Source organism: Cajanus cajan, chromosome 6 (genome assembly GCF_000230855.2).
Source record: "Cajanus cajan strain Asha chromosome 6, NIPB_CcT2T_4, whole genome shotgun sequence".
Classification (NCBI taxonomy): Eukaryota; Viridiplantae; Streptophyta; class Magnoliopsida; order Fabales; family Fabaceae; genus Cajanus; species Cajanus cajan.
In genome coordinates this window covers 7,615,494-7,759,672 of record NC_138522.1, presented here as the reverse complement: position 1 = coordinate 7,759,672, position 144,179 = coordinate 7,615,494, and the positions used below count along the sequence as shown (strand labels likewise).

General features: G+C 31.4%; 12 protein-coding genes across 23 annotated transcripts; 4 read left to right on the top strand and 8 right to left on the bottom strand.

Annotated features, from left to right (window-relative positions):
- Positions 1-19,486: 19,486 nt before the first annotated feature.
- Positions 19,487-26,089, top strand: LOC109811757 (putative boron transporter 2). 2 transcript variants are annotated; one of them, XM_020375581.3, is made up of 12 exons: positions 19,487-20,878; positions 21,049-21,131; positions 21,218-21,410; positions 21,517-21,655; positions 21,780-21,951; positions 22,189-22,355; positions 22,492-22,665; positions 22,791-22,886; positions 23,400-23,537; positions 23,625-23,944; positions 24,347-24,617; positions 25,608-26,089. In XM_020375581.3, the coding sequence occupies exons 1-12, from the start codon at positions 20,775-20,777 to the stop codon at positions 25,917-25,919; spliced, it is 2,169 nt and encodes a 722-aa protein (XP_020231170.1). In that variant the 5' UTR covers positions 19,487-20,774; the 3' UTR covers positions 25,920-26,089. The 2 variants fall into 2 exon arrangements, with proteins under 2 accessions (XP_020231170.1, XP_020231171.1); XM_020375582.3 differs by lacking the exon at positions 21,049-21,131.
- Positions 26,090-34,189: 8,100 nt separating this feature from the next.
- LOC109811760 (transcription factor MYB98) lies at positions 34,190-37,432 on the bottom strand. The gene is made up of 3 exons (XM_020375585.2): positions 36,433-37,432; positions 36,172-36,298; positions 34,190-35,896 (listed from the first exon to the last, which is right to left on the bottom strand). The coding sequence occupies exons 1-3, from the start codon at positions 36,996-36,998 to the stop codon at positions 35,225-35,227; spliced, it is 1,365 nt and encodes a 454-aa protein (XP_020231174.1). The 5' UTR covers positions 36,999-37,432; the 3' UTR covers positions 34,190-35,224.
- Positions 37,433-45,941: 8,509 nt separating this feature from the next.
- LOC109811752 (triose phosphate/phosphate translocator, non-green plastid, chloroplastic) lies at positions 45,942-49,574 on the bottom strand. Its single transcript, XM_083076649.1, has 9 exons — positions 48,996-49,574; positions 48,652-48,774; positions 48,412-48,564; positions 48,081-48,166; positions 47,866-47,950; positions 47,615-47,734; positions 47,439-47,507; positions 46,448-46,577; positions 45,942-46,337 (listed from the first exon to the last, which is right to left on the bottom strand). Exons 1-9 carry the CDS (start codon positions 49,335-49,337, stop codon positions 46,261-46,263), a joined length of 1,185 nt encoding a protein of 394 aa, XP_082932775.1. The 5' UTR covers positions 49,338-49,574; the 3' UTR covers positions 45,942-46,260.
- A 15,213-nt stretch (positions 49,575-64,787) lies between these two features.
- Positions 64,788-68,570, bottom strand: LOC145958531 (uncharacterized). Its single transcript, XM_083076030.1, has one exon. It carries the CDS (start codon positions 68,568-68,570, stop codon positions 64,788-64,790), a length of 3,783 nt encoding a protein of 1,260 aa, XP_082932156.1.
- Positions 68,571-71,262: 2,692 nt separating this feature from the next.
- Positions 71,263-75,588, top strand: LOC109811751 (uncharacterized). Its single transcript, XM_020375575.3, has 6 exons — positions 71,263-71,730; positions 71,867-71,980; positions 73,621-73,701; positions 74,061-74,233; positions 74,347-74,443; positions 75,191-75,588. Exons 1-6 carry the CDS (start codon positions 71,473-71,475, stop codon positions 75,302-75,304), a joined length of 837 nt encoding a protein of 278 aa, XP_020231164.1. The 5' UTR covers positions 71,263-71,472; the 3' UTR covers positions 75,305-75,588.
- Positions 75,589-84,392: 8,804 nt separating this feature from the next.
- Positions 84,393-98,157, top strand: LOC109811771 (uncharacterized). 5 transcript variants are annotated; one of them, XM_020375601.3, is made up of 10 exons: positions 84,393-84,491; positions 87,622-87,738; positions 95,040-95,477; positions 95,967-96,000; positions 96,134-96,361; positions 96,748-96,837; positions 96,948-97,013; positions 97,106-97,197; positions 97,292-97,339; positions 97,752-98,157. In XM_020375601.3, exons 3-10 carry the CDS (start codon positions 95,104-95,106, stop codon positions 97,867-97,869), a joined length of 1,050 nt encoding a protein of 349 aa, XP_020231190.1. In that variant the 5' UTR covers positions 84,393-84,491; positions 87,622-87,738; positions 95,040-95,103; the 3' UTR covers positions 97,870-98,157. The 5 variants fall into 5 exon arrangements, 3 of the variants coding, with proteins under 3 accessions (XP_020231190.1, XP_020231191.1, XP_082932774.1); XR_002240865.3 differs by lacking the exons at positions 84,393-84,491; positions 87,622-87,738 and having other exon boundaries at positions 94,346-95,477; positions 96,948-96,990; positions 97,752-97,843; XM_083076648.1 differs by lacking the exons at positions 84,393-84,491; positions 87,622-87,738 and having other exon boundaries at positions 94,362-95,477.
- Positions 98,158-102,378: 4,221 nt separating this feature from the next.
- LOC109811756 (Phox (PX) domain-containing protein) lies at positions 102,379-109,830 on the bottom strand. 2 transcript variants are annotated; one of them, XM_020375580.3, is made up of 5 exons: positions 108,050-109,823; positions 106,412-107,401; positions 105,394-105,619; positions 104,441-104,583; positions 102,379-102,938 (listed from the first exon to the last, which is right to left on the bottom strand). In XM_020375580.3, exons 1-5 carry the CDS (start codon positions 109,472-109,474, stop codon positions 102,651-102,653), a joined length of 3,072 nt encoding a protein of 1,023 aa, XP_020231169.2. In that variant the 5' UTR covers positions 109,475-109,823; the 3' UTR covers positions 102,379-102,650. The 2 variants fall into 2 exon arrangements, with proteins under 2 accessions (XP_020231169.2, XP_082932773.1); XM_083076647.1 differs by lacking the exons at positions 102,379-102,938; positions 104,441-104,583 and adding an exon at positions 104,857-105,012 and having other exon boundaries at positions 108,050-109,830.
- Positions 109,831-115,068: 5,238 nt separating this feature from the next.
- On the bottom strand, positions 115,069-117,216 carry LOC145958530 (uncharacterized). Its single transcript, XM_083076029.1, has 2 exons — positions 115,389-117,216; positions 115,069-115,262 (listed from the first exon to the last, which is right to left on the bottom strand). Exons 1-2 carry the CDS (start codon positions 117,214-117,216, stop codon positions 115,069-115,071), a joined length of 2,022 nt encoding a protein of 673 aa, XP_082932155.1.
- Positions 117,217-118,261: 1,045 nt separating this feature from the next.
- On the bottom strand, positions 118,262-123,082 carry TRP1 (tryptophan biosynthesis 1). Of its 3 annotated transcripts, none has more exons than XM_020375607.3 (10): positions 122,768-123,077; positions 122,531-122,695; positions 122,282-122,443; positions 122,118-122,201; positions 121,106-121,294; positions 120,191-120,281; positions 119,790-119,849; positions 119,558-119,676; positions 118,712-118,846; positions 118,262-118,627 (listed from the first exon to the last, which is right to left on the bottom strand). In XM_020375607.3, the coding sequence occupies exons 1-10, from the start codon at positions 122,939-122,941 to the stop codon at positions 118,595-118,597; spliced, it is 1,212 nt and encodes a 403-aa protein (XP_020231196.1). In that variant the 5' UTR covers positions 122,942-123,077; the 3' UTR covers positions 118,262-118,594. The 3 variants fall into 3 exon arrangements, 2 of the variants coding, with proteins under 2 accessions (XP_020231196.1, XP_020231197.1); XM_020375608.2 differs by having other exon boundaries at positions 122,531-122,674; positions 122,768-123,075; XR_014434508.1 differs by lacking the exon at positions 118,262-118,627 and having other exon boundaries at positions 119,558-119,693; positions 122,768-123,082.
- A 3,906-nt stretch (positions 123,083-126,988) lies between these two features.
- On the top strand, positions 126,989-128,219 carry LOC109799256 (protein TRANSPARENT TESTA 9). Of its 4 annotated transcripts, none has more exons than XM_083076646.1 (4): positions 126,989-127,305; positions 127,470-127,578; positions 127,699-127,822; positions 127,910-128,219. In XM_083076646.1, the coding sequence occupies exons 2-4, from the start codon at positions 127,533-127,535 to the stop codon at positions 128,100-128,102; spliced, it is 363 nt and encodes a 120-aa protein (XP_082932772.1). In that variant the 5' UTR covers positions 126,989-127,305; positions 127,470-127,532; the 3' UTR covers positions 128,103-128,219. The 4 variants fall into 4 exon arrangements, with proteins under 4 accessions (XP_082932772.1, XP_082932771.1, XP_082932770.1 ...); XM_083076645.1 differs by having other exon boundaries at positions 126,989-127,313; XM_083076644.1 differs by having other exon boundaries at positions 126,989-127,375.
- A 2,109-nt stretch (positions 128,220-130,328) lies between these two features.
- LOC109811779 (glutaredoxin-C1) lies at positions 130,329-132,561 on the bottom strand. Its single transcript, XM_020375612.2, has 4 exons — positions 132,428-132,561; positions 131,656-131,744; positions 130,675-130,773; positions 130,329-130,528 (listed from the first exon to the last, which is right to left on the bottom strand). Exons 1-4 carry the CDS (start codon positions 132,526-132,528, stop codon positions 130,443-130,445), a joined length of 375 nt encoding a protein of 124 aa, XP_020231201.1. The 5' UTR covers positions 132,529-132,561; the 3' UTR covers positions 130,329-130,442.
- A 4,809-nt stretch (positions 132,562-137,370) lies between these two features.
- Positions 137,371-141,743, bottom strand: LOC109811775 (glutaredoxin). Its single transcript, XM_083076642.1, has 5 exons — positions 141,516-141,743; positions 141,269-141,403; positions 139,207-139,295; positions 137,912-138,010; positions 137,371-137,630 (listed from the first exon to the last, which is right to left on the bottom strand). Exons 2-5 carry the CDS (start codon positions 141,376-141,378, stop codon positions 137,563-137,565), a joined length of 366 nt encoding a protein of 121 aa, XP_082932768.1. The 5' UTR covers positions 141,379-141,403; positions 141,516-141,743; the 3' UTR covers positions 137,371-137,562.
- Positions 141,744-144,179: the final 2,436 nt, after the last annotated feature.

The following is a 144,179-nucleotide window of genomic DNA, read 5'->3' as shown; positions in this document are numbered from 1 at the left end:
TTATTTGTTTCCTAACATGGGAAATTACCAAAAACTTGCATTTTTAACCAGAGTACTCATAACATGATAAAGTTTTTGTTACTGATTGGAAAGTACCAAAATCTTACATTATATATGGTTCATATTAAATGATTAAGAAAGAGAACAACCACCTAGGAGGAATAATACATGTTAACGTAACAATTAACTGTTATGCATGTGAATAACATAGTTAGTAATTAAAAATAATAAAAAACCCCAAGCGTGTGGTTCAGCGGTAGGGGTTGATCCACGCTTAAGCAAGGTCAGGGGTTCGAATCCTGCCTTGTGTATGCAGCCGCGTTAAATCTTGGGGCCAGCTATCCCACCCTTTGAGGTGCCTCCAACGTAGCGAGGAGATTAGTCACTGTCGGCGGTGGATACTCCAGGAACGAACCTAAAAAAAAAAAATAAAAAATAATAAAAGGACTAATTTGCATAATAAAATTAAAATTTAGAAATTCAGTATAAAAAAATCTTTCAAAATTCTATCGATTACTTCTACTATTTTCACGAATCAAATTAGGTTTTTTTTTATTTATTATTTTGGGATAATCTTAAACATGGTTAGTCAGTTTCTTTTAGTAAACACAGTGAATATTTTCACCAATAAAATAATTATTAAACAAAATTATTTATTAAACATGACAGGAAAAAATGTTATATATCGTTAAAAAAAACGCAAATTTTTATAGTCAGAAGCATCTACAATCGACTAATCGGGGATAGATTTAGTCAAATGTTTGGGTTGTCATTTAAAAAACACCAAATATATCTGTTCCCATATTCTACTACTCAAAACGGAGAAACAAATGTATTGATCGATTAGGGAAAAAAATAAAAGTGGGTTACATTCTACACGACGTTCTACCCTTAGTCTCCTATAACGTAATAAGTCATGGTCTAATATTGGTTTAAACAAGTTTTTATTTGAAAATTTTAACCAATTTAAACTCAAGAAAATAATAATAATAAATGATTTAATTTGGCATTATTGGCGATACCTAACATAGCTCTATATATATTCACTCTTTTTATATAAAGTTTACTCTAGCATCATTAATTTATCTTGGATTTATATTGAATCTTTTCCTCCCATAGGACTCCATCGCTTAGAATACAATTTAATAGTTTTATATTCAAATTCAAATAAAACACATAGTTTCTCCAATTAATATGATAAACAGAAGTAATATAATCATAAAGAAATGAAATTCCCGCCATTTATGCCCCCCGTGATCGAAAGGAATCTTTGTTAGAAGGCGAAGACGTCGCAATAAAATAGAAAGTGCCTTTCAGGAATCGAGCATAAGCTTGTAAACAAATTTAAGTTAAAAATAAAATCAAATCTGACTTTATATTTTAAATAATCTTTGAAGCCTCCAAATTCAAAGCATATATTAGAACTCACATTTTAATTTCGAGATTGTTAACCAAAGCGAACGTAAATCGAATGTGGAACCCTTGAGTCATTTTTTTTTGTTTTTTTTGAGGAAGCCCTAGAGCCATCTAATTAATTATTATAGTGTAACTAATTTTTGTTTGTAAGTCGAAAGTAATGTTATACCAACCTAACATAGACACATCACATATAATATGGTCCTTAGTTTGTTTGTTAGGTAAGTATGGAGTTCTGATATATAACAATAAGAGTCTTAAAGCTTATGGGTTTACTTTTCATGTTTTTTTATTGGGTTGTTAGGTATGCTTTATATATATATATATATATATATATATATATATATATATATATATATATATATCCTCTAACAAGCACGTTCAAAAACAAAAAGGGCATGCGTTGAGTTTTAATTTTGTTTTAACTTTATTAATTTAATTCATGGTGGAAATGATTTTGTTTTAATTAAAACCTTCCAAAAACATGGAGGCCAAAATTGATAGCTATATATAGGAAGCAAAACATCTAAGCATATACCTTAAGCTTGATATAAGTTAGTTGGTTCCTTGATAATCCATGACTAAAATGATATAGGATTCAAATCTTAAAAAGGGTAAGAAAATACCCTTTAAATTTAGCTCAATAAGAGAATAAGTATATATTAGCTCCTCCAAGACTCTAAAGTCTTAAGCTAGAATCTTCAGACTATTTAAATTGCTCTAAAATTGAAAATAGAGAAAATAATGACGAAGTTTCAATTATCATCAAACACTGAAAAAAAAAATGAACAGTGAAGAATTACAATAACCATGAAGGTAAAGTATTTTAAAGAAAACACTTCTCAAAATTTAAAATAGTTTGTGTTAAACAAATGACAATACAATTATGTTTATCATAGTCAGTTTTATGCATGTCTCTATCTTTGTCTAAATGAACCAACTCTCATCATCAACTATCATATCTATTAATTATTAATTACTCGTATCATTTTCTTTCTTTATTTAAGAGTTATAGTTACTTTTACTAAAAATTCATATAAAGATTTATATAACTATTTATTTTTATCATTTATACACTTGTAAATATTTTTAAATGTTATGGGAGTATCAATAAAAGTCACATCCCACAATTTCAAATTAATTTTTTTTTATTTATTTTCAATATCGCTGCTTACCCTCACCCAAGAGTATGTAGGTTTTCATGGGTTAGAATATCGTAAGTGGTTGTAGAGAGAGAACAAAGGCAAGGCATCACACACGTGGAGGCTTTAGAGCTTTGGGTGTGGACCTGAGGTGGGACCCCTAAACCCTAATGAAGGTTGAAATTAGTATCCCTGAGAGACACTAATGATCAACATGGATGTTAAGTGCGTCTATCAGGCTAAACGTCATTTTTATGTAAAAAAATAAAATAAAAATCCTGCACTCTCTGAATTGATGTGCTAAATTACTGGCCGAAAGATTCAAAGTGATAATTATTATTTTATTTTAAATTAACTGATAGAATATTGAAATTTAAAAGGTCAAAAGATTTTTCAGTGTTTGGAATTCAAAAAAACATTTTCCTAAAAAAACATGCGTTTTAACGTTAAATATGGACTTTCGACTCACATCACATGCATAATTGCATCGTACTATAGATGAAGCGTACATGATGAAATCTATGTACTTGAGATGTTTATTATTCTTTTAAATGACATGTATTTATATGTCTGAGTTGTCCAATCTCACTTTCTTTTATTGTTTGCTTTGTTTGTTTTGAGCTAAATGTCATATGCAAATAAGGATCCTTAAGAGGTTAATATTAGAGAAAAGACTTAGGCATTAACTTATGTTGAGTTTTTTATATCATGCTTCGGTAGGACTTGAGTTTTAGTTTGCATTTTGAATCTCTATATGTCTCTTTACCTTTTGTTATTTTATGTATTTAAGCATTTATATGACTTGTAAAGTGCCAAAACTTAATTTGTTTATTGGCAAATGGATTTTATTTTTATCAGACAAAATTCAAGTCTTCCATCAATAAATTGATTTTGTAAAATTAAGTTAAACTTTTAATCAATTTCTTTAAGATAGTATTTAAGTATATCAAAGTTTATCCTATCAATTATCGGTTGTTGTTAGGATTACCATGTCACTCGTTATTGGACTGTTATTGGACCAACTCAACATGAGAAGAGTGTGTTGAAAATTTTACATTGACCAGAGATAAGGTCATAATAGTGAATATAAGTGGAAAATAATATTCACTTTACAAGTTGGTTTTTTATGGATAAGTTAGACTCAAATTTACTTTAAGTCGATTTTGAAGGATTGAATTAGCCTCAAACCCAATTCAAGATGAAATCAAAGCATATAAAAGCTTATCACAATAACTATTGATTGTTGTTGGACTTATCATGCTACCTGCTATCATTAAAAAAAAAATTGTCCGATAGAGACACTCACCTTTTAGTGAAAAAATATTTGTCACAAAAAATTATTTTTTATCTATAATATATGTTGGTATATGTTAGTAAATATATTTTCATAATTTTTAAAAAGTGAAGGTACAAACTATAGTGGTATACAATATATAATGTTGAATCTCATCCAAAATCAATACAAAAATTATATATGAATATATTGTTGGAGAATAGTTAAATATGCTCAAGATCCAATTCATCATGTAATCATATCCAAATTGATAAAGTGTTATTAATTTCATTTTGTTAAATACATAAAGTCCTTGATTAGAACTAGACTTGTTTTCATAATAAAGATTATGATTGTGAGAAGTAAAAGTCTATTATTAATCTAAATTGTTATTGATCATAGGATTATTGTATATGGGACATCAATAAATCTAGATAGATCAATATATATGTGAATTCCTTTATAGGATAAAGATTAATAGATCTTATTTATTAATTACATATATAGATGATGCATATGTGAGTATAATCATTTGAACAGACTCAATTGAGAATTTCTAATGGTTTACATTACCTTAATTCGTTAATAGAAATTTCTCAAGAAAAAACTAAATGTTTTTCTTTGACCTGAGACTATCATAGTGATTAACAAGTAATTTATTATATTTTAATTTCGGACACCTAATGCCTTAGGGTACTAGCTGAATGGATATTGGATATGATCAAATGCTTGTAGAATTAATGATAAATCAAGAAGGAATTCATCAACTCTTGGTAATGATTTTGAGCTCTATTAATAAAATAATATCCTAGTCAAGAAAATTGATTGAAAGAAAAAATGAATTTCTTAAGTCAGTCGTGATAAATTAACTTAATAGGGTTTGACGATAATACCATGCTCTAGAGTTAACTAAGAGCTATAACAATGGAAGAAAAATATTATATGTTCTTCTAAGTTCTTGAAAGTAAAATATTACTTCATACTATCTAGACGTTAAGGAGTATTGCTAGATTCCTACCTTGACTAATATATTAATTTGATTAATCTATTACTAGCTTAGTATTGAACTTACATGGACAAACGAGTGTTCTAATCTTTATTAAAGGAATTATTTTAACAAATAATATGATTAAATAAGAGTATTTAATCAAATTAAATAATTTAAAGTGAAATATTATTATATTCTTTGCTAGTACTTGGAGTATACATAATTTTTTAAATGTTTTTGAATTTCAAATTGGAGAAAGTAGTTGATAAAGAATATATGATTAAAGTATTAGACTTGATCAGTGTTGTCTATACCGATAAATAAGAGGAGATGAAATCCTTAAAAATACATATTTGATATTATTTTTATTTGATAAACAAAATAAAATATGAATCTTTATAAAAAAGGATGCAATCCCTTAAAGATACATATTTGATATTGTTTTTATTTAAAAAAAAAAACAAAATAAAATATGAATCTTTATAAAAAGGATACATTCTCTTAAAGATACATATTTGATATTGTTTTTATTTGAAAAACCAAAATAAAATGTTACTAGTTTCCTAAATTTAGAAAAAGAAGATTTTTATTGTACTATAAGTATGACTTTCTACTGCACAGAAAATTGAGGTGTTTTTTTACTATCTCTTTTACCTCCTTTCTCACATGTAATTCTTAAGCATTCTATTTTTTATTTCACTTTTTCAAAGTGTTTAAAGAACAGAGGTTGGTCTAAGTGTTGATACATATAAGATCTTTACATTATTGAAGAGAAGCTAATAATCTAATAGAGGACACACTTGAAATACTGTTCTCATTGATAAGGAAAAATTTTATGTTTCAACAGCTCGTTAGCAGGTATGTTTAAAAGTTTTCATAATAAATTTAATATAATTTATATGCAAATAAATCCTATTATACTCTTAAAAAAAATCCTATTATTCTGTATATATGTGTTACTAATATTGTATTATCTTTTATATATATCAAATATACATTTATACTTACATATATTTCATCTATAATGACATTTTTTTAATTATATATAACTGTATGTAATATTTTTTATAATATCTCATACAAGATACGTATTCATACTCAATATACAAAGGTTATTAATGTTATATTGTATCAACGTTTTTAGCTAAACAGTTTTTTTAAAGAAAAAAATTACTCACAATGCCATTCTCATCGTTATATAATATATTATGGAAAAAGAACATTCTTGGATATGGAAGAAAGATGTTTGGAAAAAACTTTTCCTAAATCTCTAACCAATTAAATGGTCTCTTGCGGCATTAGCTTAGGTACTTGGCTTCATCTTCAAAGTTCAATTATTTTAAAATTGTTTCTTTTTTAATTTATTAAAAATATTACCGGAATATCAGGTGCTGAATAATTGATGGGTAAGAATAGTTTTGTTTTCGTTGACTTTGATCATTGGGAAATGTAGGAATTATATTGTATGAAATACAAAGGTATGGCAACGGGTCGGAACGAGTTTTATGTTTCTTGTTTTCATTCCTGTAATTTTAAATTGCCTTGTCTTGTTCTTGATATCTTTTAAGGGAAAAATTTGGGTACTTATTTCTGTCTCTGATGAGATTCGAGTTTTTCTGCTATGCTCTCATCCCCATTTCTTGATTTTTTTTATTTAAAATTTTCAATAAATATGAAAAAAATTTAAAAAATAAAAAATAAAAAAATTTACGTATAAAAGTTTTTAATTTTAATTTATATATATAAATAATTTTTTAATTATATTATTAAGTGGAATGAGAGCGAAAACAAATATGAAACGAGTATTAATATCCTCATATTTTATCAATTAGAGAAAATTAAAACCTGAACTCAAATTTAATCAGCACATATTTTCTCCATCTAAATTAGAATAGATTTGTTCAGGTACCTGGACTTGGGTTAGATCGTCATTCCTAAATACAAATATACAAGTTCAATTATGATAAAATCCTGAAATTGGATGGTCGAATGCACTGTTGACACGATCGTGGAACACCCATAAACTAACGCATCATCATTCATCAGGTGTCAACTTAATTTGGTTCTCAACCCAATTTTTTACATATACAATGTATCATCATAATTAATATTAATTCTTTTGCAAATATATTGTTTGTATGCGCGGAGTTCAAAATATTCGTGTTATTCTATTTGTTTTATTGTTGCATTGACTAGTTTTTTAAGATTTATTTTGTTCAAACTTGGATTGGCCTTATTCATAATTTAAAATTTTTAAACTTGGATTGGAATTATTGTCTTATATTGTTTATAGTTAAAACTAAAGGTATAAATATTGTCTATTAAATATTTTTTAATTACTCTTTTAGTTCTATAATTATATAAAATTTTCCTATTAGTCTATGTAGTTAAAAAAATTATGCTGTGAATACATTATCTTTTACTATTTATATATATTGATGTATATTAATACTAACTTGTTGGACATAGTATTGTGAATGATATTAGTTTTTATTTATTTAATAAACTAGGAGATATATATGACGAGAAATAAAATAAAATAAAATAAAAGGGTCATATATGAAATGTTGAGGTATACATAAGTATAATAAATCAAATCATGATATAATAAATGTTCATTGAGATGTTGTCATAGATATAAAAAAATGTTAAATTATACTAAATAAATTTGTATAGTTTTTTTTTTCTTCTATTTTTTATGGCAGTTTTTTAGGGGGGTGTATTGGTTTAGGATTTCGTAGGATTTTAAAAGACTTTTTTTGAGTAAAAAAGTTCATTGGTATTCAATCAGGATTTTATGTCACTTAAAAACAATCTAATGGTATTCAATCTGGATTTTCAAGATTTTTTAAAGAGTCCATTAAAATCCATTGGTATTCATTTGAGATTTTTTACAACTTAAAAACAATCCATTGGTATTCAAAAATATAAAGATTTTAAAGGATTGTTGTGTGAGAGGGATTTTGAAGGACTTTCTAGTGTTATTTATAAATACCAAATTCATAAAACAATCCCATCCAAACCCATCGGATTTTGAAGGATTGTTTGAAGTGACTTTTCAAGAATTTTCAAGTGAGTTTTTCATTTTTTTTTTTATGCTTTTGTCTTCTCCATTTTTTTCTTTGCTAATAATACTGCACTATTGTTCATTGTTCATATATAATATTGTAATATTGTTCTCATCTCATTCCCCTATTTTGTGAAACTCCGATATGTAAATGATAGTGTCATTGACTTGCTCTATTTTTCTGTTCGTTCTCTTTAATTGACTTGCTTTATTTTTTTTCTATGTAGTTGAATTTGTTCCTTTATATAACACAAAAAAATGCTTGAAATTTTAACTTTTAAGTGGTAATTGTTTTTATAACACGCGCAAGAAAAGAAAAAGGTGAAAGATGAAATTGATATCATAATCTCTACAATATATATATATATATATATATATATATATATAAAAGATGAATTTGTTAGGGTTTTTGTGAGTAGAATGAGATGAAAATGGATCTTAGTTGGGGGAAGAACCCTCTCAGCAAAAAAATTGCGATCTCTCTCCTTCCCTTAAGTTTGTTACTCTTATCCCTCCTCTTTTTATGACTTTTATCCCTTCATTAGCTTATTTTTTAGAAAAGAAAATATTGTTAAAATATTTGTTAGAATAATTTACATTTATAAATATCGTTAAAAATATATAACAAAAATAATATATATATATATATATATATATATATTCTCTATATCTAAATTCTTATTCTTTAAATAATAATTATTATAATTATACTTATAATTATTATTATACTAATATTATATATATTGCATATGTAATTAGGTAAATATTTTTTGGTGGATTGTGGATTTCCTAATCGACGCCAATTTTTAGCTCCATTTCAAGGTGTAAGATATCATCTACAAGATTTTGCAGGTCAGGGTAATGACCCTGAAAATGAGAAAGAATTGTTCAATCTTCGTCATGCGTCTTTAAGGAATGTGATCGAGAGAATATTTGGTATTTTTAAATCAAGGTTCACAATTTTTAAGTCAGCACCTCCATTTTTATTTAAGACACAAGTAGAATTTGTGTTAGTATGTGCAGCACTACATAACTTTCTACGTAAAGAATGTCGTTTTGATGAATTTCAAATTGAAACGGTGGATGAACCTTCATCTTCAAACCCAGGAGCAAGAGCGAAAAGACGCTAATACTTAGACGACTAGTATAGCTATGAATATGTGGGTGAATGCTATTTAAGAGGATAGAATATTATGGAGAATTATTATTATTATTATTTATCTAGACATTATTATTTTTTTATTATTTTTGTCTTTGACTCTTTTTAAATTTGAATGTATGAATTTTTTTTGAAATCTTATCAAATGTAAAAAATCCACGAAAATTCTACAAAATCTCACATAATCCATTAAAATCCTGATTTAAAAGTCTTGTAGAATCCATTAAAATCCTGATTTTAAGTCTTGTAGAATCCTGCAAAATCTTAAAAGTCATGAAAATCCTGCAAAGTCTTTTAAAATCCGCAGGATTTTTTTTAACTAAAAAAGTCATTTAAAATCCTAATCCAATACACCCCCCTTAGTGTCCACTCATGTATAAAGAAGAGTTTTTGTTTTTTAGCGCATATATTTAATTTTTGTTTAAAAAAGAGAAAGATACTTTTTTTATATTAATTTTAAGCTCCTTTTAAGAATTTACATTTAACTGAAACTTATTTGGTAAAAAAATAAATTTATTTAAAATTAATTATCTCATTGAATAAAAAAGGTATATTGATAAAAATAAAAATATTATATAAAAATAATTGAATCAACATAAATTTTGTAGTGATAAATAAAGTATACAATACATTTTAAATTTTTTAATTTAAAAATGTCAAAAATTATTTTAATGAATAGAAATAATTTTATTATATAATATTAATTAGATAGATATAATTATATATTAAAAAAAATACAATTAAAAGTATTTAAATTTTAACATAAAATATTTTATAAATATATTGTTATAATTAAGAGTAGAAAATATTAACTAGAAATTAAATTTTTTAAAAAATATGAAATACAAATTGAATTTAAAACTCCTAAAATTTAAAATAATGGAAATTGAAGTAGATTTTCTTACAAAACTTATTACTTATGTTATTTAAAAAATATATGTCCCATGTATTATTTATGTATCATATCACGTCAAGATCAACCCTATATTAATAGCATGGTTATTATTGTTGTCTTTACCAATATTACCATTCAAAATATATCACCACTATTGTCATTAGCATCAATACTTACACTACTATTTTCTACATTGATAGTGATAAATTCAAAAACTTTTAGTTGTTGGAAAATGCTTATATAAAAAGTTATAATACTAAAAATTGATATATTATTTGAATTTTTAAATATATATCATTATTATTATTTACAAGTTTTCATAGAATTCAAAAAAGAGGAGAGTTCAAACGACACCGGTGTAACTTTTACTAAGTGTTACACCACTTAATAACTTTTATATTAAATGTGAATTTTGAAAATTCAACCGTTAGATTGAAAGTTCATATCTCTTAGATCATATATGTCAAATTTTGTTAAAATTGAACAGCAACTTGAAGGTAATCAAAATGTTCATATTTTAGTATATTTTGAAATGTATATATTACGTCAATTTTGTTTTATGAGAATAAAGTATCAAATTATTTTAGATTAATATAAAATTTGATATATATGATCTAAGAGATACGAACTTTCAATCTAACGGTTGAATTTTCAAAATTCACATTTAATATAAAGTTATTAAGCGGTGTAACACTTAGTAAGAGTTACACCAGTGTCGTTTGAACCCTCCTCTTCAAAAAATAATCAATGATTTTCTCATTTTTTAATATTAGTGAAAAAATCCATTTATATAAACAATTAAAAATTTATACATTGTGCACCCTATGCTTAATAAGTAGCTTCTACATACAAACACACACATATAAATAAATAAATAAGGGTTCTTAATGGATAAATGTTAAATAAAAAATCTTGTATTTGAGACAACAAATAGAAGACTTTCTTTAAACAAAAGTTAGCATTCTTCGAAGATAAATCAAATCAGAAAAAATATGAAGATAATACATATCATCTGTAAGATGAAAGAAATAAAACGAAACATATAATTTATCTGACTGACATTAAATGAATACTGTTATATATGATTGACATTACATTTCATTTAATATATCATTCCTCAACAAATTAAACAAAAAAGTCTTGAAGAGCATTAATGAGAAAAAAGACAAAATCTCTATGAATAGCCAAAAAGCACAACCCCAGATATCACGAAAAAGAAATTGAAAAAGACTGCTCTGCACCAGCCTCAACTGCTCTATGTTGACACTCTCTGCTGCACTCAAAAGTTAAAGGAAATGATGATAAGTAGCAGCCTGATTAGATAAGGGGTACATGCATCCTGATAAGCATTTAATGCTCACATTAAATGCATCGATAATACTCTCTAAGAACAACTAGGAAGACAAACGAAACAACATTTGAAAAAAATATGAATGTTTAAATTTGAAAGTTGTTGCAATGGTCACCTTCTCCAAAGCTACTATATAAGGATCAAGCCTTCATACTACAAAGAAAGATGAGCTTATAAGAAAGTAATAGACTTAGCATACACAAACAAAAATGTTGAACATAAAAGAACAATATTCATCAAGCAATTTTCATTGATCAAGTAAGTTGAAAGCAAGCTGAAGCACTACAAAGAAGATCTCATTTGCAAATCTTGTATCTAGTTCTTTGTAGACCTTTTGTGTTGTATTTATATAGCATCATGTCTAGAAGAGACGAAACTATTTGTGTAACTCTTGCCAATTTATTTGTGAGGGTTGAGCTTGGAGAGGCTTCTATAAAAGAATACTTAGTTATTGAGCCTGAAAAGGCTTGTTGAAAGAATACTTGGGTTTAAGCTTGGAGAGGCTTGGAACTCAATCTAATTGGATTAAGAATTAGACGTAGTCTCTAGATTGGAGATGAACTAGTATAAAAACACTTGTGTCATTTCATTTGTTTTACCACTTCTTCTAGTAACCTTCTAGTACTTCATCTATTTATGTTTTTCATTGCCTCACAGTAAAAATGCTAATTTTTTTATATACACCATTCAATCCCCCCTTCTAGTGTGTATCTTTCTCCAACAATAAGAAATCCACTTATTTTTGGAAGACTTACTCTTCTTAATAACTATAGCGACCCAACATATTATATTTTATAACTCAATAACTAAGTAACAAAAATAAATAATTCAACTACATTGGTTATCAAGTAACAACACTTAGACATCCATGCAAATATAAATATATATATAGGGTGCAAAAAACATAAAACAATTCTTGTCAATTTGATTTGAAAATATAAGCCCCGTATGGGGTTATAATAAAACCATGTACATATAAACAAATATACTTCTAGTAATAAGTATCGAAAATATAAAAAGTCTAACACTGGTCAAACATCTACTATACATAGACTGCCTTATAGCAACACCAACAAAATGCCACCATCTCCAACTTAACACTCAAATCTAACTTGTTCTTCGGCCTAATCGTACCTTCCTCTTATAATAATATGATTATCATAGTTCAACAATAAGGAAAATGCAAGGATAAGCTCATAAACAAGAAATCAACATAAATAATATAGAAGCAAATAAGTTAACTATATAAAACAACTCCGTCATCAATACACAACTACAACTCAAAGCCAAGTTTATCAACACATATCATCATACAACACACCTTTTCAACTAAGCAACATAATTATACAACTCAACTTCATTTTAACTTAACATGTGTATAACACAACTCATCAACAACATAGTGACTCAACAACTCAACAACTAATAGCACAACAATTTCAACAACACAACAACTTATGTATCGTCATGCATGTCAAGAGATCTCTTAGAACACAATCGAGCAGTCTAAGTGGCTTGATCCTACCGAACTATCTTAACAATATGATCCTTTGGGACTTGACAGATCAACAACAAATTTGGATATTAATCCATAATACACATGATTTCTTGAATTTTGCCACTTAAACTAGGAAAGTCTGGTACCCGTCATCAAAAATAGTATAGCTTAAGTATGAGGCCACCATGACATTGACATGTATTAACTAAGTCACCTATGTGTACAACCTGCTAACTATTCTTACGATATCACACATCTTTATAGTAATCAATTAAGAATTTTACCCCTTGACTTTATACCTTACTCAGTTTGGTTCTTTTTAAACCAATATGGCTTGACTTTTCCCCCATACAGTATCAATTAAGGACTAAGAAGAGATTCAACACTTCACTTCAAGAGATAACTATACTTAAGAAAGGTTTTCAATAATTAGTCTCTTAGAGCATCACAACACATATCCACATAATGAGATATTTCAACTTTTAAAACAACACATCTCCTTTGGTCCTAAGTTACAACACAGTTCAACATCATGCATCACACTTCTTATCAACACAATTCGACACTACAACATGCTTTATACATTTCGAAACACAATACTTCACAACAACATCCTTCTCATGCATCAACAACACAACACACAACAATATATAACACACACTACTAGAAAATTGCAAATTAGCGACCGAAATTTATCAGTCGCTATTTAGCGACTGATTTAGCGACCGATTATGAAAAATCAAAATAGCGACCGATTTAGCGACCAAAATAAGTCGTCGCTAGAAAATCGGTCCCTATTTCGGTCGCTAAATAAGAAATTTTAATTTTTTAGTGACGGAATTAAATTTGGTCGCTATTTCGGTTGCTAAATTATAAATTTTGAATCTTTTTAGCGACGGAACTAAATTCGGTCTCTAATTCGGTCACTAGATTATAAATTTTGAAATTTTTTTAGCGACGAAATTTAATTCAGTCGCTAAATAATACTTAAAATTAGCGACAAAATTAAATTCGGTCGCTAAATAGTAGTTAAATTTAGCGACGAAATTTAATTCGGTCGCTAAATTATAAATTTTTGATTTTTTTAGTGACAAAATTAAATTCGGTCTCTATTTCGGTCGCTAAATTATAAATTTTGAACTTTTTTAGCGATGGAATTTAATTCAGTTGCTAAATATTAGTTAAAATTAGCGACGAAATTGAAATCGGTCGCTAAATAAGTTAAATTTAACGACAAAATTGAATTCGGTCGCTAACTTATAAATTTTGATTTTTTTTAGCGACAGAATTTAATTCGGTCGCTAAATAATAGTTAAAATTAGCGACGAAATTGAATTCGGTCGCTAAATAGTAGTTAAATTTAACGACGAAATTGAATTCGGACGCTATTTCAGTTGCTAAATTATAAATTTTGATTTTTTTTAGCGACGGAATTTAATTCGGTCGCTAAATAGTAGTTAAATTTAGCGACAGAATTGAATTCGGTCGCTAAGTAGTAGTTAAATTTAGCGATGGAATTGAATTCGGTCGCTATTAGTAGTTAAATTTAGCGACGGAATTGAATTCGGTCTCTAAGTATTAGTTAAAATTAGCGACGGAATTGAATTCGATCGCTTAGTATTAGTTAAAATTAGCGACAGAATTGAATTCGGTCGCTATTTCGGTCGCTAAATTATAAATTTTGATTTTTTTTAGCGACAAAATTTAATTCAGTCGCTAAATAATAGTTAAAATTAGCGACGGAATTGAATTCGGTCGCTATTTTGATCGCTAAATTAGAACTTTTGATTTTTTAGTGACGAAATTGAATTTGGTCGCTAAATATTAGTTAAAATTAGCGACAGAATTGAATTCGGTCGCTAAATAGTAGTTAAATTTAGCGACAGAATTTAATTCGGTCGCTAAACCAAAATTTTTGATTTTTTAGCAACGAAATTAAATTCGGTCCCTAAATATTAGTTAAAATTAGTGATGTAATTCTATTCGGTTGCTAATTTTAGATCATATATACAGAATCTTATATGAATTCAAGATGATTTGATACTTTATTCTAGTAAAACAAAATTGACGTAATATATTCATTTCAAATAAAATATGAGCACTTTGATTACTTTTAAGTTATTGATTAATTTTAACAAAAATTGATATAAACATATAAAGTGATATGAACTTTCAATCTATCAGTTGGATTTACAAAATTAACATTTAATATAAATTTATTGAATGGTGTAATACTTAGTATAAAAGTTATACCAATGTTATTATAACCCTTCTCATTTTAAAATATATAAATTATTACTTAAACTTTTAAATTTATAATAAATAATTTAAATTGTATCATAAAATTAATTTTAAATAGAAATAAGTAGATTGTTAATTATAAAAGTAAGTATATATATAAATAAAGATTAATTAAATATAATATAATTATTATTATTAGTAATATAATTATTATATATATTATTATATATTTATAACGGTCCGGATATACCAAAATGATAAGGATCCAAAAATAATATAAGTATGAGATTAGATAGTTGAGGATGACTTAAATGAATTAATTTGTACTACTTATACTAACAACATGCATTAGCTTTTCCGTAGCTTATCTCATAAGAACTTCACAGTTAAGCGTGCTTGACTTGGAGTAATGTAGGAATGGGTGACCTTCTGGGAAGTTTCCAAAAATTGTGTAATTAAGGACATAACATGCTACAAACTTAACTATTGTGAAATAAAATCCTTAAGAGGCCAAATATGAGTGGTTCATAGAGACCAAATTTGTGACATCTATAAAATTTAATAAAATAAAAAATAAATATTTAGCGACCGATTTATTCGGTCACTAATTTGGTCCCATATACTTCAGCGACCAAAATCATCTCAACCATTTAGCGACCGAAATTTTCGGTCGCTATTTAGCGACCGAATTAGCGACCAAAAATTTCGGTCGCTAAATAGCGACCGAAAATTTTTCAGTCGCTAAATAGCTTAGCGACCAGGGTTTTAGCAACTGATTAAATTCAGTTGCTAATTCAGTCGCTAAGGTAAATAGCAACCGATTTTTGCAATTTAGCGACCGATTTTGGTGGTCGCTAAATTGCATATTTTTTGTAGTGGGTACATATACATTAAACACACTCATGCCTAATGAGATCAACCTGCGCTTGGTGTCCACGCTTGGCACTACTTCCTTGCACCTGATGTCACTTCCCCACGCATGACATTAATGATGTAGAAAGCCTTTAGATCACTCATGCTCGAAGTCAATCCTCATATGCTTGATGTCAATGAAACATTGAGTCTTTGTGTAAACCACACTTAACGCTACCAATCCTGCGTCCAACGTTGCCAAGGCAGAGAGCCTCTACCTTACACACACCCAACACTACACAACTTGCGCTTGGCGTTGTTAAGGTATAAAGCCTTTGACTTGGTCATGCTTGACACCATTCATCTTGTGCTTAGCAACACCAAGTCAAAGAATTCCTAAGTCAATCATGCCCAAAGACCCTCAACCCACCCCAATGTAACCAAGTCAAAGAGCCCCTAAGAAGCTCCCAATGCCCAACGCCAACAAGACAGAGAGCCTCTAACTTGCATCACACCCAATTCCATGAAGTTGCACTTAATGTGAAAAAAATTTATGCAATTGGAAGAATTGCGATTTGAATCAACCACATGCAGCCACCAACTTTTACAATTCACCAATTTTCTTCTCTAACAACCAAAAACCCCAACAATCAGGATCTTTGCTATTCAATTTAACAACATGACTACAATTTGATGAGTTCAAGCAATAATCCATACATACAACACAACAAAATCAAATCTACAAGCTTCCCTTATCTCGAATCTTCCATAGAAGAAGAAGAAAGGGAAAAAAACTTTGGAAACACCAAACTTTCGTACGATGACTTCTTCCTCTGATTCTTAACTCCTTAGCTACAAATCTCAACTCAACTCCTACTAAAGATGGTTCGTGGAAGGATTAGAGGCAACCCGTGAAGTTAGAAGGAAGAATGGTTTCCTTTGACTTCAAGGCCTATTCTTTAAGTTCTCTCTAAATTTCTTAAAAAAAATAGAAATGAACTTATGAAAATCAAGTCTTAATAAAATCTTATATGTCTTCTCTTAAACATGGCCAATAATGACCTCAATTCACTACAATTCTTAATCAACTAAATTTATAAAAATTTCTTAATCTTCAGAGTTTTAAAATATTAAAACAACAAATCATATAAATCAGTTACTTAATAAAATTAATAAACTATAATAAAATTCATATTATTATAATAACTCATATTTTACATTAAATTTTAATAATTTAACTATTAAATTAAAAGCTTTTAATGCATAGGTTAATTTTACAAATTTTTGAATAAGTAAAGTAAGTCATCCAAAAGTTTTTGTGTTATTGATTCAATAATCATTAAAAATATTTTACATGTTAATTTGAATTCATATAAAGAAGTATCATGTAACTTGATTTTTTTTAAAATTTACAAACTTAATCTATGCATTAAGAACTTAATTCAACGATTAGATTGTTGATATTTTATGTAAAACATGAATTATTAAGTGAAATAAGTCTACCTAGATATACTTTTGGATTTATCTACTCATATATGTATAAACAAATTAAAAAAGTAGTATGGGCGGCTACTCCCACACATTATACAATAGATATATCCTTGAACATTGACAATGTCACCATTGTTATCACCACTATTACCATTAACATTATCACTACAACCATTATTGATATCATAATCACTATGTTGCCATCATTAATAGAATCATCATCTTTATTATTATTGTTACTTACATTATCACTACTACCTAGATTTTCATTGTGACTATTAATACAATATCATTATCACCCCTGTTATTATTGACACCATTATTATTAATATTGTTGTCATTACACGAACATACCCTTAAACTATTTTTATTAGAATACTTTTTGAAATGGGTTATTTTAAAAATAAAAAATAGAAATAAAACTAAAAACTGATTATAATTTTGACATAATATATATTATTATGCAGTTCTTTTTATTTTTGCTTAACATTTAATTATATAAAAAATACTTACCTTTTAGAAATATTCATAATATTTTTTAAATACTAGCAAAATATTATTTTGAAATTCTTTTTTAAAGACTTTTTCTGTTATTTTTTTTAAAGAATTTATAACTAAACTAGTATTTTAGGTTAGACAACATACAAAATAAATATTTATTTTATATAACTAAAATTTATAAAGAATAAATACTTTTAAATATCTAAATTATATTATAATGAGATTTATATAAAAAAATTTAAACATATAAATTATATTTTAAATTTATAATGAGTAATTTATACTGTGATATATACAATTATTTTAAATTTATTTAAAAAATATTAAAATTGAATTTATTGATAAAAAATAAATTGATGGAAGAAAAATTTAAAGAAATTTTTTGCAAATGTCTTCTTAAAGAATCAATTCTTAAAATTGCTCTCATTAATTTATATATATATATATATATATATATATATATATATTATATTATATTATATTATGATATAATATCACATTAGCTCTGTTAATAGAGAGGAAACCATATGATTTTATCCAATAAAAATTCAAAACAATCATATAAAATCGTGTCACTAATTTGTCTATTTTTCTTCAAACTTACTCCTATGTTACAGAAAATAAACTATTTTTTTAATATTTTATGATCATTTTAAAAAGAAAAAATATAAAAACAACAAGCTTTCTGCTAGGGATGGCAAAGTGGGCCATGGCCTGCGGGCCGGCCCGTTGGCCCGCCAAAAATTGGCGGGCCGGGCCAACTATTTCCACCTGCCAACCCGCCGAGCCAAATAGCGGGCCGGCCCGTCACAACCCGCCAGCCCGTATATATATATATTTTTAATTTAATTATTTTTATGTTTATTTTATTTTGATGTAGAAGATGAGGATGAAGATGATTAAGAAAAAAAGTAGAGACAACTTCTTTCAAGAGAGCTTCTAATATTCTTAAAATAAAAATTTAAAGTTAATTAATTGTATTTAAACTTGTTTTGTGGACTATCAAAAAATTTAGTTTATAAATAATTTGTAAGTTTATAATTTGGTTTTGATTTTGGTGTAAATGGACTAATTTCTATTTGATTTTGTTTTAAGTTTGTAATTTGTTTTTGTTGAACATATATTATGTACAATATGTATGCATTTTTAATTTCATATGGTTATATTTATTTATTTGTAGCAATTTTTTTTTATTTGACCATAAAATATTTTTTTTTCCATTTTTTTTTATTTTTATTTTTTGTAAGCAGGCCAGCCTGCCAGCCCGCCAGCCCGATCTTAGGCGGGACGGGCCAGCATCTCCAGCCCGTTTTACATTGGCGAGCTGGCCCGGCCTGCCCCGTTTTTAGCGGGCCAAAACGGGCTGGGCTGGCCCGTTTTGGCATCCCTACTTTCTGCGCAGGTCATGAGATACTTTTCCACAAACTACAAAACAATACAAATTATGGGGTTGAAATGATAACACAAAATCATTTCTGAACGTCTCTAAATAAAAATATATTTAACACGCAACTATCATTTTCCTAAACGGTTTACCGAAAGTACTAAACAACTTGTTCATCGGTGTCTTAATTATGTTTGTTTTACTGTTTTGTCTGTGTCTATCTCATTCTCATGTCACACTATAATTTACCACTAAGTTCGTTGTAGTTGTACAACCTTACCACTACCTCTTCTCTTTCAATTTTTCATGTCCATTTCAAACATTTTTATATAAATAAACAAACTATTGCTCTCAGCATAACAGCACTGTCACACAAAAATCCTTTCACAGCACCGTGTGTTTGTTCTTCTAAGAGATTTGTCTTGTTTTCCTGCTCTCCGAATTCGTTTCTTCTTCTGTTTTTGCTTGTGTTACTTTCATTCTTGTCTTCGATATTTTCCAGTTTCCACTGTTTGTGTATCCCAGTAATTAAATGTAACTGCAATCTCTTACTCTTCCTTCTTTGGTTTGCTGCAATCTGCTCTTGTTCCTTTTTTAAGTCTCCTTGCAGAAAATGTAAATTTGATTTCAGATTAAGGTACCCTTTTTCTTTTCAATCAATGCCCAAATCTTCAAAAGTCTTCTGAACCTTTTCCATTGTGGTCTCAGTCATGGAATCTCGTTAATCTATGTCAGATTCCCATCTGGGTCTAACTGCCTCATCTTTGACTTTTGTGTTCTGTTGATGAACATTCTTCTCAGTGCTTCTAAATTGTAGCAAATGCAGGTTGTGAAGATGGGTTTTCGTTAGTTGTGTTGGATTGCCCTCCATATCTATACCTCAAAAACTGAAATTTGATTAACCTTAGTTTGAGTGTATTAACTGTACCATGTAACTGAATGCTACCAATCTGCTTCTACTTGTTGTTTTTGGAATAATTTTGGTCTCTATGGATAGCATATGGAGGGTAAAGTAGAGAAAGGGGTGGTTTAATTTGGATCTAGGCTTTGTCATGGCTGAACGCTAGTTTTCAGCTTTGTGGAGAGTGTCTACTCTTCTTGTCTAGTGTTGACTATAGCATAAAATTTCTAATATTCTTTGAGTTTCTCTTGGATATGTAATCCAATTCCTTTTTGTCCAATTACTGACTTGTTCTTTTGTTACTCATAACAATACATCCAAAGTTGTTCATAAATTATTTCAAATGTAAATTCTTCAACTTGATTCATTTATTCAATTTAACAATCAAAAAATGAGCATACCTTCTTCCAGCTTTCCTGTTTAGGCTGATATTATGTAGGATTCTGGTATCCCTGCCCAGAGTTATATTGATATCTTCACTTATGCAACTTTAATCACTATGTAAACCTCTAGAGCTCCTTCCAAGTACATGATTTTCTTTTTCTTGTTTCTATCTTTTACCCTATTAAACAAAATTTAAGATCAATATCAGTTCCTTGGTATTCCAAGGCTTTCATGGAAGAAACATTTGTTCCCTTCCGTGGGATTAAGAATGACCTCAAAGCAAGAATTACTTGCTACAGACAAGATTGGACCAGTGGATTCCAAGCAGGAATCAGGTTTGTGCTATAAATTTGCTGATTTTGATATTACAGTTATACTATGACTTGTTGCATTTACTTTTCAACCAAACTTGATCATACCTCTTGCATGTAAAGTTAAAGTTTTCCTTTTAAAACAGCAGCAAGGAAGTTTGTCAATGATTTAATGTTTATGTTGTCTTATATAGGATCCTTGCCCCAACTACATACATATTTTTTGCTTCTGCAATTCCTGTTATTTCTTTTGGGGAGCAACTGGAGAGAAATACTGGTACAGGAACATTTTTCAGGTTTAGTCTCCTTTTGATGTTTTACTCATTGTTTGCTAAAACATGTTTCTTTGGTTATATTATACAGATGGAAGTCTCACTGCTGTGCAGACTCTTGCATCAACAGCACTCTGCGGTATCATCCACTCAATCATTGGAGGGCAGCCTCTCCTCATACTCGGCGTGGCCGAGCCGACAGTTCTGATGTATACATTCATGTATAACTTTGCTAAAGATCGCAAGGATTTGGGACACAAACTATTCCTACCTTGGACTGGATGGTATCACTATCTTTGGAGCTTCTTGAGTGCTTTACTATTTTAGGGAATAACTGGTGAAATTGAACTAACTTCTTAATAATTTATTTATTTATTTTTATGAATATAGGGTGTGTGTTTGGACTGCCTTGTTGCTCTTCTTGCTGGCTATTCTTGGTGCCTGCTCCATTATCAATAGATTCACACGCCTTGCTGGTGAATTATTTGGTCTGCTAATTGCAATGCTCTTTATGCAGCAGGCTATAAAGGTGAGTATGCATCATCCATGAACCATTTAGCAATGTGCAAATTGTATATGTGGTTCCTAAATAGGAACCTTCCATTCACAATTGCTTGAAATGAAACTTATGTTTGATGCTTTCTATTTTATAGGGACTTGTAGAAGAGTTTGGTGCTCCCAAGAACCAGAGAGAAGGCACCAATCAGATTGCACTCCAATCATCTTGGCTGTTTGGCAATGGAATGTTTGCTTTGGTTTTGTCATTTGGTCTTCTTTTTACTGGTCTACAAAGCCGCAAAGCTAGATCCTGGCGTTACGGGACAGGTATTCATTATGCTTCCGAACTATGATCTGAAAATTCAGTGGGGAATTGAAGTTACATTACAGGATTGACCGCAAGTTCCTACTTTATGTCTCAAGTGTTAATTCTGCAGTCTGTTTCCTTTTTTCCCCATTAATCAAATATTGCCTTAATGAATTTTTCACTTCTTCTGATTTATTTTTGCAGTAAAATAATTTGTCTTGTCAAGATTTTCCTTCTAAAATATGGTTATATTATAGGTTGGCTACGGGGATTTATAACTGATTATGGAGTCCCATTAATGGTTCTCATATGGACTGGTGTGTCTTACATACCAGTCAATGAGGTTCCAAGGGGAATCCCTAGGAGACTTTTTAGTCCAAACCCATGGTCTCCTGGTGCATACTCAAATTGGACTGTTGTCAAGGTGATTCTGATTATACAATGTGCATATTATTCTCATAGTCCATAGTGGATGATGTCTCTATATAAGAGGCTATATTCTTGCTTTGCCCCCAGCAAAGCAAGCATGGCTCATTGCTCTTTTTGGTTACGTTTTGCAGGAAATGTTGAATGTGCCCCCTTTGTATATTGTTGGAGCATTTATTCCAGCAACTATGATTGCTGTGCTTTACTACTTTGATCATAGTGTTGCATCACAACTTGCTCAGCAGAAGGAGTTCAATCTAAGAAAACCCCCATCTTATCATTATGACTTGCTGCTCTTGGGCTTCTTGGTATATAATTCTTTAAAATACTTTACATTTAATTGTAATACCAGTGCAGTGAATGACAATAGATAACTTTTTTCTGCTACTTCTAGCAAGTATTTCCTTTTAAATTTTTATTAATTGTTGGCCAGACCATATTGTGTGGGCTTATTGGAATCCCTCCTTCCAATGGTGTGATCCCACAATCTCCGATGCATACAAAGAGCTTAGCTACTCTAAAACATCAGGTAATATAATTTTTACCTACCTTTAAATAAAATATATATAAACTGCTAATCATGAATCTTTGTTTTTGTTTTGTTTAGTTGGAAAGGCAATTGTTTGTTTTTCAAATTTCTCAGAATCTAACCATCTTATAGTTATTGTTCTGCTTTGACTGCATTCAGATCTGTTGTTGTATGATTATATCTATCATAAATATTCTTTTTGTATCTTTACCTTATCTGATTATGCATGTCACTAGTGGACAATTATGTTTGGATGGAAGTGTTTGGAGGTGAACAAAGGAGAGTGGTAAATTTTCATTTTCAAATTAAGAGAGTAATAAAATTTATACAAAAATAAGAAATGGTTGTAATGTAAGGTTACATATACTCTCTTATTTTCTTATCATTTTATAAAATTCTCAAATATGACTTTTTGCTATCTATAGACAAATTGTTATCATCTATTTTGTTTAGTCTTGTCTATATATAGCTAAGCTAATTGAGTATCATATACATTTGTTTTGTATGGGATAGCTTTTACGGAATAAGCTTGTATCTACTGCACGAAAAAGCATGCGGAGAAATGTTAACTTGAGCCAGTTATACCAAAATATGAAAGAAGCATATGATGAAATGCAGACTCCATTGGTTCCCCAAATGCCACCAACCTTGGTAAATATAAATATGCTCCCATGATTTCCAATTGATTTGAAATTTGCGATCTTCTTTCTCCTTATCCTTGGTTTATTCATCAAGCAGGGGCTGAAAGAACTGAAGGAATCTACCATTGAACTGGCTTCCAGTCAAGGATATATTGATGCCCCTGTTGATGAGGTTGTCTTTGATGTGAATAAGGATGTTGATGACCTTTTGCCAGTTGAAGTTAAAGAGCAGCGTCTCAGCAATCTGCTGCAGGCATTGATGGTTGCGGCTTGTGTTGCTGCTATGCCCCTTTTGAAGAAGATACCAACTTCAGTGCTTTGGGGTTACTTTGCCTTCATGGCAATTGAAAGCTTGCCAGGAAATCAGTTTTGGGAGAGAATATTGTATCTGTTCACTGCTCCTAGTCGAAGATACAAGTATGTCAATTTTGTTATAGTTCTAGGATGTCTAAAGAGGATAAGTCTTACTCCAGTTCTAGTTAAAAAATAATATCAACAGAACTTATGAAGTTACGCTACTGTTTCTAAGTTTTGTTCGTCCAAAAATTCCTTCCTTTGTCTGCTTCCTAATTCTAGTGCACAAACAGCATTCATCATTTGTCTTTTCCACTATTTGTTTAGTTATTTGTTTCTTAGTCAAAATTTGTGGATGCCAAGTTGGTTATTGATTTCAATTGTGCATGTGCATAGACACCTACTTATACATTCATGTTAGTAGTACTTGTAACATATGCTTGTGTGTTTGCATGCACTTGTATTGGTATTCCATTTGAAGAGGTTGAAGGTGTGATGACCCTTTTTGCTTTCCAACTTTTCTAGACTGCTGGAGGAATACCATGCCACCTTTGTTGAGACCGTGCCCTTCAAAACAGTTGCCATGTTTACCGTGTTCCAGACAGTATACTTGCTTCTCTGCTTTGGCATAACATGGATACCAATTGCCGGGGTTCTTTTCCCATTGTTAATCATGCTTCTTGTTCCAGTACGGCAATATTTTCTTCCAAGGTTCTTTAAAGGTGCGCATCTTCAAGAGTTGGACGCAGCAGCATATGAGGAAGCACCTGCCATTGCTTTCAACATGTCCTTTGAAGTAAGTAGTTTGAACTTGGAAGCATATAAGTTTGACTTTAAACATTATCAGATTAGTACGAAAATGAGGAGGCATATGGTCTTTTTGACTTATTTCATTAAGGTCGTTCTAGTAAGCTTCACAAGTCAAGCTGATTACCGAAGTTCTGTTTGGAAAAACTTTTCCACGAACACTTACAAAAAAGAAAAAATAAAGTAAAATTAATTAAGTTTCTCTTATGTAATATGTTTGGATAAACTTTTTCAAAAAAATTTATAGTAAAAGAAAATAAGAAGAAAAAATGAAATTAGTTTCTTCATAAATTATAATTAGCGTATGTGCAAGTTAAAAAAAAATAAAGTTTTTGGAGAAATCAGCTTGTGAAGAAATTAAATTTATTTTTTCTTCCTATTTTCTTTTCCTATAATATAAGTACTTATGGAGAATTTATCCAAATTGACCTATAAACTATAATCAACTAATACACTTTTGCTTCTGAAGGAGTTGGATGAGAGAGTTTCCATAAAAGTTAAGTATATAAAGTAATTTTAGCTTATGAAAAAAGCTCAATTCATTTTACATTCTTAGGGCCTATTTCAATAAACTTCTGCAGATGAACTTCTAGGAAAGAAAAATAGGAAGGAAAAATGAAAATTATTTCTCCCTAAGTTGAAATTAACTTATGCATAAGTTAATTTATAGAAGTCCTCTTTGGTTAGCTTTTACAAAATCTTATTTTTAACTCATAATAAGCTAGTTCTAACTTATGAAAAAACTTGTTTCAAATTTTCTTTATTTTTTTCTTCTAGAAGTGCTTTCGGAGTACTTTATATAAACATGTCCTTATTTTCTTTTCTTAAAGTAATTATAGAGAAGTTTATCCAATACAGGATACATTTGATTAGAGCTTATTGAAAAAGTACTATATTAACCAAATATGCCTTAGAAGTGTTGCATCACCTATATCTGGCAAAGCTCATGTTGACAGTTTAATGTGTATAAACCTGGCAGGGTCCAAGTAACCAGGCACCAACAATCAATGTGAGTGGTGGGGAGATTCTAGATGAAATCATCACAAGGAGTCGTGGAGAGATTCGGCGCACTCAAAGCCCCAAAACAACAAGTTCAACTCCAACTTCAACAGGAGACATAAGACCAGCTAATAGCCCTCATCTAGCAAGAAGGATTCCCAGCCCTCGAGTTACTGAATTGAGAGGGGAAAGCAGCCTCGGACCAACTGGGAAGGAGATCAAGCTAACGCAAACGCCTAGTCCAAGGTCACCAGCTCTTGGAAAACTTACCAAAGATTCACCTTCATCCTAAAATATTGTGTCAACTAAGTGGTGCTCTAGAGGTCATGAACTTGGTTTTAAGTTTGTCATAAATTGTTGTTGTTGTTGTTGTCGTCTCTTTTTACCTTATGGTTTTTCATTTGTTGTTTGATTGCAACATTCTTAGCAATATAAAATGGGCAGGGATGGTATTGGATGTTAGTACTTCTTAACGTTGCTTTCTTGAGTTTTAGTTTCATGTGGTTGAGGTATCTTTTAAAAGAATCAATAAAGCGGTTTGGAAGCTGGAAAAATATCCTCTAAAGTGATACTTTATAATAAAAAGTGGCTTTCTTTTAAGTGGGTGATGCACTTTAAATTATATGTTAACCAAAGTTGATTTTGGTTAAGTAAACATTTTGAAGGAGGCAACTTTATCTGTTGGGTTAGATTAGATATAAATTAGTGCAATAAATCTTGTACAAGAGAGATTTGCACAATGACTAGCTGAACGTTAAAAGCTAAAACTTAAAAGAGGATCAGAATTGCGGATCTTCCTATTGGGCCACCACAAGTTGTATAATGCACCAGTCTTTGTTCCTTAGTTTTCATGTGCAAAAAGGCACTTTATATAAAGGACTAGAAGAAATATTAGATATTTATTAAGAAATGTTCATTAACTTTTATAATCAATCGGTTTGAACGTAATGGAGGTTATTATTTTTCCTTAGCATTAGGAGTGGGAGCCCTATCAAGTTTTAAGGTTTGTGTGTGATATTGAATTGATTCGGGTTTGCATAGAAAGGAATCTAAGTATACATAAAAAAAACTTGATTTTCTCCGGATTAGATAAATTTATTTATAAACAAATTAAATAAGGAAAATTGAAATACTTTTTTTTTAATAAGTCAAATTAACTTATGAGTATTCCACGAGAGAGACACAATTGGTTAAGGTTTTTTGTTCCTACTAATTAAGGCTTGGGATTGAACCTAACTTTTCGTATTTTATATTCTTTTACGTGGATTTACATTGTGAATGAGATAAATAATTTGTAATTTCATTAAAAATTTTCAAGATTTGCAATTAATTCTGGCTTTATATAGAGTTTTGTCTTGTTTTAATATAAATTTTTCTTTATTAAAAAAAATTAGCTTGAATATCTTTTGCATGGCATTTGAATTTTTTTTTTTCATAGACCTAATCGGACATTTTCTAAAAAATTTAATATCAAATAATATATTAAACCTTCTTTTTATTATGATTTTTAAAAGTAGCACGATGTTGGAATCTGTTGGTTCATAATTTCAATTTTCAAGCACACGTTTATTCATTTTTTTTGACAGCTAAATTAATTTTTTTAGGAATTCAGTTAAATTAATTTGTTGATTGCTGAATTATTTGAAATTTTTTTTAAAGTAGATTCTTATATTTTAGTAACATGTAATTGAGTTTCTAAACTTGTAACTGAATTTTGATTGGATTAAGCATTTTTTTTTTTTAAATTGTTCTACCACGATATTCTCAAGCTTGTTAGACCATAGAATAATTTGGCTTGAGACATTGTGACTATCTTTAATTAAAAAGATTTTCACATACAACAAAAATTGAATGAGTTTAAATATAAAAAATTCATTTATTTTTAAATAACTTAAACACCTACCAAATAATAAATCATAATATAAACGAGTCTTGAATTATTCGAGAATTTTCAAATAAGTATTTCCAAAAACTTTGTATACACTAACTATGATGGAAAGTTAGCCTAGAAACAAAATAAAAAATGATTCGTAAATTTTGGAGATCTAATTACAAATTTTTTAACCAAGAAAATTTATTTAAAATTTCAAAATAATTCAAAATTAAGACTAATTTAACCTCCCTCCCCTCGCCCCAAAATTAATTTAATCTCTTTGGAGGAGAGAAATAGTGGTATCGTGGATATATATATTCAAAAATGTTGAATTGAACTCAATTATATTAAAAAAGATGTCTATATTAAAATGAATTGGACTGTTTCATTAATTTGTCAAACAATTTTTTCAAATTCCAACCGAACACCATTTTGAATTAAATTGAACTAGGTGAATTGAGTTGAACTACTTTTTTTCCATGATAAACATTAAAAAAATAAAAAGGAGAATTTTTATACCTTCATAAAAATAGTTGAATTTAATTCTTTTTGTGGGTTGGAGTTGGTGGTGCTAGTAGACATGTCTGCTGGGTTAAAATCTTTTATCTAAGCAAATACATCGAGGACTACGTTTTTAAGAGACTAGTTGTTTAACCTTACTTTCTTTTATTTTTTTTGTTTTGTATTAAAGAAAATTCTCAAATAATTGATTTGGATTGTTTTTCTTTAACCTACCTAAATAAAAGTACATGCTTTGGGGTCTTTTATACATTTATGAAGAAAAAAAATCGACAAAGTAGTGATTTCAATATAATGAGGAAGGCAAAGTATTAGCTAGACATTTGGTTGGGAACAAAGTTCTTGATGTTATGAGTGTGAGAGCTAATATGACCTACTTTTTCAACATAGTCCCTGATGAATTTAAAACACTAGAGCATCTGTAATGGAAGTTGCTTATAAGCAATTTCCTATGCCACATTACTGCCATATCAGCTCTGATCTACTTTATGGGTTGAAACAACTCTGCTAAAATTTAAGCAATCCATAAAGTAGACCAGAACTGATTTGACAGTGATGTGGCACAGAAAGTTGCTTATAAGCAACCCCATCGGAGATGCTCTAAGTTCAATCAAAGCTTTTAGACACCACTTGCATCTTTTCAATTAATGGCTTGAAGATGGTACTACGTGGAAAGTTGAAAGCCCATTAATTCTACCTGCACCCCTTGTCTACCCTACTACCTTGAGGACGTCGAATTTCAAGGTTAATAAAAATGGCATTTAAGATTAGAGTAGTTACATACTAATATTTATGTAAAACAGATATTGATGTCCCTCAAAGTAACCACATATTCCATAAATTAATTTTGCTAAAGTCATTCATTCTTAAACTTCATTTAATTTGAGACCGAGTTTTGATTTTGAGATGATAATGTCATCAAGTCTTTTATGATATGGTGGTTGGGAACTTGACCTTACCAACCCTTATGTTTCTCATGAGTGATGAGTCCATCTTACCAAAATGTTTTTTTTTCTCCTGTGTTTTTAGTAACACACACACATATTATAACTAAATTTACAAATTAACATTACATTTATTTAGTTTAATAAATATACTATGAAATGATATTGGTGAAATTAATTACCTATTTTATTTAGTAAAAATTATAATTAATACTATATAAGAAAATATCAATTTGTTTAAACATTTATAATTATACTATATTAACAGCATTAAATAAATACTATTTTAATACTTTTATGTTATATTTAATAAATATAATAATTAAAACTATGTAATAAAATATTATTTTATTTAAATATTTATAAAAATACTATTTACTTTTAATTAAAAATGTTTGTGTTTGATTTTATTTCTTATATATATATATATATAATTTTATTTGATTGTTTTAAAATATGTTTGTTTGAAAATAATAATTAATTTTTATATAATAATAATAAGTATAATATATTTATACTTTTTTTTACAGCAACATATTTATATTTGTTAAAGAAGAAGAGTTTGTACTTAATTTAAAAATAGAAGATGAAGAGGTATTTGTATAAGAAATATTTTCTATGCATGCATGTATAACTAACACATGACAATAACTTTAGATATATAGACATAAATTAGTGAAAAGCATATACGATATTGTCACTTTTACACGCACTAAACTAACGTACAAAACTACACATTCCCAAATTAGCAAGTGTTCAAATCCAAGCTAAATTGTTTTAAATTGCAAAATCGATTAAAAATTGAAGTATTGATAAAATCACTAAATCATTGCAATAAATAAAAACTTACTATTTTTTTATTAAATGTTTTGAATCAGTGTCGAGATTTTATTTTTAAATTAAACCAAACTATAATATTATTGTACATTTTCTATTTTATGTCTAATAAAAATTAAATAACCATCTCTTAGAAATATGACTAAACTAAGAGACTTAGTAACACTATATAAAATCATAAGAAGAATAAAATGATTAAAGAGAAAAAAAGGCAAGAATAGGAGAAAATTTTAAATACCAAAATTTGACATATATAATCTAAAATTAAAATTAATTGATTGAATCATTGAATTAATTTATGTCGAAAAAAGATAAATTAACCAATTTAGATTTAAAGCTAACAGAATAAATTAATTAAATCAATCTAAATCAATTTAATTGATTTGATTTGAGTGAGAAATCAATTTGATGTGATAAACGTCCTTAACTTTCTTTTGATTAGCCAAATAATTGAATTAAAGGGAGTATAAGGGGTACTCCAACCCGTTACAAAAATACCATCTGTGATATATGTACTATGCACCACTAAAAATGCTCCTCCAAACTAGGTACGTGAGTCATCTACTACATATGAAATATAAAACAATTGTAAATTACCATTTAAGTAAACTATTTCATATCTGCCTAACCTAAGCCTTTAGAATGTAATGACGTAGTTGTCAAGTCTTTCCAATTAGATAAAAGAAAGTAAAAAGCCTAGGTTAGGACAACAACAACACCAAAATCCAAATATATATACATGAATAAAAAAAACCAGAAGCTTGAACTAAAAACTATATTGCCCTTCTGATATGTAACTTGACAAGGGAAAATAACAAACCAAAACCCAACTATAGTCATAAATACATCCAATCCATAGCTTTGAAACAAAAACTCCAAAATCAGATTTCTCTAGTAGTCATATTTATCACCTGAAAACAGTTACCTAGGTAAGGCAAGCTGTTGGATTCATAAACCAAGAAACAAAGTCATACCTAAAAATCTTTAAGCCTTGTTCTTAACTAGTTCCAGGTCCTAATTTTAACCAAATCTACCATCTCCAATACAGATATTTGAGTGGAAGAAAAGACCAATTCATTTCTAACTAACCACACTGTTCATATGATGGCTAACCAAATAGATATCCAGCAATCCATTTTCTGTGAGTTACAAAAAGAAAGACTATAAAATTATTCCAAGTGCATTGCACAATTATTATGCATAATTGTGGTAACACCTAACCAGCTAAAACATTTCATCCAAACTTAATAAGATACATGACACTCAAAAAACATATGTGATCCAGTCTTTTGGTCCCCTTGCAACGAGGGCACTCAACCTATGAATTGTCCAAAATACTTCTAATAAACAAATTGTGTTTACTAGCAACTCAGTTAAGAATTATCTTCCAAGCGAAAGATATTTGATAAACATCCTTAACTAAAGCAACAAAATCTCTCCATACTATTTAAAATAAGTGAACTCAATTTTTTTTTCTCATATGTTTCGTATAGAAATAAACTAATTATTCTATACGGTAACTATTTAGTTAATTAAAGCCTAAACAGGGAGATAAAGAGATAAAAAAAACGTGCTATTTGAAAAAATATTTTTTTTCTTGTTGCCATGAGTATTTTTAAGCTTGTTGAGTTAGAAACTAATCTTATACAAACTGTGACTTTGCTAATTTGAAAGTTTTTTTATATACGAAAAGATCAAACGTCAAGTTCTTGCTAAATAAATATCCACAACATGTGAACAGAGTGTCTAATCACCATGTCAACCAAATAAAATGCGATTATATTAATATATTTTTAAGTAACATTAGTAAATCTTTTAAAAAAATAATGGAAAATAAATCATTTAATTCAATTCAAACAACTTTTAATCAAATTAAATTAAATTTAACTTAATTTGATATTATATTCAACAAACCAAGTTATAATTATATTTTTATATTTGAGTTGGACAATTTTTGTATCTAAAAATTATTGTACCACATACACTAATAAGAGCGGTATACAAAAAGCTAACCCACGTCTACTTTTTAAGCCATTCAAGCCCAATAAGCTTTTCCAACAAAGTTGAACGAAGTGCTGTTTTACAAGTTACAACACCATATATATATATATATATATATATATATATATATATATATATATAAAGAAGTGGTCTTTTCCTTTTTTCATATCTTTCATTCATTTATTTTTCTTCTTTGTATTTTTTACTATCTTTTTCATTTATCTATCTATAATTATTCATATATATTTTGAATTATTAAATATTTAAAATTATTTTTAAATTATTAAATATTATATATTGTTAAAATTTTTAAATTATTAAAATTTAATAACTATTTATTTTCAATAAAATTTAATATTAATATATCAAATATTAAAATATATTTTGATAACTCTACCAGTTAATGAATATCATGAATTTGAAAATAATAGTATAAATAATAAAATATAAATGCATATAAGATTGTAAATAGAGAAATATTACTTAAGAAGATATGAAACATAACTAATTATTTAAAAATTTATTGATTTTATTTTTTTAATTCAAATCTTGTCATTTTTTTTAGAGAAATATATTATTTTTTTTAAAATTCATATTATCCTTTGAAATCTGATAAAATCCTTTCAAATCTTATAAATTCTTGAGATACAAATTCATTAAAATTTATATAGTAAAATCTTAATTAAAAAAAGGTCTTTTAATTTTTTTTTATAAATCATTATATTCTTAAAAAATTAAAACATCTTAAAAGTCATTAAATTTTTATAAAAACTTTTAAATTTCACAAAATTTTTTATAAAAAATCTTGTGAAAATATGAAATTTTAATCTAATACGCCTCTCTTATACTTAGTTAGTTACTACTTACTAATAATAAGCTAATTAAGCTAGCAGTGTATCTTCTAGTGATTTTAGTTTTTTTATATTATTTTATAATTTTAATAATAAATTAGACCTTATTCTTCAATTTCTCAATTATACCCCTTATTTAATAATATTATTTTCTACATTAAGTATTTTTACTAAAGAATGGGATACACGCACCACTAATATTAATTCCACTGCTAAGAATAGAAATCAAATGGGTATTTAAATCAAAATATATTAAGACTACAAAACAAATATATCGATTGACTTATTTCAGCTTAATTAACGTAGAACTTTGGATACGAAGTTGTTTTATATTCTTAGAGGAAAAAACACATTAACATATAAATCAAACCCTAGTATTTAACCAAAAAAAAAATCAAACTTATATATAGTTACATCACATCCCGTGAACATAAATTAATTGTTAATTATTTTCAGTTTTTCAATGCGTGCATAATTGAAAAAAAAAATATATATCTCCTGAATTAATGTCTCGAATACCTCGTTGTTAAACGGCTGCAATATTTCATTTAATTGAGTTTTCAGTTGCTGGGTGTTAGCAATACAATAAAAATTTATTGCATTAAGACTTTAATTGGTCTTAACAGAAACAAATACGTTTTAAATTTCTCAATTAAGACTAATTAACGTACTCATTAACTGCTTCTTTCAGTTTCGTTTACTTAATTATTATGATAGTACGGTGCGTACTCTATTTTATTTCCTGTTTTAACATATATATTTCCTATCGTATTATATGTCACTTTAAGCTTATCTAAATTTATTCATTATTATTCTTGAAAATTAAGAAAGCTTTATTTGTCTTTTTTCTTCTTCCACTAATATATTTATTGAGATCAAAGTTGGCAATTGGCCTTTGACTCCAGATTTAGGCAGCTAAAACAAGGCTACAGTAAATGATCTTAATATATAGAGAATAAAAAACACGTTTCATTTTAATTTCTATTCATATCATTTTTGCTTTTTTTTTTTTTTTTTTTTTTTTTTTAGTTCTTATCATTTATTCTATAAGACTATAAAGTAAAGCTTTATGCAATTACATCACATGGACGAAAACCGTATGTATAAAAATTAAATGGAATGATTTTAATCATAAAAATTAAAAGATAAAATTTATGAAAATATGTAAACTAAAAGGATAATTAAATAAAAAATAGTAATATTCAAATCATTTACTTTTTTCTTGTCCTAAGTAACAACGTAATATTATCTTAGATAATCAGAAGCTACTATCTCAATTAGATGACAAACTCAACAACAACCATCATCTAATATTTTTTTTTAAAAAAATAATAATATATTATATATTTAAGAGGGTAAACATATAATTTAGTCATTATATATGTCAAGAATTTTTAATTTCGTCTCTATACATAAAAGCTTATAAAATTAGTCCTTATATTGCTAAATATTACCAACATATATAGTCCTTGACACCATTAACTTCATTATACATTTAATTCTTATACATATAACATATTTTTAATTTGACTCTTACACATTAGTATCTTTTTTTAATTTGATCCTTACATAAAGAGGATAAAATTAAGAATGTGCTAATCCTATAAAGATTAAATTAAGAATGCACTATATATATATATAAATATCAAATTAAGAATATGTAAAAGAGCTAATAATAATTTTAGATACTAAATCAATAATATTTACATATATAATAACCAATTTAATAAATTTTTATATATAAAAAACTAAATTGAGTCTATAATATATAAAAAGACTAAATTATATATTTTACCTATTTTAAACTTAATAAATTTTTATATAAAAACTAAATTGAGTCTACAGTATAAAAGGACTAAATTATATATTTCACCTATTTTAAATAAACTAATTCTATCTTATAAAAATTTTATACAATATTTTATTTTGGGCAGCCCATCTTATCACGCGGTCTCAATAAGACTGCCCATCCCAAAACTAAAAGACAGATTGTCTTGTATTTAGTTCTATTCTTTTTTGACTTCTATTTTTTTTTTTCCAATGTACCAAAAACAATAAATTTATAACTACATTCTAGTTCTTTTAATAAGGATATTTTTTTGGTCATATATTATAATATATGGTTATAAATTTACGTGTTACTATGCAACAGTGCTAAGTATTTTACCGTGTAACCAAATAGATTTACAGAAGCTGCATGTGAAATAAAAGTCACGAAAGATGCCATTTTATTTCCTTTTGATATATAGCTCAAATGCTGGTAATTCAAAACATGTAGTTTACTTTCCCCATACAAGGAATCAAAATTAATTACAATGGTTATTTATAACAGTATCAATAATATTAGTATTAATTATTATTATTTATTGATGATTATTATTGTGTTACATGTTCCCTTTTCTAGATTAGTACCACTCTTTATTTCTTGTCCATTGTTGAATGTAGTCCTTACTCATCAGTGTCCAAGTTCCATTACTTCATCATCCCTCTGAATTTTCTTCAACATTATTTACTAACAAATAAAAACTATATATATAGTGTGCATATATATTTTAGTGGCACTTCCAAGTACTCACACATGAACAACTTCATTATTAATCTGAAACATCATCTCAACCAAATCCAGCTCCTTCTTAACTTCAACCTCCAACATCTCTAGTGGCACCTCTGACTCAACATGATTATTATTCTCATCGATATTAACAACATGATCATAATGTTTTGCCTCCAATATTATAGGATCACATTGCATTTTCTTATCCATAGGAAGAGCACGGGGCACATCATCTAGAAGAGAATCAATACTATATCCCTCTTCAAAAAAATTCTCCCCAAAGAAACAATCAGGGACCACATTATTAAAATCATAGTTTGGTGGCATGCTATTATCAGTGGCACAAAACTGATATGCTGCCTGGGGCAAAGGTGGTGCAGTGGCTTTGCTTGTGGTGGTTTTGCTTTTCATGGCTTTGGCATAATTGACAGAAGATTTTCTCCTATAGTCTATTGGAGGGTTCTTGTCCAAGTTCAAGCTCTTGATATAGTCTTGCAGAAGAGTGCCTCTAGGGTACTTTGAACGACACTTTCTTTTGGAGTATTGCCTTCTCTTGGTTGCATTCCAATGGTTCTTGATTGAGTTCTCAGTTCTTCCTGGCAACCTTTTGGCAATCTCTGCCCATTTGTTTCCTACCTCTGCATGAGCTTGGATTAGTATTTTGTCCTCTTCATCACTCCATGTGTCCTTCTGCATGCACAACAATTCAAACATGCATAGTTGTCATTGTACGTATATATAAAACTTAATTACATGCAGATATTAGGATAATAGGTGTTATTAATTAGTACTATTCTTTGATGAGAATTGAAATTCACATAGATAATATGTGCAATAAAAGATTTTACCAAATGTTAACGTGTTTTTTCGAGATAAAATTTTAATTTTAATTAAAGAATAACATAAATAATTAATACTTATAATATTGCATCTAATTAAGTTTTATTTTAAATAAATATTGCTACCTTGATGTCAGGCCTCAGATGGTTATGCCATCTCTCTCTACATTGTTTTCCTATTCTTCCAGGCAAAACCTTAGCAATATGAGACCACTTCCTTAGTCCATATTGTTCTACCAGTTGAATCAACAACCTGTTTGTGCAAACACAGATAATTAAAATATACAAAAATTCCATATCGTAAACAAATAATAAAATACAATTAAATTGCCACAAGAAAGAAACTTTAGATGTAATGAAAATTAATTATTTGGTGTTTTGACTTACCCATCTTCTTCTATTGTCCATTGCCCCTTTACTATGTTGGACTTCTTGCGAATTTTGTATGTTCTTCTGGTTGGATAGGATTTATTATTTTTGTTCACGCCAACTCTTTTGTAATAATTCATTGGGGATATGCTCGAAACTTCATCCGGTGCAACATAATTTGAGAACTTGGTTTCTTGAGGATTAAAAGGCAAAAAACTTTGATTTGCAACTGTTATATCTAGTTGATTCCTTGGAGGGTGGTTCAAACTATAATTTCCATATAGGAAATTGTCCATAACATGAGCGTTGCCACTATTCTCCACAAAAGGCTTGCACTCATAAACATCAAATGATGAACTACTCTTAAAGGTGAAATTGTCCAAAGCATCAAAATTTGGAGTTTGGATTGGATTGGATGAGGATTCATTCACATGAAATTGATCAATTTGGTGAAAATCTTGCAAGAATCCTTGTGATGATGAAGGATTCCCAAAAGCAAGCATATCTTTCATACTAGGTTGCAAGCAACTTTCTTGTAAATGCATTGGTTGTGAGGCATATTTGAGCATTGTCTCAAGATCCATGGACACAGAATAATAGAAGAAAATGAAGAAGCAATTGTGTTTCAAGACACCAAATTTGTGTCTCTTAATAGAAGAGGATTAATACAAGAGGGATAATTGATTTCAAGGATCCAATGGCAAGTATTGATTAACCATAGTGATCTAACATTATTTTCTTATTTAACTGCTACTCTTATTAATAAAGTTAATTACAATTTTCCGTTATGTTATTTACTTAACATTATTGTAATCAAAGCTACCCTTGTGAGTAGAATTCATCTAGTGAGTGCAAGTCCATCAATAAGAGAACAAAAAGTTGACTAACAATTTGTACATTTAATTATTGACTTTTATTATATTTTACGCATATAGCATGCAATTAGGTTTACTAATGCAAAGGTAACAATTGCAAGCGAGGAACAAGCTTTTAATAACCATGGTAAAATTAAGGGAAAAAAAAAAGGTTTGAATGTGTTTGACTGCAATATTATGTAGTAATCGCAAACGTAACATATCATTTATTTTTGTCAAAGTGTAACTCTCACTAAAGAGAAAAAACTAATTACCCTAAACTGCACGTAGTTCGAAAATAGGGAGCACTTCAACTCCTTTATTGCCTTTGATGATCTAAATATTGGTTATATATTCTATACCTTTTTTTCTTACTATATGTGTTGTAGAGTGGAGCTAGGCATTTTGTTTGTTAATGTAATTTAGCGGACAAGTGCTACTTTAAATGTAATGAGTTAATGGGAAATGCAATTAGCTGATGATGAATATTGAAATTTCTGTATAAAATTTAATTAATTAAATTTGATTTAAGTTTAAAAGCATTTGAAAATTCTTTTTTTTAATTTTATTATTGAAAATCCAATCAAAAATATCGTAAATTGAAATGATAATGGATATATGGTATTAAGGTATTTAATCTATATTCACATCACAACATTATCTAGGTGATAACATTAGTGTTTATCCTATATATGCATAGTATGTATATTCATACTGTACTTATTACCGATATTATTTGTGTGTACATGCATAAGTGTCAGGCATAGATACGGGTTCCAACTAATATGATTATTCAATAAATCAGAACCAAATCGGAAAATTTTGAATCGGTTGATATTAGAAAATTGAGAATTCACTTAGTTTAATTTTGATATTAAATTTTCATGGAACCAAACCTATTCACCCGATTAAATAAATATTATATTATTTTTAACTATTAGATTTGATTTAGACTTAGAACTTTAGATTTTTAAGTAGAAAATAAATCCATTTAAATATATTTTAAAATACTTTATTATATTTATAATATTGAGTATTTTATCAAATGGATCAATTTGATGATATGACTGTATTTTATAAGTTGTCTAATATAATTTTAAATAATAAATCTAATGTTATAGTTCATACCAAATTAAATATAAAAGAATTAGATTAGTTTAGACTGGAGAGTGAAAATGAAAATCAATAAAATAAAATCATTAATAAAAAATAACATCAAAGTTTTTTAAAAAAATCTTTTAAATCCTATTTATGATGCTGATGGGAAAGATAATGTGGTGGATAGAGAATTTGGTTTGAATAACGAATACATCTTTTAATGGTGACCATATTTTATTGATTATTGTACTCTTTCATTTTAAAAAATTAAAAAAAAAATAATATGTTTTTTAAAATCAAGACGACCTTAAAATTAATTAACTAATTATAACATTAGATTAACTTATATTTATTACTTAATTTTTATTTTATTTTATCTTTAATAAAAATAAGAAGCGCCTCGATAATGCTAGAATTGGCCCATGGCACATACCCAGAAACAATGGATTAGAATGTGGTATGGATATGAGGAGGGGAAACGTCACACTTTGAGTTGATATCTGCATGTGGTTCGTGACTCGTGAGGAGAGAATGTGCCTTAATGTCCATACGTTACACGTGCTCTTTTGTTTGCGGTACTTGGGCAACTCAGCAACTGTCCAGCAAGCTGTAAATCTGTTTTGAATTTTAGATTGTATTAGTGTTTGTTGTTTGATTTCATAACATTACAACAATATAATATTTTTTTTTATATTTTATTTTGATTTAATGTTAGGTATTTGGATTAATAATAGTGTAACAAATCAATATATTTATTTTAGAATTTAATATCATTATTTGTTTTATGCAGTGACAGATCTAAAAATTTTAGATAATAGGAGTAATATTTAATTGTATATTTATAGTATTAAAAATTTTACATATAACTTTTAAAAGTATAAATATATATTATAATTATTTTTTACAAACCTTTATATCTAGGATTACGATTAACGATAAAAATAAATTAGATCAGACTATGTTATATTATAATTTAGTAGGTTTGAACCTAAGTTTTTTTAAATACATGTTTTAAATATAACTTATTTATCTATCATATAAATTTTTTAAATGTTTTGTTAGAACTACAATCCTAAAAATATATTTTATAATAATTTGATATTAATAAAAATATAAAAATAAATATGTTAAATTGTATAAAAATCAAGTTTAATTTATTTATGGTATAAACATATTATTATATCAAATATAAATTTTTGGATGATAATTTATTTTAAAACATATTTGATAATAAAATTTCTAAATAGAATATAAATCTTCCAATATTTCCTATTTTGATTTTTTTAATCAACGTATACAATCTTACAATCTTTACTATTTTAATTTTTTTAATCAATATATACATAAATAGAAAATACAAAAGGTAAACATATACGCTGTAAATTTTATTTTATCAAAAATTAAGCTTTTTAAAAAAATTAATTTGTTATTAAAGAGTATTATTTGTTACATATGAAAATTAATCTCCTTCGAAAGTTTGATAAATATCAAATAAATGAGCAAATCTTTTAAATTTATATTTTATACATATAATAATTTAAATATATATTTTTATTTTATTATAATATAATATTTATTTTTAGAAATATTTTTTTATAAAAAAAATATGTGTGTAAAATGATAGTGGGGGCAAGTGTCCCCACTCTCTTACACATAGATCTGTCACTGGTCTTGTGAATTGATAAGATTACATTTGCAGCAAGATACTAAATAATTTAAATTTTTTTATGAAATATTTAAATTTTTACAAAAAAAAAATAATTATGTTAACTTGATTGATCCAACTTAATTTTAATCCATTCATGATTGATTTTTAAAGGACGTTAGAGATTGATTTCACTAACCCACAAATATGTTTTAACCTGTTAAGTGACAAATTCAAAATCCATTAATTAAAATCTCAATTCTTTGACAAAGTTAGGTAAGCAATTTGTATTAAGATCTGAGATTTTAATGTTGGCTAAGAACTTTTATGCTATTCTTAGTAATAAGCGTTATTGGGTTCCTTTACAAATCCTAGTTTCAAAAGTGTTTCCTAACAACATTCAATTTGGTGGCTTCATGTATTTGGTGATTAAGCCAAAACAAGCATTAAGATAATGAAAGAAAATAATTAATTGGATATACCATTTTATTGAATTAATTAAAAGATTATAGGAGGCAAAGTTATCTATATTAATCCCCAACATAAGAGAATTAGTCACTCATGACTAATCTAACAAACAAAGAGGTTGAAGAAGTTTCTTGAGAGTTTCACCGTGATGGCTTCCATGTCTTTTATCTAGGAGGTGATTTACTAATACAATTCAAAGAGAGAGTCGACTAGGTTGTAGATGCGACTGAATGAGGGGCCAGTTCAAAAAAAAATTGAAAGAGGCCATAGGTAGTTGGTTGTGCCCTTGTCAATGTCGGGCTTCCCCTTCTCCTCCTAAATCCTCGTTGGTCTTTTTGACATAAGATTCTCGGCTGCTTAAGAGACTGACTATCTCTCTCTTTCTATCTTTAGACGCTATATCTTTAAAAAACTCGAAGAGTGACTACTGATTTCTACTCGTAGTTCCTCTCTCCTTAGTGTTGGTATAATTTTAAAAAGTAGACCTATAATTTTCTATCTTTACAAGGTATGATGAAGTTTTGCTGGTGGGCCTTTTATATTTCTTCAAATGTGACTTCAAACTTTACTCATACAAGCAACCAAGATGGCTTGATTAAGCGAGCTTGTAAAATATCATTTAGATAATCTTTGGTAGTTCTCACTTAAGTGAGAGAATGACTCACTTCAGGTGAACTTATTACAAAAATTTGCTAGAGCTTTTGACCTAACTCTCATAAGCAAGCAGGTGGCTCACATAAGTGAGCTTTCATTGTGAAGTATGGAATGCTCTGTATCGGGCCTTGCTTAAGACACCAAATTGATTCACTTAAACGAGACTCTAAAGCTCAGTTGTTCATCAACTTCTTTGGATATCCCTTCTATTCATCTAGTTTTCTCTTCTCATGTTATTTTTGTATCTTAAACAATAAAAACATTGAAAATAGCTAATAAAGAATTAAATGAGTGTGAAGTTATTTATTCTAATTTTATTACTCATTTCAAGTAAAAACATGATTTAGAAGCATAAGACATATGCCTAATAATTGTCTAATATTACTCATAAATATACACATTTTTGACAATTATCAAAATATACCAAACTTAGAATCTTGTTTGCTCCCAAGTAACACAAAATGAAAAATAAATTTCTTCTCCTAATCATAATTACTACGTATACTTCAGGATTTCATATCACATTAGCTAAAATTATTTTCCCAATTACACAAGCAATCAAATTGTCAACTATGGTGTCCACACCAGATTCACAATCAAGGCACATGAAAATTTTTTCATAGAAGCTAACTAACATGACAATTAGAATTATGAATTGCGAATGCTCTCCTCACTAATTAGCATAATTTCATGTGTAAACAAAGGTAAGTGTCAAACTTAGATTCACACTTTAAAACTACCCGATTTAACTTTTCTCTTCATTTTTACTTGTAGAACAATCATATAATCAAAAAAGTATGTAAGAATCACTAAGAACTTTTAAGCTTGTAATGTGGCCAGGCTACCAGGGATTTCATCATTTTTTTTCTAGATTTTCAAAGGAAGCCTAAGACTAAAAGCATTTGATCATTGCATTCCAATCATTCTTTCTTTATCTTTGTCATTCAACAATTTATTCCAAACATCCCAGGTTTTTTTCTTCGTGTCGTAATGCATAATGTCTTTGTTGCTTTTTCTTTTCTTTTTTATTTTTGTACACTATTTTTTCTTTTTGAAATTTGTCTCAATATTTTTGGATTAATTGCAATAGAGGAGGCATTTGATTTCTATTGATTTCCTAAAACATGTAGCCTCACAAAACTATGTGGGTTAATGCATACTCACACCAAACTTTTAACTTTTACTTATATTGTGGATGTAGTAGATATCCACACCAAACTCATAACCTTTTCTTTCATCATGACTAACTGCTCTCCTAATCCCTAAGGCATAAGCAACAATTGTTTTCATTTGGCTCAACTTCTAGTAAAACTTGATAAATTCGCGTGTTTGACTCAAATAGGGTAGCAAATGTTATATAAAAAAATAGTTAGGTTGGATTTTTGGCTTAGTGGCTTAATTTTGAAAAATTGTCTTGACCATGTCCGAACTTATAGATATGATCATACAACTACAAGATTGAAACAAAATTAATAGGAAAGGTAAACATACACACACTCATAATATTTTTGGATCTCGACCAACCCAGTTGGACTTATGAAAGATCATAAAACCTCATGCCTCATGCCTCATTTATCAATCTTAGAAATAAACACATACACAAATTAGTTTCACTTTAATTTTCCACCTCAAAAGACTCAAATATTGCCAAGCAGAGAATTAATTACTAATTAGAAAATACCAAGAATGATTAATATAAAAATATTTCATGTATAACCCAACAATAAGGAAAAAAGAAATAAAATAAAAGGTAGAAAATAACAATAAAAGAAAGATAAAACCTAAGGAAAAGGGAAAAAAAATTGAACTCTTAGACTAGGCCTCTAATCATCACTCTAAGCATCCTACATCTTAGTCTCCTCCTCTTTAAAGTGGTTACTCTCCTTCTCATCAATATCTCCAATAGCTTCGCCTCCTCCTTGGCCAACAACTTGTTGGTTTGCAGAGCTAGTTAGCCATGCAACATAAAGTGCTTACTACTTAGTTGAGGCACAATAGTAAGGACCTTGGAATCTAGCAGTCATTTGGAAGAAAAATCCCCTCAAGCTATCCATTACCATGTTAATGGCATAGTTGTTGGTTGTAATGGTCGTCCTCATCTCTATTAGCTCCTCGTCTCTACCCCCAAAAACTGGGACAATTATAGGTCCAAGTGTAGGTGATTGTATAGGCAAAACAACTTTGACATCAGATTCACAAGAGTGCTTTATAAGTCTCTTGTCAATGGAAGTTTTGATAGAATCATGGGGCTCTCCATGAGGTGGATCAACCATGATGCCCTTCAACCTGCATAAACCATGAATCACAGCAAAAAAAACCCGAGAAAACCTTTTTTTGGAGCCTACCCAAACTCATATATGCATTGAGAGATGTAATCCCCAATATTGACACTTTTTCCTATCAGAATGACATATACGAAGTATGCTAGGGAGGCTATCATCTCATATGTGTGCATGTTAAGAGTAATGTTTCCCAAACTAAAGACCATCCAAATCTTGGGAAGATTCTAGAGGTGAGGCTCAATGACCTTCAATGGTATGTTGTTCTCCTATCCCCCTAACTCAAAACTGCAACAAGGTAGACAGAGGAATGTTGCACAATGGGTACGTGATAGGTTGTCTGTTCCATACTTCATACTCAAAAGCTTGACCCTAACGGAATATGGGGTCGTGTAGGCACTAGTTAAAGGACTAGGCATCATAGTTAATAGGCACACTCTAACCATTATTTGTTTATGGTGGTGGACCTATAAGAAATGTAGGCATTTGCATAGAACTCCCTCATTTCTAACTAAATTGCACATCTGGTTGAGTCAGCATCTTTAACTTTCTCCTAACAAACTCAACCATAAAGTTAGGTTATTCTTGAGGGCCTAAGTCCACAAGCATCTCCTTGATCCAACCCTTGTTGAGAATCTTTTCATAAATCTTGTAGTTCTCAAGGGAAGCAAACCTTAAGCCATCATAGGGTTGCTCCTCGTCTTAGTGATTGCTTAAAGTTAGCCTTTGAAAATTTAAAACTTGTAAAAAAAAATGAAAATTAGGACTATTTTTAAAATATTAAGAGTCTCAATTAAAAAAATTACAAGATTAAGGATTTAATTATAAATCTTTAAATTGAGAAACTTAATTATAAATTTACAAATGATTTAAGGACCTACTAATCAATTTAATTGTATCTTTTTTACCAAGGAAATTTTCCAAGCAATAACTAAAAACTAAAATTGAACAACCTAATTAAAAATTTACAAATAGTTTAAGGACCTACTAATCAATTTAATCGTATTATTTTTAAGCAAGAGCATTTTCTAACCAATAACCTAAAACTAAAATTCTTGAAGATAGTGAAATCACCAAAATAAACAATCTCATACTCATGATGAGAGATTACCTAATCAACTAATGTGTTGCATTCCTCATCATGTTTTACTTAATATTTTATGTAGATTTGACATGCATTTTTCATTAATTTGGGTTTAGCCTTATTAATAATTTCCTACTTTCTCTTCTTAGGACTTGTTACACTTTCTTGTTTGTTTTTAGGTTTCAGTCAAGCTTGCTTGAAGTGTGATTCAACTTTGGAAAGTTAATCTTGAAGGCTTAGAGGAGTTTGAACCAAGAAAGATAGCTTTGGGAGCTTTAGAAGTACGTTGAAGTTGAGGCGCGGTAGGAAAGTCCACTCCTTTTAGTGTGGGGATGGCCACAATCAAAGAAATATGAAGGACAATTGAAGAAAATTAAGGTGGTAAGGTCTAAAATCTCCTCAGTTGTGCGCATCCTAGCAAGGTCTGCAAAATCTTCGCAATAACATGGTTGTGGAACTCTCCACGAGCAATCGGGCATAGGCAAGTGACAAATTGCTTGTTTTGTTATCTCCCTATTTTTATTTAGTTAGACTTGGACCTCTTTTGTACCCAAATTAGTAATTAAAAATTATAAGTAGACCTTTCAGGGCTTGTGAAAAACACTGAACCTTACTAGGTCGACGACGTAAGAGAGGCAATTGTCTTATTTTATTTTCTTTTTTGTTTGAATGCTCCTTAATTTTGCTTTCTCCGCGACTGATTGCTATCATTATTGTTCTTTTGATTGGGGCATAGCCCGTGACCTTTTAACGGATTTGTTGTGTTCTTCATACGAAGATCGATTCTCTTATTTGATTCTTTTATTAACATGCTTTATGATGTGAGTTGATTGGTCATCTAATTGTATACCTTTAAAAAAAAAGAACCGAGAGATAAACCTATATATTAGAATTATATGAAAAAACCTTGATTATAAATAAAAAAAATAGATTTAATCCTTTTGGTAATCAAATGAATTAACAAACAAACATATATGGTCTAATTAAACATAACTAAAAAAACAGGAGTTAATTCAGCTACATACCATCTCGAAAACCCTCTCGAAAGTGAACAGAGACTAGCCTAAATCAACTCTCAAATTTAAATCTAATCAAGCATGATGATATAATAAATTAATTAATTGTTATGTAAAACTCAATCTCGGAAATTATTCTCCACTGATCAATCCCATTCTTGGTATTCTTTCTTTATTATAATTTTGGTGCATTCCTTCTGTACGTGCACAAGGCATTACTAAACGATAAAACATACAACTAATCATGCTTGCGAAAGCTATGCTACAGATCCTGTACATAAAATATTAATGTGGTTGCATCACAATTCAAACAGTTCCAAGATTACGAGCAGTCAAACGCAGCCACCACATGCATAATTTAAGCACATGTCGACTTTTGAAGAGAATGTTTGGTGAGTGATATGACTCTGAAAGATTAACGAGGGCCCATTCAACAATCAAAACTTGCACAATATTTAAAAAATCTATAGCTGATTACATATATGCTTGCACACAAATGATACATTAAAAACACACCTTGATGTGGTATTTGAGCAAAATTCAGAAGAGGATAAATTTTCATGGGGCAATAGGCACTTACTCAGACGTAAACATTAAAATTCACGAGGTAACTAAATGGGGGAAGGAAAATAAGGGGTCAATAATCGTAATCCTCATATTCGCTATCTCGCCTACAAAGAAATTCGGAATTGCATTTTGAAGCTATTTGGCTTTTGTGATGCAACTAACAAAATTTTACCATTGAAAATTAAGCTGTTTTTGGCTTTGACTTGATTCGCTTCACCCTTGAATAGAGGAAAACGCCGGCAAGAGCTATAGCAGTCCCTGTAGAAACAGAATATAAAAATATAAGCAACATATTGAATGGTTAAGAGAATTTCAAAACAAAAACCTTCAAACATTTTCCATTTCAAACCAGAAAGAAGCAACTTTACCAAAAGCATTCACAGGTGAGACAGGTGTCTGGAAGAAGATGACAGAGCTCACAATGACCACAACCCGCTTCACACAATTGCCCACAGAGTGGGTAACTGGTGATACCCTTTGCAATATCATATAAGAAACCTGCCAGCCAATTCACAGAAAACCATCACTATACTATTCAAGGTATATACAGCACCATTTAACTATTACAAAAGGGAGCCATGTATAAAAATTATAGAACAAGACCTTATTTAAGGCCTAGCATGCAAATAGCAACGAGTAAAATCCTTATTTATAATTATAACACTAATTTTTCTTTCATATATTTTTCTCTTTAATGATGGTCATATGTCAAAAAGCTTCCACTATCATTGTCCCTTCATGTCAGCAACATTTTAGCTCAGGTAATGTGAAATGACTATTCATTTCTTAAGAAGTACACAACTCTTTGGATAAAACAAGTAATCTTTCTAATTCCAGTTAAATATTTAATAGTCAACAGCAAGTCAAGAAGAGTTAACTCCTCTGCAATTATCAGAATTATTTTATCAACTAATGAAGCCACTCCAAAATTTACATGCTCATTACTAGCAAAATACCCTTTTTCAGAGACATGGACAGAGAATACAAGAACATAAAATTTCTAAACTATCTTCTAGGTACACAGTTGGAGAATATGTTGAACATTTCACATCAAGCGATTCATCATTTTCCTAAGTAATGGTCGACCATGTTTAATCTAGCAGTCAAAAGATAAAATGCTTAAGAATAAAAACGCTCATTTTAAAACAGAAACAAGTTTGCAGCTCAACTGTCAATGACTACAATCTCTATAACCGGGTTGTGATGTTGATGTTGAAGGGGTCAATCCCCGCTAGAGCAGGTTTCCCCCTCCCTTACCAGATGCTATCTAGTTACAACTTCAAAGCATCCCACCAAAAAAAAAATATATATATATATATATATAAAGGGGCACTTAATGCATAGAAGGGCAAAACTCACTTGTTGATATGCATGGAAACAGAGTGCAGCAAGAAGAGATCTGATGTAAACTTGTCTAACATTTAACCCCTGTCAAGAAAGAACATGCAATAAGATTAGCAGAGTCAACATAATTATATCTCTTCATTGCAGCTAATAACAGCATTCCTATCTATTTTAACCATCAAGATACTCACAGCAGATTGCAAATAAGCAGGGGTAAATTTCACACCCTCCATGAAGACAGCCACAGGTGCTAACAAGAAGAAGGACATTACTGTTATTATAGAGAAGAGAGTAATGTTGTCCAAGGATTCCTGAGAAGAACAAAATGCTTGTTACTTTCTTTTACAAGTTAAGAGATTCACAAAATGTCTTCTGATATGCAAACATAATATCGGCAATGAAATATATCCAAAACATCTGTACCGTTTACACATAATATTACCTCTTTATTAACCATGGCCTTTTTGCTAAGAACATTACGAGATTGATTTGACACATTGGATGCCATTGCACTCCAAAATCCAGCCCTGTTCACCATTCCACCAAAGCATATTACAGTTTGCAATTTTGCATGACCAAAACTTTTCTTTTCAAATCCCACCGGGTCACCTCTCCTCTTCCTCAAGAAGGATCAAGACAAAGGACCAGACATCTTACCAATTGAAAGAGGCCTCTGTAACAGACGCCAGTGCAACTCCACCAACAATAGGTACAAGGGAACCGACCACCCACGGTGTAGGGAACTGAAAGAGAGTGAAACAAAATTAACATCCTAAAACACTAATTCAAATGTGTCAAATATTCTATTTCCCCTTCAAAGGAATTGCTCACAATACATAGCAACTCACAGACAACTACATGAGAAACATACCAATATAATTCGTTAACCAAAAAATAAAACAATCTAAATTTAAACAGCGACAAAAGGAGCTAGCAATCATTATAAAAATTAACTTTAGATCAATCACAATAAGCAACACGAGCTAACCTCTCCAAGGAACATGGCAGATAGGACGACCGAAAAGAAAGGCTCCATGGCCTTGATCGTGTGAGTGAAAGACACAGCCACCTTCCCAAGACTCATATTAGTGAAAAGATTCCCCAAAGTATGCACCGCAGCCAACGGCAAAATCGCTCCAAGCTGCCACACACAAGCAAATCCAACATCAACAAACACCTAACAGAACACAACAACACACAAAACTCAACACATCAAAGTCCAAAATACCATAGCACCACTGAGTTTCGGCCTCTTGTACAGATTCAAACCCCACATTAACGCCACAATCACAGTCCCAACGGCAAACTGCGCGAGAGTCACAGTCACCGGAAAGTGATACGCCTTCAACACCTGCAAAATAAATCCACATTCAAATCAAGCATTTCCTATCACACTTCCTCTCACGCAACGCACAACACACCACAACACAATCAGAAACCGCACAGTAATCCAAAACGGAATAAAAGCTTCCAATCTAAACCACGCAGACGCATCGATGAATTAACACAAATCCAAGGGCGTGTTTGGCAGGAAGAAACGTTTTAACGAGAGATCTGGCGAGAGAATAGAACCTGCTTGTTGTAGATATTGAAGTAGATGTTGAAGAGGTACCAGAGGCCGAACAAGGCGCCGAGTTCGAGAGTCTTGAAGAGCGTGTTCTCGGCGGGGACACTATCGGGAACGGCGTTTTCGGCGGCGCGTGGAGGCGAAGGGGAAGAGAGAGGGCGGAACTTGAAGGAAGAGGAGGGAGAGAGAGTCCAAGATCGGCGAACGAAGGAAGAGGAAGAGACGCCGTCGGCGTTGCCATGTTTGGCAGAGACGCGAAGAGAGAGCGAGGGTCTTACTCTGAAGGCGTTTGGAGAAGGGTTTGGGAGAGGGAGCGAGGGAGAGAGAGTGAAAGCCGCGCTCTGCATTTTGGAGATCTGAGGGAAACAAACGGAACTGAAGCGCGCGGTTTCTTTTCTCTTCTCTTCTCGTGTTTGGTTAGGTTTTATGGAGAGGGAGAGTCCCTCGGAGATTCCGCCACCACCTAAGTTTTGTTTGGTCACTTGGTGGAAATGGAACGAATGAATGAATGGGAGTAGTAGGTAGTAGTACAACTACGACGTGCTTTTTGTGTTTAGTGTCCTTTGTGTTTTCAAAGGGAAGATACTTTCTTTCTTGCGAGATTGCACACTGCCACCACAGTAAATAATAATGCCAAACAAATAAATTAATCTACATACTCAAATGTCGGATATACTTATGCTCCTCAGTGATTTGCGTTTCCAGGACAAAAAATATGTCTGAAATTTATTTTTTTTTAATCATTTTTATCTTATTTTATTTAATAATTTTTATTCATGATTTTGTTCTTGTTAACAAATTTTGAGAGTTGATTTAGGTCAGATGAAATAAGTGAGAAATAAGAAGGGAATGGTGAAAATAAGATAGTAAAAATAAAAAAGTAAAAAATTAAAAAGTGATGGATTTTACTTTTCTCTCTTTCTTCTCTATCTTTTATTTATATATATATATATATATATATTATTTTTCACATATTTCACTTTAATTCAACAACTAAATTTTTATTTTATTTATTACTTATTTTCATTAATTCATTTCTCTCTATTCTATTTATTACTAATTTTTTTCTTTCTACCAAACACAAACTTAATCAATAACAATATATTAAAAAGACTATGTTAGAGAATGTTGTTAATATTTCTTTTATCTAAATAGAAAAACACATGATTATCACATAAAAAATCACTAACAAACATTTGAAAATTAGAAGAACTTGTTTATGAATTCAGTTCTCTATTAAGTATCATTAAGGATAATTTAACATTTATGTTCCTTAATTAAAAGTTGAGGTTTTAACACATTACATTAAATAAAATTAAAAGTACTACTTTATGTTTATAGACGGTGATTTGATGAAAATAAGTTATTTTTTATAAACAAAAATATAAAAAATTTGTTATAAATTTAATTTAAATTATTGATAATGTAAGAATTTTTTTATATATTTATCTAATTATAGATTATTATGTTTGCTAATAGTTCTTTAATTTCAAAGAATTAATCACCTATACACTGTCAGTGTAAAGTTTTTTTACACTAGCAACCAATTAGATCTTTTAATTGTGTCATGTCACTATAAATATATATACTTTAAACAGTGACATGACATAATTAAAAGATCTAATAAGTTACTAGTGTAAAAAAACTTTATACTAGCAATGTATATGTGATTAACTCAATTTTAAATATTAGAAGATAAAAATCATTTTGAGTAACTTCTATTTAACAATTTTTTCAAGACTAATTCTCACTTATTTTTAAAAACAAAATGAAAAAGAAACAAGTATAAGCTATATTTTTGTTTTTATTGTTTTCTTTCTAATTCTGGAAACAAAGAAATATGTGGAGAAGAGGTATTGGTGAGAACAACTCTTTTTTCTTTATTTTTATTTTTTTGAAAAGAACAACGCATTCTAAGTTTCTAACCTCCACTCCTCGAGTATAAAAATAAATAAAAAAATAAAAAAAAATGATATCCGTCCTTAGTTTTTAACAGGATTATGGATTTATATGGTTTGGTTTGATTTGCCGCATCTTCATTTTTAATTTTCATATTTCTCTTGGGGTTTAATAAAATATTCAAAAATAGTGTTAGGATACCTTTGCATAAATATTTTAGTTAAGCGTTTATGGCATAAATTTAAGGTTTAACAAGTCACTATATTTTTTTTAAAATTAATTAAATTTCTGAACTAAAAAAAATTATAACCGAGTTCTTAATTTTTTACAAATTTTACATGTTAAGTGTTTAAAATTAATAAAATTGTCATAAAATATTACTTTTATAAGAGTTTCAATCATCGCAAATTAATTATAGAGACTTAATTATAAAAAAAAATTAAAAAAAAATCAAATGTATAATTACAATTTCTCTTTAAGTTTATGTATTTAATTAAAAATTTTAAAAATTCAAGATAATTTAAGAATCATATGTTATTTTCGTACATTTTAAATAAATTTACACGAGCTCTTACAAATATTATCATAATTACATATTTAATTATAATTTACATATATTTTTTAGTTCATACAATTAGTTCAGTCCCTAAAAGTCTCTTTTAGATAATATTTTTTTTAAAAATGTTTCAGCTTCCGAAACTTAACGCCGAAATTCATTTCGAATGAATAAAATAATATTTTAAATTATAAAATATTAAATTAAATAATTATTTTATAATAAATTTATTAAAATATATTAATATTTTAATTTTTCGAACTATGATTCGGACAAAATTTCGAAAACATAGCATCAATGGAATTAAGATCTTGAAATATATGTCACGGTAACATTAGCCAGAAGTAAAATTTAAATTATCTTTTAAATATACAAATGATATTTATCACTTAAATGAAAGTAATTGTTGGTATAATTTAAAAATTTTAAATTAAAAGTGATAGAAAATTAAGACTGTGTTAAGTAAGAGTAAATTTATAATATATTTATATATAACAAAATTGTGACATTAGGTGGTTAAACTCATTCGGGTTAATTGTATTTTATATTTTTATATATTATTATTAATAATAATTAATATAAATTATTTGATGAGGCTGAGGTAACGAGCGACAAACGTGGTAGGTGAGCGGTTGAACCTATAACTTCGGAAAGCCACTCACTGTCAATGACTGCTACTTCCATTGCTTAGAAGAAATTTTCTATTTAATTCCTAAAATTATAAATTTTCATAAATATTTTTATTAAATCAAGAGAAATTTCTAAAATAAGATATCAGAATTAAAAAAATTATAATTTTTTAATAAATTTTAACTAATAAAAAAATTAGAAAAATAATGTTAGAGAAAATATTATTAATATTTATATTATATAAATATACCAAATTTTGTCCAGAAACAAGGACTTCTAATCGAAGATTTTCTGTTGGTTTTCATCTTGGATACTAATTAAGAGGAGAAGAAAATTTGTCACCTACATGCATGTAGTGCTGAGTTAATGAAGATTATTTACGGTATTTTGAAAATGTTTTTGGAAAATTGAAAACATAAAATTTAACTTTTTGAGGCAACAAACATAAAAGGAAGGGGTGAGGAGTGTTGGCGTTTTCAACCAAATAAAATTTCAAACATGCATTTATGTCTTTGAAAATTGATATAAAAAAAAATTAGGTAAAGAGAATGAAAATAATGAAGTTATTTAATTGAGGAGAAATAAGAGAATAGAAAATTAAAAGGTAGTACATTCTGTCCTCTTATTTATTTATTTCTCTTTCATTTTATATATATCTTATTTTTCATATATTTTTTACTTATTTTTTTTTTACAACTCTATTTATTACATATTTTTTATTATCTTTATTTTATTTTTTTTATCTATTTTTTTTTATTAAACATAGGAGACGTTTGGTATGTAAAATGTTTCTACATTCTTGAAAATCTTAAAAATACAAATCTTAATTTCTTATGTTTGATAACTATTTTTTTTAAAAAAAATATTCTCAGGAATATAGTTTCCTGGGAGTCATTTTTATCTATTTTTCCACGAAAGTATTTTTATAGAGATGAAAATCTATTTTTCTTGAATTAGGGAAAATTTTCATATATATAAAAGACTACGATATCCTTTTTTAAATAAAATATATATATATATTTTTCTCCTTTTACTTATCTTTTTTCGTCTCACTCTCACTCTCCCTCTCTCTCTCTCGCTCCCTCCCTTCTTTCTCTCCCTCCCATATATCTATTTCTCTAATTTATTTTATTTATACATTTTAATGGTATTTATTAACACTTTTTATTTTTTATTTGAAAAATAAAATAATATATTTTTATTCTTCATAATTATAATGTAGTATTTTTTTTAATTATTTTTTTTGTAAAATTTTATGTTTAAATAATTTTAATAAATTTTTAAATTTTTAAAATAGTTTAATATCATATTTATAATGAGATTTAAGTAAATAAATATAATAAACTTATTTTAATAAATAATATTTTAATTTCCGGTGTTCTTATATAAATATTTTTAAGAACTTTTATAAGTAATTAAATGTATTTTATCTATTTCTAATATTCATGATTCCAGAATTTATAATTTCTAGGAATGATGATTTTTTGGTATAAAAATATTTCTCTCTTGCCAAACATATCTTGAAATCCAGTTCCATTAAATGTGATTCACTCTTTTTTTTTTTCTAATTCATAAGTGTTATTTTTCCATTTATGATTTAGAAACTGCAAGTGAATATGTGGTCCAAAGTCCAAACACACATTTGATCAATAATATGCATGTGATGGCATTTTGATTTTTCTACATTATTCAATTCAATTTAATGACAACGTTTAGAATAACTGCATTAATTGGTCCTCAAGTAACAAAAATCAATAACTGCAGTGATGATTTTCTTTATTTACTGGGAAATTTTCAACATCCAATTACTGCTCAACCTCGTTTGATGGTTTGCTTAATTGCATCCCTAGACCAATGTACGTTTCTTCCAATAACATTTCTTACACAATTCTCTTGTTTAATATTCTTTAGAAAAATATTAAATATAGTAATGGGAAATTCTTTTAAATGGATCCTCTAAACACTTATACCTACAACTGAATTCTTACAAAATTATTTGAGAAAAAAAAATAGAAAGAAAAGATAATTATTTCTTTGAAATAAATTACACCAAGCGCACAAATGTTTTAATTATAAGAATTTAACTTCTTAGTCTAAAATAATACCACATATTTTATCATGTATAAAAATGTATATTTGATTTGATAAAAAAATTATATTTAATGATATAAATTATTTCATCTTTAATTTAAGTAAAGTCACGAGACAATACAAATTAAAAGAAGATAAACATGATAAAATATAACTTTTTTTTGTTAGTTAATAAATTATGAAACAACTTTTTGTCACTAATCCAAAATTCTCAAAAGATAGAAATATTTTTGTTTATTTTTTATTTAATAATATTTTTTTTTCTTTTTATCTCTTCTCCTATTGATGTTATTAACTCATTATTACCAACACCGTTATTATTGTTGTTATCAATCTATCACTAATGGTTATTATTAATAATCATTATGTATCCATCACTATATATTATTGTCATTAACTTATTAGCATGGTGTAGTAATCCAATTTCGTCTGGAAAATGTCAATTTTTGTTTAAAAAATAGCAAAAAATGTATATTCAAAAAAGACAAAAATATAGAATCCAAATGTAACACCTCATTTTTTATATTTTTATGGAGGGTAATTTAGTAATTTTCATATGATTAAGTAGTCCGGAACGGATCGTTCCAAAAAATCTATAATTTCTAGTCCGGAACGGGCTATTCCAAAACTGGAACGGGCCGTTCCAACCTTCCAAAAACAACTATAAAGTCTAGCCTGGAATGGGCCGTTCCCAAACTGGAACGGGCCGTTCCAACCTTCCAAAAAGATCTAAAATTTCTAGCCCGGAACAGGCCGTTCCCAAACTGGAATGGGTTGTTCCAACCTTCCAAAAAGACTTATAAATTTTAGCCCAGAACGGGCTGTTCCTAAAAACTGGAACGGACTGTTCCCAAATTGGAACGGGTCGTTTCAACCTTCAAAAAAGACCTATAATTTTTAGCCTAGAACGAGCCGTTCCCAAACGACCAAAATACCTATAAATTCTATCTCAGAACGGGCCGTTCTGAAACTGGAACAGGCCTTTCCGAAAATGTCCGTTGTGAGTAAAATTGCATCTCTGGAACAGGCCGTTCCAGATTCAGAATGGGTCGTTCCGGTCCCTCCTGAAAGTCTATAAATAGCGGCCCTTCCCCTTCCCAAAAAAGACCTACACACACATCTCCACCTTGGACCAGAGGGAACCCAGAGGACGAGACCAACAAGTTACCGCTACTGTAGTGAAAAATTGTGAGTATATTAAACTCACTTCTTTTTATTTTTTATTTTTACATCTGTCAGTAGTCCTTATTTAAATTCAAAATGTGATTAAATATCAAAATATAGTGTTATAATATTTAATGTAAATATCTGAAATTATTGTATCAAAAATTTTATTGGAAGAATGGTTAACTAGATGTGACATCTTTTTAACCTTTGAATTTAAAGTACAAGTTGTGATAACTTATCTTTAAATTTTTTCTCCAAAAACAAAAATGTGCAACCAAGAAATTTTTTAAGATCATAACATCTATAATAATAATTATAATTAAAATTTTATTGAATTGACTTTGGTGTACACCTTAGTCAATTTTATATTTTTAGGGTGAATGAGCTGAAACGGTTCAAGAATCCTATATTCAACAAAAATAAAATTTAATTAAAAAATATCAACACACAAATATTTTCTACCAAAGAACTACGTGACTCTGATTCTTCATTACACATGAAGATACGTAGGAGCAAGAACTAAATCTTGTCGAGCCCAAAAAATAAAAAAATATATTATTTTCCTTTTTATATAACAATAATAATTTTAACCTTTTTTATATATATACAATAATAGTTTAGTTAAATAAAATATATTTAATTATTTTAGTGAGATAAATATTTTATGAATTATAAATAATTAGTTTAATTAATTAAAGGTAATCGTCTTAGGATGAACGTTGTGAGGTGCTAATACCTTCCTCACACGTAATCGACTCCCGAACTTAAAAATTTGGTTTTCGTAGACTATTTTATATTTTTATGGTTTTTCCAGTGTTTTTCCGGAAAAAATAACATTGGTAGCGACTCCTCTTTTTTCAATTTATTTTTCGTCGTCCCGTCGCGACCGAGGTTGCTACACGTGGCCATCACAATATCTTTATTGTCATCATTATTTCAATCGTTGTTATAATTAATTTCACTAGCATATTAAAATAATTAATATAAATTGTATTAAAAAAATTAATATTAAGAAAATTATAACAGATTTTGAGAAAAGATTATTTTTTGGTCATTTTCTCTCATTTCTTAAGTTTTGGGGAAAATAAATAAGATAAAGATGATACACATTTTGTTGAAAGTAACATTATAATGGAAGAAATGTATATAAAAGAAAATAAATATAATATTTTCTTATAAGTTTATACCATTTTGCTTAAATATCTATTATTCACTAAATAATGCACAAAATAAAAATTTACAATGAAGCTTAAGAATTTGTTATGTATTTTTCTGCTTATAATATATCTTAATATATATCAAACACTATCCTAGATATTGCAAAAGCTATTGCAACCACGACCAGTGACCATTTATTACCACCATTGTATTCGACAAGGCTATGAGAATAAAATGAGGGGTGGTGCAGTTAGTTTCTGAGTGAAGTGTTAGGAAATATGGATCTGAGGAGAAGAAAATAAAGAAACTGGTACAAAAGCAAAAATGTTATATGATATAATTAGAAAGTGTATTTATAATGTCTGTGAGAGCCTTTTATATAAATTAACTACTAATAACAAACTTCATCACTAGCCCCCTAAGTTGAAAAGTGTTTACAACACTTATAACTTGAGCTAAACAATACAAGTAAATATGTAATCAAAACAAAAAAAAAAAAAAATATATATATATATATATATATATATATATATATCATTAGACAAAAGTCATCACACAAGACTTAATCACTTTGTAGAAGCAAACATGTTTAATCACATAAAATGAGAAAAACAAAGACAAATGCTTAATCGCCATATAAAACAGAAATAACAAACCTTAAACATCGAGAGCAAAAGCAAAATCATGATGTTTAATCACTCAAAACAGAAGAAAAGCATCTCAATGCTTAATCATTCATGGTAGAAACTCAACACAATTAATGCTTAACCACTATGGAGTGAAGCTTACATCAAAGAAAAAAATGAGATAAACCATGCAATAAAATTTTTTGTTCAATGGAAAATTGTCTCAAACACCTTGTGAGCATGGGGAAATGACTACCCCAACTTATCAAACACAAGCCAAACTTAATCAAGGCTCAGTGCACCAGCAATTCCACACTCCAAAAATTAATAATGGCAAAGATCTATACAAAGAAACAATGAAGCAAATCATCAAACACTCGGTGAGCAAAGATTACCAATATGATGTAACGAGACACCAACTCCACAAATGAAATATAAAATAGCTAATGTGTCACCACAAAAAAAAAAAAAAAAAAAAAAAAAAAAAACGAGGCAAAGATGATTATCCAAGACTATGTCGCCATAAATAGATAAAAAATAATGCATCAGGAGTCAGGACAAAGGGGTTAAGTGAAAAAAATGAAAATAAAAACAAAGAATCTACAATTAATAAATAGTATTTTTTTAACTTTTATATTTAAATAGAGCAAAATAGAGCAAGTCAATTAAAGAAAACGAAAAAAATAGAACAAGTCAATGATATTATCATTTACGTATAAAAATTTTACCAAATAGAAGAATGAAATGAGGACAGTAGTATAATATTATATATGAGCAGTAGTGCAGTATTATTAGTAAGAAAAAAAAAATAGAGAAGACATGACCATTAAAAAGAAGATGAAAAACTTACTTGAAAATTCTTGAAGCACTTGAAAAGTCATTCAAACAATCTTCCAAAATCTAATGGGTTTGGATGAGATTGTTTTATGAATTTGGTATTTATAGATATCACTAAAAAGTTTTTTAAAATCTCTCTAATACAACAATCCTTTAAAATTCCTATATTTTTTAAGATCAATGAATTGTTTTTAAGTTGTAAAAAGTTTCAAATGAATATCAATGGATTTTAATGGACTTTTTAAAAAATCTTGAAAATCCATATTGATTACCACTAGAAAATTTTTTAAATGACATAAAATCCTAATCGAATATCAACGAATCTTTTTACTCAAAAAAAGTCTTTTAAAATATTATGAAATCTTAAACCAATATATCCCTCTTAGTTTACTTGGTTACAAGATGCTCTTTTTTTTTCTTGCTATAAGCATTATTGTACCTACGTTAATTGAGTTATTATTATTATTTTAAAATTTAATGTGTATTATGTTCAAATTGTATGGTTTAAAGTTTCTATAAAACTTGCCCAATAGCTATTATTTTTTTTCATTCCTTTGTTTAATATTTTTTTATCCTTAATTGGCCTAATACTATGTATATTTCATTTTCGTACAAAAACTTTACTTTATAGGCATATATTTATTATTACATATCAATTAATCAATTATTCTAAGATCTTAATCAATTAAATGATAATATCTTTCCTCAAACACTTGAGAATAATTTCTTATTTATCATTTTGAAATAAATTGTTTCAATATTATTTATTATTTGAAACTTCATTTCTTTTAAACTAGTAATCAAAATTATGATTTAAGATTAGGATTTAAATATACAAATTTTGAAATATCTATTTAAAAGAAATATTTTAAAAATAAAAATGCTATACATGTTGACACATAAAGAATATGGATGAAATACTTATATAGCATTTGAGAAAGTAGAAGTTGGGTTAGATAAGAAATATGTGTAGGTCCCACATTCAAATTGATACCTCCAATTCTGTGAGAATTTGAGTGAAATGCATTCACTTAAAATGTGAAGACAAAATTGCCCCTTCTCTTCTCAACCTTATGTTTCCTCCCGTTTTGTGACAACAAGCTCACTCCATCTAAGTTTGCATCTCACTTTGTTTGTGTTTTTTTGTATACATATGTGGAATGATCATTTGTGTACTAGAGACCACCATAATTGATGGTGGTGAGATAGCAATCCATTATAGTAGTATATTAGAATATTTTATTAAATATTCCAAAGCCACATAATCCATTATATGCAATTGATACAATGTTTGTTTGGAACTGCTTCAAAAGGGAATGTACCTGCCGAAGGGTACACTAGTAATCTTCTCGTGTTCTGAGGGCCGAACGAGAGCTCCGATCGAATACTCCGGTGAGGGGGAGGTACCTGCAAAAGACACTCCGATGCTCAAGTCAGGACAAAGCACAAATATCGATAGCAATTAATGAACAGTGACGTTACCTTGTGACATGAGCTATTTATATTGACCTTTATGGGCCCAGATTCCCATGGGCCCTGTACAAGATTACCATATTAGGTAATACGCCTCTAATCGGCTTATTAGTGTGATTAACTCTTAACCCTTGATTAAGGATGACTCTTGTCCCTTGATTAATGATAATTCACATTCACTAGGTATCCAATGGCCGATCAGCCGTCGGCAACCTGGCTCGGCCCTTTGGGTGCCGATTGGATGTCGGCAACTTGGTTCGGCCCTTTAGGTGCCGATCGGGTATCGGTCAAATGGTGGCCGAAAGGCCTTGCCAGTACACTTGCCCCCCAGCCTTGGGGAAGGTGTACCTTCTTCAAGGGTATAGCGGTTATGATGTAGGAGAAGTTGAAAGGTTAGGGTCATCTCTGCCGTTGGATCGTGTGGATTCATTGGTTTTAGGGTTTTAAAGATTTGAATTTTCCCGCCATTTTCCATGGCTATATATAGCCTTGCGTGGTAGGGCCTCTCACGCGTATCGCTTTCAGCCGAATAGCATCATTTGGGCAAATCCGATACAACAGCACACGCCGAGTGATCGTTTCAATCTCAACTTCCTGGTAAGTTTTATTGGATGGCTACTGCTTCCGAGAGCTCTTCGGCGAGTGGGGTTCGGTCGTCATCGTCCGAGGGGTCGTTGTCTAGGGAGACGTCGTCGCCGAACGGGGACAGGTCTAGCGAGGATGTGAGTACTTCCGAAGAGGTCTCAACCAGCGGTAGTGAGGAGGTGCCGATCCGCGTGAAACGTGTTTCCAATCGGCAAAAGTATGGGCCTTCCGAGGTACCTGGGTACGAGTGGGTCAATGGAGAAGTTACTTCCTACTATTCTCGTTATCGAGATACCACGATGATAACCAATTTATTGGGGTACACCAAGTGTTTGAATTTCGATGCTGGCGAGAGTCCGTATCCGATTGGCGTGCGTGCTTGCCGAAACAACGCATTTCCCGATCCAGATACGGTGTGCTTGGACAAGCAAGCCGATAGGATGGCCTCATTTTATATTTATGATTGCCTTCTGCGAGATCTTAAGGTAAAATTACCATTCGATGAGTTCACGATGGGAGTGCTCAAGGTTTTGAACGTTGCGCCGACACAACTGCATCCGAACAGCTGGGCCCAACTTCAAGGTTTCAAGCATCTGTGCCTATGTGTTAACATTAGGCCGTCACCCCTACTTTTTCTTTCTTTCTATTCCTCCCGCCCTTCGGATTTGGCCAAATGGGTGTCTCTTAGCCGAGTGGGCTCTCGGTAGCTATTAGATAGCTTTACGTCCTCGTATAAGAATTTTAAAGCGGGATTTTTTCGAGTGACCATTCGTCCGAACGGGAGGCGTTTCTTCTTTGGAGCCGACGACAAGAATTTTTTTCCGCTGTTCTGGACCCGTGCCCCTCGGCCGTACGATGTAGTGCCGAATGAGATGCTCACAGCCGAAGAGCAAAGGGATTTGCAATTTTTACTTCAACTTCCTAGGCGCTTGCCGACTAAGTCTTTAATAAACGTAGTTGAATCTTCCCGATGGGAGAACGATTTGATAGGTATGTAACATTCTTGTTTCGGCCTTTAAGTTAATTCCTATTGATGTTTACTTGGTTATTGGTGCAGGAATCATGGTGACGAGTGGTGCCGATGAGTTCAACATCCGGAATCTTTTGGCTGGTCGAATTCAACAAGCTAAGGCCTCGGGGGTTGTGGGCAGTTCGGCGCCTGCCCAAACGCCTCGTCCAGTACAAGATGATCGAAGTCCGCCTACGCCGGAACGAAAGCGCCGAAAGGTGAAGAAGGGGAAAGAGGTTCTTCGGGAGGGGCCGAAACGAAAAAGTAATGAGGAGAGGCCGGAAAAAACCAAGAGATCTAAGCACTCGGCGTCCTCCCCGGGTGGGACAATTATTTGTGTGCCCCCCATGCTGATGTCGAGGGCCTTTCTGAGTGAAGACGTCACTGCCGAATCAGTGGTTCGGTCTAACTCAGTCTCGGATCATGGCCGTGAGTTCTTAGGCCAGTTGGATACCGTGGCGAAATGGAAATATTTCTGCGAGGTGCAGTCTCGGTCATTGGCACTCGCGCACCATCTCGCTATGGAGCCAATCGGCGAGTTGGTTCAACTGAGGCAAAGGGTTGAGGACGCCGATAAGGCCACAGCCGAGGCTATGGCGGCATCTGAAGAAGCATTAGCGAAAAGTCGTCAACTTGCGGCCGAACTTGATGTGCAACGGCGCAACAATGATACTCTTCGGCTGGACATGCAAAAAGCCGCGAACGATGAAAAGCGCCGACTGGAGGAAGCTAAGGCGGAACTGGAGTGAGTAAAAGAGCAAGCCAAGGAGCGTATCGTTGCTCAGCATGAAGCTGGGTTTCGCCATGCTCTTCGGCAAGCACAGTACTTCGGTCGTTTTGAGGAGGGATTTGAGTTTGACATGTCGAAAGATTTCTATCAAGGGTCTTTCATGTCTTTTCAAGATATGCCCGAGGGGGCCGTCCCTGACAACGACGCGCCGAATGATGATCGCGAGGATGAAGAGACCCTTGATGCTTCAGATGATGAGGCTGAAACCCAACAGGAAGAGCCGAACCAAGATCAAGAGGGAGAGCCCGAGGTGCAAGATGACGCGGGCAACAACGCCGAAGAGTGATTATGTTGTATGGCAGGCCGATAGAGCCTTTTTAATTTGACTTTAGTGTAGGTTGATTGTAGTGTTGGCCGATAAAGCCTTTTAACGTTTGTTAATGACAAGTACTCATTTTTTGAAGAAACTCAAAATTGGATTGTGTAACTTGCCCTTTTATTTTGATTGTTTGAGTCAAAACCAAATGGGGTCATTCGGACTTGACGCTTTTTAAGTCAAAACTGAATGAGGTCATTCGGACGCTTTTGGAGTCAAGACCGAATGAGGTCGTTCGGACGCTTTTGGAGTCAAAACCGAACGAGGTCATTCGGACTTGATGCCTTTTGAGTCAAAACCGAATGGGGTCATTCGGTGTTGCCGCTTTTTAAGTCAAAACCGAATGAGGTCATTCGGACTTGATGCTTTTTGGAGTCAAGACCGAATGAGGTCGTTTGGACGCTTTTGGAGTCAAAACCGAACGAGGTCATTCGGACTTGATGCCTTTTGAGTCAAAACCGAATGAGGTCATTTGATGTTGCTGCTTTTTAAGTCAAAACCGAATGAGGTCATTCGGACTTGATGCTTTTTGGAGTCAAGACCGAATGAGGTCGTTCAGACGTTTTTGGAGTCAAAACCGAACGAGGTCATTCGGACTTGATGCCTTTTGAGTCAAAACCGAATGAGGTCATTCGGACTTGATGTTGTTTGAGTCAAAACCGAATGAGGTCATTCGGACTTGATGCTTTTTGGAGTCAAGACCGAATGAGGTCGTTCGGACGCTTTTGGAGTCAAAACCGAACGAGGTCATTCGGACTTGATGCCTTTTGAGTCAAAACCAAATGAGGTCATTCGGACTTGATGCTGAGTCAAAACCGAATGAGGTCATTCGGACTTGATGCTGAGTCAAAACCGAATGAGGTCATTCGGACTTGATGCTTTTCAAGTCAAAACCGAATGAGGTCATTCGGACTTGATGCCTTTTGAGATTTTGAAGGTACATCCTTAGCCGAGTTGGTTACTCGGGAGGGAAACCTTTGTTGAGACTTGAAGGTACATCCTTAGCCGAGTTGGTTACTCGGGAGGGAAACCTTTGTTGAGATTTGAAGGTACATCCTTAGCCGAGTTGGTTACTCGAGAGGGAAACCTTTGTTGAGATTTGAAGGTACATCCTTAGCCGAGTTGGTTACTCAGGAGGGAAACCTTTGTTGAGATTTGAAGGTACATCCTTAGCCGAGTTGGTTACTCGGGAGGGAAACCTTTGTTGAGATTTGAAGGTACATCCTTAGCCGAGTTGGTTACTCGGGAGGGAAACCTTTGTTGAGATTTGAAGGTACATCCTTAGCTGAGTTGGTTACTCGGGAGGGAAACCTTTTTAAATTTTTGAACAAGTAGAAGAGTAAGAATAACCACGACATGAATTGCCTTTCATTGATATGTGCCTCGTTAAAAACCTTGTCAGCCAAAACCTCTTTTCACTTTTTTACAAGAGGAGAAAAGACCGATCAAGGAAAAGAGTGCACTCTGTATGTATACAGCAGATACTAACTTTACACAAAACATTGCTAACTAAAATAAGCCTTCAAGTGAGTCGAGTTCCACGTTCTTGGAATGACCTTTCCCGAGAGCTCCTCAAGCTTGTAGGCACCATTTTCTAGGGAGTGACGGATTCTGAACGGGTCGTCCCAGTTAGCTGCCAACTTTCCTTCACGGGGGTTACGCCGGGCCGATCCCTGAACGCGCCATACTAGGTGTCCTTCCTTGAAACATCGCTTTGCCAGGGTGGAATTGAATCGCTTAGTCATCCTTTGCTTGCATGCTTCGGCTATGATACGTGCCTTGTCACGGACCTCATCTATGACATCAATTTCTGCTCTAAGGGACGAGTTGTTGCTTTCTTCGTCGAAATGCAATCGACGGAAAGAAGGTTCACCTACTTCCACAGGTATCATGGCATCAGTGCCGTATGTTAATCGGAATGGGGTTTCCCTTGTTGTGGATTGAGGCATACATCTATAAGCCCACAAGACTTCTAACAGTTCTTCGGCCCATGCGCCCTTAGAATCTCCCAAGCGCTTTTTCAACTCTGTTAAGATAACCTTATTCGCCGTCTCGGCCTGTCCGTTCGACTGAGGATGTTCAACCGATGTGAATCGGTGCCGAATGCCTAAGTCTTGGATGAACTTGTTCAACTTTTGATCTGTGAATTGAAGACCATTGTCCGTTACAATGGCGTATGGAATGCAGAAACGCGTGACGATATTCTTCCACAAAAACTTCTGCACCATACCAGCTGTGATTGTTGCTAACGGTTCGGCCTCAATCCACTTTGTGAAGTAATCGATTGCGACCAACAGAAATTTGCATTGGCCTTTGGCAAGGGGGAACGGACCGAGGATGTCCATTCCCCATAGTGCGAACGGCCAAGGGGCGCTAATGCTATGTAACTCTTCAGCCGAGGCAAGAATAATATTCCCGTGGCGTTGGCATTGTATGCATCGCTTCACAAATTCGGCACAATCAGTTTTAAAAGTTGGCCAATAGTACCCAGCTCTTAATACTTTGGCAGCTAGAGTTCTTCCACCCGAGTGAGAACCACAAATCCCTTCATGGATTTCTCTCAGCACGTAGTTTGCTTGTGTTGAATCAATGCATTTTAATAATGGGGTGGAGAAGCCTCTTCGGTATAACTCACCGTTTATGATTGAGTATCGGGCTGCCTATGTGCGGAGCTTCTTGGCGACGGACTGTTCGGGTGGCTGTTTTCCCAACTCAATATAATCCATTATCTCGGTCATCCAGGTCTGTTGAGGTTCATCAACCGGCATACATTCAAGTGGTTTCACACTAGGGGTTGCGAGGTCAAGATGCAGAGTAGTTCGGAGTTGCCCCGGTTTTCGGCTACTGCTAGCTAGCCGAGCTAACTGATCGGCGCGTTCATTGTGTTCTCTAGGGGTATGCTTGACCTGGACCTCATCGAAAGCGCTTTGTGCATTCCGAAACATATGGTAATATTTCAACAAGTTAGGGTCTTTCAACTCTGGCTTGCGCAGTACCTTGGCAATCGGGCAGTCAGTCCGAACCACCACATGATGAGACTGGAAATATTGGCAAAGGCGTCGTGCCGCGTGCACCAACCCTAGCGCCACCTTCTCCAAGAGTTGGTATCTTGTTTCGGCTTCTTGTAGCAGCCGGCTGATAAAATACACAGGCCGTTGCTCGCCGTTTTCCTGCACAATAACGACACTTATGGCTTCGTTTGATACACACAAGTACACCATTATATCCGCCTGCGGATCGGGTTTAGAGAGAACAGGAGGGGAGCCGAGACGTTGCTTCAACTCCTTGAAGGCCTCTTCACAACCGACGGACCAATCAAACTTCTTAACCTTCTTTAACAAACCGATAATAGGCTTGGCAATCTCGGCGAGACATGGTAAAAATCTTGAAAGAGATGTGAGCCGTCCGGCCAATTTCTGAACCTCCTTGAGGTTTTGGGGACTTCTCATATCAATGACCGCTCGACATTTATCAGGGTTGGCTTCAATGCCCCTCACCGAGAGCATGAAGCCAATAAATTTTCCACCTGATACGCCAAACACACACTTATCCGGATTGAGCCGCATGTCAAATTTGCGGAGTTGTTGGAATACCTCAGAGAGGTCAGTTATGTGCTGTGTGATGCCTTCGGATTTGACAACCATATCATCGACGTATACCTCCATATTCCTGCCGAGCTGGCGTCGAAAAATCTTGTTCATCAATCTCTGATAAGTTGCTCCTGCGTTCTTTAACCCGAAAGGCATTACTCTATAACAATAATTAGCTGTGTCAGTGATGAAAGCCGTCTTTTCTTCATCACAGGGATGCATTCGGATTTGGTTATATCCCGAATAGGCGTCAAGGAAAGAGAGGACCTTATGACCCGATGCACCATCAACCAACCGATCGATGTTCGGGAGTGGGTAAGCATCTTTTGGGCATGCCTTGTTGAGATTCGTATAGTCAGTGCACATTCTCCACTTGCCGTTTGGCTTTTTTACCATGACTACATTTTCCAACCACGTAGTGTACTGAACTTCCCGGATAAACCTGGCCTCAAGTAACTTTGTCACTTCAGTTTCAACTGCCACTTTTCGATCGGTTCCCATTTTTCTTTTGCGTTGAGCAACCGGTCGTGCTTCTGCACATATTGACAATTTGTGACACATAACATTCGGATCTATGCTAGGCATGTCGGATGGTGTCCATGCAAACAGGTCCTTGTTCCGATTGATCACAAGGCTCAAGGCTGAGTGATCTTCCTTGGACATATCGGCGCCGATGTATGTGACTTGGGTTGGAAGTATGCCGAGTTGTAGCTGGATCTTCTCATCAATCGGTTCGACGCGCTCTTCGTCATTCATTCTCGGATCGAGATCCCATGCTTCAGATTCGCCTGATGCCGAAGGGGTTACAGCATGAACTCTCTTGGATTTTTGTTGCCTTTCTTCTACGGGAGATACGCGTAGACTGGCAAAATAGCATTCTCGAGCAGCCTTCTGATCGGCATGGATTGTAAGGATCTGCCCCTTGTTGGATGGGAACTTCATTGCTAAGTGCGGTGTCGAGACAATTGCACCTAGCATGTTCAACGATGGTCGTCCGAGGAGGATGTTGTAGGAGGTGTTAGCATCAACCACGGTATATTTTATCTGAATTTCCCTGCTTTCCTGTTCGTCAAAACAAAAGCGGGTGAGAAGTTTAATGTATCCTTTGGTGCTTACCCTTTCACCTGCAAAACCGACCAGTGGATCATCATAAGGGATTAACTCCTTTTCCGAAATACCCAACTGTTTGAAGGTATTCCAATATAGGATATCCGCCGAACTGCCCTGGTCAACCAGTGTTTTCTTGACGATGCAATTGTGAATTTCTACACTGATCACCATTGGATCATCCTGCACGGGGTCGATGCCTTGAAAGTTGGCATCAGTGAAGGTTATGGTTGGCAATCTTCGTGAGTGCTGTCTTTCAACAGCGTGAACCGACCGAATAGCGCGCAAGTGTCTCTTTTGTGCTGAGGAGGTCGAACCACCCCCGACAAATCCTCTTGTGATTGTATTAATCACCCTCCTTTGAACGGCCGAGGGATCGTCCTTCCTATCGCGAGACCTGCTTCGGCCTCGCCGTGTCCTTTCTGAGCTATCATGCCGATGCCGATCCTGGTGTCGCGGCTGATATGCTGAGCGAGGTCGAGATGAGCCTGACCGATCGACGAAGCTGTGAAGCTGTCCCTGCTTGATCAAATCTTCTATTTTATCTTTAAGGGCAGCACACTCTTCGGTAGAATGTCCACGGTTACGGTGGTATCTGCAAGACTTGCTGGTATCGGCTCGTGGTGGGGTAGAGGCCCTCTTCGGGATTGCTAGCACTTCAGATGTCAGGGCTTGCTCTAACACCATTGCCCTGCTGGCGTTCAGGGGGGTGTAATGAGAGTATTTCAGACCTCGAGTGGGTCGGTCTCGCAGTGTTATGTCTTTGCCTTTCCCCCTGAATGGTGGTTCCGATTGCTTTTCGGCCTTGCCCCCTGATTCGGCACGGGCCTGACTGCGGTATTCGGCCAACTCTTCCATTTGCATATACTTGTCGGCTCTCCTTCGTAAGTCGTTCATGTCCGAAGGAGGTTTTTTACAAATGCTATTAACGAACGGCCCTGGCTTCAGTGCCATTGTGAGGTGATGGAGTGCTACGGCCGGGTTGAGGTCTCTGATTTCCAATGCTGTTTTGTTAAAACGATCCATGAAGGTCCGAAGGGATTCCTTCTTGTCCTGCCGAAGGCTTACCAATGAAAGAGAGGTCAAACTGTGGGGACGGCTCGTTGCGAACTGGATGGTAAACTGTGATGACAAGGTGTTGAATGAGTCGATTGAGTTAGGAGGTAGCCGAGTTAACCAACTCAAAGCCCTGCCTTTGAGAGACGTTGGGAAGATCCGACACAAAGCCGCATCATCTGTGGTGCTCAAGGTCACCTGCGTGAGAAAAATATCAAGGTGCTCATCAGGGTCAGTTGTACCGTCATATTTATCAATCGGCAAAGACTTCCAATTATCCATCAAAGGTAACTGCATGATAGACGGTATAAACGGGTGTCGGTGTGATCCCACTGTTGCTACGTCGGTTGGACGTCCAACAGTAGGAAGGGCCGACTGGAACTTTTTAGGTGCAGCAGCCGAAGCGTGAAGGGCCGAGGTACGGAAGTCATGAGAGTGATAGGATCCTTGTGTTTGAGTATTGGTGGGCTGGGTAGGTTTCCATGAGGGATCCTGATTTTTTAACACCTCGTTTTCAGCTCTCAAGGCCGAAAGTTCCTTTGCATCCCTCTCCCGCTGTTGTTTCATTGCGGCCATCTCCTGCCTGAGCAGACGCACGGCCTCAGAGAGATCAGTTTCGTCTTCAACTTCTACGTGTTCCTCCTCCTCGGTTTGGTGATTTTCTGTGTTCATTCTCCTTGTCTTCGTCATTGCCTTGTTCGTCGAACTTCACAAGTATCTCGGTTCGGCCCCACGGTGGGCGCCAAAATGTACCTGCCGAAGGGTACACTAGTAATCTTCTCGTGTTCTGAAGGCCGAACGAGAGCTCCGATCGAATACTCCGGTGAGGGGGAGGTACCTGCAAAAGGCACTCCGATGCTCAAGTCAGGACAAAGCACAAATACCGATAACAATTAATGAACAGTGACGTTACCTTGTGACATGAGCTATTTATATTGACCTTTATGGGCCCAGATTCCCATGGGCCCTGTACAAGATTACCATATTAGGTAATACGCCTCTAATCGGCTTATTAGTGTGATTAACTCTTAACCCTTGATTAAGGATGACTCTTGTCCCTTTATTAATGATAATTCACATTCACTAGGTATCCAATGGTCGATCAGCCGTCGGCAACCTGGCTCGGTCCTTTGGGTGCCGATTGGATGTCGGCAACCTGGTTCGGCCCTTTAGGTGCCGATCGGGTATCGGTCAAATGGTGGCCGAAAGGCCTTGCCAGTACAGGGAACATTTGCACTCTCTCTATGTCCAAAGTCCAAAAAATGAAAAAGTTACTTCAAGATACTTGCATTTGACGTGAAAAATCACGTCATTGATTCATTTTCAAACATGCTCATAATTGATTATGTGGTTATTATGAAAAACATACACTACAAGTCTATAATATAAGATAACATTTGCTATTTTGTATAATCAACTATATTATCAAGAAATCTTCATGTATATGTGAAAAATATAGTCATAGTTAAATAATAATTGTGCAAATGATTTATTTTTACATAAATCTTTAAATATATAAAATACAATTTAAAATACCTAAATACATCAAATATTATATTAAAGGCTTATTATTAACTTCTTCAATCATTGTTGCCATCTAGTGAAAAAGGAAACTAAAAGTGGATCTAAAAGTTACCTCTTTTAGCGAATATTCAATTCTTTTTATAGGAGGTATGTCAAAACTCAATCTTCACAAGAGGAACTCTTTTACAATGACACATCACTAATGTGGATACTTGTCCTCGCTATTGTGAAGTAGTGAAATAGATTCACACTCATTTATTTGAGTGTCAGTTAATTCGATAAGTTTGGCATTCTTTGAGTTTAGTTTCTCCCTTGCCACTAGTGGGCAATGTGATAACAATGGAATGGTTGAAAGGGCATATAGGCTTGCATGGAATGATTATATCATTTTTGTTATGGGTCACATGGAAGTCTCAAAACAAGGTGGTATTTAATGTGGTTCTAGATGCATTGCCTATCCTTATATCTAAGGTGTACATGGAGCATAATGCATGCAAGATGGCATTTTAGAAGGGTAGCCTGGAAAACATGCAAAATACCTTGCTACATCTATTGGTTTGGGAAGCACCGACTCTATCCTGGGTAATGCTAAATGTAGATGGTAGTACACCCCAAAATCCAAGTTGTGTTAGGTTTGGAAGCTTAGTATGAGACTCAGATGGCCATTTCAAACAATACTCATACAAAAATTATGGCTCTTGTCAATGAGTTAGAGTTGTGTTGGGATAAATGTTTCTCTCATATCAAGTGTGAGTCAAACTCTCATATTTGGTGTAGCTTGTCCACGGGGGTACAAATCATAAACATCGTTATGCAAATGAGGTTGCGCATATCTAAGAACTGATAGGTAGATCATGGAACTACTCTCTTACTCATGTGTTTTGAGAAGGAAAATTCATTAGATGGACTTGACATCAAATACTCCCTTAGTGATTCTTGAAGAACCACAAGTTGCTCTTCAATTGTTATTAGTTACATATGTGTTGAAGACTCCTTATTTTCACTTGTAGTGGTTGATGTGCTTTTTGTGTGTGTGTGTGTGTGTTTTTTTTTTTTCTTTTTACTTTCTTGATTTTCTTTATTTTTTGTCACAAAAAAATATAATTTAAAAATTTTTTTTCTTCTATTTTTTTTTTCCTAATTCCATAATGCAAAAAAAAATTACAAATTCTACTCATTTCCCACCCATTCTCATCAAACCATTTATCATTTATTCTCTATTTTTTATTTCATATTTCTTTCTTCTACCAAACAAAACATTAGTGTAAAACATCAATTTCAGTAGACACATTAACAAACATCCATCTAATCAGAAACCAATTTATTGAAGAAAACAATTTTAAAAAACTTTTTTTTTAGTTTACCATCTTCCAAAACCAAATTTTAACCACCACACTTTCAGAGGTTAATATAATAATTTAACCCGTAATTCATTTACTGAGTGTTTCCCTCGCACCAAACAATCACCATTTTCTAAATTATCATTGATTTACTCTTCTTCGTCCTTCCTCTGTTTCTTGCCCATGTCACTGCCACCCAAACGTGTATAAAGATATATTCTAAATACAAAAATAAAAAGGCATGCAATTAAAATTTAGATTTAGGGCAAAGACAGCACTGTAGAATGTAGATCGACAAAAATATCATGCTTACCAGTTACCACCTACCCGCTGAATCGGTTACGGCGCGGTTTTAGCCACAATATCTAACACAATTAGCAATCCAGAATATCACGCAACATTTGTTCCACAAATTCCCCAAAATACCCTCAAAAAATCGAGAATCCCCAAAAATACGCCAATGGCTAATTTGGCATTAATTTATTTATAGCACGAATCCACGATTCATCGCGAAACACGGCGTCATCCCCAAATCCAAAAAAAAAAAAAAAAAAAAAAGAACCCACAGAAAGCGTGGTAAAGCGACTCCCTTGTACGGCAATAAAGAAGTTCCAAACCCAATCATTCCGATTTCCATATTCATAATCTCATTTGATTGTGGATTTTATTCAGACAAAACCCTAAAAAAAAAAAACCAAAAAAAAAACAAAAAAAATTGAAGCGAAACAATGCAGTCGTTGAGCGCCAAGACTTGCGTGGGTTCGAGGTTAGCGGTTTTAACGAACCCCGAGGCGAGGACTACGAGGACGCAACGCGTGAGTTGTCCGAACCGCAGGAATTGGAGCAGCGCCATTGTTTCGTGCGGTTCGGAGAGGAACGGGACCGATGGAACCGGCTCGCCCGGAGGTTCCAACGGTTCGTTTTTGTCTCCGAGCCATAATTACGCGATCCTCAAGCACCGGATGGAGGTGGCGGCGAAATCCGAGGTTAGTGTTTTTGTTCTTGTTTTTGTTTTTGGTTAAGGAGGAAGTGTTTTTTTTTTTTTTTTTTTGATTAATGTGGCTCGTTGGTGGTGGGTGTTTTGGAGAGAGGCTTCTTATTTTGTGGAATTTGAAACGGTAGTATTACGAAGAAGCGGCGAGGATTCGCGACTCGCTCAAGTGCATCGAAGAGGAGGTGCCTGTTCTGCGTCTAAGGAGATTGTTGAAGGAAGCCGTTGCTGATGAGAGGTTTCAGGTGCCTATTATGTTGCTCAATATTCATCTTCATTTCAATCATATTCTTTTGGCTAAAATGTGTTCTAGTTCCATCTATTCTCACTCCATCTCCAAAATCAAATGAATTTCGTCCTTGCGTTTCTGAAAATTGGTGGAATTGGTTCCTAGGCCATGATGTCGAGAAATTATTAAGTAGTTCAAAATTGTAAAGTGCCTATAGTTTTGGATCTAACAAATCTTTTACATGCATGACATGTAGTGAGAACTTTCAGTCTACGAGAAAAATTAATGACACTCGAGTAGAGAATAATTAGAGACTACGTGGTTCAGAACTATTTAGGGTCTTTGAGTAAATTTCTCCATAAGCATTTTTAGACAGGAAAAATAGGTGGGAAAAATAAAATAAGTTTCTTTATAAACTATATTAACTTATGCATGAGTTAAAAATAAGATTTTGGAGAAACTAATAACAGAGAGTTTTTACAAATTAACTCATGCAAGTTAATTTTAGCTTATAGAAAAATCTTATTTTGATTTTCCTTCTTTTTTTTTTTTTTTTCCTCTTAAAAGTACTTCTGGAAACGCTTGTCCAAACATTTCCTTAATATGGTTAGCATTGTTTGCTAACATAGCTAACTATTGACACTTGGCAACCATGTGTCTACCACATGGTATGAGGGGCTGATTCCATCCTATTTCAAAGATGTGAGAACTAAATTCATTGATTTGACCAAATACTCATTTTATCCTAATATGCATTACTTGAAAAATGTGTATTAGACCATTGTGTAGCAAAAAAACAATTAGCGTTAGCCTAGTGATAGGAGGTTTGCTTAGTATATGCAAAGTTCTATGATTTTAAATTGCGATTGAAGCTGAAGTCATAGTTTCATCACAATATTTGGCATTGCGGGAAAATGCAGCAGCAGTTCCGGTCACGATGTGTTTGCAGTGAGTTGAAAAAACTTTATGCTTTGCTTATGATTACAGTTGCGGGCTGCAATTTAAAACCACAGTTCTATGTTTTAACCTTTTTGCTGTCTTTGTAAAAAAACAAAACAAGAACATTGTGTAGCAGAAACAAAAGATCATAGTCTAACAAATGTAAAAAGCTGGTAAACTTGTCATGTTTCCTAACTATCTGGTTGAGAAGAAAGAGGAAGACAGGTAAAACTTTGAGTCTTTAAACAACACAAAATCACTCCCAACCCTCATGTTTAGGTCATAGAACATATCCTTAAAACATCACCAGCAAACATAAAAAACTTCGATCACAAAAACAAGCAATATCACAAATTTTAAAAAGAAAAGGAAAATTAGTTCTTGAAATCATAGGCATTGGTAAATTTAGTTCTTAAAACTGTAACAATGTCATTTTAGTCCTTATTTTTGTAATTATAATTGTTGTTTGATGTCAGAGACCAAATTTTGTAAATTCATGACAAATTTGTAATTTTAAATACTCAATTGACGAAATTCTCAAGTTTAGGGACTATTTTCGTATGTTACTGTTGATTGTTTCTTTTAAGCCTGGGTTTGCAATAAGCACATATCTCAAATTGTCAAAATATGGTTTGTTTTCCATTTTTCTGTAATACTATATGATTCTTCCTAAACTGCATTTTGATAACCTGTTTTACCTTTTTTCTTCATATGCAGGACGCAGCTAGATATCGTGATGAGCTAAAAGCAATTGCCCCACATTCTCTCTTAAAATGCTCAAGTGATGCTACAACATTGGTAGGGATACTACTTCTATTAACAACAACTTTTCTGTGAACTATAGATAGTTCTTTCTTGGTATAAACACTTGAGGCATTGTTTTAAGTTAACTGCATCAATAGAATGAATAGTTCAATGTTTAGTAGCTCTCCTGAAAAATCAATGTTCAAAGGAACCCACAGTTTTCACATTTGTTCAAGATAGGTACAACCATGAATTAATCTCTTAAGTATTTCAATCCAAACACACTTCTAAAAATATATTTATTCCTACAAGTTCCTAAAGGAAAGAAATCATAAATTCATATTTTATGTGAGACATCATATAATTGTAAAGTAAAAATACGAATTTTTACCATTTATTTACAACTTGTTCAGGGAATCCGGGTCCAAGTTAGGAGTGCATACATAGAGGGCAGAAGTGAACATTCAGAGGAGCTATATTTCTTTGAATATAAAATCAAAATTACCAATAACACGAACCGCCCTGTTCAACTTCTCAGAAGACATTGGATTATAACTGATGCTAATGGGAAAACTGAAAATTTCTGGTGAGTTAATTACTCTTATCCTCACTATCCATGTTCTTTATACTTTAATGGTATTTTTCATTTCTTTTAATACTCATGTTTAATGTAACCTCTCTACTTCTTTTTGCATGCAGGGGAATTGGTGTTGTTGGTGAACAGCCAGCTATATTTCCTTGGTCTACTTTTGAATTCTCTTCCACATGTCCATTAAACACACAAAATGGTAGAATGGTAAGAATTTCTCTGTGTTCTTTATTTTTTCATGAAATCACCTTACATAGTGAAAAAAATACATTTTTTTACCTTCATGAAATCAGATAATAAAAGTTGTTTTGAATTTCTTCATCAGAGGCATTAGTAATATCACAAGTATCAAATAAATGCATTTGAGGTTCAGATGGCATGAGTAAGGTGGAATCCTATAAAACTAAAGCAGAAACTTTGACATGAACATTGGTCTTAACTCTAACATTCAATGAGAAGGATTTGACAGGTGTTGTATAAGTATTGGGCAAGTATCAGTGTTGACAAACATATTCTGACATTTAAGTCTTAATTGGTTCTATGTTGCTGTGAAATAAAATCAAAGAACTAACATCATTTTCATAATCAGCTTCCCACGGATCATGCTAAGAAAAAAAGAAAAGCAGGAGTGGAGGCCTAGTTGAATTTAAAGGAAATGATCTACATGCTTCTATAATTTAGATTAATGGCTGCATCCTTTTTAATTATTTCATGACTACTTTCATATTACTATGGAATGAACTGCTATACAATATTAACAGTTGCATTCTCAGAGTAGAAATTGCATAAAAGGGAGGAAAGTTATGACTGTCCTCGTTTGATACTTCTCGAAGTTTTGAATAATTGGTTGCTAGTGTGACTCATTATTGATTTCAACTTTCAAATATTTCTAGATCTCTTGTCTTCCCATTGAATAGAAAATCAGATGCTTAAATCTCATCTCCTATAATGCAGGAAGGTGACTTTGAGATGATTCATGTTGATCGAGTAGGTCCTAGGGCATTTAATGTGGCAATTGCCCCTTTCTCTCTCTCTCTACTTGGAGATGATGAAGGTGAAATTATTTGAGAGAGAATTACAGCATCACCTTCTCGGATTGTGCCAAATAAACATTCAGAGCATGTAATCGGAAGAAGTTCTCAGCCATATTAAGAAATTAAAGTTGGCTATTGGCATCATCTTCTTGTTGCGAATGAGTCATTGTAAATGTTTTGCTTTGAAGATTACTTCAATTTTTTTGTTTTATTTTCTTGTCGTGAGGCCAGAACCTTACAGATGTATGTATTTTTAAGGTTGAATGGTGTGTACAGAATTCCAGAAAGAAATCAATTTTCATATGTATATTATTGACAGTTCATGTTGTGTGATGCTTTCAACCTGACGTGCTAGGAAAAACACAAGTGATTACATGCTTTTATGTATTGGACTCTTTGCTAGCATAATTATCAAACGATTGTATCAAAGTCACTAAAATGAAATGAATAAAAACTAAGATTATTTAATTTTAAGACTACTAGTACAGTTGTTCCTTGTAATTAATTTGAGAGAGTGAATGAAACACTTCTACATTAGAAATCATCACACATATTGAGTGAGTTTCACCCGGCTTTTGAGCTAATCATGCGATAGTCATGAAAATTAGAACCAACCCTTTAAACTAGAAAAATTCAAGATTCTTCATGTTGTTTAATATTCAAATTCATCACTGTCAGACCAGCATTTTCACACCATGATCAGTCGATAATAACCCTATTTTGCTTTTGTCATCTTTATCTCAGCCATTTCAATTGAGGTGATCATGCCTGATATGGTTCTATGAACCCGATTAAAATTAAAAGATAATTTTAGTGGATTTGGGTTTTAAAAATTTGATTCAATATATAATGAGAATGTTTGAGTTGGCCTAAGCTTTTGGGATTTTCCTTTTGAAAATGTTATATACACCTTTTCTTTTTGGTGGTAGAGATTAGGGGTAGTTTGTATAGGGTTTTAGGATTGAATTTTATTGTCGTCCTTATAATTTCGTTGGATAAAAAAAATACACTCCTTTATTTTTTTTCTTAAATACCCTTTTAATTTATTTTTTAAAATAAAATTTATTTCTAAAAGTTATTTTTTTCATCTATCTCTTTCTTCACTTATTTTCTTTTGCTACTCTATTTCTTTTTAATCTCTTTGTGTTCACCTCCCTTTTTATTTCTTGATTTTTTCTCTTCAACAATCAAGACACACAGAATCTTCTTTATTATTTTTTAAATCCTATTTTTTTTGTAATCATAATTTTAACATTTTTAAATCTTAGTTTTTAGCTCCATCTTTAATATTTGCATACATTGCATATAAGGTTGGGAATTTTATGAAGACGTTGTTTCTAAATATACGACCCATTAATTTTACCATAAACTATTGATTAGAAACAATATATCTTTTTATTATTACTAACCTAAAATTGTGTTTTTTGATTTTTAAAATATACTTTGGAACATACTCTCCAAAAGAGAAAAAAAAATATTTTTCTTTTAGAAAGTTCTTTCCGAAAGTATGTGTCTTACAAAAAGTACTTCATGAAAACATATTTTTTCTTTTGAAAAGTACGTTTTAGAGTATATTTTACCTTTCAAGTATATTTTTTTAGAGTACATTTCAGATTTGGGATACTAGTGGCACTCAATATAAAATTAAAAATTATTGAAAATAATAAATTTTGTTGAATTTTAACACTAAATAAATCTAAAAACTCATTAAATGCCTGATGCAAGACCATCAAATATATCAAATGTAATTTTTAATAAATTTTGAACCAATATATCAAATATGATAGTATTTTTTGACAAAAAAAAAAAATATACTTTTCTTTCTCCCTCTTCAACCTCATATTCAAGGACAATGGCTGATGGGTTGGATTACATTCTCATGAGAATTGGAGCTGTTGGAGCAATTATACATAATTGTACAAGGACAAGTGGTGAAGGTAACACCACAATAAATAGAACTGAAGAATTTCATATATTTTTTATTTTTGAATCACATGTGAGTTGTCCAATATTTTTGCGACAAGCACCTTACATTGGAGAGTGCTGTATGACTGTTATATGAGCTTCAGGAGCAGGTGAGTGAATGAATTGCTTCACTACTCCGTGTTTCCTATGGAGATTTTGTGTTATATGTGGAGTGGAAAATGACAATCACCCAAAATTAAAATAACAACTTACCAGTTGTATTCTGGAAATTCAATTTTCGGAATGTACAAAATTGAGTTCTACATTTTAAATTTCAAAACTGAAGAAAAATTAACTTCTGGAAATTATATTTTAAAAGTCAATATTTTATTTTATTTAAATTTTAGAAGTCAATAATAATAATAATAATAATAATAATAATAATAATAATAATAATAATAATAATAATAATAATAGTAATAGTAATGTTATTATTATATAGTTCAAGAGTTTAATTTTCAAAATGATGAATCTGATCATGTGCATAATACAAAATTTGACAAAAAAATAAGATGCCCAGAGAAACTCCTATTTAGGATATGCTCTGAATTATTTTAATCTAATTCATTATTTTAAATTATGATAAAAATATGTTTTTTTTCAATAATAACTATATTTCAATAATAAGATATTTTAAATTAATAATATTTTATAAATATCATATTGTTAAGCAAATTTGACAAGCGTAACAATCATTTAAATAGTTAATGGTTACTAAATATTGTCTTTCAAAAGACTTGTGCAATACATGACAATAAATACATTCGTACACTATTTTAGATTAAATAATATTTCATAAATTAATTTTTATTGATAAAAGAAATAAAAATCATGTTAGGGAAAGGTAAATTTCTTTTTGGTATATTTAAATTATTGTCTAAAATATTTTTATAACACTACAAAAAAAAGTCAAATTTTCCACGGATTATTTCCCACGGACCAAAATCCGTCGGAAATTTCCCACGGATTTAAATTCGTGGCAAATTTCCGACGGAATTTCCCACAGATTTTTACATGAAGGAATTTCCGACGGATTTAAATCCGTGGGAAATTTCCGACGGAATTTCTGACGGATTTATATCCGTCTGAAATTTTCGACGGAATTTCCCACGGATTTAAATCTGTCTAAAATTTTTGACGAAGTTTCCCACGGATTAAAATCCGTCTGAAATTTCTGACGGAGTTTCCCACGTCTAAAATTATTAAATAAAATTTAAGCCAATTATTTTTCAAATGCAACCAATCTTAATCGCATCAATACACACAACAATCCACTATATAATGTTTTCATTATTATATGGGTGTTTTCAAAATATAAATAAGATAAATATAAATCAAAGTGTGTGAGGTATGACTTATATTACCTATATATAATTATATGTTTAGGTTATTATAAATTATAAACTAATTAGCGTAAATGTGTTTTTTATTACTTATCTTGAAAAATACCAACACATGACGTTCAAATTTAAGAATAACACATCTTTTCTTTAATTTTTAAAAATCACTCATCTCTTTAAAAATAACGTTATTAATTAAATAAGGGGGAAAAAGTTAAATTATGTTCTGCAAATCATATATATGTATCTATCATTTATTTCTAAATTACATCCAATATGTCATTTTGATGAAAACTTTCATTGATCTTCAATTTTGAAAATAAGATTTTTTTCAATTCATTTTTAAAATTATTACTTAAATTTAATATATTTTTTTAAATCACAGTGTGCATGATATTTAAAATAAATTTCAAAAAAGTTGAAATAATGAAATAAGAGATCAAATCTCATTTAATTATTGATATTTGTATTAATAAATTATTTTCTCTTAATAGTATATAAATAGTATTATCTTATATAAGTAGTTGTATGTGCCTCTTAAATAAATAAATAAGAAAATTAATACTCACTTAAAAATTTGAGAAGAGATATATGTATGACGTTATTGAGAAAAACTTCAAGTATGGGTTAATGAAATTTTTTCTAGATTAAATCTTCTTTATTTAAAACTTAAAAGATTAAAGTTAAAATAATTACACTAAATAATTATTTTTGTTCCTAATAACTGATTGATTTAAAAATCTCTTTAAGTTGTAGTAATTTCTTAAATTTACATTTTATTGATTTCTGAATTTTATATTTAAGTAAATCAGTAAAATACAAAGTAACGAGTATAAATATGAGTATTTAAAACTTCAATGAATCTATATATAGAAAGTAGAGATAAAGACAGAGAAAATGAATAGAAGAAAAATAGTTAAATATATAGTTATTTGATTATCTATAGTAATAGATAAAGGGAAATATACGTCATCTTGTAACTGATTTTGTCTAATTTTATTTGTAATAATATGATTATATATTTAAATAGTTTAATTTTAATAATTTTTTAAATATATTTTTGTCTTTTCACTTAAAATATTTGAATTTCTATATTTTAATTTGAATTATTTTTTAAGTATATTTTTGTCTTTTTGTCATAAATTTTTGAATTTCTATATTTTAATTTTAATAATTTTTATTTCTATTATTTATTAATTCTTTTCATTTTAAATATTTTATAACATTAATAAAATTTTATAATTTTAATCTCTCTAATTTTATCTTACTTTTTATTTTATAAATATAATTTGGATTATTCATTTTATAATTAAATTAAATTTTTTAAATTTTTATGAGTTTACATTCTAAGAATGTATTGAAATTCTTCAATATTTGATTATTAGATAGCAACAACATGGATATTCTGATTATTAGACATTATGTTATAATTCTACTACTAATCGTACTATATGTTATTTTTAAATTTGAACTCCTAAACTTTATTTGTTATGTATGACATTTTATTTTGTATGAATGAATTTGTTTTGATTTACATAATTATGATTGATTTAATATCTTTAAATAGGATAATTATTTAATAAAATTTTGAATTTAAAAAAAATAATTTTTCATAGAATTTCCCACGGATTTCCCACGGATTTATCCATGGGAAATTACCCATGGATAAATCCGTGGGAAATCCGTGAGAAATTCTGTGAAAAATTATTTTTTTTTTAAATTCAAAATTGAGGAGTTTCAATACATTCTTAGAATGTAAACTCATAAAAAATTTAAAAAAAATTAATTTAATTATAAAATGAATAATCTAAATTATATTTATAAAATAAAAAGTAAGATAAAATTAGAGAGATTAAAATTATAAAATTTTAATAATGTTATAAAACATTAAAAAAGAAAAGAATTAATAAATAATAGAAATAAAAAATTATTTAAATTACAATATAGAAATTCAAAAATTTAAGACAAAAAGACAAAAATATACTTAAAAACTAATTCAAATTAAAATACGGAAATTCAAATATTTTAAGTGAAAAGACAAAAATATACTTAAAAAATTATTAAAATTAAATTATTTAAATATATAATCATATTATTACAAATAAAATTAGAATATATAAAATAAAAATCATTTAAGGGTATGATTATCTATTATTTTTTAGACAAAATCAGTTACAAGATGACGTATAACTTTATATTAAATGTGAATTTTGTAAATTCAACCGTTAAATTAAAAATATTTTACTCTTAAATCATATATACAAAATGTTATATTAATCGAAGATGATTTCTTATAAAACAAAATTAAATATGTTGAAAAATTTATATTTTCGATGAGAAAATTTTTTGTAGGAAAAGCTATATTATTGATGAAATATTTCAGACAAATTTATATTTATCGAAAATGTAAGAACTGGTTTTAAATTTGATATGAAAATATTATGATATTATTAGATAAGATTTTAAGTTAGTATTTTATTAATAGTTGATAATTAAAAAATAAAACAAGGATAAATACATTTTTTGAATTTTATATGTTTGATTTAAGATAACTTATAAAATAACTCTTTGGTAAAGTTATTCCGCTTAGTAACTCATGGCGTGTGTTGAATTTTATCGATCTAATTAATTGTTAAATTAAAAGTTACTAAATTTTACTAATAATTAATATAAAAAATTAATTAGTTTTGGAATAAATTATTTGTGAATTAACAATATAATTGAAACATTAATTATTTTAAATTATTTAACTAAAATCTTATTGACAATTTACTATATGATCTTAATATTTTTGTATAATTAATATCTGATTTTACTATATGATCTTAATATTTTTGTATAACTAATATCTGATTTTAAATTTGATATGAGAATATTATATATAATTAGATAAGATTTTAAGTTAGTATTTTATTAATAGTTGATAATTAGAAGAAAAAGAAACAAGGATAAATACATTTTTTGAATTTTATATGTTTGATTTAAGGTAAATAAATATATTAAATTAATTAATAATTTATTTAAAATATTAAAATTTAATTTATAAGTATGTATTAAATAAATATTTATAATTTTTTAAATTATATTATCATTATAAATTATAAAATTAAATAATTTAAATTATAATTTTAAATAAAAAAAAGTAGACGTTAATTATAAAAGTAAGTACATATAAATAAATAATAATTAAATATATTATTATTATTAATTATTATTATTTGTAATATACAATTATTATATATTATTATTATAGTACAAATATGAGATTGTATATTTGAGAATGACTTAAATAAATTAATTTGTACAAGTTATACTGACAACATACATATACATTTCGGTAGCTTACTCATAAGAACTTCACAGTTAAGCGTGCTTGACCTGGAGTAGTACAGGGATGGGTGACCTTCTGGGAAGTTTCCCAGAAATTGCACAAGTAAGGATAAAATACACTAAATAATGAAATATCGTGAAATAGAACCCTTGAGAGGCCAAATATGAGGGTTGTTACATTAATAAATTTATTAAAATTAAAAAAAATTGTAATTTTAGGGTAATTTCCCACGGATTTATCCGTGGGAAAGTTACCCACGGATAAATCCGTGGGAAATTACCCACGGATAAATCCGTGGGAAAATCCGTGGGAAAGTTACCCACGGATTAAAATCCGTGGGTAAATTTCAGACGACCAATTTACCGACGGATTAGTGTCCGTCGGTAATCCGTCGGAAATGCCTCATTACCCACGGATTTTGGGCATTTCCCACGGATTTTTGCCGTCTGAAATACCGAATTTTCTTGTAGTAAATATCTGTCAATTTGAATTAATGAAATAAAGTATCACATAATTTAATTTTTTTTTAAAAAATTTGTACATTTGATTTATACATTAAAAAATTTGAATTTAATGATTAAATCATTAAAATTTAATACAAAGTGTAAGTTATTAAACAAAGTAAGTTTATTAATTTTTGAGTAAATGGATCTCTTCTTCTTTATATATATATATATATATATATATATATATATATATATATATATATATATATATATATATATATATATATATATATCTAATACATATTAAATAGAGTTTTGTTGGTTACATCTATCATTAAAATGTTAAAAAATTGTCATATTATTAAAATAGTGTGCAGTATGAACTAAACTATGCAAAGCACAAACACACAAAATGAGTATAAATTTTTTTTTTCTCCAAAACTATGTTGGGCATGAGATGAGTAGAAGTTCTTTACCAAAGCTACATTAGGCACAAGTAATTTGGATAAATGTAGTAGTTCAACTTCATTGTGAGTGGATTAAATGGTGCCTTATGTAATTTGGATCTTAAGAGGGGTCTTTTAAGTACTTTCCTCCTCACTTTCATGGGTTCTCTCTTTCCTTACTTGCTCCAAATCTTTTTTGAACAATCAAAAAAGAAAGATTAATGATATAATTAGATAATAACAACTAAATTTTAATTAATTACAAAAATCACTAAAAAAGGTTAAATTAGTTAAAAACTAAAGAAAAGTTGATATTAATTGTTAGAATTAAATCAACATTATTTATAAGTATTAATGAACATTATTAGGCATTTATATTGGTGTTAGGTAGATTAAAATTTTAATTTTAATTTTATACGCATTTAATTATACATAATATTAAAATTGGTATATTATATTTACATATTAAATTGACCTAATCTTATTTTATACGGGCTCAATTACGTTTTTTTTCTTCTCAAAATTTATTCAATCTTGTCAAATTTCGTTCTCAACTTTTTATAGCAAAATTTACTTCGTAGTTTATAAAATGACCCAAATTTTTTCCACAAATTTTTTTTTTACACCATCCACAAAAATGTCTTAATTGTGGCAATTCACGTATGTAAGGAAAAATTTCTTTGAGATGATATAATTTTAGGGATAAAAATATAATTGTTTTTTATTTATTATAAATTAGATTAGATTTATATCTAAACAAATAATTATATTAAAACCTTAAGAGTTGAATAAGAAAAAAATAAAAATAAAAATTAGATATGATTTCTTAGATACGATTGATTGGTGTTCTTTAATTAAAATTAGAGTTTTAGGTAGAACTCCTTTTATCAAATTGGAGTTAATTAAATTATTTTTCTTAAATATAAATGAATCATTCTTTAGTATTTTTCTTCTTTTGTTACAACTCATTTTTTATATATTAAAATAAAGTAGTAGTTTACCCTTTGCCATACATATATATAAGAAATATTTATTTTATATAACTAAATTTATAATAAATAAATACTTTTAAATATATAAATTAATTAATAACCTATAAGTGCTTTTCGAATTTTGAAGTCTATTCTAACCTTAGTGCATGTTTGGTTTTTAACTCTAACGTGAATTTTCACGTTTGCTTGAAGCAAAAATTTTTTGCTTCCACGTAAAATTGATATCTAACGTGGAGAGAGAATGTAGAATCATGTTTCAAAAGCTAATCCAAACATGCACTTAATGGGTTGCGAAAATCGAATTCACATTAACTTTTCCATAACAAGCAAAAAGAGCATATAAATTAAATATCATTGTGTTGAATTTGTTATCATGAATGAAGCAAATCAACCCTAAAAGAACATGGGAAACAAGTGAAGATGAGATTGGTTTGAAAAGTTGCTAAAGATGAGTGAAGCAACATTGTATACATACGGCATCTTTGTGGAGTCTTTTACGTTCACAACATTCTATCTTTTTCCACTCCTCACACAAAGCATCGCAATTTGGATGTTCCAGTTCTTACGTTCAATAATTCATACAAACACATCACTCTTCATAATCTTATAAATTAAACCTTAATTGTGTTCATCTCTCACGTCATTCAGTTACATAAAGAATTTTCTTTCTGTTAATTACATACCTCCGGGCGAAATGAAAGGTATGAGTCTTTCTATCCCAAAAAAGTTTGTGCATGCAGATGATTAATTTCTTCATAATATGATCGTTTGATATGAATTTTGGAACAAAACAAAAGCCAAATTTTCAATAGCAGTATTTCATACTTATGATAAAAAGTTCTTTTAATTGGGTTAGTAGGTATATATGACTTATTCAAGTTTTTTAAATTACATTTATATATAGGCTTTAAAAGTGCTTTTATTTTAACATATAAACAGATAAACTCTTTCGATTTAAACCGCTTTTAAAATATCATTTCGAATCACAAATTAATAAACAGAAGCTGAAACATCTTAATCTTCATTTTTTACTTTTTATTAGCTCAATATATGTTCAACTTTAGGGCAGGAAAGGTCCTTTTTACCTTTTATATGTTTCACTATATATCAACTACAATCCATTTTTTAAAATTTATTTTGGACTTTCTTGGTATATACATGGAGAAAGTAGAATAAATTTAAAGACTTAAAGTCCATGACTTACTGAGTCAATAATAAAATGCAATGAAATGTGGGTCAAATCCTCTATTTTTCTTTCTTTTGGTGAAACTGAACATGGATAATTTAATCTAGGTTTTTCAGGGTCCTCAACTTCACGTTATAAACCCCATAATATATATAGAAGCCACTTTGTAAATACTAAACGTGTTAGTGAGTGTTTGGTTTTGCGTTCTCCAAAAATGAATGAACGTTCACTGAAGATATACAGATAATTTCTGACTCTTTCACCAGGTACCTTATGTGAAATTACTTATACATGCTTTTTCAACACAAAAGCAAACACACTCTTAAATAAATTAGTAATTAATCAATTATTTGTGTGAAAGTGAACTAAACATGTTTTTAATTCCTTAAGTGAGAAGTCATGAAATTGATGACTTGATAGCAAAACTTTCTGACAACTATTTTTCTATCTCTTCTCACTTTTCTTCTTTTTATGATGCAATAAACTTTATAGAATAATGTATATAATTATAACGGTGTCGTTTAATTTATATCAGACTATATATTACTTTATAAGTAATTTTTCTTTACAGAATATGATTTCCATTGATCCGATTATTAATTATAGCAATATTATCTTATTTACTTGTTTCAAATTTTGGATATGTTTGAATATAATTTAAAAAATACTTTTGAGAACTTTCATAAAATAAGGAATATTTTATAAAAAAAAATCTCAAAAAATAATTCTAAGTTTGTAACTAAATGGACTCTTTATCAATCAAGTAGTCATGACAATTAAATATGACAATGGAAATATGTATTTGTCGAGCTCTAGCCCAACTTTAAAATGGATATTTTATGCATTTCAAAATTGTGTTTCTTTTTATCTTTGTTTCAAAACTTTAGTTTTGATTATTTTTATGTAACTTTTTTAATTATACTTTTATTTGTAGTCGAGTAATTAAGACTAATTTAAATAGTTAAAATAATAATTAGGGATGATAAAAATATTCATATCAGTAAATATTTATAATTTATCACTAATAATAAATGAGTAATCTAAATGGATACTTGTGGATAATGGGTACAAATATTTTTTTTTATCCATTTATAAATGGAATGAGGTCGGGTATGGTAATATCCATATTTGCGAGTATCTATTAAATAATATTACTTAAATATTTATATTTTTATCTTATATTTTTTTTATATTATTTTAATATTTCAAGAAAAGTTATCACTAATTACAAGTTTAAAATTCAATATCAATTATTTATCTATAATATTTTAATATACTTAATATTAAATATATAGTTAAAGTTATTTATAATATTTTTTTTAATTTTTAAAATAATTCATAAATATCCATGAATGTTCACAAATATTTATATAATTTATAGGTACTTGTTAAATAAATATCTACACGATTATGGAATAGATACGGGATAAATTATTACTCACTCTTATGGAGCCGTAATGCTATCCCTAATAGTAATGTGGAGAATTAATAAATAAAAATAATTTAATTAGTATATGTAAAGGCAACTACTAATAAATGAGGATATGTAACTTTCAAAACTTGAAGAAGTTTATGTGCACTATTTTATTCAGGCAACTAATAAAAATTCGGTGTTGGCATAATTTTTTTAGTTATTTATTAAAAATTTAATAAAATTATTATATATAATTTATGATTAAATACTAATATAAAAGTATTTTACAATATTTCGTAAATAACTTATATACACTCCGGAAAAATAAAATGCACGATTAATGATTTATATGGGAAGCTCCATGTGGTTTTGGCACGGTGATTTTATTATTATTTGCTGCTTTTGATGGGATGGAAAATATTCTTCTAAGAATACTCTAAAACCTAAATTAATCATAATTTACACTTTTTTATTCACAAATATCAATAATTACTTATTATATAAGCTGACGGGATTTGAATGCATTTCCTCTTTATCACTCTAATCTTATATCCTCATAATATATTATTCTATATAAAGATAATAATTCTTTTAGCAACTTTCATTTAGCTTTCATTTTTAATTATTTATACACCTATATTCTCAATCCATGCCACACGTTTTATAATTTATAAAATCACTTACTTAACATTAAAAAATAATAATAATAACAACAACATTACATATCAAATTTCCCTTGTTTTCTCATCCAACCATCTTTTCTCAAAATTCTTTGATATTGAGTCACAAAATGTTTGTTTTCTCCTGCTAATACTAATAGTAACAATAGGGATAGAGTGCGTATATATTTGGGAAGATTGATTGATTCATTCCACGGATGTCATTGAACAAAGATTATGAACTACGTATCCTTATACTGTATATTTTATTAATCACACATAACCACTCTATTATATATATGGATATGTCAGCGGTAGGAGTTGATCCACGCTTAAGCAATGTCAGGGGTTCGAATCCTGTCTTGTGTATGCAGCTGCGTTAAATCTTGTAGCGATGAGATTAGTCACCGCTATCGGCCCTGGATACTCCAGGGACGAAAAAAAAAAAAAAAAAATATATATATATATATATATATATATATATATATATATATATATATATATATATGGATATGATAAAGAATGATTCTTCCAAAAAATATTGCTAACATTTGATCCTTATGAAATCTCAGATAAAAATCGGTGTGAAGTAATGGTCCCAGATAATGTGAGGACCAATTCAGCATTGCAGCAACCAACATTAGCCTAAGACCTTAGGGTGAGACTATCTCCATCTCAATTTCAAACAGGTATTTATTTGTTTTTATTTAAATTTAAATATATTTTTAATCCTAAAATTTAAAATATATTTATTTTTTATCTCTTAAACTTAATATTATTTTTTTAATCTTGTAATTTTTTAAAATTTTATTTTAATATTTCAAGTTACTAATAATGTATCGACAAATTGAATGTTATAAATTGAATATGAAGATTAAAAAAAGATTTTTTTTAAAAAATTGAGTATGAAGATTAAAATCCTAAGAGTTTAATATTATATTTTTGCTTATAGAGACATTAATAAATAGATTTTATGTAATAATATTTGACACATTCTCTATAAAAAATTGAGTATGAAGATTAAAATAAAATTTTAAAAAAAAATTAATTTTAAATTTAAGAAATTAAAAATAAATTTACCTTAATTTAAGGAGTTAAAAACATATTTAATTTTTTATTTATTATCATTCTTTAGCCATAATTATAACATTAAACTACCGACTAAAGAGTAAGTTGATTAAATCATTGTAAACCAAACCTTGAGATCCTTTTTTTTTTTTACATCATAGTCTCACCTTTTCTTTTATTTTTCAAAAGTTTATTGAAAAAGAAGAGAACAATACAATTACATGACGACCAAATATATAGATGAATTTGTTTTTTTTTTTTTTTTTTATAGTTGTGATGAGAAGATAATCTTCCCTTATACTGGAAAATGAAAAGATGAATTATATGTTTTAGTTTTTAACTTCTAGCATTTCTATTAATCTCAATTATTTCTTTTGTTAAGAAGTTTATTTTAAAAATAAGTATCAACATAAAACATATAGATAAAACCCCAAGCGTGTGGTTCACCGGTAAGGGTTGATCCATGCTTAAGTAAGGTCAGGGGTCACTCTTCCTCTTGCTTAATTTCCGAGTAACTAGCTAGTAGAATTATTTTTCTTTCATTTGCCAAAAAAAATCCCACCCTTTATTACTTTATTTAGTATTGAAGAAAAATCATATCTAAATATATGGTTTGAAAAAAAAATTTGTAATAACTTTTATGACATAAATGGTTTAGATTTATATTTGGAGAACAGAAAAGTTAGAAGACAATGTCTAATCATCATTATAAAGGATCAATTATAAAAGTAATGTCAACGATATTATAATAATAAGAATTATTGCATATAAAGATAAACTTTTCAAAATCATAATTAATAACATTTTATTTAGAACCCATAGTATTAATAATATATACATGTGTGTATATATATATAAATTATAAATTTAATCTCCGTATATATGTAGAACCCGAGTTTTTACAATAGTTCATATCATTTTATTTAAAACCAATAGTTTTCCATGAAAGGTTAATTGAATGAATGAAAAAGAAAATGCGAAAATTCAACGTAAAGGACTAATTGTATTTTGAAAACTAGAATTAGAATGAAAATGATAAGAAAAGCTCCAAAAAATTTAACAAAGAATGTCTCACGTTAATTAATAATGTGCTTTAGGTTTATGTGATTGCTAAGATATCCCTACTCAAACCTTTTTCTTTTTTTATCTCACCAAGCTTATCCAATCCAAAACATAAAAATTATGTTTAGCTACTAACAAGCTTATTATTATTAGTGTAAAATAAGTACCATGGGCTTCTCTAATATAGATAATTATTCACAAATAACAATCATGTCTTTGGTGCCCTTGAAAGCTTTGGCGTATATATATTCAGTAATAACTAAACTGTGATTTGGTTAGTGGTGGCTTTTATTTTTCTGTCCTTTGATTAGAACTTACTTATTGATGAGTAAAAAGTCAATGTTAAAAGCCATAAATTGTGGGGAATATTCATTCAAATTAATTATGTTCCCCGCGGGTGATCTTAATTTAGCCCTTCTTCTTCACTTTTGTTCAATTCCAAGGGTGAAGCCAGATTCCATTTTACTCTTTGCATGTTAGTAGGACCACTTTGGAAATTGAAAGCCAACTACAACTATTATTAAATGAATTGCATTTTTTTTTTATTTCTAATTAGTTTTTAATATATCCTCAATTTGATCACCAATTTTTAGCTATCATGCACTTCATTCAATAAACAATCGGCTTTATCTCTTTAAGGGGAGTCCATTCATGATACATTAAATTTAGGCAATTTATTTAACTTTTACACTAATGCAAGTTCTTAGTAAAAAAAAATTAACTTATAAATATTTTTTCCCTTCAATATTTCATATTCTTTCTATAAGTAACTCTTTAATTTTAAACAACCCAAAATTGAATGTAAAATACTAAAAAATATTTTATTGTTAAACAACTCATGAGTAATTCTCATTAAAGATGTTCATAGATTTTACCTAAAAGTGCTCCTACAATCATAGGCATCACACATTATGTAACAATTTTAAAAAAAAATTTATCAATTTTGATCTGATCATTAAATTTGCACATATGTAATGCATTTACTCATAATATTCGAAGTAATATGTTACATGCGTGTAATAATATGACTACAAAATATGGTTGAATTCTCACATTTTGCATTAGAACATTTTTTTTTTTAATTTGAACTATTAACATAAGTATATTTATGGTGTGTTTGGGTTACCATTTAACGTAAAAAAAAATTAATTAAATGCGAAAACAACCAAAAGTTACTTTGGAGAATATGTGAAATTTAAAGGTGTGCAAAATATTTAAACTAATTCAAATTGATATATGATCGATCTAATCATATTAAAAAAAATTGATCATTTTAAAAAAAATTAAATTGAACTACTTTATAAAATCAATTTATTATCCAATTCATTTTTACATGGATTGGTTCATCAAATCAGTTCATTTTATGAAAACTACACTTATAAAATCAATTTGATTATTCAATTCTATCTAATGAATACTTTAGTAAAATTTTGTTTGTCTCATTATAAACATGTTTGCGAACATACACTTAGGAGTCGGATCAAAATCACAAATTTTAAAGCTGGAAGATAAAATTGCATTAAAAAAAACTAAAAAACCAAAATTACATATTCAGAATTAAAATAATAAAAAAGCAATTTAGCCGCCATTATTTGTTGTCTTTTTCTGTATCCAATTAACAAACATTTAAGTGGGTATTAAAAAATATAAATGATCACCAGATAAAAGATTTGCTCTTATTCTTGAATCAAAGATGAATGATTATATAAATGAATGATTGATTTTTTAGTTGATAATTGTAAAAAAAAAAATGTTAATACTAATGTAATTTAAATTCCTTTAACTCTATCTTCTCCTTGCCTGTATTTATCATCACGTGTTGCTAAAATTGTTATTACTAAGTAACTGTCCTGTAAAAGTTAGATTTGGATCTGACAACATTTGGACTGATTACAGTTTTAATAATAGTTCATGAATCATGACAATAAGTTGAAGATGGATGTAAAAAAATATTACATGGTGTTAATTAATAATGAGGAAATCATTCATTGTTATCCAAATATGAAATAACAGCTAAAGTAATACTACTTTTTTTTATTAAAATATTATATTTTATGTAAATTGTATTTTTTTTGTGGGACGTGGGTCTCATCAGTCATCATAGCTACCAACTCCAAAATCCAACAGATGTTTTATCACAAAATTTTATGTACACAAACAATTATCTCTTTTTTCATTTTTTTCAACTACCAAAAGTAAAAAAAGAAGAAAACAAATATAGTTACCTCTCTTTTCAATTTTCAACGACCAAAAGTAAATTAAACAACTTATATTCAATTTTTTAATGTTGTTCTTAAATTAAAACTTAAGTTTTGCTTAGCATGTTAACTTTTATAATTTATTTGGTTTTGTAAAAAGAGATGAGAAAGGAAAAGGTAAGAAAAATAAGGTACCTTAGTTTGATTCATTTTTATGGAAGAAGAACGAAGTAGCTTTACTTAGTTCACAAGGGGACGGGAGAAAATACAACTAATATATCATTTTGTTTTTATAAATATTAATTATGAAAAAAATAGTTAAATCGGTAATTTAGTGAGAAAGTTTAAAATTTATGAACCATTTTTTTTCTCTCTCTAAATTCTTCCAATATATTGAGAGTAAAAAAGAAGAAGAAGAAGAAGAAATATTGTAACTTTCTTATTTTCATTTTTTTATTTCCAAAATTTTAAAATAAATGAAGTAAATTATAAATAAAAAAATCTTCTTTTTCCTCTTTTCTTCTTTTCTCTTTTTCACTGATTAAACACATTTTTTTAAGGTAATCAAACACATGAACAATGGCAATCTTTATTAGTTAAAATAATGAAAAAAATATTAATTTTAACATAAGAAATACCAAATAATACACTACATCTAAATTTTCCTATGCAATATTGCACTTTTAGTGGCTAATATTTGGATAAAGAGTGGTTGATAACCATGGGGTACGTGCTTCTTTGAAAAGGATAGAGAAAAAGAATTGGAGAATTTTTTTTTATCATTAAAAAATATTAAGAAAAAAAATTAAGATTTTACAAAAAGTTACACCTACTTTGTCGGCCAAAATTAAATGACTAAGGGGTGGAGAACACTTTTCCCACAATATAAATAAATTATCACAAGATAAATCATGTTTGACTAGTCAATCAATACAGTAACTTCTTTCTTTCAAATATGATAAAAGAAAAAAAAAAGTCATTCCAAATCGTGCAAAATAGCTAGAAGTTCAGGTTTTATAATTGTAGTAAATCAACGATTATCAAAAAATCTCATCATCAACTAAACGAGTGACATGATATTAAAAAATTAAAAATAAAATTAGATTACAATAATCAAAATGAACATTCCTTTTTATATAAAAGAAACATGATTGAGTAACGTGTGTCATTAACAGTATACACCGATATATTTTTGTAATTTTGATGAATAAAAAAACACAATATTTACTAATTTTGTCAAACTTAATTTATATTTATTAAAGAGATTTCTTATTTTAATTACGTTTTTCTGATAACATGGCTGTGGAAAGTTGAAAGTTTGTTTAAAGAGATTGAATTCAACAATTTTACTTGTAACAAAGAATTGTTGTATTGTAGCTTTAATCTCTTGAGAAAGAAGATTACGTGTTTTTAAGGATAAAAAAGGGGGAAAAGGAAATTAAGAAAGCGTGGTTATGTAGTTGTTGTGACGCGTGAGTTGTAGTCGTGTTGGCTTATGTGGCCATTTGCATTTGGTTGGACTCACAGTCATGCATCTATCATCTATGATTCAAAAAACTAAAACGTGTGGTTCAACGGTAGGGGTTGATTCACGCTTAAGCAAGGTCAGGAATTCGAATTAAATCCTACTTTGTGTATGCAACCACGTTAAATCTTAGGGTTAGTTATCTCACTCCTGCGACAAAACCAAAAAAAAAATCAATCATATATGATTCAAATGTCACTATTGCTCCATTTCCAACAACTCAAGGTGGTCTCAAAAAGTGGACCCCATTTCGTGACCCCAAAGCATCAACAATCTCATTCCTTCATTCCCATTATGCTTCCATGACTACTACTCTTTTTACATCCTTCATTCATTCTCCCAACTCTTCCTTTCTATGTTGGGACAGTTGTAACACACCCATCAAGTGCATTTTAAAGAATATAATTCACTTCTAAATGTTTCATTATATAAATTTAATCACCGCATGTCCTCTTTGATGGTTAAGAGTAGATAATTCTTTTTTTTTTTAAGCTTTGCTTCTATCTCAGTGTAGATTCAAATACTTTTGTATTCCATAATCTAAAATCATTTAAATTAATCAATTAAGAATCCTAAAATGTGTTGGTACTAGCAATAATAGATACATACTTGATGTATTTATCAATCACTATAGTCGTTGTGGAACTAGCATTTCAAAATGGATTTATTATCTTCATTGTAATATTTTTTATTGGAAAAATATTATTTTTATTACTAAATATAATAAAATGCCCCTTCTTATTTTAAAATAATCAAGTTCAACACACATTGATTTCCATAAGACACGTAAAGTAGGGTAAATTTTTTAAAATGGACTAAACTTTGAATGAAAAATAGTTACATAATCGACACAACAAAGATAAAGCTGTGAGAATATCTCAGAACATATTAGAGAATAAAAAGCTCTAATTATCATTGATATGATAAATTTTTTTTAAAAAAATCTAACACATATGCCAAGTTTGATGAAATGTCCAAATCAATCATCATATTCCAAATTGTTCAAGTCATGATCCTACTAATGTTTAGTTTCCTACATTCTAATGCACCATACAACTTTTCATAGTATCATATGTTATTTACCCTTCTTTTTATGTGTCCCTGTCATCTCCTTCTGAGTTAGTTAAGCACTTTCCTCCTTTAACAGCAACCAAGGACTCACACAAGACACCTGTTCTTGTTCTTGGATTACACATATGAACCATCTCACAACAAGCATTCCAATACAAAATCCAAAATTTAAATTGCGCCTTGTCCCTTTCCTCTTTCTCATATAATTATATATATAAAAATTAAAAAGTAAAAACAAGATTGGTAATCCTAGAAAACCCCACAACCAACATGCATGTCTTGTCTTTGAATTAACTTACCATTTGCATGGGTATATATTATGTAGATCAAAAGTTCAACCATATTTTCACATGATAATAATAATAAGTTAAATTTAATAACTAAAGAAAACACAAGAGAAGAAGCTTGTGCTCAAAGCACCATTCTTTTCTTTCCCTATCTGTAACCTTTTTTCCTACATACAAAAGCAAAGAAGCAAAGCATCTTCTCTTCTCGTACACATACACATTGTCTTGCTTTCCCTTGCAAGTTTCAACCTTTTTTCCTTGTTAAGGAGTCTTGCTCCTTTTATTTTTTCCCCTTTATAAGTTGATTGATGCACTATTAAAACCGTCGGTGTATCTTTCTTTTGCCAAAAAATTCACTTAAGTTTGGAATCTCTACGTAATCCAAGCGATTAATGTGGTCAAAATGGGTCAAGAATTCCAACTTTTTGGTTCTTGATGGTCCAAAGTTTATGCACCTGTTCATATTTTTTAGATGCATGTGAAACCCATGAGTGTTTTCCCATCGAAGTCTTGTTTTGTTCGTTTTGATCGCATGAAATGGCTCTCTTCAATTCTTGTGGTTCATTTTTTGAATTTTCATGAGTTTTAGTTCAGAGCCCTCACAGGGCTCTGATTCCATTAGACCCTTTTCAAAGTTTCCACCTTTCCTTTCTGGGTGTTTTTGTTTCTGAGAGATCAATAGAAGAAATAGCTTCATTTGTTTGGGTTAAATTTGTTCATTCATTCTTCAACAGTGTTTTTTTTTCAACATTTCTCTTTTACATTTTGTAATAATCTAGGAAGTGGAAACAACACCACCCCAACTTAACATTGAGAAGTCTCAGAAGAAGGTAAAGTAAGTCCATGATGAGTTTCCTAACAGACCCTCACAAGGACTCATGGCAGCCAATTATGACTGCTAAGACAAACCAACAGAGTTACTGGCTCAATTGGAGAGTTTTGCTTTGTGCCATATGGATTCTGGTTTCACTCATCTTGTCATCATTGCTTATATGGAAGTATGAAAGTTTGAGGAAACCAGCAAGAAGTGGAAGCAGGGACACACAAGAAGAAACTTCAGCAACTTTGTATGAGGATGAAACTTGGAGGCCTTGCCTGAAAGGAGTTCACCCTGCATGGCTCATGGCTTTCAGGGTTGTGGCATTTATTGTGCTTTTGGTGCTTCTCATAATCAATGCAGCTGTTGATGGAGGAAGCATTTTCCACTATTACACTCAGTAAGTTTTCTTCCCTTGTTGAGAAAATCCTTCTCATATTTTCTATGTTGGTTCCTGTTCGATGGAACATAAACACAAAATTTGAAGGCTATTATGTTTTAATCAGAGTTCGCCAATCACTTGTGAGTTTAAGTAGTTAGGAGTCGGAATAAACACTCCTTCTAAGAAAGTATTTATCTTACCTGATTTATGAAGCCAATATAAGCAACTACCGTCAGATTTTTATTTTTTTTGGTTTCACAAGAAAGTATAACTTATTCTCATCAAGTCGGTCATAAAGTAGTACCTCTGGTCAGAATCCCATATCCAAATCAAGGATCAAACTTCAATCCTTAAGTAAGAAACACAAATGTCAAACCCTTTGGCACTGCCATCAGATTAGATTAGGCATGTTTCAACTCAAACTGCGTTAGTTAGCTATGTTCTTAGCTTTCTTTTTGGCATTTGATTGTGAGTTAACATAATTATTTTCAATGGTTTGTGAAACAGGTGGACTTTCACTTCAATCACCATTTATTTTGGGGTAAGTATAAATACCCCATATCTTTTTTTTTTTTTTTTTTTTTTTTTTTTTTTCCTGTGGTTATGTTACTCTTGTCTATCATTTAGTATGTAACATATTATATAAACTTGTCCTTGTGTGCTTGATGTTGCAGCTGGGATCTTTGCTCTCCATTTATGGATGTTACCAACATCACAAGAAAGCAACTGGGGATAAGGTTGATAATGTGGATGGAGATGCAGAGCAAGGAATGAATAATGCTTCTGCCCTCCCACAAAGCTCTAGTCCTTCATACCATGAGAAAAGCCAGGGAGCCCCAGAAGAAGTTCTTGTTCGCCAACATGCAGGCATTTGGGGTTACATTTTTCAAATAATATTCCAGGTACACTTCTCAATTTTCATAGATCATTGTGATGAGTTCAGTTCATAATACATTGCACTTTTATACTCCTTCCGATTCAAAACTTTGTTTTTTTTTTAGTTTTTTACACACAGAATAAGAAACATTTAAACTAAATTACTCTCGTTGATTACTTCTCTAATAAAAAATTACATTAATGCTCCACTTAAACTAGTATTAATTATTGAATTACATTTGAAGGTATAATTGAAAAAGATTACATGGAGATATATTGGAATCTTAGAAGAATCGAAGTTTTGAAACAAAGCTAAAAGAACCAAAGTTTAGAAACAGATAGAGTACTTTGTTGCATGTCTCTACTTTCTATTTACCACATAATTGATCTTTGTTTCTTCACATGTGAACAGATTAATGCCGGTGCTGTCATGCTCACTGATTGTGTATTTTGGTTCATAATTGTTCCATTTCTAACCATCAAAGATTACAATCTAAATTTTGTAAGTATAATTTATGACCCCATTGACCACCAACAAATTTTCTCCTGTAACTTTCTATCACATAATTAAGCAACATAGCACCTAACGATATGTATATTCTCCTGTGGCAGTTGATAGTCATTATGCACTCAATCAATGCAGTTTTCCTTATAGGTGATACAGCTTTAAATTGTCTGGTGAGTTTCTGCATTTGATTCCATTTATTTGTCCACTTCCAATTCTTATGCATCAGAAAATTCTTACCCTTTATTTTTTCATTCATCTTCAGAGATTCCCTTGGTTCAGAATAGGATACTTTTGCCTATGGACAGTCACATATGTGATTTTCCAGTGGATTGTTCATGCTTGCATTAATCTCTGGTATAAAGTCTTTGACTGACACTATTTTTAGTTTGGCTTTAACTACTATGAAGACATCATTGTCTAATGTAAGTTTCTTCTCTGGAAAAAACAGGTGGCCGTATCCATTTCTTGACTTGTCATCCTCGTATGCTCCATTATGGTACCAAATTTATCTCTTTTCCATTAAATTCTAAGAAACTGCTTAATTTTTTAAAGTTTATCTATAAACATTTTTAAAAGAGAAAAATATATTAATAAAAAAATAAGTTTTTTTTATAAATTAAAATTAACTTAAACATAAATTAATTTTAAAAAAAATTTCTTATTAACTTTTTCAAAATCTTATTGTAATTTATGCATAATTTTAAATAAGTCTTAATTTTAGCTTATAGAAAAATTTATTTTAATTATTTTTTATTGTTCTTTATTAAAAACACTTTTAAGAAGCTCCGAAATTGCTCTAGTTCTTGTTCTATACTAGCTTTTAAGATACCTGATTCTTATAAATTATTAGAATTGATTTGCTGATTTCTTCTTCTTCTTTTTTTCAATGCTTTGAAATTGATGTGTAGGTACTTTGCGGTGGCATTATTGCAGATTCCATGCTATGGAATTTTCGCTTTGTTAATGAAGCTGAAACATTATGTCTTGTCAACACGGTATCCAGACTCGTATCAATGTGTTAGATGAATTCAGCTTAGTTCTAAACTACCTTTGATCTTCTCATTGTCATAGAAAGAAGGAAGAGAAAAAAAAATGTTAAATAATACTATTTAGCAATAAGAATTCAAATACTCAACAAATAAATAGGAATATATGTATTTTTTTCCCCATTAGCATGTAAAATTTAGCTCTTACATTCTGTTAATACTTGTCAATTGTCAAAGAGCTTGCAATGTAATTAACGACGAATTCTTCAAAATTAATCTGATTAAGCACTCGGATTATAAATTAGTGTGAATTCTTAAATATCAATAATTATCTGTCTTACTCTTGGGCGCATTATGATTTTGATAAGTTAATAAGAGTATTGATAAGGACTCTCTGTCACTCTCAAGCGGGACCACTTTTCACCTTTTAGAAACTTTTCTTTTCATTAAAATAAAAGTATTGAAAATAACATAACAACTTGAGTCATGTAAAAATGTTAAGCAAGATGGGTACATAATGTTAAAAATTTCCATAAGTCGTGATTAAATAATTCTCTCATCGTGAATAATAAATAGAATTATAGTTGCATGAATTGGAACACCAAAAATAATGCGACAAGGTTCCTGGTAAATTGGTAACTTAGTTCTTAAAGCCATTGTTCTTCAAGCTCTTTGAGATTTTATTTTATTTTTATAAGCAGTTCTCGAGTCTTCTAAAATAATTTTGCAATCTATTAAAATGCCTTTGAATGCTCTTAAAATATCTTTAATTATATGATATAATCTCTTTTTTTATCTCAAACTTGATGAGTAAATATATGTGTATGTTAGAAAAAAGTAACTACCTTATGAGTTAAAACATATTTATAGAGAAAATTGAGAAGGGATTTACCCTTTCATTTAAAAACACAATGGTTCATTTATATTTCTTCTTTAAAAATTATATCGATTTAAAACAAACACTTTTAATGAAGAATTGAAATAGTTATGAGTTTTTTTATGGGAGTTATGGGGTTATTAGTTGATCCACGTTTAAGCAAGATCAGGGGGTTCAAATCCTACCTTGTGTATGCAGCCGCGTTAAATCTTGGGGCCAGCTATCCCACCCTTTGAGGTGTCTCCATCGTAACGAGGAGATTAGTCACTGCTATCGACGGTGGATACTCCAGAGACGAACCAAAAAAGAATTGAAATAATTTCATCCCTTTCTTGCACATAAAATACTCCAAATAACTGCCACCAATATTTTTACTATCATTCCAACTACAAACTTTTTTATCCTTGTTAATTAAAAAGTGAGGTATTCACTTACACAAATATTTTTAATAAGACCAAGACTATCTATTGATTTACTAATCACAATTTCATTCAACTAATAGCTACATCATTCATTTACACTTATTTATAATGTCTAATATTCATATTCATGTTCAAGTTGTCAATTTGGTCAATGATCCGCAACCAACTTATCCCACCTCCCATAAAAGTTTCATTTTTTTTTTCATTTAATGGAGAGGTTTAAAGCCCACAACTCACACAACCTCAAATAAAAAGGGTAAGATCAAGGCCGAAAGAGGTTTGGCCCCCCATTTACCACATTAAAAGAAGTATCATACTCGATGTAAAATATGAAAAAGGCTCATTCTAGAGTTAAAATTATTTTTTTAACAAAAAATAACAAGAGAAATTCTTGCTAACTTATTTATTTATTTTATATAATAATTTAACACTATATGTAAAATTTTATAAATTACTTATGATGCTATATAATTTTTCGAGTATAAATTTATATTATCTTTTGTAATATTTTAAAATTGGATCAGTCATTAAATCAGTCATGACATTATCTTAAAGTTCAATAGTTCAACTATAGTTAAATTGTATTCAAATTGATATTAATAATAATAATAATAATAATAATTATTATTATTATTAATACAAAATTATATTAAATAAATATAATATAATAATTTATAACACTAAAAATTAAAATTTATTTATATGTTCTTAGCATTCAATATATAGGTAAAATTCTAAATGATATAATTTTAATATATAAGTTTAAATTTTAGTAAAATATAACAATGTTCATTAATAATGATAAGTTTATATCTAAAATAAAAAATATATATATCAAATTAATATAATATAAATTATAAAATTTTATTAAATATAATTGATAAAAATATTTTATTCTAATTTATAATTTTTAAATTATGCATATTTAATTTTATTAAAATATTTTAAGTTAAATTTTAAAAATTTTAAAAAAAAACTTTTTAAATAGAACCGGTTCAACCAGTATTTTAACACCGGTTTTGACCGAGATGCTTTGGTGGTCGTACACAATCTCCAACATTTTTTTTAATTTAAAATGATAAAACTCAGTTTGATATTTTTTATTTTGGGAAGAGATTAATTTTCAGCTACATAATATTTATGATATATGGCCTGAAAAACTTAATTTTAAGCGACTATAAGTTAAAGATTTTGTTTGAATATAAAATAATACTATTTCTTTATGGAAAAACTTCTATTTACAATTGTTTGAAAATTGTATTGGATTGGTTTGCTTTGATGTAATTTATGGAGGAATCCTACGTATTTATTGTTTGAATATGCAACAAAAATATAACAGACTTTTGATATTCTCAAAAGATTAGGAAAGATTAAGTGTTTGTTAATTAATAGTTATTATTTGTTAGTTGATGTTTTTAACTTAATATTGTAGAAAATGTGATTATCTTAATTCTTGTTAAAATATTAATTTTTTAAAATATTTATGTTGGTTTTCTTTTACTTTGAAATAAATTTATCTTAACTTAAATATTTGTTAAAATGAGAAGTTAATTGTTATGAAATAAATTTGTAGGTGAAGAACATGTGTTAATTGTTAGAAATGAGTAACTGCCTGTTTGTTAGTTAGTTAGAACCTCCCTTTTGTGGAGGGTTATTAAGAGTGGATAACTATAATAATGTGAACCTAGATGGATGGATTCATTTTACGGATCTATCTAGGTTGTAAAGCTCATAATTAAGAAATTAAAAGAAAAAAAAAATGTAAATTAAGGTAAGAAATTGAAGAACAACGCCACAATCCCTAAAAATTGATAAGTTAAGGAAGATTTGTCACTTTGAATTAGGAAATTCAAGGATAAGAATCAAAATTAGTTCCTAAGAACCTAGAGAGAGAAAATTCTCTCAATTGGAAAAATATTCAAATTCTGAATAATTCATTTTCTCTCTCAAACTTTTACAAATGGTTCCTATTTATAAGCTTAGTGGGCAAGATGACATAAATTCGCACTAATTTCCCACTAACACTTAATATCCACTAGAATTGACTCCTCATCAGCCCACTAACTCATTAAATTCCACTAAGCCTAAAACACTAAATGCTGGTCTAGATAACTTGAAAATTCATCTGACTTATTTAATAAAATTAATAAAACAAAAATTACATTAAAAAATAAGATAATGAACTTATTTAATTATTCAAGCTCAAACTACTTAAATTTCAGCCCATTAATCCTTCTTCTTTATCATATGATTTTGGGCTTATTAGTCTTCAATTTTACCCGGCTGGATTCACATCATATAAGTAGCTAAGTGATGGTTTATGCTCGAAACTCTTCTTATCCGTGAGCTTCCTATTTCTGTATTCTTCGAATTTAAGATTCCTAGAATTAGAAAATTTTACAACATTAACCCATAAAATGAACTAATTAGTGTATTAAATAAGTTAATTTATAAAATGAACTAGGATAAATTTTAATAGTTGAATTTGTCAAATATATAATCCATGACTATTTACATCAAATAACATTTTACTCGTCACATGCAAAATTGTCAATCTCGAGAATTTACGTAATTTTATTGAGATCTCATAAACTCGTATTGTAAACTTATATCGTAAACTCGTAAGAATTTACTTAATATAAAAAATATGTTATAATACTTATAAATTACATAATAGTTTAACATTTCAACTCCATATTAAAATAAAATGACAAATTATAATATTAAAGTAACAATATTTAATAGTAAATCTTACAAAATTTTACACAAGACATAAGTTCTTAAAATAACAAATAAAAAATTTAAAAAGACCAATCTTTGCTTCTAGCAAGAAAAGGGGCAAGATTCCTCAAAATTACTCGAAATTGAAAAATGAGTTTACTTTTGAGTTGTATAAGTGAAACTGACTAATCTCATAAACTCAGTAATTATTAAGAATTATCACTCGAGACCGATAACCATGATCACATGTATTAACCTTGATAAAAAGTAGAGAAAAAATTTCTCTACATGAACAATGACGTCATTACAATATTCTCTCAAAAAAATCACCTAAAAAAATAGCCGTTATATATGATTCTGTACCAATAAGAAAAGTAAAATAGTGAAAAGAGTAACAATAGACACACATAAGTGCTCTATAGGAAAGGTGGTGAGGTTGAGACTTGCGCAACTGATTCAGGTCATGAATTGTGAGCTCTGATCCTATCTCTTTTTTACTTATGCATTGCTCTCTTCTCTTAAACCAATGTTACATAAACCCTATTTGAATAAAAATTTATTTATAAACACTTACAGAAGAAAAAAAAATACAATTTATGAATGGAACATAGTCAGCGTAGATAAAAGAAAATAATGACGAGACTGAACACTATACATGAACTTTTGTTACAAAGAATGAGAAACCCAAAAAAAAGAGTACATAGAGAATTGTGATTATTGAAGGAACATCCTATTCCTAGGAATAGGATGTAATAAAATGTATAAGTGATGAACGGAAGATATAGAGAAAACACTGAGCGATCATAAAGAAGTGGTGGGTAAGGAACCCATCAAAATAATATTTTCGTCTTTGTGCTGCTCCCTAGTCTTGTTCGGCTTTTCTTTGGCAAATAATCCAGAGAGGAACCTAGGTGACAACCCTCCCCTGCCTAACAAGTCCAAACCTCCTCTAGTTTCACCACCTCTGTTAGTTAAGCTCCTTGTCTCATTCAATTTTAGTTGAGCCCCACAAGGACAATTTGCTACTTTTCGAAAGCAACGCTTATGGAAAACCAACTCACAAGCTTTGCACCTTTCAATGTCGTCTTCCTGCTCATAATTTACCTTCAGATTCAGACTTCTACTTTTCATTATGTTAAATAAATCCAAACTACGAAAATGAAATGGATAAAAAGTTGAGATGAATAGACATTAGAGAATAGCATAAATAAGATTGATTCCTGTGCTGTAACATCGGGAAGGCTTTCAAGTTTTGACACCAATGTACTTTACACCCATTATCAGGGACGAATCCAAGGGAGGGTAAGCAGAGACTTTGGCCCTTCCTCTCCCTTGGCTCTTTGGAAAAAAATTATAATAATATATTTATAATACTAAAGATATGATTATATTAAAAGATTAATTAAAAATTGATAAATATTCTATATTGTTGATAATTTTATGAATTAAAAGAATAATATTCATAAATTAGATAAATAACAATGTATTTAATGATTATAATTTAATATTTATTTAAACCTATTATTAAAAAAAATCCAACCCCCCTTTTATAGTGTTCAGGATCCGTCCTGTCCATTATGAATTCTAACTCCGGACAACAGGAAATTCTACTGAAATTAAACTTGAGCTTAAGTACCAAAATTAATGCAGAACATCTGGTATGTCCTTAAAAGACAAGACCCCAAAACACCCAGTTGGAGGAATCCAATTCCTTATTTTCTGGTATATGGATGGATAGATTTAAAAGAGATAGTTCAACTTATACCTATTTCAGTCAACAAGTTGGAGCCTACACAGGATTCATTGGATTTGTGAAATGTCAAACAGAAAGTAGAAACGTGATGCAGGATTAATCAACAGCTCAGAATGGTGTTTTCTTTCTTCTTTTTTTTCTTTCTAATTTTTTATTTGTCTTTTTGTCTCTATTACAGTTGGTTGGTTGTGTCACTAGCAGACCTTTAATGGATTTGCCCACACACCCTAGACAGAGAACTAAAGTGTGTTTCATATAAGGTGGCAATAAAGAGGCATAGAAATTAAAAGTGGAAAATAAATGCAATGCAGGAGTCTGTGTGTGTGTTGGGGGGGGGGGGGGGGGGGGGGGGGGAGGCTACTGCAACAAAAACCAGAAAATCGAGCCTCGAGTACAATTTAAACTAGGCTATCAAAATTCAATTTATATCTTCCAAAGTTCACAGTACACCTAAATTGTTCCATGCACCAAATCAATTCTATGCAAGTTGTTTTGTACTATATAAAAACTCTGTTGTTATACACAGCCAGACAAGTTTATACTGATATCTCAGACTCCATCATTACCATTCATTTTTCTCTCCCATCCTTTCCTCTTTATTTTACAAAAATCAATTGTCCATAAAATGTTTGAGGTCCATAAACCTCTTTCTGTGCAAGTATACTTAGCTAAATCTAATTCATAACAGATCTACACTGCACGTTTTTCTCTATTGTGGACCTAGAGAATTAGGATTCCTGATTAAAGTTCTAAGATACTATTACCTTTCTCATTGTTATATTATTATTTCATTAACAAATTATATACTATAGAATCTTAGCTATTGACGGGTACAAACCTGAAATGGGAAAATGAGAGAAGATGGGTCACTGCAATCTTGTCGGGCATTGCAGGGGACTCCCACATCACAGCATATGAGGCATTGGTCAGTAATGTGTTCCAGGATTTTCCTCGACAGAGTTTCCACCATCACAGGAAGTGCTGCATATAAGTTGCTATTTATCAAAAACACTAGATAAAGGGAATGCAACAACTTCAAAATTAACCAATGCTTCGCTCCAAATTGCATAATCAATAGTCTGCAGCTCATCATGAAACAAAAAGAGAAATGAAACACACAATTTGCATGAAGATATTACATAGGCTCATCACGATGCCCACCTCCAAAAAATAATATCTCGATTACAGAGTATGAAAATTCCCAGTTTTGACACAGACTAACAGCCGGAAATTCCATATTTTGGGTTGCAGGTAACAAATAGTCAAAAACTGACACACCACATCCCAAGGTCTTATATGAGCAATAATTTCCAGATACTTATTGTTGTTGATATCTCACATGGTTGAGATCCCAATACCATATTCCTTCCATGCTATCTGTTTAAACAGTTATTCAAGAACCGATAATGTCTGGGTACCATAGGGAACACAGAGATTTATCAGACCAAATCCAAAAACTGATATTGACAACTATTCCCTATAATTATACAAATCTATATTCAGCTACACCAAGAATATATTATTCAAAGTACATAATGACAAATACACTCGTGCCATTAGGGAATAAAAAAAAACACAAGAAATAAGTAATAAAATCTGACTAGCCAAATACAAATCTCAGTGTTAGGAGCAAATAATGCATGCCCGTGCATGCATCAAAACTGGGCTTTAGACATCATTGCATCAAACCCATATTCATCAAAATAAGTGAAACACATGTAAATGGGAACTAAATGAAATGAACTTTTATTTAAAGAACAAAGAAACAATAAGCCAAAAATAGAAGCTAACCAGCAAAGACTCCTTTGGAAAGATCAATCAAATCTCTAAGAGCAAAAAAGTCATTGCTTTCAAGAAGATATCTCCTGCTTCCAAGTCCTCTATTGATAGATCTCCAAAATGGGCAGCGAACATATGGAAGCATTGTACTTATCTTTTTTCTGATACTCATAACATGAAGTAATGCAGGGACCTTTGACAAAAGGAAGGGATTAACGGCAGTGACACAAAGCATAGGCTGCAGGAGAAATTTCATCAATAAAACGCAAAGTGAATGGTAAGAATAACTTAAAAATAAAGAAAGCGAAAAAGGATGGGAAGGAAACAAATATCATGCATCTAGTGTATTGATTGATGAACAACCACAACTAAGTAATAACACATATCGTAGATGAACAGCACAAATATTTCCATGTCCAATCCCTAAGTTATGCACTATTTTCGACTTTGAACAGTTCTTGGGAACTCCTGGAAGGAAATTGGATCCAAATCCAAGTCAATGACAGCTAACACTGAAGAGAAAATATTAAAAGGCCAATTAAGCAACAACACTAACCAAGAAAAGCCATGAAATTTTAATAAACATGTAACGAACCAATAAGATATTAACACACATCAACATGCATAAGTGTATTTATTTTGCAACACTTCACAATCTATGTGCCCAATGCTAATTGTAAATGCAAATAAACAGCATTCATTCAAACTAGCAATCCCTACAACTACACAATCTATGCACCCAAATTCTTCATAGGGTGTTAAACTAGGTTGATGACCTCTCCGTAACTCAGGGTGATTTACTAGTCTTCTTATGAGCAATTGCAGTATTTTAATTTTTGTTGGATTCCACAAATTTTGTAATTGTATTACACAGTCCTATTCATTCAATTCAGAGATTCTCAGACCTTTTTCTCACTTTCTATAGTTTTCCCTTACTTTCTCAAACCACGCAAGTTTTCAAATATATTATGAAACATCATAAAAGGAAAACAATATTATTATAAAAGACAAACATTAGTATTAAATTTACCTGTTCATGTATAGAATCCAGATAGGATTTTGCCATCTGGGAAACAGGATAATAAGTGAAATCCCAATGATGTAAAACCCTGGCTGGCAAGACTGCAGTCTCATTTGTGTGGCAAGAAGAGCAAAACAACTGGCCAGTGTATTCACAAAGTCGAGGCTTCCCCCATCCAAATGTCTGTACAAAATCCCAAATCAAAGTTTTTCCATCATCAAAATGCTTTCGGCATCCAGCACAGGTGTGATGTTGTGCTTCTAACAACTGTTTCACAGATTTGTTTGGTGGAATTTCAACTATAAGTGAAATTGTCTTCCCTAAATTGGAAATGTTTTGAATATTTTCCCCTCTTGTAAAAGAAGACTGAGACACTAGTCCATTTGACACATGTGAAATAGGATATGAATCTTGATCAGACAAAAACCAATTCAATGCTCTTGGAGGACTTAAAGAGAACCTGAAACTGAGAATAGACTGTAAACACTCTTGAATGAGAACACTTCTCTTTACAATAATATCAGGAGATGCACTTCTAAATATCTGGGTTTCCTTTTCAACAGAAGCCCATGGCAAAGGTAATTTCCAGCCTTGTTCATTGAATAAGGTTTTCATGCAACGATAGAGAGTAAGGAAATCACGATATCTCCTTTCAACCTCCCACTGATCCTTGCCACTCCACACCTTTATTTTATACACCGTGTATTCCTTCACCCCAACTAATCTTTCACTGAAAGAAACATCACCTTTCTTCTGCCTTGCACCTACCACTTCAATCCTATCTATTCTTCTTGGGCGCTGAACTAGCAGGTAAGCATCATCTGTACTAGAAGTAGAAGCAGTCAACCCACCATCTCTCGAAGGCATAGAAAATTGACGATCAGCCAATCTGTTACCCATGGAAAGCCTGGCCCCAGGAGAATCCACAGATTCCAGTAAAATTTCTTCCATTTCCTGAACAACCTCGTCATAGAATTCATTTAGCTCAAAGTCTTCTATCTGCAATATTAAGTGAAACATTTAATCCAATACCACAATGTCCACTAAGTAAAGGAGCAGCCAAAAATGAGTTGCTTCAAACCTCAAGTCTATAACGGCATTTCTCAACAGTAAAAATAAGAAAATGAGAATGCTAGTTTAATTGAGTCATACATCCAATCTTTCAAAATTCAAAAAAAAAAATAATAATAATTTTAGATGTCTGGCTCTTTTTTTGGTTACAAGATGCCAGGCTCTTTTTTTCTTTTTTTGTTTCAAGATGCCAGCTCTAGTTTCAATTGAATACATCTTACAGAATTAGTAGTAAATAATTTCATTACTCAGCCAAAATAATCTTCCTGAAAATTATGCATATTTAGTTAATACAGAGTAAGAAATGTCAACCCAATGGGTTTACACAATGTTCTAATCACAGATTACACCACTTGATGCAGCCACTACATCTTGGTTATGGCAGCTAACACAACTACATCACACCGTGCTTGTGTCCCATATTGGCCCACAATAGCCATAAATCAACTATGACCACAATTTAAACTATGGGTTTACATAGTAATTAAAATTTCACAAAATTCCAGTAGCCAATAATAACTAAAGATGGCTGAATTGAAAACGATAAGTTGAAAGACAATGGAATGCACTTCTCACCATGGATACCACAGGACGTTCTTCAAAGAGATCTGTTGAAGTGGAAGAGCTCTCTAATGTTTTCCTCGTTCCACTGTCCAACGGTGGCGCAGATTTTTCTGGACTCTCAAATGATTTTGCATCAACATTCCCAAGATGTAATGCTTTCCTCATTCCACTGTCCAAAGGTGGCACAGCTTGTTCAAGACTCTCAGATGATTTTGCAATAACATTCCCAGGACAGTTGGATGGATTGGAAGAAGTTTCATCAATTCGGCTATCATTATTGCGATCAAGCTTGAACATAGAATCATCCACCTCTAACTTTACACACTGAGCATCACTAATAGCAATAGCTTCTATACTGTTGACATTGACATTCCCCTTTTCCATGCTACCACCACCACTCACATTCAAACTCGTATTCCGAGTAGCTTCTTCCGCCACAAGATCCAAATCAACTTCATCCACGTTGGCAACAGAAGCAGTTTTAGAACAACTAACCAAATCATCAGACCCTTGAACATGCTTTTCGAAACTGTTCCCAAAATCAATTGAGGTAGAACTTTCTCCTAGGTTAGCAAGCATATCAACTTCCCTATCCCTAACCTCTTCTATACCATCAGAACAACCAAGTTCTTTTGTTTCTTCAACCTCGTTAACTGTGACATTGTCCTTGTCATCTTTCGCTCCCTCCTTTTGACCAGAACCTGAATTCACTCCATCGTTCATTTTTCGCTGATTGCGAAACAGATCAGACACAACAGAAACGGGACCGTTTTGCAGCAAAAAATCATCCAAGTCCATGGAACCATAGGCCACGGAAGAATTCATAAACAAAGAGTTATCGTTTCTCACTTCCGGTTCCTCACGATAATGTATAATATTCGACAAAGACGTTTCGTTTCGACCATCATCATCACTACCGTAGTTATACATAGAATCATCACCCTCTGAGAACTCTTCTTCTTCGTCATCTTCCTCTTCATCTTCTCCTTCTTCTTCTTCTTCTCGTTTTTCCTCTTTTACACCACCTTCTCCAACGTTCACCTCGGACTCTTCATTCCGGTTAAACGCGATGGACTCCGACGAATCGAGCGCGGTGATGGCGAGTTCGTCGCTGCAATCACCGTAGAACTCCAAACCACTGGAACCGTACCTGAAGGTCCGGCTCCGGTTCCGATTGGGCTCCGGCTGCGCTCCTTTCCCCAAACTGAAATTATCGAAATCCAAATCGGAGAAATCGTGGAAGAGCGTGACGGCGCTGCAGAGGCTCATGCTGGTGCTGGGCGTTCCCATGACGGAGTTGGCGCTGCAGTAGCGCTCGAACTCGGAATCGCCGCCGCACGAGGAGTGGCGCGAGGCGGCGGCGTCCGATCGGCGGACGCGTAGCGGAGGGAAGGAATCGCATGGATCCGGAGAACCGAGTTCGCCTCGGCCGTTCATTAGGGCGCGAATTGCGATTGATTATGATCGAAGATGCGAAGGTGTTGGAAGGTTCTGGAAGGAAGCGCAGAGAGGTGGATAGAGGCTTCCCTGAGACACAGGGGAAGGCGATGATGCAATTGAAGGGGGAAATGGAAAAAAGATGAAAATGAGAATCGGGATTTTGTTTTTTTGTCTTTAAATAATAATAAGAAATTAAGATAGTATTGTGGTGTGAGACCTTAGAAAAGTAGATTCAAAACAAAATCAAAATCAAATCTACCGGTATCATTTATGTGCAAGTCGTTTTACCTACCATTCCACCATCTATAACCTATCAATCAATCTACTCCCATCCCATGCTCGTCTCTCTAAAATAGGGAATCTGGCAATCATCATGCACATAGATACAGATACGAGCTTCAGCTACCAACTTAATTTGTAATTTTATTTTATATTATTAAAATATTTCAACAATAACAAAAAAAATTGAATTTAAGTGTATCATTCATTTTTGCAACTGAATATTTATTATGTGATTAGAATTTATAATAAATTATATATATAACTGTTCTTACCGGAAATCTGTTGTAGAGCTGATCTGCCGGGTAAGATTGGTGAGTCTCCTTCGCCGGGTATATTGGTGCTCCGAGATGGGGGAGATACCTGCAAAAGAGACTCTGATGCTAAAGTTAGGGTTTGTATGAGTATGAGTCTCGTATATATAATGCACATACCTTTGTGTGAGTTAGGGTTGTCTTGGGCCTGAGATAAGATATGATATGATACGATATCATATAATATGATATGATCACGTTGTGACATAATATGGTATAATTGGAGAACGGTTTTAGCCTGGGACGAGATCTCCGGGCTCGGGTGTGATCTGTCCGGATTCCGGGCTGACGTTGTTCAACGCGTGCCCGGGATGATCCTTATAATGTCAACCTGGGCTGAGAGCCCGGGTGCGAAATGCGGTCAGTACACTAGCCCCCCGAGCTCCGAAGGCCGTAGGCTGAGGAGTTAAGGTCGGGCTCGTGAGAGGAGAGGTGGCTTTGCGCGTACGCTAGCTGGAGGCTCGTCACGTGTCGCGACTGTTCATGCTCTGGAGACGTTTGATTGACGTATTGGGGGCAGTGACGGTTTTTTAATGATGGTTTGGTAATAAGTGTGTCGTCGGGTGTGCCTTTCAACTGACACGTGTCGCGTCGGTTTTGAATTTCGGGGAGAGTTTTAGCCTTTCTCTCTTCTCGCGCCTCTTTCCTGTCTTTCTTCTGACTTCTCGAGTACGAGAGCTTTTCTTGGTTCCCTTTACCTCCTTTCTCTTTTGCGCTTCCGTCGCCGTCGTCGTTTCTGGTAGTCCTTTCTTTGGTAGGGTTGTTTTCTGAGGAGGAGTACCAGGTACTTCCTTTTTATTTGCTTCTTCTCTTTTTTCATGGCCGGTGGAAGTGGTGCTGGATCCTCTGCGTCTGCCAGGGGCAAGGCGCGTGGCAAGGTGGTGGCCGCCGGAAGGGTCACTGTTGAGAAGAAAGATTTGCCGCCACCTAGGGGCCCAGAGCCGGGCGTTCCTGGTTACGACTGGGTCAAACGCGAGGTGGCCGAGGCTCAGAGCATTTTTCGCTCTTTCCTCGAAGTGAATGCGTTTCGGAGAGCGCATAGGGTTTGCGATTCCTCCATTTCCCACATGATTCGGCTTCAGCCCTGTCAGGCTGATGAGGGCGTGTATATGGGGAGGTCTACTGATCCCCCTCATTTCTATGTATATCAATGCTTTTTTAGGGATTTGGATGTCTGTCTTCCTTTTACCCAGTTTGAGTGCGATTTTTTGAATTTTATCAACGCGACTCCTTGCCAGTTGCATCCCAATAGTTGGGGTTTTTTGAGGGCTTTTCAGGTCTTGTGTACAGTTCTAGGTATAGAGGTGTCTCTTCGCGTCTTTCTTCATTTTTATCAGTTGAAGATGGGCGTTCCGCCTTATGGCATTTTGTCCCTGAGCGGGAGTAGGGATGGGGGCTTGTTTACTCCCTACTCCCAATCGTACAAAAATTTCAAGCAGGAGTTTTTCCGGGTCGCCCTTGTGGGTGTTGACCCTTTGGAAGACGAGGTGTTCTACTTCGGCGGTTTGCCGAGGTTTCCATTTTATTGGTGTCCCAAGCCGTCCCGGTTTCACGGTTTGGGGGATCTGAAGGTGACGGCCGCGGAGACGGCCGCCATCAAGAATCTTGCCGCGCTCCCTCGTCCGTTGGATTGCAAGCTCGTCTTGTCGCTTGCGAATTCGCCTTTCAGGGAGAGGGGCCTAGAGAGTGAGTATTATGTGCTCTGGTAGGTTTTTAGGACTTGTGTAGTTGCCGGTTATTGATGTGTTTCTGTTTCTTTTCTGCAGGCATTATGGGCAGAAACTTGTGGCGTCAGCTTAAACACCGCTATAATATTTCCGAGCTCGAGGTTCCCGAGCCTCCGGAGGAGGATGCTGTCTCCCTAAAGACCCACCGGAAGAGGAAGAGGGGGAAGGAGGAGGTCGGGGGGACCTCCGCTTCTCACGATGTCGAGGAGGCGACCTCCCGGGCTGTGGACGCTGTGGATCTCACCGACAGCCCTCTAGCCAAGGAAGCCTCGCTAGTGGCTACGGCGGAGGTGGTAAAGGGTGTCGGGCTTACTGCACCGGACGCCGAGGTGAGTAGCTTATCATATGCACGCGTTTTCCATGTTAATTCCCCGTCTTTGTTTCTTGAGGCGTTATGGATCCCTTTGCAGGACGGGGTTGGCGTTGCTGAGGTGGAGGTCTGCGTGTCCGAGCAGACCGTCCGAGTTGCCAAGGTGGTAAGTATTGTCTTCTCGGACTTTTCACTCTGGCTTTTTGCTATGTTGCCTTACTGTTTGATCTGGGTGATTTTTTGTAGGCAGAAAATGCCTCTGGGCCTGAGCTGCAGGCGGGGAAAACCGCTGAGCCTGAGGTGTAGGCGGGAAAAGCCGCCGAGCCTGAGGTGCAGGCGGGAAATGCCGTTGATCCTGAGGTGCAGGCTTCCGGGCTTGCCGCCCAGGCTGCTGGGGTGAGTCTAGTTTTTTGTTTTGTTTTGTTTTGTTTTTGTGGCTTTCTCGCATGTCTCCTTATCTATTTGTGATGCGGGACTGGTGTTTGTAGGCGGGCTCATCGCAGGGGCCTTCCCGGACCCAATATCTGTCCCATCGCTTTGGGAAGGGGATAGATACGGTGCGGCTGGATCACGTGAGCGCGTCCGGCGATATGGATTCATTATGGAGCGTGGGGGTGACTGCGGAGAGGCTCTTTCCTCAGGGTTCGTTGAGCTCCGAGGACCAGGGATTGATTGACAGGATCGGTCCCGAGGACAGTTTTGATGCTGCCCAGGTCATGCTGCAGAGGGTGATAGGCATAATGAGTCACTGGAAACCCAAGTGGGGCCAGCAGCGAGAAGACTTGGCCAAGCAGCAGCAAGAGCTGGCTAAGCGGGAGCAGGAGCTGGCCAAGCAAGAGCAGGAGCTGGCTAAGGTGAAGGGCCGGCTTCAGCCATGGAAGGAGGCGAACAAGATCCTAAGGGAGGATAATAAGGCTCTCACCGCGGCTCTTGATGAGACGAAGCGGCGGGAGGCTGAGCTCCGAACCGCGCGTAGCAACCTTGCGCGGGTGCAGAAATCTCTTGAGATTGCATTGCGGTCCAATGAGGCTTATGCTTCTCGAGTGGGGGAGCTGCAGGGGCTCGCCGCTTTTTCTCGGGCGCGGGCCCGTTCTTTGGAGGACGAGGTGACGTCCTCCCGTGACCAGGTGCGGGTCTTAGAGGATGTTGTGGCCTCTCTAAAGGGGGAGTTGGCAGCGGCGGCTGAGGAGCGTCTCCACAGTGAGGCCATTCTGGGTGGTCGAGAGGATGAGATTGCTGCGCTGAGAGTAGAGCTCGTGGAGCTGGCAGCGGGGAAAGCGGCCGTGGAAGGACGGCTCGTCGAGATGGAGCGCTCCATCGTGACAGAGCATAAGAGGGGCTTTCAGAAGGCTGCCCGCCAGGCACGACTTCTTGCTCCCGGGTTCGACTTCTCCTCGATGCATGTGGAGAAGGTGGTCCGTCGCGGGAGGATTGTTTCGGAGGACGATGTTAACGACAGTTCCAGTGAAAATGCCTCCGCTTAGGTTTTCTTTGTAATTTTGGTTTCCTTTCTCTTTGACGTGAATTGATGTACTGAATCGTGTGAACTTTGCTTGTATACATGTATGCATGTTGCTCCATTTTGTTCGTTTTGGGTTTAATTTTGGCTGTTCGCGCTGTTTGAAGCGCATGTTTGGCGTCTGTTATATGCTTTTGTATCGGGTGATACCTCTTATCTTGCGCTAGTGACGTCGAGATTCGAGGTCGGCTTTAGTTGCTTGCTCAGTAGGATTTTTCGCTGAAGTTCGGACTCGGCCGTAGATGAATGTGTTAAGATTCGTATTCGATCTCAAATTGTGACTTTGTAATTGTTGTGAGAGTTTATAAATGACCGTAGGCTGGAGTCAAGGTCAGAATTCAATCCTAAGTTGGTCGTGCCGGGGTTCGAATTCGACCCCGGTATCGAGAGTGGGGTGTGCTTTGCCAGGGTTCAAAGTTGTCCTCAGGTTAGTGGTTTGGTATCGACCTTTAAGGGAGAATTCGTGTGTGTGTTGAGATTCGTATTCGACCTCGGATTTTGAATTAGGCGACTTGGCTAGGTTCGGACTCGACCTTTAAGGGGGAGCATCGAGGCTCATACTCGACCTTGTATGCTAAACGAGGTTCGGGCGTGACTTCGAACTTCTGTTTGGGTGAGTGTCTCTGTAGAGGCTTGATGACCTTGATTTATTAGCGTCGAGGTATTGCGCCGACCTCAAGCCGGAGTGTAGTAGGTTGGATAAGTGGTCCATGTCCGCCCTTAAATTTAGGGTCATGCATGTTTTGTCATAGATCGAACTCGATTTCGGGTATATGGTCGGGACTCGACCTCCGAATGAGTTACTAGGGTTCGACCTTGACTTTTGACAAGAGCGTCGAGGTTTGCACTTGACTTCGTAAATTGTGAGCGGGTTCCATTAAGGTTCGGACTCGACCTTTGAAGAAAGCGTCGGGGTTCGTACTCGACCTCGGATTTGACGTTTGATTAAGGTTCGAACTGGACCTCGGATTTTTGCAAATGAATGGGTTAAGGTTCGTGTTCGACCTTTAACGAGAGTGCTGGGGTTCGTGCTCGACCTCGGGTTTGCATTTTTAAGGTTCGAACTCGACCTTTATCAAGGATACCGGGGTTCGTGCTCGACCTCGGGTTTGCATTTTTAAGGTTCGAACTCGACCTTTATCAAGGATACCGGGGTTCGTGCTCGACCTCGGGTTTGCATTTTTAAGGTTCGAACTCGACCTTTATCAAGGATACTGGGGTTCGTGCTCGACCTCGGGTTTTACGCGCGCGATTGGATTACGGGGGTTCTATTTTCGTGTTTACAGTAATTGATGCGGTAATATTGAAGGAAACGCAATGAGTGAGCGAAAAGGAGAATATTATTAGATAATCCTGTCGTACCTCGTTAAAAACCCTCTCCGTTTAGGACGGAGGCGGGAAAAGAGTGCGCGGTTTCGCTTTTACAAATGTGAAATTAGAGTTTAGGGGCATGTAGTGGGGGGACTCTTCTTGCCCTCCTTGCCGGACGCGGAGATCCTCAGGCTTTCGGCGTAGCATTGCCGAGCTGTCTTCTGGTTTTCTCTGACGGAGATAATTTTTCCGTCCTTTCCTGGGAACTTCATGGTGAGGTGCGGGGTGGACACCACCGCGCCGAGATGATTTAAAGTCGGCTTCCCTATTATGATGTTATAGGAGGTGTTGGCCTCCACGAGGAGGTATCGGACCATGATTCTTCTGGCGTCCGGGGGTGTGCCAAAGGTTGTGAGCAGGTCCACGTATCCGCGGGTGTGGACCCGTTCACCGACGAAGCCAACTAGGGGCTCTGTATGCGGCTGGATGAGAGAGTGAGGGACGTCGAGCTTGAGGAAAGTTGGCCAGTACAGGACGTCTGCCGAGCTCCCCTGATCGATGAATGTCTTTTGGACTTCCCAGTTTGCGATTTCTACCCCGATGACCATGGGGTCATCCTGATTGGGGCTGATCCCTGCGTAGTCCTCGTCGGAGAAGGAGATTGGTGGTGAGCTCTTGTAGGGGATCGAGGCAGTGGAATGGGCGCAATTGATACTGTGGAGGTGTCTTTTTCGGGCTGAGCTGCTGGCACCTCCTCTGGCGAAGCCGCCTGCAATTGTGTTGATTATTCCCCGCAGGGGGGCTGGTTCGGTCTCCTGGCTTATTTCAGCCTGTACTGCACCATTGGCGTTTTGCTGAGGTCTTGTGGGTAGGTCCCCCCGAGCTCCTGATCCGCGGCCTCTCCCGCGTCCCCGGCCTCCGGAGCCACCTCGGGAGCCTGGCTGTCGCTGAATGTAGTGGCCGAGGTGTCCTGCCTGGATGAGTTCCTCGATGCGGTCCCGGAGTGTGCGGCACTCGTCTGTGGTATGGCCATAGTTTCTGTGATACCGACAGTGTTTGGACTTGTCAGCATTGTTTGGTGTGTGGCCGGGTGATGGGAGGTCTAGCAGGTTGCTGTTACTGGCTTCCTCCAAAATGTGGACTCTTGGGGCGTTCAGAGGGGTGTAGAAGTCGTACCTCCCGGCTCTGTTTGTCCTGGCTGTCTTCTTGAATTGGCTGTCGTTGTTGACTTTAACCTTGTCTTTGTGGCCCTGTTCTGGTTTTGCGGGGCCCTTACCGCGAACCTGGTCGCGGAAGGCCGCGTGCTCCTCCATTTGAATGTAGCCGGCGGCGCGGGCGCGCAGTTCGTCCATATCGCGGGGGGCGTCGCGACATAGGCTGTCGACGAACGATCCGGGTTTCAGTGCCATGAGCATGGCGTGTAGGGCGACTTCCGGGTTTAGATTTTGGATCCGGACTGATATGTTAGAGAAGCGCTCCATGAAGGCCCGTAGGGGCTCGTCGTCATTCTGTCTGAGGTTGGCCAAGGCGGCCGAGGTTGTGTGGTGAGGCCGGCTGGTGGCGTACTGTGTCGTGAACCGCCGCACCAAGGTGGCGAAACTGTCAATGGACCCTGCCGGCAGTTGGGTGTACCAATGGAGCGCGGGTCCTTTAAGCGAGGTCGGGAAGACCCTGCACAGTATAGCGTCACTGTTAGTGTAAAGGTTTACCTGAGTCGTGTACGCGTCGACGTGCTCATCGGGGTCCGTAGTGTCGTCGTAGCGGTCGAGGTGGAGGGGCTTCCACCCGCGGGGTAACGAAGTCTCCATGATGTCGTTCACAAAGGGATGACGGCGGAAAGGCTCTTGGCCCTCGGAGACGTGAGTGGGGGCCTTGCTGGTGCCTTGCCCTGATCTGTGTGTTGATGCATGAGACCGGTGCGTGGCGGGCTGTGAATGTGGTGCCCTGGTGGTTGCTTGGGAATGGGGGGCTGAATGCGCCTCCTCCTCATGATCACCGCTGTCGTGCGGTGGCTGGTCGGGGCGATGCCGAGGGAGCTGGGCGCGGATGCGCTCGTTCTCGGGGCGTAGCGCCACTAGGTCTGCTTCGTTAGCAATGCGCATCGCCGCGAGGTCATTCTCATGCTGGGCACGCATATTCTGGAGGTCGGCATCGTGCTGTCGCCGCATCTGCTCGACTTGTTCGACCAAACGCCTCAGGGTCGCGGTATCGCTGTACATGGTAGTTGAGTTGCTTGTGTTATCTGTTGCTCGTCTAATATGACTTCTGGTAGAAACCATGCAGGTGGCCGATGAGAGCTTGGTCTGATCGGCCCCACGGTGGGCGCCAAATGTTCTTACCGGAAATTTGCTGTAGAGCTGATCCGCCGGGTAAGATTGGTGAGCCTCCTTCGCTGGGTGTATTGGTGGTCCGAGATGGGGGAGGTACCTGCAAAAGAGACTCCGATGCTAAAATTAGGGTTTGTATGAGTATGAGTCTCGTATATATAATGCACATACCTTTGTGTAAGTTAGGGTTGTCTTGGGCCTGAGATAAGATATGATATGATACGATATCATATAATATGATATGATCACGTTGTGACATAATATGGTATAATTGGAGAACAGTTTTAGCCTGGGACGAAATCTCCAGGCTCGGGCGTGATCTGTCCGGATTCCGGGCTGACGTTGTTCAACGCGTGCCCTGGATGATCCTTATAATGTCAATCCGGGCTGAGAGCCCGGGTGCGAAATGCGGTCAGTACAATAACTAAATATAAAGTTTGTATAAATAAATATTTTAAAACAAATAATTTATATTGTAACACCAAAACAAAAAAAAAAAAACAAAAAAGCATCAACCATAAGTATTCTCATGGTAACTAAAAAGTTATATGCGTTAATAGAAATTTAAGATCTGCTCTGACCAAAGAAAAAAAAAACTGTAAGAAATAAGAATTACTGGTAATATTTCTCTATGATATTCAAATAGGACTGAAGTCCTTTAAATACAGCAAGAAGGGCAGTGGAGCCCTACATTCTACCGGTAATAAAAGAAACAGCTCATCCTAAAGGATTTGGGCTACAGAACTTATTCAATATCTCTTAGCCAACTGGGCTGTTTCTTGGATCTTTTGGGCCTTTGTGTTGCTGAAGTTGGGTTGGGCTAAGCAACTTTGCAACAGTTCCTATCACTAGATCAAGGCAATAGTTGTTTGCTTCAGTCTGCTTTCAGTGTGTCTGGAAACATATTGTGAAGGCAGTAAAATCATGCTCATATTGTTTAAGACGTGAAAGCTTCAACAAGGAACTTCGACCTGGACACAAGAATTTACGATTCGGATGCGTCACCAAACAAGCATTTTATTAGCATCACGTCTTGTCCATGAAATCTAACATCAAATCTCATGGCTCTTTATTTTTCAAATAAAAAAAAAATCTATTTCCTATTTCACATTTTTTAACTTCAAAGTTCGAAACAATATCTGACCCTTCTTTCCTATTCTAAAACCTTTTTGCACAGTACGGAAGGATTTATACTTTTACAACTGGTATTACATTACATTATTTTTGTACATTTCTTCAATAATACATGTATTGTATGAGGCCTTCCGTGCTCCTCCTCCTCCTGTTTGAATCAAGTTTACAAAACTCAAACCTGAGTTACATAAACGATTCAGGCATCCATGCCCACATCATCTTTGAATTTCTGCAATAACAAAAGAGGCAAAAGAAAGTTAGCCAACACAAGTTTGCAATTGAAGGAGTAGTTGCAGTATCCAACATAACTCACATTTGAGATATCCTTCCACTGGTTGAGAGTTTTGAGAGACTTTCCTGATTGTTGTGTTTCGCGCGCCACAGATACCCCTTCAGCTAGGTTCCTTACACGGCCACTGACCAAGAGAGCTGCTGCTGCATTGAGAATCTAACCATTTTTTTGTACAAAATAATCAAAATATGTCTTACGAGACTAGTGCATTCATAAGAAGTAAGACAAGGTTAAAAAAATATATCTTATGAGACAAGTGCATCATAAAGAGTGAGGCAAGTATCAAAATATTATGCAGGACATAATATGAATTTCGGTATTTCACAGAGAAAATTTGATATGAAAAGAACAAAAGAGAATATGCCCCTAAATGGATTTCAGTAAAATAGCACTGTTAAGCAACGAGAACTTCAACTTAGGGGTAGCGGAAAAGAATGAACACAAGTAGCTGCTGTTTCATCAACAGGACAACTTTGATTTGTTTAGATGCAAAATGTTCTATGCTGGAAGAAATATTAAAAAGACAAAAAGCTATCAAGGTAGGTTATTGACATGGTTCAATGGTATATTTCCTTTCTATCATTCAGAGCCATAAACCCAAAACAAAATATTTAGGTTAGAATCAAAATAATTTGCACAGATTTGAAAGTAACAGGGAAAACTTAAGATAGAACGGAACATATTTCATCTCAACCAAAAAATTTCATGAACTTCTAGCTAAATTTGTATTGAAAGCATCATTTATATGTTTCATTCAAAGGCCAGCATCTTCCCATTACTTGCAGAAAAATATCATCCTCTCAGATACTTAAAATATTTATAAAAAAGAAAAAACTAAACTAAACAAAAACAAAATAAGATACTCACCAAAGCATCTGCAATAGGCCCTCTCTCTCCACCTAGAACACGCTTCAGAACCTCTGCATTGTATTCTGGGCCACCACCTTTTAAGTTTTCAATATTACACCGAGGAATGCCAAACTCCACTGTTTCAATAAACAATCTGATATTAAATAAAAGATCCATTATAGCACTCAATTAGTAGCATGCAATCAAGATTAATTTACTTCATAACAGAAACTGATAAAACCATGCTTACAGGGATCAAATGAGAACTTATCAATCCTGTCTGGAGTAACATCAAGCACTAAACCAGGTCCTGCATGTAATGCAAACAAGAGGTCAAGAACTACCACACCAATCAGATTTAGCTCAGATTGGATAAAAATCAACAAGCACTTGTGCGTTGTAAGAGGAGAAAATAAGGAGGTAAAATGATCAAATTTCTCTTTAAAGTTAAATTATTCATCATAACCTTCCCAGAAAATCTCTCATCTAACTTTTTCAAAAGTTGAAGTACATGGATATTAACTTATAAGAGAAGTTTGATTTATTTTACCTCCCTAATTCTTCTCCTATAAGCTCTAAGGGAAAGTTTATCGAAACAAGACTTAGATACCAAAAATAATTTCAAGAGGCAAAACAAGCAGGAGTTCTTACCAAGAGGACTCATTTCATCCAAACCTTCAGAGTGGACAACTAAAGCTCTTTTCATGCCAAATCTATTGAGTGCTTTAGCCATTTTGAAGACCTATCCAGAAGACACAAATAACTTATCAGGGATGACATAGACGGAGAAAGGCAGAAACAGTTAGATCCTCAACCATTCAGCCTCTGTCTTTCTTTTTTCAAGGAAAAGATACAAAAGTAAGAAACAAAAGCAAATGTTTATGGAATAAGTTTATCAAAAAATACATAATCCATAATGTTTATTTTTCAAACATAATTCCCTGATAAAACATGTCAAAATCAATTTGTTGTACAATCTCTTCAGCAAAACAGGATGGTTCAAGGCAATTTAAAAGTTTTAATTTGAGCATAGAGACCTTTGGAAGGACATACATAAAAGATTGTGAAGGGAGAAAAAAAAAAAAAAAAAAGAGCCAGAGATTGCATACGAATCTTTAACAAATAAAGAAGGGAAAAAAAAGAGACTAAAATAGGTTGATACTACAGAAAAGGGATGAAGTTGTCCATAGAATTTCAATGTATACCGATTGCTTCAAAATCCAACCTGCTTTCACAATTATCAATCTTCACACTGCAAACTTTAGCAAGTAACTTTCTATATATATATATATATTTTTTTTTTACTTTCTTCATTAAATATTCAATCCTTAACTAAATCCTTGCTTGCAAAGATTACACTCATGTAAATAAAGAGTCTGCTTGGATATAAGTTAGATGTACTTTTGAGAACTTCTCTACCGGAAAATAAAGTGTATTTTTCAATAGAAAAACTCTCAAAAACACTTCTAAGCTTGAAAACAAACATGCTCATAGTGTGATAAGAAAGTAATTTCCAGTAAGATTATTTAAATACATTGCGAATCATATTTGTATGACAGAACTTACCAAGTCCTCAGTGTATACTCCAACAACCGCATAAGGTGCCTGTGCTGGATTCAACATTGGACCCAATATATTGAATACAGTTTTTATCTTTAGCTTCTTTCTTACGGGCCTAACAATCTTCATTGCCTGGTGATACTTTGGAGACATCATAAACCCAATTCCAGCTTCATTCACACACTTCTTTACCCCCTGATTCAAATGAACAGAAAAACCAATCACCAAAACACACCGATCTATGAAAATTTCTACCCAATAAATTCTATTAATGGAACACAAACATAAAAATATACAGTTAACATACATAAAAAATGTATTCAGTAAACGTTGTTTACATTAGAACTTAACTAGCTAGCCTCCTGTATATATGAAGGCAAAATATACAACGAGCTCACCACTATTATTTTCTACAACCCTTGTAAACAGACACTCGTTATTCTTCCATCTCATATCTACTCTTTTCATTTAATCCCCATCTTCTTTTCTCATCACATCACACATATATTGTTTTCTCTTACTACCTTTTGTTTTTTCTTCTTATCCCTCTCTTCTTTCCACTCCAAAATAGGGTGTCCGTTTGTAATTTTCCTATTTTATACAATTAACCAGAAATACACTTTAGTATTAGTTTATGTTTGAAACCAAATCTACAACGCAGATCACCACTCTCTCCACATCACGAAAAGTAACAAGAAGTAGCTTCTGAATCAACTGAACTTGTTATTTGCTTGGCGTGATTTTTCCAATTGACGAGTGTTTGGATTGGTAGAGAGTTGAACTCACTCTTAGGATGATTTTTGGAAGCAACAAATAGTTGTATTTTGTCGTGAACTCATCATGTTTTTTATCTATTTGTTGCTTCCAGAAATCATCAAAAGAGTGAGTTCAACTCAAAACCGATCCAAATACAGACAGATCGAGTCCAAATACACACAGATCGAGTATGCAATTCTAACCAAGCTGTTAGACAATCTGCATTTCATTTAATAGCAATATCAACGTAATTTGCACAAACCTGAGGACCCAAGTCAATAACCACTCCCAATGCTTCTAACACGTCAGCACTTCCACACGCAGAAGAACTGGAACGGTTCCCTTGCTGCACAAACACAGATTTTCAATCACATGACTTCAATTCAACTCACACCACAATGCACACAACCCATCAACAACACGAACCTTGGCAACTTTGGCACCGCACGCCGCCGCGAGAATCGAAGCCCCGGTTGAAATATTAACCGTGTTGGCACCGTCCCCTCCGGTTCCCACAATGTCAACCACATCGACCAAACCCTCAACCTTCGTCGCATGCTTGAGCATCGCCCTCGCCAACCCCACAACCTACGCATCCACAAAAAAAAAAAAAAAAAATTCAAAATTTTCAATCACGACGGCGTCAATTTCAGAACTAAAAATGTTAAACCTTACTTCTTCATAAGTCTCTCCCTTGGCTCTGAGAAGCACGAGAACGGCGCTAATCAACGCCTCGTTGGCCTCGTTCAGCAGCAAGTCGAGACACGCCTCGGATTCCTCCTCCGATAAATCGACGCCGCCGATTAGCGACTCAATCAGCTGCCACCGCGTTTCGTAATCCTGATCAATAAAATAAAAGCAGCGAAGAACGAAAATAAAAAAAAAATAAAAAAAAAATAGCGAGAAATTGACCTCGGTGAGGGAGCGAAGGGAGGTAGGTGCATTGGGCGAAACGGCGAGGTTAGCGGCGGAAATGGCGGTGGTGGTGTGAGAGAGGAGAGGAATTGGGCGGGAAACGAAACGGCGTGGTTGGAGGTTGAGGGAGGGAATGGGAGGAGTGAAGGGAGTGAAGAGAGGCTGCGCCATGATTAGGTGGAGGTGGAGTCAATAAGATTGTTATAATTTGGGTTTTTATATTGACTTAGAGTACCAAACCATAGCCTATGTTTAGCTTTGAATACCTGTGTTACCCGTTGTTCGATGCAACAACAACCCCCAAACCATCACAAAATTCATGAATTTCAATTCAATTACACTTTCAACGTAAATAGATATGTACGTACCGTCTATTTCTGTATCTTATCCATATACCTATTCTATCATTGCCTTTTCCAATAAATGTAAACATATATATATATATATATATATAGATAGTGTATATTAGTTTTTCTTTTGTTTTTTTTTATTTCAATAAACTCTTATTTCAATGTACAATTATTATTATGTTTCTTTAAAATAATCATTTAGTTTTTTTACGAATGTATTAAAAAAATTATTTTTATAGAATAATTTTAATGTTTACTATTATATTCTTTTTCATTTTTGTTTCATGATAAATATATAGGTGAAATATAATGATATAATTGATAACATTACGATTAATGTTATTTTAAAATTTGAAAATGATAAATAAATAAAAATAAAATTTTATTGAAAATTCGATAAATAAAAACAAACAAAGAGAATATATGTTTAATCAAATTATCTTATTTCAAATTTTCTTGGAATGTGTCTTATTTTGTTTCATTTAGTGATATTCTCTTTAAAATATTTTTCCTTTAATGCATGACTTTTCGGTTATATTTTTATTGTTTCTTTTGTCATTTTTAATAGGGATAATTTTTAGAAAAATATTATAAGATTAGTAAAAATTAATACAAATAACTAATTTCTTAATACATGTAAAATCAATTTTTTTTACTTATGATAAAAAAAATAGAAAGTATTAAGAAAATTAGTTATATGTATTACATTTTACTAATATCATAATATTTTTCTAAATTATTTTTTTTATGAATGGGAGAAAAAAAAAAAGCCCAACTGAAAAGTTATATTGTAAGAAGAATATTATTAAATGAGTAAAAAAATAATTATAATTTATATAATGTAATTAAGAACAAAAACGAGTGTGTGTTTTTTATAATAAAGATAGAGGAAGTAATGTAATAGTATCTCGTTATCTCAGTTTCATTATCTCATTTTTGTATAAATTGTAAAAAAAAGTGAATAATTAATGGATAAAATGTTTATTTCCTTCTATGTCAAATATAAGCAAAAACTAATGTTAATCATAAATATAAATAAATTTTAACTAGATTTATTTTATTTAATAATATTATCTCCAAAATATCTCTTTAAATGAGTTATATTTTCAATATTTATATTTATTTTTTATATCAAATTTGAATGATGGGTAATTTAGAAAAGTAAGTTATTTTTAAATGAGATTGATGAAATTATATGATGTTAACTAAATTTCTTAGTTGGTATTTTTTCTTCTTGTAACATCCCAAATTTTATACTTTATATTTATGAAAATTATATTTTTATATAGTTATTAATTAATAAAAAAAAAGGTTCTTTTTATATAGAATATTTTAGAGATTTTAATGAATGATTATTATGTATTTTAAATATTTATGGAATTATTAAAGGGATTTTATAATTAAAAATAATAAAATAATATTCTGGGCTCAGAACGGGCCGTTCCAAAAGTGGAACGGGCCGTTCCAAATTTCTGAAAAGGCTTGTGTTTGTTGGCCCGGAACGGGCCGTTTTAAAAGTGAAACGGGCCGTTCTAAATTTGTAAAAAGGCATGTGTGGGTTTTTCCAGCACGGGCCGTTCTAAAAGGGAAACGGGCCGTTCCGGAATCCTAAAAATGCCTAGAAAGTGAAGTTAGAAACGAGTCGTTCTGCTTATGGTCAATGTGTGTTAAAAAGAAACTCAGAACGAGCCGTTCTAATTTTAGAACGGGTCGTTCTACTTTTTGGAAACGGGCCGTTCCAGTTGAAAAATTTGCCTACATTTGAAGGTACTGGAACGGGTCGTTCCGAATTCAGTACGGGCCGTTCCGGGTGCGTCAGAATGCTTATAAATAGGGGCATCAGGGGTGAAAATTATATAATTGAGTGAAATAGTAAAATCTTAGAGAGAGAGAAAGAGAGGGAAAGAAATGGAGAATCTAGAGGGGGAGGTTCTACTCAAGTTTTAGCTCTTGCTTATCCAGGTAAGGGGGAGGAGAACCTTATCTCTTTAAAATTTTATCTACTACTATTTTTATTTATTTATGTTATTTTTTATGTATATTTATTTAGTGGGGTGTCCCTAACCTCATTTATTTGCTTAACCTTTGATTATTTTTGTCTATAATAATTATTAAGGTGTTCATATTTTATATTGTTTCATTATTTTATAATGATTGTCATTTTTATTTATATTATTGGTACTATTAATATATTCTTTTTACGTAAATATATTTATTGTAAATATATTTATAATTAACTATGATATAGTTTTGTTAAAGTCTCTTTGACTCATATTGTTATTATTTCTTCACGTATTTATGAAGATAAATATTGTTCTATGGCCATAGAAGATAAAGTTTGAATTATTTGTAGCTGGAGGTTTGACCTTGGGGATTTAAATGAGTAAGAAATGAAGGTGAAATATCCTTTTATTGGTTAATATTATGATGATGCTCATTTATCCTGACTAGTCACTACAAGTATAATTCAAATTTTATTGTATCATGAAAATCTAATATATGATCTGTATATATATTTATATTTCTATATATATATATATGAGGAGGGTTCAAACGACACCGGTGTAACTTTTACTAAGTGTTACACCGCTCAATAACTTTATATTAAATGTAAATTTTGAAAATCCAACCGTTAGATTGAAAGTTCATATCTCTTAGATCATATATGTCAAATTTTATATTAATCTAAGATGATTTGATACTTCATTCTTATAAAACAAAATTGACATAATATTTACATTTCAAAATATACTAAAATATGAACACTTTGATTACCTTCAAGTTGTTGTTCAATTTTAACAAAATTTGAATATGAATTTTACACACTATTTTTTCAACTAACTAAAAAAAATCCTCTCTCAAATATGTTAAATTATATTTGTTTTTATCTTTATGCCTGTAAATGAATTTTTCTTATCTAACCTTCTAATCTACTGTATTTTACCTATGTTTTTAATTAAATTTTAACAGATTTTTTTAAAGAAATTATCAATAATTAAAAATAATTTATATTAAAACTGAAATTATTGATTATAAACTCAAAATTTAGTTTATATGGATTTATCTATTATGAATTTAGTTATAACATAATTTAATCATTAAAAATATCTTTAAATTTTTAATTATATAAAAATATTTTTTTATCAAGTATATTATATAACTAAAATACTAATTTTATATATAGATATTGTTCACAAAACTTAAAAAATTTGGGATTATCATTGTTTCAGTGCTCTTTAACTTCTGGTACGAGATTACATAAATGATACATGGAAGATAATCTTATCTTATCTACTCTTTTTGTCTCATAACAAGTGTTATTTTAGTTTTTCTACATATATCAAAAATATTATTAAATAGATGAAAAAAATAATGTTTTTCTTATTTGCTATAAACAATATAACACAAATACAACTTATAAACAATATTATAAAGAATATAAATAAAAAATAATTAATATTACTTTAAAAATTTAAAACAACATTTATTTTATGACTTATTTCTTTTTTTTACACAACATTTGACACGTGTTATAGAGTGGAGAAAGTATCTTTTATTTATATTATTTATATATATATATATATATAATGAATTTATGTAATTATGTCTTAAAAGATTAATTAAAAAAATTATTAAAAAATTGCATTGGAAAAAAACCTTAAATATATTAAATATTATAACACAAATATAACTTATAAATTATATTATGAAGGATATATATAAATAGAAAATAATAACTAATATTATTTTGAAAAATTAAAACAACATTTATTTTATGATTTTTTTACACAACATTACACTTGTCACAGAATAAAAAAAGTATATTTTCTGTGTTTTTATATAATGGATCTATGTAATTATATCTTAAACAGTTTTGATTTAGAGATGAGAAATGCTACCTCTCTCCTATGGCTACAGCCACCCCAAATTACTTACACTAATGCCCATACCCCCTCCGCCACCACAACCCAAATTACTTATACTAATGGTGATTCTGTACCCCCTCTGCCACCTTCTCTTCCATATTCCAGCATCCTCATCAATTCCCGGTTGCCAAGTGTCTATTCTATTACTTATTAATTCTGATAATAAACAGAATACAACAAAATTCTGTTTGATATTTTCTGCAATTGAGGTTGATATTCAAAGTGAATAGACTTGAGCAAGAAATCTGTTGGACAATTGGTAGTCCTGTTAGTGTAACATCCATTTTGTGAGATTATTAATTTTTATGTTGGCCATCTGTTTTTAATCGGTAATTCAATTTGGTTGTGAAGGAGATATCAGATAATTCTGCCTTTGTTTTCTACATGTCCAAAGGTTTTTACTCTACTTTTCTATGCATTTAGGATGAAATAGTTTCATTTCCACTCTATGTTGAAGCAATACGCTTTGCCTTTCATGAGGAGAGCATGGTTCGTACTGCTGTCCGTACTGTGACCCTTAATGTTTATCATGGTAAGATACTAAGATTTACTGTTTTATGTGGCCTTTCTCCCTCCAAGTTTCTTTCCTGAACTCAGTTATGTCACGATGCAAAATACTAAATTTTCTGACAATTGTCTGTGCAATTTTCAGTTGGGGATGAATGTGTTAATAGATATATAGCCAGCGCACCTCACACTAATTACTTCTCAAACCTGGTTTCATTCTTTAGGAATCAATGTATGGATTTAAATAGACTGGTCTCTGAGACACTGAAGTAAGACATCATTGCTTCTTTTCTCTTTAGTATATTAACTTCAGATTTCCTTTTTTCCTGATAGAGAAATTATTGTTACTGAGACAGAAATCCAGGTCCAGATTCAACCTCTGCAATTATTGCTGCTGTAGATGAAATTGAGGATAACCTGTATTACTTTAGTGACGTTATCTCTGCTGGAATTCCTGATGTTGGGAGGCTAATAACAGACAGCATTCTGATGCTTCTGATTTTTCCAATTCTTCTTCCTTCCCTGAGATTACTGGATGTTAATGTATGAAACTTCATTTTCTGGTTTCTATGTTCACTGTGATCTAATTTGCATCTGTTCAAGGATCTCTAAAAGATCTTTCTTGGATGGATTTTGATTTAATATTATACAGTGTGTTCTTATTAATGTTTAGTAGCACATTAATCCAGGACATGCAAAGTGGTGTTGTCACTTATCTCTACTTACTTTGTTGCATCTTAAGGATAGTCAAAATCAAAGATTTGGCAAATACCATAGTCATGGCACTTTTTTATCCCTTAGAGGCCCTTACAACATTTTCTAGGGGTAAAGTCAATGGCTATATATCTGATCGCAGTTTTACATCTGTAAGCCAAGAACCAGATAATGATAATATTGCCAAGTGCAATGCAGAATGCTTGACAGTGAATGTGCCAAACCCTTCTAGTTCTCCAAGTGAATAAGTAAAAATTTTCATGTTATTTTAATATAGATCAAAAAACAACTTTTGTCAAGTCATTTACTTATCTTTTCCTTTGTTTTTATGTTTTGTATATATAGTTTTTATTATTTAATGAAATTTAAGCAAGAACAAAATATTAAATTAGATATATCAATATATCAGTTAATGAAATTTGACTTTTTTTTTTTATACTTTAATGTCATTTTTTGTATACAAGATAATAATAAAATTTGAACTACACTTTGTATAGGGTACACATATTCTCTATAAGAGATATTATATTTATATATATATATATAGGTATAATAATAATAATAATAGTAATAATAATAAATAAAATAAAAAATACTTTTACCTATAGTCAGAGCATGTAAGAATAAGTTAATGTCTTTTACCTACGGTCATAACATGTAAGTACAACTTAATGATATTTACCTATAGTAGGGAGTGTAAATATAAGTTAATGACTTTTACCCACGCATACAAATTGTAGGTAGCTTTTATAGTGACAATCAAATGTAGTTGTAGGTAAAATTATGTCTATAGGTAAAACTTATAGTGATAGGCTATTAGTTATAGCTATATGCCCCCTCAAAGTTGACAACTTCAATGTGTGTAGGTCAAAGTCCATGATACTTTTACCTATGGAATTTAGATTTTTAGTGACATTTTTTGTGTGTAGGCATAAGTCATTTTTCTTGTGGTGTGAGTAACTCTCCCTGTCGTTAGTTTTTTAAAATATTAATATATTTTGTGTATTATATAATAAAATTAAATATATAATAATTAAATATATTAATGTATTAATCTTTTATATAAAATTAAAATATGAATATACTATTTGTGCAGACAAAGTTTATTAATAGACTTTTAATATTACATATCTAATATATAGGTAAAGGAAATAAAATATAATTTGTTATTGAAATAAACTATTCATTATTTTTAAATAAAAGTATTTATTATATAATTTTAAAATAATTAAAATAATTAAGATAACGTATTTAATGTCTTTTATTATTTTTTTTACTATACACATGTATCTGTTAACACAATTGTACATTGATGGTTTAAGTTCGAGATCACAAGTTTCGTCAGAATAACAACACATCATTTGATCTATATGCTTGCTGGTAATATTTTTTAATATATATATATATATATAATTTTTTTATTAGTATAAATTATAATAAAAGGAACAAGATTCGAAATTAAAAATATTCTGTATACTACTTTAATCTTTTATCACTAAATTGATCAGGATAGTTTTCAATATATTAAATATAATAGGTAAAAAGTATTTTCTTTATTTAAAATTTATTATTATTATTTAAGGTGAATGCATACATATTAAAAAATATTAAATTAAAATAGTGTATTAATATTTCCTTTATTTAAAATTATTATTATTATTTAAGGTGAATGCATATGATATTTTAGTTTTTAAAAATATTTATTATCTATTTTCCTGTTATACTCTTTAAGTAGTTGAGGTAGTTGGAGAAAAAATATGTACATTAAAAATAAATAGACACATTATTCAGTAAACATACATTAATTATAAAGATAAAAAAAAATTAATCAGTCATTAATTTTTAAAAAATGACAATAAAAAAACAACAAAATACTAACAAAACGATTATAAAAAAAATAGAGGGAGTAATTAACTAAACTAGTTAATTAAAAAATAAAATTTGTTTTTACTATAGGAAAATATTATTTAAAAATATAAACATTTTGATTATTTAATTATTAGTTATATTTGATGAATAATCATTCCATTAAGTCCTGATACATAACTTTTTTTAAAAATATGAGAATAAACCACTTCCATGATGATAATGATAATTAAAACAAAGTATTGGTAGAAATTGTAGCATGTAGTTTTCTCCTTATTTCATCTTATTTAAGAAAAGATTCTATGATATTTAGAGTTGAGCAGAGTTATTAGCGATGGCTCCAACATCTTTGAGAAGTGGAACCAATTCATCTGCTTTCTGTTTCTCCATAACAGCTGCAAAACACAACACAAGTAAGTCGAAAACTTGTAAGTTAATAAACTATAAATTTATGTGCTGAAAAACTAAAACCTTATACTTATAAGTTAATTAATTAATTAATTGAATTAAAAGAAACATACATTCATACATACATACATACCGTCACAACCACCAATGTGCTTTCCTCCAATAAACACGTTGGGCACCGTCCTTTGCTTTGTCCACTCAGCTAAAGCTGACTGTATATCACTCCCATCACCTTCAATAAAATCAACAATTCTATAAGGGAAAGGATACTAACCAAACAAGTCACTATGAAATTGATAGCAAATAAATTGCTACAAAATAATTTGCAACAGCCCATGAGACTGAGGACAATACACTCTTTTGTGTTTGGATGAGCATTAACTAAATTGATTTTGAAATGAATTTGATTCTGTAAAATAATGTGATTTATGGTTGGATGTTTTTATTATATAAAAAGTTAGTAGTAAAACTCACTACAAAAATTTTTATTCAGCACGTAATATGTGAAAATATAATGAAAATCACATTCACCAATATTTCGGAGAACCCAACATGAAACCAAACACATCATAATTGTAGGAATAACAGGAGTTCATTGGAAAAAGGTGCATGCATATGATCACAATTCTAACTGTTTTCAATCAAAGAACAAGAAAAAAAGTGAATCTATTGCTTTAAAGAAATCAAATCTCACAATGCAAGTACAAAAGCTCAAAACTCGAAGGAAGATAACTCTCAAGTCTCGACTCCAGACAACTGTATAACATTATTACATTTGCTATAGTAGTACAGTGTGAAGTAAGGGTAATAAGTTAATAACTTATATACTGATAGGGTAAAGTTTTTTTTATACTGACAACTAATTATATTTTTTAATTGTGTCATGTTACTGTTAAAAATAAATGTATTTATAGTAACATGACATAATTAAAAGATATAATTAATTGACAATGTAAAATTTTTTTTACTAACAGTGTATAAGTGATTAACACAGCAGTGGAGAAGATGTGAAGGAGGACAACAAAAGCATTTAAAGCAAAGAATGAGTAAGAAAAGGAAATTGATTATAATGGAGCTAACATGAAATGAGAGAAAGGATTGGTAGCACCCTTACTTTCTGTGTCCAATTCAATGACCTTGTAGGATGCTCCAAGCTGTGTCAAGAGCTCTTTCACCCTCTTGCAGTAGCCACAGTAAGTCTTACTGCCACCACCACACAAATTACAACATGCAATTGCTTTTTCCTTACATCAAAAACAAACAAGGAAAACCATTTTTTCTAGGATGCATGCCCTAGGTATTCTTCATACAATCAGAATTAAAGTTTTGCTCTAATAATATATATGTTATTAATACTATTTTTCAATCATAATTAACGTTTCACTTCAATAATATGAGTTTACCATTAATATAGATATGGATAATAAGCCTTTATGCATGATTCTAATTTAACATTATTAACAGAGTTACAGTATCTATTAACAGAGTATCAATATCTATGATACTAGATAATGTACCTAAGTTTTGTGTTTTCCGTAATTCCAAACATTTGAGACCTTACTAGACAACTCTGGTCATAAAAATTTATTTATACAGAAAATTGTAAGCAAACACACCCACTTCACTCTTGTAAGTTGTAACCAAACCACCTCAATTAAAATGTAGTGTTACTGTAAAAAAAAAAAAAAGTTCATGTTGTGAACCAATACAAAAATATCATTAGCAGTAATTAATCATTATACAAGTGAACACATTTACAATATATGATGGTTACAAATCCCTAAGGCATTTTAGTTCAGTTCTTAGAATTTGATGGAAGAAACATGTTACATGGAAAATATAAAGCAACAAGGAGAAGTAGGTTAGATTGAAATAAAAATAAAAACCTGAAGACAATGACAGGGAAGGAGGATACTATGTCCTTAGCCTTATTCAATGCTGCTTCCATCTCTTCTTTGCTTTTCTGTGAACTCATCATAGACCCCATTTTTATTTTTATTTTTATATCTGTGTATATATTATATAATAATGTAGGAGGAACAAAATACAAAGAGAAAGCTTAAGCTTTGGGTTTTGACAAATGTTGTAAGGGAAGAGAACTAAGCCAAAAACAGCGCACACGTGTTGAATTTTGTTGCTGCTTGGTGGCACGGGGCTCAGGAGCGAAACAACATAAATTTTCATTGAAAATGTAATTTAGCAACAAAAACTAACAAAGAAGGGAATTGGAAAATTAGGGTTATGTTCAATTTGGATCGTGGTTGTGAGGAAAATTGGTAATCAAGGGTCGCTCATATTTTGGGCCCTTGGAAGAATTTAACTTATTTAAATATTTTTATTGCATAATTAAATAATTATAGTTATAATTAATAATAAATAAATATTTACAAATCATCTTATAATTAAAATTCATTAAAAATAAATAGATTATTATACTATTATTTTAGTATTTATAATACATAAGATAAATATTTATTATATAATTAAAATTAAAATAAATTATATATAGTAAATATTATATTTGGATACGAATATGTAAATTATATTTCAAATTTTAACAAATAAATAAATAAATATATATATATATATATATCAATTACATTTTAGATTTATATAAATAATTTATATTAAAATATAAAATATTTATTTATTAAATATTAAAATTTAATTCATAAATAATTATGATAAATAAAAATTGAATTTTATATGAAGTTATAAAACTTCTTAAAAATCAGAAGAAAAAAAATCCCTAAAGACAATAGCGATTCTTATTTTTTATAAAAGAATTGATTTATGATGAATAATTTATAATGTATTATAAAATTATTTTTTATTTATTGGTCTTTTGTTATAATATAAAATATTTAAAATACTTGAGATTTACTATTAAACTGGTATTTTAGTGTGTATATATTATAGATAAGATATTTATTATATATAATTAAAATTTATAATAAATTATAAATAAATATTATATCTGATTATATAAATTATATTTAAAATTAGTATAAATAAATATTTTTAAATATATATAAATTTTATTTAAAATTTAAAATTTTAATTATTAATATTTTAAAAATATTGAAATTTAACATTTAAAAAAATTAAATTATATGATAAGTTAAAAGAATCTCTCCAAAATGTTTTGAAAAAAAAAAACTAAATTATATTTTATCTCTTTATAATACCAAATCCATAATTTTAGTTACTCTATTTTTATATTTTAATTTTAATTTTTCAATCTTATAAAATTTACAATTTTGGTCCTCACTAAATGTTTGTCAATGTTTGTCGATTGATTATTAAAATTATAATGTTAATCATAATTTTATATGACATAACAATTATATTTAATAATATTCAAGTTAAATTTTATTTTTAATCCTTATTTTTATCTTATAAAAGTGATAAAATTAGATAAAACTAAACATTAAAATTGTAATTTAATTTAAATATTAATTTTTATGTCATTTATATACTATTAAGTTATAATAAACATTATAATTTTAACGAAATCAAAATAATAAATTCTATAAATTGAGAGATTAAAATTATAAAATAACAAAAAAATATAATTTAACCTAAAAAAATTACTCATAAAAACTCTTTCATGTAAGATAATTATTTATAATTAATACATGGAGATTAATTAGAGTTAATGGAGCAAGAAATTTTTAACATTGAAGGACACTTAACAACCCTACTTGGTACACTTTTCACGTGCTCAATCTAACCAGTCACTGGGAAAACTTACCATAGGATACCACATAAAACTTATCTTACAAATTGAGTGACATATAACACTCAAAATATAAGAAAAATCCTTTCCTAGAACCTCCAAGAAAAACCAACCCTTAAATTTCACAACCAAGCATGTTAAAACAACTATTAGCAATTCTCAAAGCGAAGATATCAAATTATCATTCGTAGTTCTCTCTGTGGTCTCACTCAAGTAGAATAACCTTGATTACTCAATTAGTTTTTTCTCTATTGTCTCTTTGTTTGTTCAATGGAAAAACATTCTTATATATAAGAATTGATATAATATAATTTTTTTTGGTACAGATAATTTTATTTTTACAATCTCCAATAATAAGATATAATACAAAAAAAAAAAAAATCCACCATGTCAAGAATCGATTTTTTTTTTTCCAAAATCTAACTGTTGGAATGAAAAATATATTTTCATCTTAAAATTTAGACTAAAAACTTAATTTGGTCTCTTATTATAATTGTTTGTTTTAATTTAGTCTCACTTTAATTTTTGGTCTCAATTTAGTCTCTAATAAATTAAATTGTTGCAATGTCGGACTTCCGTCTAAATTATTTAAACGGAGTTAACTGTTGGCCACGTGGATACCACGTAGATGCATAGGTGGATGCCAAATTTCTTTAATGCATTTGGAACCAGAACGACCCATTCTGAAATCAGAAAGGCCCGTTCTGGTTGCACATGTTATGTGTTAATTTTGAATTTAGAACGGGTCGTTCTATATGCAAAATTAACACACCACGAGTGTAGCAGAACGGACCGTTCTAAAACGCCAACCACATATGTACGTTCAACAAAATGCCGCAATGTGATTCAAAAATTGAAAATAAAAATTCATATCATAAATTCAAAGACAGAAATATGGTTCAGAGACTGAAAATAAAAATTCATAACATAACATAACATATACTAAAAAAGTTCAAAGAAATTACTGAGAAGGAAAATCATCTGGATAACGCTGAAGGTGTCAATAATACATCTTATCCACCATATAATATTGAATGGCTGATAGGATATCAACATTATCTACCTGTACATGTGGTTGTGTGGTGAAATGTTGGTCGTATGTATCATCTTCCTTTACTTCAAGTTGTACTTTCTCAAGAACAAGTTATTGTTGTTGAGGTACATCGGTCAATGACTTCAAGGAAAAATACCATGTCGTTTCATCCTTGACTGTATAGTGTCAATTTGGTAGTAAGTGGTTCACTTTAATTTGACTAACAATGAAATAAAACTTGTTACTATTGTCTTTAGTGACACACTGTATTGTCCTTAATGATACACTATATAACTCAAATGTTTAGCAATTGAAGTTATCAATCCCCATTGACAATATTACCAAATCTAGTATTTGAAATGCTTTGTACCTTGAGTTTTTTTCCTTGCACGATTCAAAATCGTGAACTATAATCATGGACCGTTTGTGTTTGGCATTCTGAACCAGAATGACCCATTCTGAAATCAGAACGACCCGTTCTGGTTGCACTTTTTGTGTGTTAATTTTGAACCTGGAACGGCCTGTTCCAGGTGCAAAATTAACACACCAAGAGTGCAACCAGAACAGGTCGTTCTGGTTTCAGAACGGGTCGTTCTGGTTTCAGAACGGGTTGTTCTGGTTCCAGATGCATTAAAAAAAATTGGCATCCACCTATGCATCCACGTGACATCCACATGACATCAATGTGGTCAACAGTTAACTCCGTTTAAATAATTTGTATAGAAGTCCGACATTGCAACAATTTAATTTATTAGGGACCAAATTGAGACAAAAAATTTAAGTGAGACTAAATTGAAACAAACAATTATAATAAGAGACTAAATTAGTTTTTTAGCCTAAAATTTATTTTATGTTTTCTCATATTACCCTTTTGGGATACACTTAAATCGATGAGCTTTACAATTTAGTAGTTTACACCTTTATCTCGATAGATGCTTATGTCTTGACTATATTTTCATCCAATTTTTATTTATTTTTTGCTTTTGTTTTTATGAATTCCTTGACTTTTGCTTTTAACTTCATCAAAAAACTTTGACTAATTAACACGCAAAAAGATCATCTTCATAAAATTGATAATAACGAATAAAGTTTTAAGATCTTATAAACAAATATCTTAAGATCATTTACTAAAATAATATTTAATAAAATATATAGGAAAAATAAAATATTTTATATCTTAAGAAGTTTTAAAATATTTCTTATTAATTGCTTTTTCATTTTTAAATCATTAAAACGTGTATTAAAAAATCCAAGAAAAAACCCTCCTCCAATAGTGGCCCCGCCCTAAACCATGACGCTGCATCCATTGCTCGTGAGTGCTACTTACAAAATATAATAGGGTGTTGTGACTTACTAGCAGTATCATCTACTTCCTTTTTCTTCATTTTATTTTGATACTAATTACTGTATTTCTTACATGAACTAGTTCAACTTCACTCTATTATTTCTACACGTTGCAATGGTTGCAATGTCATAGGGCAAGGGTGGAGGCATTGTTGAAGGAGGTTTTCTTCTTAGGTTGCAACTAAGAGCAAACATGGTCAAGACTTTGGGGGAGCAAGGTGCTAAGGGGTAGAAAGAGTAGGAGGGGGATGAGGTGGTGGTGGAGCTTCAAAGAAGATTTTGTAAAGGAAGGAAAACTCATGTGTGAGTATAACATCTTTTTAACTTTTAAAAAATCTCATTGAAAAAAGAGGAACTCGAGAGTTAGGAGTACAACATTTTTTCATCTTTTAAAAAGTACTACTGTAAGACCAAATAGTGAAAGAATATAGACTACAATCCCAAAAAAATAAAAAAAGTGTAAGTATAATTTACTCTACATATTATCAAAGTAAAATTTTAATTCAAATTAAAAAATAACACCAACAGTAGTTATATTATTGAACATAAGTTTTATTCTATAAATAACAATAATATCAATAATTTTAATTTATTTTAAAATAAATTTATAGATACAGTTTTTTTTTTTCAAAACAAAATGTGAAACTTAACTTCCCATATCTCCAAATAGAAGAGTGTTTGCTACAAATCCCTAAAAGAAGACACGTAATCACTTACATAAATCACACATAAATTTTTTTATTTTAACATTGATATAATACATTCATGATAATAACAGGATCCCTTTTCACATAATTGGAGCACATTAAACATGCTTGTTGTGCTAAATATTCACACAAAGTAATGCTAGAAATATTTAATTAAATATTTCAGTGGCTGTTCAGAGTTGAGTAGACTAATTGGCATTAGGCGATCGCCCCAGCATCCCTGAGAAGTGGAACCAGTTGACCTGCTTTGTGTTTCTCCATTACATCTGCAAGACAGAACACGAGATAGAATGTTACAAGCAAATGCAAATAAACAAAAACAAAACTAATAATAGGTCGTTTGTTTAAACTTGAAACGAAATGCTTCTAAAGAAGTACTTTAAAAGAAACAATTTTTTAAGAAACAGGTAAGAGTTATTTCTTAAAAAAAACAGAAAACTATTTATTTAAAAATATATAAGTTTAGACAAACATGTTAAAAAAAATAGAAAAATGCTTATTTTATTAAAAAAGCACTTTTTTAAGAAACAGAGGAGCGTGGCCTTACCATCACAACCACCAATGTGCTTTTGTCCAATAAACACGTTAGGCACGGTCCTTTGCCCTGTCCACTCAAGTAAAGCTGACTGTATTTTACTTCCATCACCTTCAATTAAGTAAGAAATATAAGGAAAAGGAAACTAACCAAACAAGCCACTATAAAATTGATAGGAAATTAGTTGCTTGAAATTAATGTATAACAGTTATTGGGGCAGAGGATAATAGACTCCCATGGTGGGTATAATGAGTGTTCGTGTGTCATTTTTGCATATTCCACATTCACAATGTAAGATTTACCTTTTTAAATAGAGTCTTTCAAGTGAAAAATTACAATGAATGATTAAAAAATTGACAATTAAGATTTAAACTGTATCATTCATTATATATGTGGATGCAAATAATCACATTTTCAACCTTTAATTTTTTATTCAATAACCATAATTCTTCACTTTTCTTCCTAAATTGAATCTCTAGAAAAAACCAAATCTCACAAGTCATAATGCACGTAGCAAGCTCAAAGCAGAGTAGCTCTCAAGATTGACTTCAAGATTCATAATCATATGACATTTGCTATAGAGAAAAGCTATCAACATAAGGTTAAGTAATAGCTCTCAAATTTAAGGTAAATTTGTTTTTAATTCCCATAATTTCAAAAAGTCTTGTTTTAGTTCTTTTACTCAATTTTCTTTAGAGAATTTATTAGATATTATTGTATAAAATCTACTTACTAGTTTTCCTGTTAGTGAAAATATAACATCAAATTTAGTTCAGATATTATTGGTGACATGAAAGATTAAAATAAGATTTTTGAAAATTACATGAACTAAAAAAATAATTTTAAATTTGAGAGACGAAAAACAAATCTATCTTAAATTTGAGAGACTAAAAATATATTTAAGTCTAATTTTTAAGATACTCATTGAACACACTATTAATAGCTAAAATTTATTAGAAATCACAAAAATTTGTGAATTCCATTTCTTATGATTTTGTAATTTTTAATAAATTTTAACAAAATAGAAAGACTATATTAAAAAAAAGTGTATTAAAGAATGTGTTGATAATACTTTCTTTGCAATGAAGCATAAAACATCAGAGATGTGTTCAGAACCAATCAAGTTACTACCAGTTACGTTAATTTATGACTAACTGGAAAACTTGATAGGTCAGAAGGAGTAATATATCCGAATAGATCTAAAATAGGACAGCAAAAGCAGGTACCTTGCATCAACTTGAAAGAAAAACGATGGTTGATAAAATGGACCAAACATGAAATCACTCGAGCATTCATAGCACCCTTACCTTCGATGTCCAATTCAATGACCTTGTAGGATGCTCCAAGCTGTGTCAAGAGATTCTTGACCCGCGGGCAGTAACCGCAGTAAGTCTTACTGCCACAACACAAATTACATGATGAAATTAGTTAGTTGAAAAAAAAAGGCACTTTTTTTAAGTGTGTACCAATGAATTCGCAAGCTAACAACTGTAAACTAATCTATTCCGATCCATCTCCTACCTTTAGGCTCATTATTAATATTAATATTTCTTCATTTGTCTTTTTAATAATAATAAATAATATCTCATATAGGTAGGTTCTAGAATGGAATTGTTATGAATTTGTTTGAGTGTGTTTCTCTTATAAATATACTGTATCACTCTATCAATGGAATCAATGGAGAATTAAAAATTGTTATTTTTATTCCTTTAAGTTGTAGAATTTGAAGTACTGATAAAATAGTTAACCTTCTCCTATTAATGGTTCTTTCATCAACTTACTCTCCTCTCACACTGTCGCACACACTCCACCACCTCCCATGGCCGTTCCTGTGCCTAACATAATCTCTTTCAAAGGCTAAAGATTTCTGAAGTGTACTTTGTACCTCTCAACAAAACTTTTTCTATATATATGTTTAGGAATCAAACTCAATCAATATGCTTAAGAGAAACAACTGTCAACTAAGTATTCACGACTTCATCAGTAAAAGACACTTAATTGAGCTTATGATTTTATCCAATTTAAACACATCATATGAAATTTTGCGATAAGAACTTAATAAGTTTTAGTGTGAAATTGCTAAAAAGCAGTTATAAAAAGGATGACAAATCACTTTTATAATTTAAGTGCTTATATGATAAGTCTAAATAAACTGCCCAAAAGCTTTTCTAACAATTAATCTAACAATACCAAACATCAGCACCGACTTTACTAAGTACTAGACAACTTTAGTCAAGAAACTTTATAATTCAGAGGAAATTGCACTCACCTCTCCCAAGATCTTTTCATATAACACTTGTACTCCTCTAATGTTTAAACAAACACTCACATCTCTTATTTGTTTAAACAAGGATATATACCTCTTTTATTTTGTTTAAACAATTGACATTACCTTCTTGTAAAATAATAACTATTCTGTTAAGGATGACAATCATAGGACTTCTTTCACAACTCTACATTGCACAATTCTTAAGAAGACAGAATCACAGAAACAGTTGTATGTTATGGGGGAAAAAATATATTGTGCAAATCCAGATTCTTAACAGTTCTGTTATCTCTTGTAAAGTTTTTGCCCCTCTTTGAGTTTATCTCATTATACTGCTCACTGTGTTTTCTTTTCTATTTTTTTTAGGGAAATCGACAGTTGAGCCATATATTTTTAAAAGGTTGTTTTTTATGTCATTTCATGGAAGGTGGTTGTTTTTCACAAATTAGAAAGAGTGTGAGTATTATTTAGGTTTCATGTATCAATAAGTTCCTAAACTTTTTGAAAATTTTAATCAAGACTCTAAACTAAAAAACTAGTAATTGGATCCTTAATTTTTTACAACTTTTGTAATTAGGATACTGGAATCAATAAATCTGCTACAAATTATTATTTTAGTGGCGGTTTCAAGTTGATATAGATTAGCTCCATATACTCAATTATAAAAATTGTAAAAGATTAAAGATTCAATTACAATTTTTTTTTAATTTAGGGGTCTAATTAAAAATTCTCAAAAAGTTTCAGGACTTGCTAATGTATAAAACCTAAACAAAAATATCTCAAAGGAGTTCAGTGGGTTTTCTCCTAAAATTTACAAAGAAAGTTGTAACCATCCTGATTTCAGTGAATAAATTTCAGGTAATTGTTACAAAATTAAAGTTTTTTAATATTCATGTCAATATATGATTGAATTACACTGTTAGTATATTTTCTTGGTCCTAGTTCCACAATCTACTTGAGTGATTAGTTAGGATTATTATGAACCACAAAACTACTGTATTTAAATTTTAATTAAATCCTTTGGTTATTTAAAGTGAATTCTTAGACTTACATGGATGAAACAAATTTGAAGCAAGGAAAATGGTTATATTGAAAAAAAATACCTGAAGACAATGACAGGACCAGAGGATACTATCTCCTTAGCCTTAGTCAAGGCTAATTCCAAGTCTTCTTTGCTAATCTTTGAAGAAAACAAACTCATCACAGACCCCATTTCTTTATCTGATATATTAATTGGACTGGAACAAAATGCACAGAGAAAGCTTAAAGCTTTGGCTTTGGACAAGTGTTGGAAAGAAGGGGAATTAACTCAACTAAACCAGAAACAGAAATATGCTTCTGCTTCGTAACCTGGAATTGTGAGGCTTGAATTTTGGTGTTGCCAAATAAGGAAATCGGAAAATTAGGGTTCGTGTTTGTCTATTTACGACAGCGTTGCCAAGATGAGGTGATATAGAAATTTGTTTTGTTTGATCAATCAAGAAAAAAAAAGGTGATATGGAATTTGAAAGTTGATGGGAAGAAATCGAGTCAGTGGAACATGAATTATGAATTTATGATATGCTTTGAGAAAGTCAAATTGAAATAGCATATATTTTATCAACAAAAATTATATTGAAAACGCAACCTTTTGGTTCATCTTCATCCTTTATTTTCTATAACTTTAGATTAAAATTGAGTTTAATTACATGTATAGACAAGATATATTAATATTTAACTAAAACTTATATAAATATGTTTTTAATGTATTTATTATAAAATAAATATATTTTTTTAATTGTAAAATAGTTAAAATATCAACCAATAAAATTTATTTTTAAAGTTTTAATTTAAAAGTCAATTAATTTATTATATATTCATAAATTGTTGGTCTAAGTAATACTAAATTTCTCTTAAGGAAAGTTTCATGTTTAGAGTTTTGTACAACCAACATTGATTAACATAAGTTATAACAATTTATATGAAATAGATTATATTGAGAGGAAAACTTTTTAATACTAATAAAATGGTTAAGAAGAAAAAATTAGAGTTTTGTTGATAAAAAAACATGATTAGAAAGGAAGATTTCATTGTAAATAGGCCGGTCAAGTTCTTTTACAGAGATCATTCATTAACATGATTACTTATGTATGTCTTTAAGTTGTGATTAAATGAGAATATTAAAATTCTTTATACACTCTCTAACCTATTTTCGCTTTTAAAAGTAAACACATTATTTTTCAAAGTATTGATATTCTTCTTTCATTTAATAAGTATGTAATGACCAACAAATCATTGGTCTAAGTGGTATTGAACTCAATCACCTTAAATAAGATTTCAAATTTGAGTCTTATATATGAAAAAAATATGATTGGGAAGGGAGATCTCATTGAAGGTGATCAACCATATTTTGCGATGAAGATTAGTTGTCGACCTTAATGCTAGATCCAAGGTCAACCCTAATCTTTTACCTTAATGGTGTTTTGATATGGGAAAATGTGATGATTAGAAAGGAAGATTTCATTGAAAATAAGTTAGTCAAGTTCTTTTACAGAGATCATTCATTAACATGATTACTTATGTATGTCTTAAGTTGTGATTAAGTGAGAATATTAAAATTCTTTATACACTCTAACCTATTTTCTCTTTTAAAAGTAAACACATTATTTTTCAAAGTGTTGATATTCTTCTTTCATTTAATAAGTATGTAATGACCAACAAATCATTGGTCCAAGTGGTATTGAACTCAATTCCCTTAAATAAGATCTCAGATTTGAGTCTTATATATGAAAAAAAATACATGATTAGGAGGGGAGATCTCATTGAAGGTGACCAGCCTTATTCTCCGATGAAGATTAGTTATCGACAAAATCGACCTTAATGCTAGACCCAAGGTCAACCCTAATCTTTTACCTTAATGGTGTTTTGATATAGGAAAATGTGATGGTTTTTTTTTTTTTGCACTCATCATTTTTTTAAATGCCTAAACTACCATTTACATATTTTGAAACACCCATCTTGCATTCTTTTTTGGAGTGGGTGTTTTAAAACACATAGTTACCATTTTGGAATGGATATTTCAAAACACAATATATCAATATGGAATGAGTGTTTCAAAACACAATATATCATTGTGAAATGAGTGTTCCAAAACAACCATTATCAATTTGGATTTCTTAATTTGTAATGTTAACACCAATCATCAAATAAATAACATATGTTCACATATACATTTCTATCATTCGTGACATGTACAGATAGTACAAGACTCATTCTATGAAAATAGATAAACCTTTAAAACCAAAACTAAAAAGGACAAAAAAGACAACATTTAGTTTACTAAGAGCTCTATGTCCATCTTCTTTGTCGACAAAGTTAACAAAACTAAAATCCTCATTCATATTATTCTTTTGATCAATGACAACATACACTACTAATAGGACCAAAAGGTGCTTACCAACATATAATCAAATAAATAACATACACAATCTCTTTTCCCTCTCTGACCGTCTCATCCACCCCTACCCCTAACCCTCATATCCTTGTTGTGCATATATACATTTCTAACATCTTTGACACCACATGTTAATATAAGCATCTACTCCATATGATTATATGCATATGTGTCCTGAGTCACCATCCTCAAATCATAGTATACATAGATAGAAAATTAAGTATAAAAATATCCTCCATATGGAATGGTATAATAACATTGTAAAGTTAGTAACTTACCATTTCATGATGTATCTCTTGACGATTGGCACTAGATGATGTAACATATATATGTCCTAAGTATTTGCATAAATACAAGTGGAACTCTAGGCAATTGTCCCTAAGGTGGTGGTATCAATAATGGTAGGAGATCCTTTGGTATCATTCCATGTAGCCAACAACAACATTAGAGGATTGCACTACCCATGTTCTAGTAAGTGTTAAGTGGTCTACAAAATGCAACCACCTCTCATCCATCTCAATCGAAGTAGTAGGTACATCTCATAGCTTAGAAGATGATCGAGGAATAGTCTAAATATACCC

Excerpts from the sequence above, each read along its gene's own strand:
- TRP1 (XM_020375607.3), bottom strand. The coding sequence starts at position 122,941 with ATGGCGCAGCCTCTCTTCACTCCCTTCACTCCTCCCATTCCCTCCCTC. Across the intron at positions 121,295-122,117 it reads TTATTGACTTGGGTCCTCAG|GGGGTAAAGAAGTGTGTGAA; the intron begins GTTTGTGCAAAT and ends CATTTGAATCAG. Across the intron at positions 118,847-119,557 it reads GGCCTATTGCAGATGCTTTG|ATTCTCAATGCAGCAGCAGC; the intron begins GTGAGTATCTTA and ends AAAAATGGTTAG.
- LOC109811775 (XM_083076642.1), bottom strand. The coding sequence starts at position 141,378 with ATGGGGTCTGTGATGAGTTTGTTTTCTTCAAAGATTAGCAAAGAAGAC. Across the intron at positions 138,011-139,206 it reads CATTGAATTGGACATCGAAG|GTGATGGAAGTAAAATACAG; the intron begins GTAAGGGTGCTA and ends ACTTAATTGAAG. Across the intron at positions 137,631-137,911 it reads GCACATTGGTGGTTGTGATG|ATGTAATGGAGAAACACAAA; the intron begins GTAAGGCCACGC and ends TCTGTCTTGCAG.
- LOC109811751 (XM_020375575.3), top strand. The coding sequence starts at position 71,473 with ATGCAGTCGTTGAGCGCCAAGACTTGCGTGGGTTCGAGGTTAGCGGTT. Across the intron at positions 74,234-74,346 it reads GGGAAAACTGAAAATTTCTG|GGGAATTGGTGTTGTTGGTG; the intron begins GTGAGTTAATTA and ends TTTTGCATGCAG. Across the intron at positions 74,444-75,190 it reads ACACACAAAATGGTAGAATG|GAAGGTGACTTTGAGATGAT; the intron begins GTAAGAATTTCT and ends CCTATAATGCAG.
- LOC109799256 (XM_083076646.1), top strand. The coding sequence starts at position 127,533 with ATGGTTCGTACTGCTGTCCGTACTGTGACCCTTAATGTTTATCATG. Across the intron at positions 127,579-127,698 it reads GACCCTTAATGTTTATCATG|TTGGGGATGAATGTGTTAAT; the intron begins GTAAGATACTAA and ends TGCAATTTTCAG. Across the intron at positions 127,823-127,909 it reads CTGGTCTCTGAGACACTGAA|AAATCCAGGTCCAGATTCAA; the intron begins GTAAGACATCAT and ends TTACTGAGACAG.
- LOC109811771 (XM_020375601.3), top strand. The coding sequence starts at position 95,104 with ATGATGAGTTTCCTAACAGACCCTCACAAGGACTCATGGCAGCCAATT. Across the intron at positions 95,478-95,966 it reads ATTTTCCACTATTACACTCA|GTGGACTTTCACTTCAATCA; the intron begins GTAAGTTTTCTT and ends TTTGTGAAACAG. Across the intron at positions 96,001-96,133 it reads CAATCACCATTTATTTTGGG|CTGGGATCTTTGCTCTCCAT; the intron begins GTAAGTATAAAT and ends TTGATGTTGCAG.
- LOC109811760 (XM_020375585.2), bottom strand. The coding sequence starts at position 36,998 with ATGGATCTTGAGACAATGCTCAAATATGCCTCACAACCAATGCATTTA. Across the intron at positions 36,299-36,432 it reads TGGACAATAGAAGAAGATGG|GTTGTTGATTCAACTGGTAG; the intron begins GTAAGTCAAAAC and ends TTGCACAAACAG. Across the intron at positions 35,897-36,171 it reads ATCTGAGGCCTGACATCAAG|AAGGACACATGGAGTGATGA; the intron begins GTAGCAATATTT and ends TTGTGCATGCAG.
- LOC145958531 (XM_083076030.1), bottom strand. The coding sequence starts at position 68,570 with ATGACGAAGACAAGGAGAATGAACACAGAAAATCACCAAACCGAGGAG.
- LOC109811757 (XM_020375581.3), top strand. The coding sequence starts at position 20,775 with ATGGAAGAAACATTTGTTCCCTTCCGTGGGATTAAGAATGACCTCAAA. Across the intron at positions 21,411-21,516 it reads TTCCTACCTTGGACTGGATG|GGTGTGTGTTTGGACTGCCT; the intron begins GTATCACTATCT and ends TTATGAATATAG. Across the intron at positions 22,356-22,491 it reads CAAATTGGACTGTTGTCAAG|GAAATGTTGAATGTGCCCCC; the intron begins GTGATTCTGATT and ends TACGTTTTGCAG.
- LOC109811752 (XM_083076649.1), bottom strand. The coding sequence starts at position 49,337 with ATGCAGAGCGCGGCTTTCACTCTCTCTCCCTCGCTCCCTCTCCCAAAC. Across the intron at positions 48,565-48,651 it reads CGAAACTCAGTGGTGCTATG|CTTGGAGCGATTTTGCCGTT; the intron begins GTATTTTGGACT and ends TGTGTGTGGCAG. Across the intron at positions 47,951-48,080 it reads ACAGAGGCCTCTTTCAATTG|GGCTGGATTTTGGAGTGCAA; the intron begins GTAAGATGTCTG and ends AATGGTGAACAG.
- LOC145958530 (XM_083076029.1), bottom strand. The coding sequence starts at position 117,216 with ATGGTTTCTACCAGAAGTCATATTAGACGAGCAACAGATAACACAAGC. Across the intron at positions 115,263-115,388 it reads GCCCCTAGTTGGCTTCGTCG|GGAAGCCGACTTTAAATCAT; the intron begins GTGAACGGGTCC and ends ACATCATAATAG.
- LOC109811779 (XM_020375612.2), bottom strand. The coding sequence starts at position 132,528 with ATGGGGTCTATGATGAGTTCACAGAAAAGCAAAGAAGAGATGGAAGCA. Across the intron at positions 130,774-131,655 it reads CATTGAATTGGACACAGAAA|GTGATGGGAGTGATATACAG; the intron begins GTAAGGGTGCTA and ends ATTTTATTGAAG. Across the intron at positions 130,529-130,674 it reads GCACATTGGTGGTTGTGACG|CTGTTATGGAGAAACAGAAA; the intron begins GTATGTATGTAT and ends TGTGTTTTGCAG.
- LOC109811756 (XM_020375580.3), bottom strand. The coding sequence starts at position 109,474 with ATGAACGGCCGAGGCGAACTCGGTTCTCCGGATCCATGCGATTCCTTC. Across the intron at positions 107,402-108,049 it reads AACGTCCTGTGGTATCCATG|ATAGAAGACTTTGAGCTAAA; the intron begins GTGAGAAGTGCA and ends TTAATATTGCAG. Across the intron at positions 102,939-104,440 it reads CTCTCATTTTCCCATTTCAG|GAAGACGACATTGAAAGGTG; the intron begins GTTTGTACCCGT and ends AATTATGAGCAG.